This window comes from Notolabrus celidotus, chromosome 5 (assembly GCF_009762535.1).
Source record: "Notolabrus celidotus isolate fNotCel1 chromosome 5, fNotCel1.pri, whole genome shotgun sequence".
Taxonomy (NCBI): Eukaryota; Metazoa; Chordata; class Actinopteri; order Labriformes; family Labridae; genus Notolabrus; species Notolabrus celidotus.
Window position 1 is genome coordinate 2,992,930 of NC_048276.1, and position 114,633 is coordinate 3,107,562.

At 40.8% G+C, this 114,633-nt stretch overlaps 6 protein-coding genes across 15 annotated transcripts in view; 2 read left to right on the forward strand and 4 right to left on the reverse strand.

The window, feature by feature from the left end:
• Window positions 1-1,087: 1,087 nt before the first annotated feature.
• Window positions 1,088-6,969, reverse strand: plac8l1 (PLAC8 like 1). Of its 2 annotated transcripts, none has more exons than XM_034683961.1 (5): window positions 6,861-6,969; window positions 4,237-4,562; window positions 3,475-3,710; window positions 3,249-3,385; window positions 1,088-1,512 (listed from the first exon to the last, which is right to left on the reverse strand). In XM_034683961.1, exons 2-5 carry the CDS (start codon window positions 4,281-4,283, stop codon window positions 1,381-1,383), a joined length of 552 nt encoding a protein of 183 aa, XP_034539852.1. In that variant the 5' UTR covers window positions 4,284-4,562; window positions 6,861-6,969; the 3' UTR covers window positions 1,088-1,380. The 2 variants fall into 2 exon arrangements, with proteins under 2 accessions (XP_034539852.1, XP_034539853.1); XM_034683962.1 differs by lacking the exon at window positions 6,861-6,969 and adding an exon at window positions 4,769-4,877.
• Window positions 6,970-8,730: 1,761 nt separating this feature from the next.
• On the reverse strand, window positions 8,731-46,606 carry lars1b (leucyl-tRNA synthetase 1b). Its single transcript, XM_034684234.1, has 32 exons — window positions 46,256-46,606; window positions 45,820-45,941; window positions 44,363-44,450; window positions 44,189-44,269; window positions 43,860-44,000; window positions 43,566-43,727; window positions 43,172-43,284; window positions 42,515-42,578; window positions 42,332-42,420; window positions 42,026-42,251; window positions 40,523-40,610; window positions 38,721-38,797; window positions 38,486-38,539; window positions 38,228-38,368; window positions 37,720-37,797; window positions 36,911-36,996; window positions 36,646-36,711; window positions 36,394-36,476; window positions 32,651-32,789; window positions 31,943-32,155; window positions 29,304-29,361; window positions 28,952-29,015; window positions 25,872-26,055; window positions 25,464-25,554; window positions 25,141-25,281; window positions 22,899-23,039; window positions 20,372-20,482; window positions 18,369-18,479; window positions 14,869-14,973; window positions 12,264-12,359; window positions 11,925-12,057; window positions 8,731-9,817 (listed from the first exon to the last, which is right to left on the reverse strand). Exons 1-32 carry the CDS (start codon window positions 46,259-46,261, stop codon window positions 9,612-9,614), a joined length of 3,558 nt encoding a protein of 1,185 aa, XP_034540125.1. The 5' UTR covers window positions 46,262-46,606; the 3' UTR covers window positions 8,731-9,611.
• On the forward strand, window positions 46,592-76,397 carry rbm27 (RNA binding motif protein 27). Of its 9 annotated transcripts, none has more exons than XM_034684235.1 (21): window positions 46,592-46,817; window positions 50,947-51,065; window positions 53,150-53,277; window positions 53,393-53,520; window positions 55,795-56,000; window positions 56,443-56,778; window positions 57,307-57,534; window positions 60,093-60,287; window positions 60,977-61,123; window positions 61,940-62,093; window positions 62,352-62,505; window positions 62,640-62,873; window positions 62,973-63,110; window positions 64,211-64,336; window positions 64,515-64,589; window positions 65,121-65,297; window positions 65,408-65,512; window positions 69,146-69,373; window positions 69,461-69,544; window positions 71,272-71,391; window positions 75,606-76,397. In XM_034684235.1, exons 1-21 carry the CDS (start codon window positions 46,759-46,761, stop codon window positions 75,705-75,707), a joined length of 3,243 nt encoding a protein of 1,080 aa, XP_034540126.1. In that variant the 5' UTR covers window positions 46,592-46,758; the 3' UTR covers window positions 75,708-76,397. The 9 variants fall into 9 exon arrangements, with proteins under 9 accessions (XP_034540126.1, XP_034540127.1, XP_034540130.1 ...); XM_034684236.1 differs by having other exon boundaries at window positions 75,609-76,397; XM_034684239.1 differs by having other exon boundaries at window positions 65,408-65,506.
• Window positions 76,398-86,868: 10,471 nt separating this feature from the next.
• On the forward strand, window positions 86,869-88,563 carry pou4f3 (POU class 4 homeobox 3). The gene is made up of 2 exons (XM_034684150.1): window positions 86,869-87,089; window positions 87,437-88,563. Exons 1-2 carry the CDS (start codon window positions 86,964-86,966, stop codon window positions 88,382-88,384), a joined length of 1,074 nt encoding a protein of 357 aa, XP_034540041.1. The 5' UTR covers window positions 86,869-86,963; the 3' UTR covers window positions 88,385-88,563.
• Window positions 88,564-104,643: 16,080 nt separating this feature from the next.
• Window positions 104,644-108,584, reverse strand: LOC117813084 (DNA repair protein RAD50-like). Its single transcript, XM_034684158.1, has 4 exons — window positions 108,454-108,584; window positions 108,201-108,343; window positions 107,928-108,061; window positions 104,644-105,219 (listed from the first exon to the last, which is right to left on the reverse strand). The coding sequence occupies exons 1-4, from the start codon at window positions 108,530-108,532 to the stop codon at window positions 105,033-105,035; spliced, it is 543 nt and encodes a 180-aa protein (XP_034540049.1). The 5' UTR covers window positions 108,533-108,584; the 3' UTR covers window positions 104,644-105,032.
• Window positions 108,585-111,744: 3,160 nt separating this feature from the next.
• The window catches only part of LOC117812662 (DNA repair protein RAD50-like), a 33,407-nt gene continuing 30,518 nt past the window's right edge, over window positions 111,745-114,633 (reverse strand). The window contains exon 12 of the mRNA XM_034683567.1: window positions 111,745-111,786. Within this exon, the coding sequence (XP_034539458.1) occupies window positions 111,745-111,786 (42 nt within the window). The remainder of the gene's footprint in view (window positions 111,787-114,633) is intronic.

Here is a 114,633-nt window from a genome sequence, read left to right on the forward strand (position 1 = left end):
GATTCTTCTCTGCCTGTTTTGGTGGATTGAACATGAACCTGTCCTCATACAGCTCTCCTTCTTCTCTGAGCTCTGCGGTTCACACACCTTTAAAAATAAACTAATGTCTCAACTTTGAACCCTGCTGCTACCATCACCACCGCTCATGGTTTAACTTTCTCTGTAGAGATCGCTAACCTAAAGTCTCTCTCACCTGCTCCACTCGTTGATGATATAGCTGGACAGGATCCAACATGAAAATGTCCGTAGCTTGCTGAATTAGCATGCTAATGAAACTGGCGTTTTAGCCACATTGTTGTTATGCTAGCAGAAGCTAACGTGTTACCTCACCTTACATTCTACAGTGTCAACCATAGACTGTATAAATAATGGACGTAGTATCCGCGACGTCACCCATCTGTTTCTGAAGCGCTGTTTTGAGGCCAAGCGGCAGCGGCGGTGGCCATATTGCTGCTGTCGAGCGATTGTGAGGTAAAGAGGCGGGCTTTGAGCCTCCTAGCCAACAGCTACAGTGTTCCCACCTGTCAATCAAGTCAGCTGTGCCTCTCATTGGAAGACTCGTAATCTGAATATCATCAAAATTGCTGCGTTAGAAATAAATTCACCCCCTCACAGTGTGTGCCGATCAAGAAATGAGCTCTCCAGACTACATTCGTCTTATTTCTGCTATAAAGATCTTTTTTTAATTGGTGTGTATGTGGTTTCCTGTACTTCCAGAGCCAGCCTCAAGCGGATCCTTGATGAACTGCAGTTTATAGCACTTCCTCATTGGACTCATATTTTTAGACTGGAGGTTGCCGCTTGGTGTCAACAAGCAGAAGCTAAATGTGCCTGAACTCTTTTCCCCGGTTTGATTTGACATGACGTGATCAGTTTGCCTCTGGTGTTGCTCATGTTAGTAAAAGTTAATAACCGTTGTCAAAGGGTTTAACCAATCAGAATCAAGCATCTTACACAGCCGGAAGATCAGTGAGAAAGCCGGGTAATAAGAAAGAATTAACTGTGTTCATAATAAAAAAAAAACATTGCTAGAATTAAAAACATTTTTAAGTTTCTGTTTGAGTTGACTTGATATTTGGGCGCCTGCTTCAAAATCAGACATCATTTTTATTCATAGTGAATCAGAGGTCCATCAGCAGCGTTAATAAACACACTTCACAACATCTTAATCAAAGCCTAGTCTTTGCAGTCTTACATGGTAGCAGAAGGAGAAGCTTCATTATGTGCAAAGACATCCTCAGGGGAACTTCAAAGCGAGTTCAAACCCTAAAGTATTGATTCTCAGAGCAATTCACACACCAGTCATCTCAGCCGGCCTTCACCCGTCTCTGCTCCATCGTGAGGAGAGAGGACAGACCTTATTTACTGTCAAGAGTCTCTTCAGGAGCATTCGAGGGCAGTGGACACATGGTATGTCTGCGTCTTCATCCGGCGCTTCATCTCTCTAATCATCTGACACACAGCCAGAGGGTAACAGCAACACACCGTGGTCCAGTCCTCACACACACTGCCCTGTGGAGGAGGAGGAGGAGGAGGAGGAGGAGGAGGAGGAGGAGGAGGAGCATGCAAGCAGCCGCACAGAGACATGCAAACACAAGTAGAAGAAGCACACATGCGGACGACACAATGCAGGGGAAGCAGGAACATGCAATGAATATCCAGGGACAGATATAAAACTCAAAGTCAGTCTTACAACTTAAAGTGAAATCATGAGGGCATCAATTGATCTTCTACTTTCCCTGTATCTCTTTTAAAAACTTGCTTAAAGGGATAGTTCAATTTTTTTTAAAGAGGGGTTGTATGAGGTACATGACAACAGTAAGAACCAGCACAGAGGCTAGACTACCAATTGCTCCAGATGGGGTCTATTTAACCAATAGACTGTATAATACATGGATGTAGTGTGGCCTTCCCAGAGTCCTTGAGTTCCCTTGTCTCGTAGGTTCCTCTGGATCTCTGCTGCTGTAGACGTGCCAGACTCCAGCTGCTACAACTACTACTATCCGTCTCACCACTATCATCTCTCTCTCTCTCTTCATCTCCCTCTATCCCTCTCTCCAACTCGGTCTCAGCAGATGTGTGTCTAACATGAGTCTGGTCCTGCTGGAGGTTTCTGCATGTTAAAGGAAGTTTGTCCTCGCCACTGTAACTTGCTAAATGCTGCAAAGTGCTCTGCTCATGGTGGATTAAGATGAGATCAGACTGAGTCCTGTATGTGAGATGGGACTGGATCTGATCCGGTCTTGATTGTGTCTTTATTAATCATCTCTCTCTCTCTTCATCTCTCTCTATCCCTCTCTCCAACTCGGTCTCAGCAGATGTGTGTCTAACATGAGTCTGGTCCTGCTGGAGGTTTTCTTTTAATAGTAATGGTTCATACACTGACTGGACGATCCCTTTTAAAGTAGTATGGGAGGTCGAGCCTTCAGTTATCAGGTGCCTCTCCTTTGGAATCATCTACCAGTCAGGGTCCGGGAGGCAGACACCCTCTCTACTTTTAAGAGTAGGCTTCAAACTTTCCTTTTTGATAAAGCTTATAGTTAGAGCTGGATCAGGCTTGGACCAGCTCTTAGTTATGCTGCTATAGGCTTAGACTGACACACTGGGATCCTGTCTTTCCCTCTCTCTCCTCTCTCACTGCCTGTCTCTTACTTTAACTCTTCCTGTCCCATTAAAGTTACTAACCATAGACCTTTCTGGGGTCCATGAGCTCCCTTGTCTCGTAGGTTCCTCTGGATCTCTGCATTAGAGATCCAGCTGCTACAACTACTACTATCCGTCTCTCCACTATCATCTCTCTCTCTCTCTTCATCTCCCTCTATCCCTCTCTCCAACACGGTCTCAGCAGATGTGTGTCTAACATGAGTCTGGTCCTGCTGGAGGTTTCTGCCTGTTAAAGGAAGTTTGTCTTTGCCACTGTAACTTGCTAAATGCTGCAAAGTGCTCTGCTCATGGTGGATTAAGATGAGATCAGACTGAGTCCTGTCTGTAAGATGGGACTGGATCTGATCCTGGTCTTGATGTTGGGTCTTTGTTAATAATAGAACATAGAGTACGGTCTAGACCTGCTCTGTTTGGAAAGAGTCTGAGGAGAATGTTTGTTGGGATTTATGGCTCAGCTGACCTGCATCCACTGAGTTATTGGCAAATACTGCATACAACCCCACTTTGAAAATAAATCTCTTTAGGAAACCACCAAGGTGAACTTTGGGTTTGTTGCAAACATGTTTAGTTGTGCATGTACTTACTCTGATCTTGTATCGCTCCCTGATCCCAACCCTTAAAGCAAAAGTGGATCCTGGCAGCAGAGGCATGCACAGGCACTCCCCATACTGGTGAGCTAAACTCAGATCCAAACAGCACGGCACCAGAGCCCCGAGAACACCTGCACAAGCATGCACAGGGAAACAAAAGGTGTGTGAGTAATGGATAATCCCTCTGATGACAAAAAGAGGATGTGTGTTTTTAAATTACATGTGGTCATGTCTCCACAGACGTCAAACAGGCCCGTGCTCCAGCCGCCCCCCGTCTGTGTGATAGTGGTGATGGTGGTTGTTGTGACGCCCAGGCCGGGCTGCGTGAGCACGGGGTCTGCTGCTGCTGCGGGGGAACTGCTCGACGTGGAGTTGAGTTTGCTTCCTCTGACGGAGCACAACACTTCCTCTTCTTGAAGCGCCGGTGATGGAGCTCTTGAGTGTGACAGCTCGGGTCTGAAATGAGATTTGTAATGAATTTGTCATCAGTGGGAGGTTATTAACTCATGGTTGCTATTTTTCTGCTGATATCACACTGAAGGCTGAAATAAGCAAATGAGTCACTTTATTCCCTTTCCTGTGAACAAGAAGTCACTTAATATCTCTCATTCTGCTAAATTCATTTTCCTGAAGCAGCATGTTTTGAACACAGCTGCTCTTCATTAGACATTTTAACAGCACAGCACCAAAAATCACACAACTATCCCACCACTACAGCAACATTACAGCCTTTCTTAAAGGCCTTCAGAAACACTTAATCGCTGCAAATTGCAGAGAAGGCAAAATGTAAATAAAATAAAATTTTAATAGGAAGGAGCTGCTGCAACAATATATTTAAGTAATGCTCCTGTTTAATTATCATTCATCACAGTGACGTTAAAAAAAAGGAACAGATTCAGAGGAAGCACATCAGCACAAGATAAGTGAGCTGTTTGCTGTAATTGCATTATGCTCAGCGGTGACGGGAAAAAAAGACACTTACTGATGTGTGACTGTCGTCTGCTCCATGACTAGATGTTTTATTGGCATCCAGAAAAGGGAAGGAGGTGAGGAAGCAAAAGGGAGGAGGAGGAGGAGGAGGAGGAGGTGGAGGTGGGGGTGGAGTTGGAGGGGGGCAGAGTGACACTTCCCAGTGAGAGGGTGTGTGTCAGAGCAGATAAACCAGCAGTTGTATAGCCGGGCCTGAAGCTGTGTGACAGAGATAAGTCTTGTAGTTGTCTCCTTTTTGGAGACTTTACCGAGCCCCCCCACTTATTCAGCAAATGAAGCGCGAGACAGATCCACATCAAGGTGCAGGAGGATGAATGTCTGGAGAGAGAAATAATCAGATGTTAATGCATTCAGACGCTAAACACAAAGTCACAGGCAGGTCAGGATGGACTTAAAGCTGGTACAAAAGTTCTTTAAGTTGTTACCTACAGAGTGTGACCGAGCACTTTATTCTGAAAAGTCAAATCTAGTTTGAGGCATAATTCACAAACATGTACAGTGAAAAGATTTATAGCTACACTCACCTTGAAGGCAGAAGTAGAGATGTTGTAAGTACAGCGCTAGAAAGTGGAAGAACTGAACAAACACCCACAAGAGAGGCTTTAAATGAACTATGCATTTCCTCCCTGTGGTTTGACCCCGGCCTGCACTTTTAGGCTGTCGCCAGTGTGGTGTGAGACGTACGTGGTGGAAGGACACGTAGCGAAACCATCACACACAGACTGGGCTGTCGACTTATTCCATATAAGGCTCTCAAATGTCAAACACTTAACCCTCCTTTTATGTTGCGGGTCAAATTGACCCTTTTTAAAGTCTATTTTTGGGAATATATGTCTTCCAAACCAGATAAATGCAGCATAAAAATCTGGACAGCATGTGACAGAAGAGGTGTTGTGTTAATTTATCTACATCAGTTCTTTTTTTATGATCACAGTTTTTTATTAGTTTTCACATTTTTACATCCTAACACAATAACTGACAGAACACATTATCCACACAGGACAAGTGACTATGTATATAAATAAAAATAATAACAATAACAGTAAATTTAAATAAAAATGTTACAGTACAGTACATAACTTAAAGGGGACATATCACGCTTTTTTCATCAACATATATTGGTCTAAGAGGTCCCCAAAACATGTCTTTAAAGTTTATGCTCATAAAAACACTTTGAAATCAGATTTTGGTCTGCCTGAAAAACCCTCTTCTTCATTCCTCCTCAGAACACTCTGTTTTCTCTCTGACCACGCCCCCTCAGGAAGTGGATGTGCCTCGGCTCTCCAGCACGTTGATCTAATGTTTACATGTTGGCTGAATATACACGGCTGCTCACAGATCACGTTACTTCAACCCTCTGAATCTGATCCTGACTGAGAGGCGCCTGCAGCAGGACCTTTCTGAAGGATTGGTCACAGATTTAGTGTTTCTTGTTGTTTTATTTATCAGTATGTCGACGTGTGTCTTGGTACACAGCTATGAACATGTAGCTATGTGGCTATGCTAATTAGCGCTAGCACTTATCCATGACAAATAAAAATCATCCACTAGATCTTCAAATCTGCAGACGTGGGGAGTCAAACCGACCTTTGTGTTTATTAAGACAGCCTACAACTAGCATGCCTCCCTCCTAATCTCCTTGTTAGCACACGTGTGTGCAGGTAATGAAAACGGAGGAGGGGTTCAGTACACATTTACAGAAAGGTGGAGAAATCAGAACAGGGGCAGAATGGATTTTTTTCATTCTCGGGGGGTTTGTAGACAGGGACACATATTTCAGGTAGAGAACCATTAAAAAGTCCATTTTGCATGATATGTCACCTTTAATGTAAAAGGAGTGAGTTATCCTCATTGAACCATGATCTGTGAGAATTAAAGAACACCAATGGATCAAATCTTGATTTAAATGGTTAGTAATGGAGTTAAAAATTCGATTTAAAAAAAATGTGCATTGGGATATTTTTGGGTTCTGACACTTTTGGATAATTGAATAAGCCTTGGGTCAAATTGACCCAGGAGAAACGAACAAAACAGGAGGGTTAATACACTTAATAAAATCAACACAAGATTTTAAGACTTATAACTTAAGCGTGTTTAAAGCAAAATCAGCTTTTTCAACTCTTCTATAAACATCTACAAGAGTTTATTGTAATTTACTGCGACTGTGATGTAAATATTTACTGTACTCCTCTGTGAACCGCTCCTCTGTGGTGCAGGTACAGTAGAGCTAAAATGAGGACGCCTCAGGTTGCAGATAAAGATGTATATAGAAACTTTCTCAAATTACCGAGATGGACGAGTGCAAGTTTCATGTTTGATTCTAATAATGTCCCTACATGTCATGCTGTGCTGAGAAATGTGATGTATGAATGTATGTGTGGCCTTGTTGATTCAGATAATGAGATTTAAAGGGAGCTCACTCAGCCCACAAGGTATTTCTCTTGTTTCTGGAAACTCTTGAACAAATGTCTTTTTATGTTCTAATCATGATGAAGATGTAAACTGTAGTTATTGCTGACCCTGTATTGTATCTGTTATTATTTATTTCTAGTTTTTTATACCTTTTCATGATTAAATGGACTATGAGTCTGAAATAAAGTATATAGGTTTACTTACGAGCTTAGCTTCAAGAAGTCTCTATAACAACGTCTGGATTGAGGTCTTAGTCCTGAATGAGTATGGATAAAAGAAACATTGAGTCTTAATGCTGCTTATTTTACTTTTACTACAGTGTGTTCATGTATGACTTCAAATATTATTTCAGTTGCCAGGCAACAAGGTTCCAGGGTTAGAGGTTGGGTTCAGGGTTAGGGTTAGGGTTATGATCAGGCTACCATCGATGGTATCCTGAGCCATATTTTTTTTACTGCATAGTTGTGAGAGAGCAGTGGGGAGGAGAAAAAAGAAAAAAAGTAGAAGAAAGGAACTTGCCAGCCCATGCACCCTTCCTAAAGTCCACAGGACAAAGAAAACTCTGAATGAAACTAAGACCTGTCATAACCCTGACCCTAATCATAACCCTAACCCTGACCCTGACCCTAATCATAACCCTAATTCTAATCATAACCCTAACCCTAATCATAACCCTAACCCTGACCCTAATCCTAATCCTAATCATAACCCTATCCCTAATCATAACCCTAATTCTAATCATAACCCTAACCCTAACCCTGACCCTAATTCTAATCATAACCCTAACCCTAATCATAACCCTAACCCTGACCCTAATCCTAATCCTAATCATAACCCTAACCCTAACCCTGACCCTAATTCTAATCATAACCCTAACCCTAATCATAACCCTAACCCTGACCCTAATTCTAATCATAACCCTAATTCTAATCATAACCCTAACCCTAATCATAACCCTGACCCTAATCATAACCCTGACCCTAATCATAACCCTAATCCTAATCATAACCCTAACCCTAATTCTAATCATAACCCTAACCCTAATCATAACCCTAACCCTGACCCTAATCCTAATCCTAATCATAACCCTATCCCTAATCATAACCCTAATTCTAATCATAACCCTAACCCTAACCCTGACCCTAATTCTAATCATAACCCTAACCCTAATCATAACCCTAACCCTGACCCTAATTCTAATCATAACCCTAATTCTAATCATAACCCTAACCCTAATCATAACCCTGACCCTAATCATAACCCTAATCCTAATCATAACCCTAATCCTAATCATAACCCTAATCCTAATCATAACCCTAATCCTAATTCTAATCATAACCCTAACCCTAATCATAACCCTAACCCTAATCATAACCCTAATCCTAATCATAACCCTAACCCTAATTCTAATCATAACCCTAACCCTAATCATAACCCTAACCCTAATCATAATCATAACCCTAATCATAACCCTAACCCTAATCATAACCCTAATCCTAATTCTAATCATAACCCTAATTCTAATCATAACCCTAACCCTGACCCTAATCATAACCCTAATCCTAATCATAACCCTAATCCTAATCATAACCCTAATCCTAATTCTAATCATAACCCTAACCCTGACCCTAATCATAACCCTAATCCTAATCATAACCCTAATCCTAATTCTAATCATAACCCTAACCCTGACCCTAATCATAACCCTAATCCTAATCATAACCCTAATCCTAATTCTAATCATAACCCTAACCCTGACCCTAATCATAACCCTAATCCTAATCATAACCCTAATCCTAATTCTAATCATAACCCTAACCCTGACCCTAATCCTAACCCCAACCCTAACCCTAACCCTAGTCCTAACCCTAATTCTAATCATAACCCTAATTCTCATAACCGTAATCATAACCCTAATCATAACCCTAACCCTAATCATAACCCTAATTCTAATCATAACCCTAACCCCAACCCTAACCCTAATCCTAAGGGTTATGGTTAGGGGGTTCTTAGCCGGGAACCGTATTCCTATTTATGCACCTTGAAGAAATAAACAACACAGAGCACAGAGACGTCAAACAAAGAGGAAGAGTATTTCATCTGTTTTATTATTTCTCTGGAAAAACACAAGTCAGACCAGGAACATACGTGGCTAGAAAATTGGAAAGATGCCTGACAGGCTGACAAAACAGAAGGGAACCATATTCTACACAGCAGACACGTTAAGATCCAGCAGATATTTAAGAGTCTGCGTTGAGCTGTGTCATTATTTTATGACAGGAAGAGGATTAAAAGATGTTTGTTTACAGAGTATTTCAAATCTTTCGTGTTCTGATAGTTGCTCATTTATTGAAACAGGAAAACATGGAGATATAAGCCAAAAGAAGGGACCCAACAAAAGGTAAGCTCTGGTTTTATGGAACATATTTCTGAAGTTGCATTTTATTTTCTCCACACCATTAAAGAGTCCCATTAAAGCATAAAGAGTTTCCTCAGTGAAATAGGCTTATAAAACTCATCTCTGCTGTGTGGAGGAGCATATCTGAATACACTGACACTGTGTTCAGGGAAGGTAGAAGCAAACTTTCATGGTCCCATTTGTCTCAGATATTCCTTTAGATCACATTCAGCAGTGAAACGCAGCAGAACGATGACACCCTGTGTGTCTGTCAGATCTAATAGCATGCAAAGTGATGGAGTAAATGATGCAGACACATAATAACAAACATAAAACTTCTGAGTCTGTTTTATGACTTTTACCAAAATAACTCTCTTTGTTGTAACTTCATTATGATGCATTTAAACCTTTCATAAAGGTCACACTGCTGAATGTGTCCCCATCTGTCCCCATGTGTCCTCATGTGTCCTCATGTGTCCCCATGTGTCCTCATGTGTCCTCATGTGTCTCCATGTGTCCCCGTGTGCCTGTGTGTGTTTGAGACAGAGTGATGGTTTCTAATGGACCAGATAAAGCAGAGTGTCCCCGATGTCTACAGTGAGCCCGTTGTCCGCCAGAGTGACCCTCTTCTCCTCCAGGTTGACGTTGAACACAGATTTGGTGGAGATGGGGAGTTTGCCTTGTTCTTCGCGTCCCAGGACGGGGACCCGGCGAGGCCCCAGCACGGGGTCCTCGTACCTCATCAGCTTCACTCTGGAGAGATCTAGTGGAGGGAAATGAGAGAGTCAGAGGGGGGAGACAGATGGAGGAAGAGTGTGAGAAAAGAGAGAGAGCAGGTGCAAAGTAAGAGGGAAGGACGCAAGAATGGGATGAGATGGTGAGTGCAGAGAAGAGAAGAGGTAAGCAGGGAAGACGGAGGAGGAAGAGTACAGTAGGGGGAATACTGAGAGGCTACAGTATGGAAGAGTATTAGATTCACATGTGAAAAACATTTGCTCTGTATTCCAGAATTAACAAGATATTTATCTCAGAATTAAAAGAAAAAGATTTTCTAAATAAAAAAAAATCAGCTCTTTTTGTCTGAATTAATGAGATAGTTATCTCTCAGAATTACGTATATTTTTTTCTGGATAAATTGTTTTTGTATTTTTTTCTGAATTTGAGACAATTATTTTAGAGTAATGAAAAATATTTTCAAATTAAAAATTTGGGCTCTTTTGTTCCGAATCAACAAGTTAATTAACTCTCGGAATTATGACAATTTATTTTCTGAGTAAAACAATTCTGCATTTTTTTCTAAATTAACAACTGATTACCTCAGATTTATGAAAAGAGATTTTGGGATTTTTTTTTAAATTGCTCTTTTTTTCCACAATTACCTAGATAATTATCCCAGAGCTAAAGAAAAATATAATTTAAGAATAAAAAAGAATGAGCTTTTTTTCAGAATTAACAAGATATTTATCTCAGAATTAGAAGAAAAATATTTTCTAAATAAAAAAAATCAGCTCTTTTTTCTGAATAAATGATATAATTATCTCTCAGAATTACCTACATTTTTTTTCTGAATAATTTTTGGGGGATTTTTTTCTGAATGTATGACAATTAGTTTAGAAAAAATGAAAAAATATTTGCAAATAAAAAAAAATTTGGCTTTCTTTTCTGAATTAACAAGATAATTAACTCTCTGAATTACATCAATTTATTTTCTAAATAAAACAATTCTGCTATTTTTTTTAAAATAACAACCGATCATCTCAGATTTATGAGAAAATATTTTGGGATTTTTTAAAAAATTGTTTTTTTTTTCTCAATTAACTAGATAATTACCCCGGAGCTACAAAAAAATATTTTCAGAATAAAAAAAAATTGGCTATCTTTTTCAGAATTAACAAGATAATTATCTCTTGGAATTACATACATTTTTTTTCTGAATAAAAAAATGTGGCTCTTTTTTTTTCTCAACAACAAAATTATCTCAGAATTATGAGAATATATTTTCTTATTTAAAAAATTCTGCTCTTTTTTCAGAATTAACAATATAATTATATCTCTGAATTACATTAATGTACAGTTGTGCTCAAAAGTTTACATACCCTGGCAGAATTTGTGATTTTTTGGCCATTTTTCAGAGAAAATGAATGATAAGAGAAAAACTTATTTTTCACTCATGGTTAGTGGTTGGGTGAAGCAAAATTTTTATCAAACAACTGTGTTTACTCTTAACCATAAAGAGCAAATATCCAAGAAACCATAAATTCTGCCAGGGTATGTAAACTTATGAGCCCAACTGTATTTCCTGATTTAAAAAAAATGATTCTCTTTTGTCCCTAAATTGACGACACAATTATATCTCACAACAAAATATTTCTTGATTTAAAAAAAGGCTCTTTTTTTCTGAATTAACAAAATAACCATCTCTTAAAATTATGACAAAATAGGTTTTGATTTAAACAAATTTTGCTCCTTTTTTTTCACAATTTTCAACACGATTATCTCAGAATCAGAAGAAAATATTTTGGGATTTTACAAATGATGGCTTTTTTTTCTCCACATGTCAACAAAACTACTTCCTGAATCATCACATGAGAGCTCAACCACTTTGAAATCTGTGTTTTAGGGGTCACTGTTTTTACATTGGAGCCTCTCCATGTGCGTGAGAGCATGGTTGAGATAATGAGGGGAGACACGGGGGGGGGGGGGGTGCCAGGTTGAGTTTGGCTGCTTGACTCAAAATGTGCCTCAGTGTGTCAGGGTGTGTTGTGAAGACACACATGGAGGTATCATCAAACTCTGACCCAAAGGAAAAGAAACACTTTAATCAGGCAGCAACAATCTTCTTATGTTTGCTTTATATTCATGCTACTAACCTTTGATGAGTCTGTTGACCTTGGCGAGCCTCCGGACGATGCTGTCTCTGCTGTCTCCCTGTCGGATGTCCACCTTTGTTGAAAACAGTCCGTTGGAGGGCTGAGGGTTGACCAGGGAGACACACACTCCAGGCTGAGGAGACAGAGGAAAGACACAAGTGTTGGTGTGATGCACAACAAACTTAATGCATCAAGGACAAACAGAACTCCTGGAGAAGGGGGAAGAAGAACAATATGCAAACACGGTGAAACTGTAGGTGTTAACGCTGATTAATGTCTGACCCAGAAAGAATCTCTCGTCTCTCTCAGGAGCAGCCGACACACATCAGAGACATTTACCTCGGTTCTGAAAACACTGAACGGCTTCCCTGGGCAACAATCCTCCTTCACTTTGTCGTCGGCCTCAGAAGCAAACAGGACGTCGATCTGCTCCAGCTGAAGGGAGAGAGAGAGTGGGGATATCAGACGAGCAGGTCAGGTAGTCTACAGGTGTGTTTGGTATGCACAGTGGGAAATGATGATGGTTTAAACCAGGGTCCTGCAGGAACAAGAGACACAGGATCTCTTAGTCCTGCAGGAGCCTGTCGGGGATCAGGATTTCAGTTTGGGATCACATAAAGAAATGGGTTAGTATCATGCAAGACCCAAAAAAGTCTGCAGAAATCATGAAGCATATCTGCATCGCTCCAGCTTTCCTGTGTTCCTGGAAACATGGAATTAGATTCACGGTGTTACTTTGATGAAAGTGTGAACAGTTTTCCTCTTCTGTTGGTAAATCTGAGCTGGATTCACCTAAAGCATCCTCAAGACTTGGGTGTTAATATTTGACAGGGCTAAGCCTCTGTGCAGACAAAAGTATTAAGGGGCTTTCCAAGCTGACAACTGAACCCAGGGTTCTCTCAACTGACTTCTGCAGAAGTAGGGAAACTCCGTTTTAAAGCTTGAGCCAACCAAAATCCTGCGAACTTCATGTTGGAGCTTGAGGAACTAAGTTATCTTGTCCTGTTTGTTGCTCATATTTACAAAACTCTGCTACAGTTGAGATGCTTTTGCTGCCGCCTATATCAATACATAGGCGAACTACGTGCGTTTCGACCGGTGGACCCAGGGTCTAAATTTATTTCAGGGGTAGTTAATCTCTACTGAACGTGTCTGGTAGATTAACCGCGGTGTTTTTATTCCACCCGCCGTCCACAATAACATCACACACATCTGTGATTCAGTTGATTTCTCTTTCTTCAGTAGTCTTCTCTCAGCCCACCGTGAATGCGTCTCTCCCGGTGTTCCGGTTTTCAAAGTGACCCTGTAAACTGGAGACCTTCAGCTGAACGTGTCAGTGTTTGTGGAGTTTACACAGCTGTTGAAACACAGATTGAGTTTTAAGATTCAATATCCTCATCAGATATTTAATGATCGTCTAGAGACGTTTATGAGGGATGCATCCGGCTGAGAGTCTCCAGTTAACAGGGTCGCTGTTTAAACCAAAACACCGACCGATCTCTGCTACGGCTTTTTGAGTTCAAAAGGATTTTAAAGCCGTGTTGAAACGTCTTTGCTACTCGCGCTTATCTCCTCTCACGTTTTGATTAATTCCTTGCTTTTTCCATGTTTTTAACTGCATGCGCAAAATTTTCACTTTTTTTCAAGTTTTTTCTGCTTTTGGAACACAATTTCAAATTTGAGGAAAATGTATTTTTTCGACAGGCTCCGGGTCAGCTTTTTCGTCAAATTTTTTTTGTAAAACATTTTTTTTGTCAAATTATTTTTTTTCAACATTTTTTTTTGTCAATTTTTTTTTTTTCCAATTTTTTTCTTGTCACATTTTTTTTTTGTCAAATTTTTTCTTTCAATTTTTTTTTCAAGATTATTTTGTCAACATTTTTTTTTTTTTCAAATTTTTTTGTTTTCAAATTAAAATTTTGTTTTCAAAAATATATTCAATTTTTTTTGTAAATTTTTTTGTTGCAAATTTTTCCAAAAACTATTCACAGTCATTGTTTTTTCCATCTGTGATCTCTTGATTTCTCTTTCTTTCAGTAGTTTTTATTAGTTCTATCTTGTTTGTATGTGTGTGTACTTTTCAAAAGAAGAAGCTGTGATTCTCTTGATTTAGCAGCTTGTAACAGTAGTCTTCTCTCAGCCCACCGTGAATGCGTCTCTCCTCCCGGTGTTCCGGTTTTAAAAGTGACCCTGTAAACTGGAGACCTTCAGCTGAACGTGTCAGTGTTTGTGGAGTTTACACAGCTGTTGAAACACAGAGGGAGTTCCTGGGAATGCAAACTAGTTTAGTTTTTATTAAGATTTCAAATATCCTCATCAGATATTTAATGATCGTCTAAAGACGTTTATGAGGGATGCATCCGGCTGAGAGTCTCCAGTTAACAGGGTCGCTGTTTAAACCAAAACACCGGCCGATCTCTGTCACGGCTTTTTGAGTTCAAAAGGATTTTAAAGCCGTGTTGAAACGTCTTTGCTACTCGCGCTTATCTCCTCTCACATGTTGATTCAGTGAATCCATCTGTGATGAAATATAGCACCATCTAAAACAGCGCCAGCTGAGTCTCTTCATGCTAACAGGCTAACTGTTGTGTTGCTCATAATGATACCTGCCTGTCCGTCTGCTTCTGTGGTGTCATCTGTGATGAATGGCATTCCTCTTTTTTTTACTGCCCTCTACTGGTCTGGTGGTGTAGTGCATTTACTTTTCTTTTCCTCCATACGTCACTGGCCTGATTTACACAATCTACCTGGAACTTGGGGGCAATGGGGGCACAGGGACCTTTTAGTTCAGGGTAAAGTAGTTCTGGGGGCTGAAAGACCCCGGAACTCTTGGTGGAAATGCACCTCATTATGTTTTTTATGAGCAGCTGTGTCGCAAAACTCACAAAGCAATCATCTTTAAATGTTGTGGATATTTTAAGGAGAGTTGGATTACTGTATGTACCTCTAGAGAGTTAGTTAAGTAGACCAGGTTCTCCATCAGGACTGCCCGCTCATCAAACTCCAGCTCCAGCTCCAGCACCCTGGGGCCGTTCTTCTCCAGGTTCTCCTGCAAGACACAAAGAAGAAGCAGAATCATAAGAAGCTGCACCGGCATGAAAGGTGCACCAAATTAAAAACCCCAAACCCTCTCGAGGAATGAACGGGAGGGAAATACACGGTGAGTAATCGCTACATTTCTAAGAAGCCAGCAGTTAAACGAGGAAGAAATGCGTCATTTCATCCACCGTGAAGAAGTCATGGTTCAATTTTTAAATTCAGCATTACGCAGAAAACTCATTGTTATGCTGCGGCTGTCACCACGAGATTATCAAGGACCCAAAAATGCTTTGTGAAACAAACGTGCCAAAACAAACCATCAAACGAGGAGAGCTGGGGGAGAGAAAACAACCAGAGAGCTAAAGGAACAGCTTGAGAGAGAAAAGCCCTGAATGAACACGAGGCTAATCATGACTATTTATTAGTTTCTTTTTGTTTGATCACAGCGGAGAAACAGAAACACCTGAACCAGCTCAGGGAGCCCAACCAGGATTTAATAAGCATTAATATGCCTCTAATTATTTATTTGCAGCTTGACCTCGATCCAAGCTCGTTACAGCAGAAATTACAACACTTAAAATACATTTGGTCACCTCACTAACCAGCAATGAGTAAGAGCTGCTTTTAGATCAAACCACACACATGATGCAGATCGCAGGCTGCTTGAAATCTGATTTAATCTGAAGGAAAAGATGTGGAAATTTAAAGGTGACATATCATGCAAAATCGACTTTTTAATGGTTCTCTACCTGAAATATGTGTCCCTGTCTACAAACCCCCCGAGAATGAAAAGAATCCATTCTGCCCCTGTTCTGATTTCTCCACCTTTCTGTAAATGTGTGCTGAAACCAGCCGTTTCAGTTTTCCGTGTTTTTGTTACGTCACAACAATATCTGGTCTGTAACAGGAAGTCAGAGCTTGGAGCTTGTTCAGCCCATAGACTGTATAAAATACAACTCAACCCCTCCTCTGTTTTTCATTCCCTGCACACATGTGTGCTAACAAGGAGCTTAGGAGGGAGGCATGCTAGTTGTAGGCTGTCTTAATAAACACAAAGGTCGGTTTTACTCCCCACGTCTGCAGATTTGAAGATCTAGTGGATGATTTTTATTTTCCATAGAAAAGTGCTAGCGCTAGTTAGCATAGCTACATAGCTACATGTCGTAGCTGTAGCTGTAGCTGTAGCTGTAGCTGTGTACCAAGACACACGTCTACATACTGACAAATAAAAAAACAAGAATCTGTGACCAATCCTTCAGAAAGGTCCTGCTGCCTTTCTGGTAGAGGTCGGTTTTACTCCCCACGTCTGCAGATTTGAAGATCTAGTGGATGATTTTTTACTTTTCATGGATAAGTGCTAGCGCTAGTTAGCATAGCCACATAGCTACATGTTCGTAGCTGTGTACCAAGACACACGTCGACATACTGATAAATAAACAACAAGAAACACTAAATCTGTGACCAATGGTTCAGAAAGGTCCTGCTGCAGGCGCCTCTCCATCAGGATCAGATTCTGGATCAGATTCAGAGGGTTGAAGTAACGCGGGTCTGTGAGCAGCCGTGTATATTCAGCCAACATGTAAACATTAGATCAACGTGCTGGAGAGCCGAGGGCACATCCACTTCCTGAGGGGGCGTGGTCAGAGAGAAAACAGACTGTTCTGAGGAGGACTGAAGAAGAGGGTTTTTCAGGCATGTCAAAATCTGATTTCAAAGTGTTTTTTTGAGCATAAACTTTAAAGACATGTTTTGGGGACCTCTTAGACCAATATATGTTGATGAAAAAAGCGTGATATGTCACCTTTAAAGGACATGAGTCATGTTGTAATGGCCCTGTCACACCTTGACGATTTAGCCGGCATATAAAAAAATTGGCTGGTACACTGGCGTACGTTACATAAGTTATAGGTACATCTTGTTTATGTTAAGAGCACGCTGGTATACATCGTAGTACGGTGAGTAAGTATGCAGCATATGGATCATACGTCCGGCACACGCCTGCCATAAGTTGTAGTTAAGTTATGCGATTGTTGACACACACGTTCACACAGGTAGAGCTGTGTGTCTGCGTGTGTGAGTGTGAGAAGCCTTGGAGCCCTCACTCAGTGTCAAACAGCAGAGCCTCTGAAGCAGAAGCTGAAGCCAGCATGTTGGAGTCTGCAGGTGTTCAAAGATAAAGCTGCTGTCGTTGAATTCAATGAAGTTCAAAATGTGACGTTTTTGAAAGCACTGCAGTCAGTAAGTGTAACTTCCTGTAAAGCGCAGAGGCTGTGTTCCTGCTGGTTTCACTCCTCTGACACTCTCCACGGCTCATCATGCTCTTACAAAGAGAGACTGAAGAGTTTTTAATAACACACAGCTTTTTTAATAATAATAATAATAATAATAATGATAATACTCTATTTATATAGCACTTTGGGCAATAAAAACAAGAAGAAGTGCAAAGCAAAATGGAGCAATCAAAAAATAAAATGAAATGAAAACTAAAAAGCCTGCAAGCTTATAAAACAGACGCTTAAAAACAGTTAAAATTAAATAAAATCACACAATAAAAGCTTTCCTGTAAAAGTGTGTCTTGAGTAACGACATAAAACAAGGGACTGATTCTGCAGGTCTGATCTCCTCTGGCAGGCTGTTCCAGAGTGAAGGAGCTCTGACTGAAAGCGCCCTGTCCCCTTTGGTTTTCAGTCGGGTCCTTGGAACAGCTAACAGAGCACTGCCAGAGGATCTCAGACTGCGTCCAGGTTTGTAGGGGGATAAAAGCTCAGAGATATCACCAAAAGTGCATCTCATTTCAAAACGTAACTTGGTCGGCGTTATTACGCTGAAGCACGCTCTGCACAAGTGGACTGTACTTGGGTATAAGTTATAAATATCTATGTATGTGTCCAAATATGAAGAAAAAAGAAGATCATTTATAGTTTTAGAGGCATTTTGATACGTTGGGAAAACGCTGGTTAAATCATCAAGGTGTGACAGGGCCATAAATACAGTCCTGCAGCACAGACGTTGATAAAAACAAGACACACACTGAGGCAACATGTCAGAAGAGTGTTTTGTTTTCCTTCAGATCAATAAATCACTCTGAGAGCTGCAGACTGTGTTTGACAGAAACTTCTGGGGAATGTTAATGAAAAACTGGTTTTGGTATTCGTACAGTTTTGTCTTTTTTTTTTAAAACGCAAAAGAAAAACTGAAAACAGCTTTTGAAGAAGCAGACGCCAATCTTTCTACAGAATTACCAAACAGAGGCAGAGCTCAGAGACTAAAGAAAGAAAGAACGCTGCCTAAGAGAGGGTTTAGGTAAACAGACCAATTAGGAGGTAAACAAACAGAAGATACTGTGGGGTAGAGGATGTTGAAAAGAGGACGGTATACACTTCCTCTACTTCTTTAACTTCTTACCTTTATCATGGCCACAAACGGCATCACTCTCTTCATGTACTTCTTCAGCTCAGGCAGCGCTCCCAGCTCACTCGCTATCACTTTGTTGTCTGGGAGGACGCCGTTGTTGCTCTGGATGGACATCGATAAGTTAGAGAAAGGAAACTCAAAAGCACACATTCCAAGAGACTTTTATGTGTCCTCACTTTCTGTGCCAGGAGAAACATATTGCTGAGGTGGATGGACCACAAACCTCCAACGATAGTTATTTTTGATATCATACCTATGGAATATCTGACATACAGATCAAAGTGTATGATCAAAGTATTCTTTGATATATGGTCCCCTTTCCTAGATTATATAGGCCCTAGACTAGCAGCCATTGTGATGAAGGGGTTGGTAGATCACAGTTAGGAATATCTGTTGTGGAGTGTAGGAACTTCAAGAAGTACCTTGGCATGAGTATTGATGGTGCACTGTGCAGGATTGCTATACTTGGATACTGTCTCTGATTTATTTATTTTCCAAAATTGCTTTAGTTGTAACATCCCACGCTTTGCTTTTTCCTTTCTTTTTTCTTGCTCTTTTTTGTGTGTTTGGTTAGGTTGTCTTTGTATTGTTTGTATTGCTCTGTGTATTTTTATGTTTTCAATGCTGTCACTATAAGAAAGTGTAAAACAGACACTCTCCACTAGAGATATGATCTCCTTTATATGTGCATAAGCTTCCATTTTGACAAGTTCTGATTGTTTGCTTTATTATGTGTCTGTATTGGAAAAGTTCAATAAAAACATGTTAAAAAAAAAAAGTTAGATAAAGGAAGACTTAAAGAAAAGACAGAATAACTTAGAAGTTAACAAAGGGATGCACATTTTATAACTTGTCTCTATCTGTGGAAGTGATTTAGAGTGAGAAATGGCTGCAGGTTTTTTAGTGCAGCTGTAAGACATGGAGCATGAGTGCTGTCATTGACCGACAGTGACGTCTATTCTGCAGCTAGCTCCACTTCCAAAAGCAAACTCTCCCTCTTAAAATATGAGGATGTAATAGAGGAGGACACATTGAGCCATTTTTGACCTGTTCGGAGAAGTAGTTGTAATTATACATCCAAAGAACATGCAGCAGATCAAGGTATGAGCCGGGGATGCATCCTGGGATTAACTGGAGTGGCACAGCTCAACAGGCTGAAGAAGAACTGGTGCTCAATTGAGAACAATTGAGGTAAAGAGGAGGGGTTTGAGCCTCCTCGCCAACAGCTATGTGTTCCTGCCTGTCAATCAAGTCAGTCATGTCGTTATTTGGTCAAAAACTCGTAATCTTAATATCTTCTGAACTGTCACGTTAGAAAAATATTCACCCCCGTACAGCGTGTGCCTATAGAGAAACTAGCAACGTAGAGCCAAGCCGTTTTTTGAACCAGGCTGTAAACATGTTTATTAATGCTGTAAAGATTGTCTTCTTTGAATGGGTGTGTATGTGGTTTCCTGTGTTTCTGCAGCCAGCCTCCAGTGGACGCTCGATGAACTGCAGTTTCTAACACTTCCGCATGGGCTTCATATTTTAAGACCGGAGGTTGCTGCTTGATCCGAACCAGCGCGAGCACCAGTGCGAAACTATAACCAGGTTGGTAGCTGGTTGAAAAGGGGTAGTACAGGGTCCTAACCCCGCACCCCAGAACCTGAATGACCCATGGGCAGCTTTTCAAGAAGAGAGGAACGCCTCAGCAGATTATAAGTCGACTTTGAAGCCAGGCTGTAATTTGTCTCAGGGTCACATGATGAGTAATTGAGACATTGTGTTGTGTGACATGTGTTGTTGTGGTATACCCACCACTGTCCTCAGCTTTTGTTTCAAAACATTGTTTGAGATGAAGAAATGATCTTTGCATGCTTCTACTTAAACGCCCTACTTTCATGATATAACCTCACTGTAGCATCAACTTTTTAAATCGTCCATTAATTCCACCCTTAAGTCAAATATCCCTGACTTGTTGTGAGCAGTATATGTGTGAGTTTGTTTCTCACCTTGTAGTGTTTCCCTAGCAGGGATAAGGCACTGTGCTGCCATGGAGGGTAGCTCTTGGCAACATAGATGCTGCAGTGGGAGGGCTTGGCTGGGGGTTTTGAGTCACCTTTCTGTGGGAGAGAAGAAAACAACATGAAATAAAAGAGCAGTTCAGACTCATCTCACTCGTCCGTACGGGCAGGTACCCGGGGCTCTGATGGGTTTTTAATTCATCCGCTTCACTGACGGCATATATTTCGGGGGCGGGTGACCTAAATGTGAGGTTGGATTATGTATTTTGTGTATGTGTGTCATCTTCTAAGATGAAGATAGGGATCTGTTCACTTATTCCATGAGACAGCTGTCATGTCTGCTCAAGTCTTGTTCTGTGTGCATGCCTGTACGTACATTCCCACAGATGAGTCTGGAAGGGAATGTAGAGACACCATCAATTAAACATTACTAAATTAATTAAAGCTGCTGCTCAGATTGTGAAAGAGAAAACCTTTACATGAACCAAAAACAAAGAGTAGAGTGTAAAGACATCATCTTCTTTCTTTCCTTCCATCCCTCCATCTTGCCCCCATCACATTTTCAGCAGATCAATAGCAGCAGTCAGGAGGCCTGTGATATCGGCTGTCTCCAGTCTTGTCAATACTTTCTTTGCTTTCCTCTCAGCTGCCGACAGCCACTTATTGAAGTGCCGAAGTAACGGTTAACTCACAATGGGCTGGCTTTCCTGCTGGGAACAGACTTCAGACTTCTGCCTGGAGTGTATCTTGGGTAGTCGAGATGACTTCATTTAAACAGTCCAATATCAGAGATCATGTGTTTGCCTGGACTATCCTCTCCCCTGTACCCCTGAACCCTCAGTGTGCAAGATAACAGAGCAAAGAAGAAGGGAGACGACTTTAATGATCTACAACAGCTGGATTTAACTTCATGAAAAGGGCCTACTTACTTTACAAGGTGTGTATAACTGCGCTTTGGTGATTTTTAATATGATTTTTCAAATGCTGTCTTAAAATTCTCTAAAAATAGTATGGGAGGTTGAGCCTTCAGCTATCAGGCACTTCTCCTTTGGAATCATCTACCATTTAACTCTCCCTCTATTTCTATTTGTATCTTAAAGAGCTCATAGTGCCCTATTACCCCTCTAGAACTCTACGCTCCCAACATGCAGTCCTGCTCGTTGTACCTAAACTCCCTAAAAGTAGTATGGGAGGTCGAGCCTTCAGTTATCAGGCACCTCTCCTTTGGAATCATCTACCAGTCAGGGTCTGGGAGGCAGACACCCTCTCTACTTTTAAGAGTAGGCTTCAAACTTTCCTTTTTGATAAAGCTTATAGTTAGAGCTGGATCAGGCTTGGACCAGGTCTTAGTTATGCTGCTATTGGCTTAGACTGACACACTGGGATCCTGTCTTTCCCTCTCTCTCCTCTCTCTGCCTGTCTCTTCCTTTAACTCTTCCTGTCCCATTAAAGTTACTAACCATAGACCTTTCTGGAGTCCCTGAGCTCCCTTGTCTCGTAGGTTCCTCTGGATCTCTGCCGTAGATTCCCTTATTGGGTCTGTTATTCATTCTTTCGTTCTTCCTTTCTTTTTACTTCTTTATCTTTCTTTCTTTCTTTCTTTCTTTCTTTCTTTCTTTCTTTCTTTCCATCTTTCTCCATCCTTTATGTCTCCTTTTCTTATCCCGTCCTTTCCTTCTGTCATTCTTTCACCATTTATTCTCCTCTTTTTCTTTCTTCTGGTCTCCCTCTCTTTTCTCTTTTCTTAGACCTTTCTGGAGTCCCTGAGCTCCCTTGTCCCTTAGGTTCCTCTGGATCTCTGCTGCTGTGGACGTGCCAGACTCCAGCTGCTACAACTACTACTATCCGTCTCCCCACTATCATCTCTCTCTCTCTTCATCTCCCTCTATCCCTCTCTCCAACACGGTCTCAGCAGATGTGTCTGGTCCTGTTGGAGGTTTCTGCCTGTTAAAGGAAGTTTGTCCTTGCCACTGTAACTTGCTAAATGCTTCAAAGTGCTCTGCTCATGGTGGATTAAGATGAGATCAGACTGAGTCCTGTCTGTTAGATGGGACTGGATCTGATCCGGTCTTGATGTTGGGTCTTTGTTAATAATAGGACATAGAGTACAGTCTAGACCTGCTCTGGTTGGAAAGAGTTTTGGATAACGTTTGCTGCCGAGCACCCCTCTTCAAAAACACTGAACTATCCCTTTAAACACTAAGCTTTCTTTCAGCCTGATATTTTCACGCTTCCTTTTTTACTGTTTTAGTCATTTTCTGCCTCACTGTGCTCCCCATCACACAAACACCACCACACTGTTAAACAACACCTGAGGGAGAAAGACCAAGAACACAAGACTGCCTCCGATTTAATTACCACACCTGCTGTACCTTCAGATGAGTGCGTTACTTCATTCAAACTATTCAAAGAAGAAAACAATCAATACTGGAATCAATATTCGTTTTCAAAATTACAGAAAAAAAAGCATGAATAGCAGTGAAGCATGTGAAACAATACGGGCGCTTTGTCCTACTTTGCTTTTTGGCGGCTGCATGTACGCTTTCAGTCTCAGACGGAGGTCATGCGCCGTCTCCATCAGGTACTGAGAGGAGCGGATCAGGATCTCGTCAACAGGACCAGCCACAGGCCAGGATGCTGTCCTCAGAGAACCAGCCTATCAAAAGAGAGTGAGGGAGGAAAAACAGAAAGGTGGAGGAGTGACGTTAGGGGATTGGAGTTGGTGTTTTTGAAGTGTTCTGTGAAGAGCAGGCACATAAAAACACAGAAACAACAAACATTTAAGGACCACAGGAGCTTTTGAATCCTATTAACTACACAGCCAGGGGTCAAACCATTCTCCACACCACACACCAAATCAAGTGTGTGAGACCCCAGACTGCTGCTGCACACCTCTACGTCCACTGAGTGCCTCTTAGCTCTTTAGCTGCCGTGGTGCCGTACACATGACTGGAGTTTTGGGGGCTTTTGTTGTTGCTAAGCGACAACTACAAAAAAAAAAGAAAAAAGAACCGGTGCAGCAGCGCTCGTTCATATTCATAAATTCGAGTGTTAAAAATATTTCTGGCTCTCCGTGCTGTTTGGAGTGTACGACAGTGTGTGCATTCCTGGTTTGCTGATGAGAGAAAGAGGCCCCTTGTGTGAAAACGGGCTCACGCTGAAAATGTTCAGCAGCGAGGGGAATTAGTGCGTGAGGAGCTTTTTCACACAACGAAACGAGCAGCGGGACCAGAACCACGGCAGCCAGGCACGCAGTATTTATATCTCATGTCGTGTTTCAATGTCTTTCTCTATTTCATATCTTAAAGAGCTCAGAGTGCTCTATTACCCCTCTAGAACATGAGGTTCCCAACATGCAGGCCTGCTCATCTAACTTAAAGTCTCTAAAAGTAGTATGGGAGGTAGAGCCTTCAGTTATCAGGTCCCGCTTCTTTGGAATCATCTACCAGTCAGGGTCCAGGAGGCAGACACCCTCTCTACTTTTAAGAGTAGGCTTCAAACTTTCCTTTATGATAAAGCTTATAGTTAGAGCTGGATCAGGCTTGGACCAGCTCTTAGTTATGCTGCTATGGGCTTACACTGCTGGGGGAACTGACACACTGGGATCCTGATGATTTTTAATATGATTTTAACACATGCTGTCTTGAAAAGTCTTTAAAAAATAGTATGGGAGGTTGAGCCTTCCGCTATCAGGCACTTCTCCTTTGGAATCATTTACCATTTACTATTTCTCTATTTTTGTTTTGTATCTTAAATATTTCAGAGTGCCTGATTAACCCTCTAGAACCTTACACTCCAACATGCAGGCCTACTCATTGTACCTAAAGTCTCTAAAAGTAGTATGGGAGGTCAAGCCTTCAGTTATCAGGCCCCTCTCCTTTGGAATCATCTACCAGTCAGGGTCCGGAAGGCAGACACCCTCTCTACTTTTAAGAGTAGGCTTCAAACTTTCCTTTTTGATAAAGCTTATAGTTAGAGCTGGATCAGGCTTGGACCAGGTCTTAGTTATGCTGCGAAAGGCTTAGACTGACACACTGGGATCCTGTCTTTCCCTCTCTCTCCTCTCTCTGCCTGTATCTTACTTTAACTCTTCCTGTCCCATTAAAGTTACTAACCATAGACCTCTCTGGAGTCCCTGAGCTCCCTTGTCTCTTAGGTTCCTCTGGATCTCTGCCGTAGATTCCCTTATTGGGTTAAGTTAGAGCTGGATCAGGCTTGGGCCAGCTCTTAGTTATGCTGCTAAAGGCTTAGACTGACACACTGGGATCCTGTCTCTCTGCCTGTCACTTACTTTAACTCTTCCTGTCCCATTAAAGTAACTAACCATAGACCCCTCTGGAGTCCTTGAGCTCTCTCTCTCCGTCTCTCCACTATCATCTCTCTCTCTCTCTCTCTCTCTCTCCCTCTCTCCAACACGGTCTCAGCAGATGTGTGTCTAACATGAGTCTGGTCCTGCTGGAGGTTTCTGCCTGTTAAAGGAAGTTTGTCCTTGTCACTGTAATTTGCTAAATGCTGCAAAGTGCTCTGCTCATGGTGGATTAAGATGAGATCAGACTGAGTCCTGTCTGTAAGATGGGACTGGATCTGATCCTGTCTTGATGTTGGGTCTTTGTTAATTATAGAACATAGAGTACAGTCTAGACCTGCTCAGTTTGGAAAGAGTCCTCAGATAACATTTGTTGTGATTTGGCGCTTTATAAATAAAGTTTGATTGATATTGAAGCTTGATGTTGGATGGTGAAAATGAAGAATCTTACCTTTCCCAGCAGACTCCATGTGTATTCACAAAGATGTGGGCAGATGGGGGCCAGCAGAAGTGTTTGCCTCTCGATGAACTGGAAGACGAGGTCTCTGTGCATGCCCTCAATCGCCAGCTCACGATACTTATCTTTGGCCGCCTGCAGACACACAGAAATACATTCGAAATGTTTAAAATCATCCTGTGATTTTGAAACTATCCAGGCCACCCCTGCATGTTCAAGACATCTGAATCCCCTTTCATGAGATGTTTTAACTCCTGTTTCATCTGTCGTTGATGCTGCGTAAGTATGAAAAGAGTTGATGATTTGCAAAGTCTTACCTGGAACTCAAAGAAGCCACTCTTCAGAGCCTCTTTGTACATCATCCTGTCGTAATGTTGCTCTGTCTTCAAGATGCCGGCGTTTATCTCGCTAGACGGGACAGGACACAAAATACTTACAATCTGTCTGCTGACCATTAAGTTGTCAGCACGGAGAATTACAGGGTGAAAAAGGTCAAGACTTTCTGAGGGGAACTATTAAACCTGTGAAGGACTGGCTGTCTGCTTTTATTTCTTTCCTTCTGGTGCCAAAATGTGTCAAACAAGTGCTACAAAATATGGAGAAGCATCAAATTTAAGTTTTTCCTTACATCACAAGTAGTTTGAAAACTGATCTATGAGTTTAGTTACAGATTCTTAATATGTATGCTCCACTCCCACTCCGTCTTAACGGATTCCTTTATCTACCTCGCAAAGACTCGGTCATTGAAAGTGCCCGCAGGCCCCGTCCTCAGGTTGTTCTGGTTGGCGATCATCTCCTTCACCCACTCCACCCACGTGTAGAGGCGGAGGATTCCTGCATCGGCCATGGTCTCTACAAAGTTGGCGTCCTCCACTGTGTCCCCTGCATCGGCGAGAGCAAGACGCATACCTGGGAGAGGGGAGGAAGAGGTTTGATTAAACAGAAGCAACAACAGAACAGATTCAATTTAACTAAAACCCTACTTTCATCAAAGCCTTTAGGTGCATTTCGACCAAGAGTTCCAGGGTCTTTTAGCCCCCAGAACTACTTTACCCTGAACTGTTTTAGATGGTGCTATATTTCATCACAGATGGATTCACTGAATCAACACATGAGAGGAGATAAGAGCGAGTAGCAAAGACGTTTCAACACGGCTTTAAAATCCTTTAGAACTCAAAAAGCCGTGGCAGAGATCGGCTGGTGTTTTGGTTTAAACTGCGACCCTGTTAACTGGAGACTCTCAGCCGGATGCATCCCTCATAAACGTCTTTAGACGATCATTAAATATCTGATGAGGATATTTTGAAATCTTAATAAAAACTAAACTAGTTTGCATTCCCAGGAACTCCCTCTGTGTTTCAACAGCTGTGTAAACTCCACAAACACTGACACGTTCAGCTGAAGGTCTCCAGTTTACAGGGTCACTTTTAAAACCGTAACACCGGGAGGAGAGACGCATTCACGGTGGGCTGAGAGAGGACTACTGTTACAAGCTGCTAAATCAAGAGAATCACAGCTTCTTCTTTTGAAAAGTACACACACATACAAAAAAGATAGAACAAATAAAAACTAATGAAAGAAAGAGAAATCAAGTGAATCACAGATGTGTGTGATGTTATTGTGGACGGCGGGCGGAATAAAAACACTGCGGTTAATTCTAACAATCAGACATGTTCAGCATTGCAGGCCCCGCCCCCCAAAAGCCCCGAGACCTTTGAAAAGTACTACCGCCCTAGCAGGGGCTTTTTAGGGGGGAGATTATCTACCCCTGAACTAAATTTAGACCCTGGGTCCACCGGTCAAAACACATGTGGTTCAGGGGTAAAGTTCCTCTGGTCGAAAAACGCCTTTTGTCATTGAAGTCCAATTATGTGTCCCAACATTGAACTGAGTGCTTCTTTATGTTTCTCAAAATACAATCTCAACAACCAGGTAAAGTTTCGAGGCTCTGCAGAAACTTCCACTGCCTGAGCCAACATCAAATACCCAGCAGACATCAGTCCAAGCTCTTACAGGCTCTTACAGGGAGCCGGCTTAATATGTCTATTTGCTGTCAGTTCTTTACTCTCAGAGCAGGGCATCTTCTAAAAAACAACAGGCACATTTATCTATTATTCAGTTTGCCCACAACATAAAAACGGGGGGTAACAATAACAACCAACAAAAGAGAAAGACAACAACAGAGTGGATGTATCGACTTATCCTGAGGTAAACTGGAGGCAGGAGGGGGTTCAAGAGTTCATGCATGAACCAGACGCAGCAAAACGACACAAACAGACATGAGGAACACAAGACTCACATACTCCAAAGTGGATTAATCAAACTATTTGACTGAAACAGTCAGAGTTTAGGTCTTAAATTGCTTTTAATTGCACGTTCTGATGCTGGCTGTAAATCAAGGCTCTCTCTCGGGCTCCTCCGAGGAATCCTGTCTTTCCTACAACTTCCTGTTTGAATTTAAAAACTATACTTCTTTCTTTATATCTTGTTGGAGTCATGTACCAGTCAGGGTCCAGGAGGCAGACACCCTCTCTACTTTTAAGAGTAGGCTTCAAACTTTCCTTTCTGATAAAGCTTATAGTTAGAGCTGGATCAGGCTTGGACCAGGTCTTAGTTATGCTGCTATAGGCTTAGACTGACACACTGGGATCCCCTCTGTCTGCCTGTCTCTTACTTTAACTCTCCCTGTCCCATTAAAGTTACTAACCATAGACCTTTCTGGAGTCCCTGAGCTCCCTTGTCTCGTAGGTTCCTCTGGATCTCTGCTGCTGTGGACGTGTCAGACTCCAGCTGCTACAACTACTACTATCCATCTCATCACTATCATCTCTCTCTCTCTTCATCTCCGCCTAACTTGCTTAATGCTGCAAATTCAACTTCTAACAGTACTCTCTAAAAATTATGTGGCAGGTCGAGCCTTCAGTTATCAGGCACCTGTCCTTTGGAATCATCTACCAGTCAGGGTCTGGGAGGCAGACGTCTTCTCTGAGCTTTATTAAAAAGGAAAGTTTGAAGCCTGCTCTTCAAAGTATAGTTAGGGCTGGCTCAGGCTTGGACCAGCTCTTAGTTATGCTGCTATAGGCTTAGACTGCTGAGGAACTGACACACTGGGATCCTGTTATTGACCCTCTCCCCACCATCACTTACTTTAACTCTTCCTGTCCCATTAAAGTTACTAACCATAGACCTTTCTGGAGTCCCTGAGCTCCCTTGTGTCGTAGGTTCCTCTGGATCTCTGCTGCTGTGGACTACCAGACTCCAGCTGCTACAACTACTATCCGTCTCTCCACTATCATCTCTCTCTCTCTTCATCTCCCTCTATCCCTCTCTCCAACTCAGTCTCAGCAGATGTGTGTCTAACATGAGTCTGGTCCTGCTGGAGGTTTCTGCCTGTTAAAGGAAGTTTGTCCTTGCCACTGTAACTTGCTAAATGCTGCAAAGTGCTCTGCTCATGGTGGATTAAGATGAGATCAGGCTGAGTCCTGTCTGTAAGATGGGACTGGATCTGATCCGGTCTTGATGTTGGGTCTTTCTTAACAAAAGATCATAGAGTACATATGATCGATCGGGCGATAACTCCATAAAGCTGTCTGGTATTAATGAGCTGCTTCTAGTAGACGAATCTCAGTCTTACTGGCTGCTAATTGGCCAGTGGGATAAAAGATGCTTATGATCCAATCAAGGTTGATGACCCATGCTGGATGAAAACACATTGTGATCCGTTCTAGATGAACACCTGATGGGTTTCTCTCCTGTCCCAATAAAACATGACAGAGATCTCACAAGAGGAGGAGGGGGAGCGTACCGTCTGCTGAGAACTTCTCGATGGCCTGTGTGAGCGTGAGGAAGTTTCCAGTTGATTTAGACATCTGGTTAAAAAAGAAAAAACAGATGTTAGCTGTTTTCAAAATACGCCTACATGCACAAATCTCTTACAGAGCACAACCAGGAGGTCAGACTGTGTGTCTGCTCTGCAAATCAACAACAAGTGCAGAAATTAAAATGACAGCTTCAAACACGAGGCAATTACTGGCTTATTTGTATTACAGAAGGTTTGCTACAAAGCTGACGACGGTGTTACTTAGCGTGAAAGTCGTGTTTAATAATGGATTCTCTAATATCCACTGACAAATGCCAGAATTAAATATTTGACAAACCTTTTCAGAGTTGAGGAGGAGATGTCCGTTGGCTCGCACCGCCTGAGGCCACTTCCCGCTGAGGACAGAGAGAAAGGAAACATTCATGTGAGCACGAAAGTAACCATTATTTATAAAATCCACCTGACTTTTTGAATGTCTAAGGTGGCTGTCAGATACGACAAAGGCTGTTCAAGCTCACAGAAGAAGAAGAAGAAGTCAAACTGAGGCGGTTTGCTGAGAAAGTCCCTGAACTGAAACAGCTTCAGTAGACTACATGACGCATGGTGTGTGCTCTCCTGTGGATTCGTACTACCTTTAGTTTTGCACTGAAGTGTCTGGGTATGTACTCTACCTGTCAAAAGTTTGGACACACCTTCTCATTCAAGGCTTCTTATTTATTTTAGTTATTTTCAACATTGTAGATTAATACTGAAGACATCAAAACTATGAAATAATCTGGTTTTACTATAATCTGGATTACAACAGTAGTCAAATAGGGCTATCCATTGTGTAAGGCAGCTTTATTTGTATAGCGCATTTCATACATGAGGGCAACTCAATGTGCTTTACATTAAAACATTAAAAGCATTGGAGACATTCAGAAAAGAACACAATTAAAATAACAAATATAATAAAACAGAAAAGAAAAGGAAAATTAGAAATATATTAAAAATGACATTAAAATTTTAATTTAAAGGTGACATATCACGCTTTTTTCATCAATATATATTGGTCTAAGAGGTCCTCAAAACATGTCTTTAAAGTTTATGCTCAAAAAAACACTTTGAAATCAGATTTTGGTCTGCCTGAAAAGCCCTCTTCTTCAGCAGTCCTCAGAACACTCTGTTTTCCCTCTGACCACGCCCCCTCAGGAAGTGGATGTGCCTCGGCTCTCCAGCACGTTGATCTAATGTTTACATGTTGGCTGAATATACACGGCTGCTCAGAGATCGCGTTACTTCAATCCTCTGAATCTGATCCAGAATCTGATCCTGACGGAAAGGCGCCTGTAGCAGGACCTTTCTGAAGGATTGGTCACAGATTTAGTGTTTCTTGTTGTTTTATTTATCAGTATGTAGACGTGTGTCTTGGTACACAGCTACGAACATGTAGCTATGTGGCTATGCTAACTAGCGCTAGCACTTATCCATGATAAATAAAAATCATCCACTACATCTTCAAATCTGCAGACGTGGGGAGTAAAACCGACCTCTGTGTTTATTAAGACAGCCTACAACTAGCATGCCTCCCTCCTAAGCTCCTTGTTAGCACATGTGTGCAGGGAATGAAAAACGGAGGAGGGATTCAGTATTATTTTATACAGTCTATGGGCTGAACAAGCTCCGAACTCTGACTCCGTGACAGACCGGATATTGTTGTTACGTAACAAAAACACGGAAGACTGAAACGGCTCGTTTCACACACATTTACAGAAAGGTGGAGAAATCAGAACAGGGCCAGAATGGATTTTTTTCATTCTCGGGGGGTTTGTAGACATGCCAGGGACACATATTTCAGGTAAAGAACCATTAAAAAGTCAATTTTGCATGATATGTCACCTTTAAAGTGAGTTAAAATAATCTAAGATAGGAAGGCAGTGGCAAATAAAAAAGTCTTAGTCTGTGATTTAAAAGAGGTGAGAGTTGGAGCAGACCTGCAGCTTTCAGGGAGTGTGTTCCAGATATGTGGAGCATAATGACTAAACGCTGCTTCACCATGTTTCCTTCTGACTCTTGGGACTGAAAGCAGACCAGTACCTGATGACCTCAGAGGTCGAGGTGGTTCATAAAGTAGCAGCAGATCAGCCTAAACCATTCAGTGCTTTATAAACCATCAGCAGGATTTTAAAGTCTATTCTCTGACAGACAGGAAGCCAGTGTAGGGATCTAAGAACTGGAGTGATGTGGTCTACTTTGTTGGTCCTTGTTAGGACTCGAGCAGCAGCATTCTGTATGAGCTGCAGCCGTCTGACAAGGTGTACTAACCCTACCTCTGAACAACACAACTGATGGTCTCAAACACATTAAGAAGCCAAGTCATTCTACAAATGAACTCTTGACAAGGCTCATGTTCATTAGAAACCATTCCAGGAGACCACTTCATGAAGCAGACTGAGAGAATACCAAGAGTGTGCAAAGCTGTCATGAAGGAAAAAGGGGGCTACTTTACAGAATCTAAAATATAAAACATATTCTGCTTTTTTATTAATTAAATAATCCCATATATGTTCTTTCACAGTGTTGATGTCTTCAGTATTAATCTACAGTGTTTACAATAATTAAAATATATACAAACCCTTGAATGAGAAGGTGTTTCCAAACGTTTGACTGGTAGTGTATCTACACCAAACCAAAGTAATCATAAGCTTTCACAGCCACATTCAAATCATGCAACCAGTTTCTCTACTCTTCATGATAACTGTAGCTTGATTTGTACACTTACAGGTTGCATGAATACTTACCAACTCTGTGTAGAGGAGGAATAAGCATAATGCAAAATGTCAAAACTATGTGTAAAACTTCAAATAAATAAAAACAGAACAGACTCTTTCCTCACATCCTAAATCATCTGAATGAATGACAATCAATGGGCTAATTCTCGCTTCTCATTTATCTGCTCCCATTCTGTGGATTGATCGATCAAATCTACAAACTCACTTGTCTTTGGGCCACATAGCCACGTGGTTGTACAGGTAGTAGGAGAGATGGTTCGGCACCAGGTCTTTGCCCGACACGCGGACGTCCACGGGGTACCAGTACTCAAACTCCCTCCTCAATCTCTGCAGATGCTCTTTAGGGATGTCTGTCTTTGGGAAGGGAGATGTTTTAAAGAAGATAAAGTCCCACACATCTCTGGTCATCTGCTCTGGCCTGTGAGAAAGAAGGAAAGACATGAGGGGGGTGAGTAGGGGAAGAAGTGGGGATGCATCGAGTTGAAACAAGGTGAAGTGATTAAATGCTTCTGTGCTACAGTTAACTCCAGGAAGACTTCGGGACACTTAAATGAGTATTGAGCCACAAATTGATTAAAAACAGTTTCTGACAAGCAGCATTTGTCATTGAGAGGACGTCTCGTTTATGAGTTTTGTTGTTGTTGTTCTATTGATGAAGACCGGGAAACAAATCGGCTTATTTTGGACTCATAAGCAACACCTGCCGATCGAAATGATTAAAAGTAAAGTAAATGGATTTGTTTGTCGTCATCCCTCGGGTGAAACGCGTGTGAGGATGTTTGAAGGAAGACGGAAGGACAAGAGAAGGAGAGGCAGCAAGGAGAGGAAGCAAAAAGAATCAGTTAAGGCTTAATCCTTATTTATTCACACGTGTGTGTAGTGTTGTGTGAGTGTGTGTGTGTTGTGTTCATACTTGATGCCGAGCGGTGAGGCTCCTTGTCCGCTGAGCACACCTCCCTGGAGCAGGTGTGCCACCGTGTAGTAAGCCATGTAGATGGTGGAGTCTGATAGTGACTCAATCAGCCACTGCTCGTCCCAAGGCAGCCGTGTCCCTATGGTAACAAGGAGGCACACACACACACAATTTAAAAGAGCAAAAGACACACACACATAACCGAGGGAGACAGCAACAGAGACACAAAGTCATAAACGTGAATCAAAAGGTGCATTTTGACCAAGAGTTCTGGGGTCTTTTAGCCCCCAGAACTACTGTACCCTGAACTAAAAGGTTCCTGTGCCCCCATTGTTGTCTGTGTTTCGACCGCAGGCTGAAGTCCCGGGTAGATTGTGCAAATCAGACCAGTGACGTATGGAGGAAAAAAAAGTAAATGCACTACACCACCCGACCAGTAGAGGGCAGTAAAACAAAGAGGAATGCCATTCATCACAGATGACACCATAGAAGCAGACGGACAGGCAGGTATCATTATGAGCAACACAACAGTTAGCCTGTTAGCATGAAGAGACTCAGCTGGCGCTGTTTTAGATGGTGCTATATTTCATCACAGATGGATTCACTGAATCAACACGTGAGAGGAGATAAGCGCGAGTAGCAAAGACGTTTCAATACGGCTTTAAAATCCTTTGACACTACACCACCAGACCAGTAGAGGGCAGTAAAACAAAGATGAATGCCATTCATCACAGATAAAAAAAAAACATTGACTGTGAATGTTTTTTTGAAAAATGTGAAAAAAAAAAATTGAAAAAAAGAATTTTGAAAAAAAAAAATTGAATTTTTTTTTTTTTTTTTAAATTTTTTAAAAAAAATTTGAAAAAAAATGAAAAAAAAAAATTGAAAAAAAAAAAAAATGAAAAAAAAGTTCTGACAAAAAAAAATTGACAAAAAAGTTGACCCGGAGCCTGACGAAAAAATAATTTTCCTCAAATTTGAAATTTTGTTCCAAAAGCAGAAAAACATGAAAAAAGTGAAAATTTTGCGCCTGCAGTTAAAAACATGTAAAAAGCAATGAATGAATCAACACGTGAGAGGAAATAAGCGCGGGTAGCAAAGACGTTTCAACACGGCTTTAAAATCCTTTTGAACTCAAAAAGCTGTGGCAGAGATCGGCCGGTGTTTTGATTTAAACCGCAACCCTGTTAACTGGAGACTCTCAGCCGGATGCATCCCTCATAAACGTCTTTAGACGATCATTAAATATCTGATGAGGATATTTAGAAATCTTAATAAAAACTAAACTAGTTTGCATTCCCAGGAACTCCCTCTGTGTTTCAACAGCTGTGTAAACTCCACAAACACTGACATGTTCAGCTGAAGGTCTCCAGTTTACAGGGTCACTTTTAAAACCGGAACACCGGGAGGAGAGACGCATTCAAGGTGGGCTGAGAGAAGACTACTGTTACAAGCTGCTAAATCAAGAGAATCACAGCTTCTTCTTTTGAAAAGTACACACACATACAAAAAAGATAGAACAAATAAAAACTAATGAAAGAAAGAGAAATCAAGTGAATCACAGATGTGTGTGATGTTATTGTGGACGGTGGGCAGAATAAAAACACTGCGGTTAATCTGCCAATCAGACACGTTCAGCATTGCAGGCCCTGCCCCCTGAAAGCTTTTTGAAAAGTACTACCCCCCTAGCAGGGGCTTTTTAGGGGGAAAATTAACTACCCCTGAACTAAATTTAGACCCTGGGTCCACCGGTAGTTCCAGGGTAAAGTTCCTCCAGTTCCTCCAGTTCCTCCTAAAGACAGACATGGTCGTATCTGTGCTGATGAATCCTTTTTGTTACATTTTCTCGTCAAGCTGGTTACAGTTTGGTGCCAAATAAATCACAAAAGAAGGAATAAGTCCTGGGCTTTGTTGTGTAATCCTTGGCAAACAAACTGAGATTCATTGTCAAATAAAATAAACTTTACTTAAACAAAGAACAAATGGCTAACCTGCTGCTCGGCAGACAGCGGAAACTTATCTTTTCATCCCTGCCTCGCTGCGTTCCCTGACTTTTAGTTGGGTCGTTTCGAGGGCGAAAGAACGGAGAGAACACAGTTATGAAAGAAATGAGACTCAATCAACTTCAAAGCAGCGAGCTGAAGCTGATGTGTTGTCAGGGTTCTTCTTTTGAGATCTTATGAAAGCTTTTCATGGGCAAACACTAAATGATCTGGCTTAAGCAGTGATTGAATTTCAAAGATGGGAGCTGAAATGTTTACATAGCAATTAAAATCTAAATGCATCGACTCCTAACAACTTTTAATCTTTTCATCTGAATTTTACAAAACAAAAAAAGCACAAAAACTTAATTTGCATTTCAATGTTTGATCTTATAATTTAGAATCAGTGTTTGTTGAGGGGAAAATGGAACTATAACTTGTACATTTTTCTTTCACAAGTTTGATTCAAGTTAAAGGAAGCTGTCCAATCTGCATGTTACAGTAGAAAGCTTCATTCTTCTTATAAAAATGTCTGCAGGCACAGAAGGAGTTTACAACAGACAGGCCTGCACTGTACTGTGGGCCAGCTGGCCTTCACTCTGCATCTATTCCTGTGCAGCATGCGCAGACAGGCAGACAGTTACTAGGTGTTTTATCATCAGTGCTCTGTCTCCATCTATAGACCGAAAACATCAGTCAGTTTCTGCAGAAGGATTCATTAAATCTAAGTCCAGGAGACAATATCAAGAAAAGAGACTGCTGCAGAAAGCTGGTGGACCCAGGGTCTAAAGTTAAGTTTGGGTAGATATTCTCCCCCCTGAAAAGCCCCTGCTTGGGGGGGTAGTACTTTTCAAAGGTCCAGGGACTTTCGGGGGGCGGGGCCTGCAATGCTGAACGTGTCTGATTGGTAGATTAACCGCAGTGTTTTTATTCCGCCCGCCGTCCACAATAACATCACACACATCTGTGATTCACTTGATTTCTCTTTCTTTCATTAGCTTTTATTTGTTCTATCTTTTCTGTCTCTCCCGGTGTTCCGGTTTTAAAAGTGACCCTGTAAACTGGAGACCTTCAGCTGAACGTGTCAGTGTTTGTGGAGTTTACACAGTTGTTGAAACACAGAGGGAGTTCCTGGGAATGCAAACTAGTTTAGTTTTTATTAAGATTTCAAAATATCCTCATCAGATATTTAATGATGGTCTAAAGACGTTTATGAGGGATGCATCCGGCTGAGAGTCTCCAGTTAACAGGGTCGCTGTTTAAACCAAAACACCGGCCGATCTCTGCCACGGCTTTTTGAGTTCAAAAGGATTTTAAAGCCGTGTTGAAACGTCTTTGCTACTCGCGCTTATCTCCTCTCACGTGTTGATTCAGTGAATCCATCTGTGATGAAATATAGCACCATCTAAAACAGAGCCAGCTGAGTCTCTTCATGCTAACAGGCTAACTGTTGTGTTGCTCATAATGATACCTGCCTGTCCGTCTGCTTCTATGGTGTCATCTGTGATGAATACCATTCCTCTTTGTGTTACTGCCCTCTACTGGTCTGGTGGTGTAGTGCATTTACTTTCTCCATACATCTCTGGCCTGATTTACACAATCTACCTGGGACTTCAGCCTGCAGTCGAAACGCAGACAACAATGGGGGTACAGGAACCTTTTAGTTCAGGGTAAAGTAGTTCTGGGGGCTAAAAGACCCCAGAACTCTTGGTGGAAATGCACCTTTGTTCACACAGACAAACCACAGTGATGAAAGCTCACCCAGTCCGTAGGTACGAGAGCAGGCGTGCTCCTGCAGCCAAGCCAAGGTAGCCTCAAAGTTTCTCCTGGTCTCGTCACAGAATCTGTGCAATCAAAGAGCAGCACAAGTCAACTTTTGCATGATTTCATTTTATTTCCTTTATATTAAACAGGAATAACTTTTATCTTTACAGCCCATAAGAGATCATCTGAACCTTCATAAGAAAACCACACTCCACAAAAAAGCAAGAAAGGTAGAAGTATGAGTCTTACGTTTCCAGAGTCTTGAGGGATTCATTAGCCTGCTTCTTCCAGTCTGCATCGCCATAGTCCAAGTACCTGAGACATGATAGCATTAGCTTTAGCATCAAAAAGGTCTACATTAGCATGCAGAATTCTAGGCTGTGAAACACAACCTCCAAGCATCCTGGATTTATTTTGTCTACATTTATTAAAGTTTTGTTGCCAGAAGTAATTCAACAAAACAGGAACCTAAATATAATCTATATACTTCATGTAGACTTCAGATCGTACTCACCACTGGTCACAGAGAGCCACCACACACTCATCAGCTGAACGCGACATGACCTGTTTCTCTGGCTCCATGTAGATCATGGCCTCGCCCTGTGACAGATAGTTTCAGAGAATCCATCATTAAAGGCAAATATATTCATCTTTTCATTTCAGTGAAAAGATGACAATGTCACAATGATCTGACAGAAAAAAGGGGGCTTATAAAACCGAAATCAAATACTAGAGTAACATTTTAAGCGCCTTCTTAGGCCGAGTTAGGGTTGGTGTTAGGGTTGAGGTTGGGGTTAGGGTTAGTAAGGGTTTAGGGTTCGGGGTTAGGGTTTGGGAGGGTAAGGGTTTAGTGTTAGGGTTAGTGTTTGCGTTTAGGGTTAGGGTTGGGGAGTGTTCCAGGTTGGGGTTAGGGTTAAGGGTTAAGGTTGGGGTTGGGGAGGGTTAGTGTTTAAAGTTTAGGGTTAGGTGTGGGGGGGGGTATGGGTTAGTGTTGGGGTTGGGGTTGAGGTTTAGGGTTAGGGAGAGTTAGGGTTTAGGGTTAGGGCTAGGATTGAGGTTTGATATGGGGTTAGGTTTCAGGGTTAGGGTTTGGGGTAGGGGTTAGGAAGGTTTAGAGTTTGGGTTAGTGTTTGCGTTAGGGTTTAGGGTTAAGGTTGGGGTTGGAAAATGTACGGTTCCTGACTGCTTTTAATAACACTTCAAACCAGGACGAGCTCTGAAGATTACTGTTTAAAGAACTGCATTTTTATAAACTCTGTAACAAACTCCCTCGTGATACATAAACTCAATCCAGGATGAGTTCTGAATCAAATGTTGTCTTACCCGTTCCACCATCATCTTCTGAATGGGCTTCTTGACATCCTGGACCTTTTGGCCCTTATAGCCTTCAACCAGCATGATCTGAGACAGAGAGTCAGAAATGTTAAAATCATGTAGATGAAGATAAACTGCTACATGGGGGGACATGTACTCAGTGTACACATTTTAAATGATAAATGTCACAATGATCTGACAGAAAAAAGGGGGCTTATAAAACCAAAATCAAATACTAGAGTAACATTTTAAGCGCCTTCTCCACTTCAGTTAACAGGAACAAATTCCATCAGCTCACACGCACAGTTTTTTAAGGAGTAAACTAACTAGGGCAACATGTGGCAGGTAGCCAGAGTATAAATAATTTAGTCCGGCCTTGAGCTTTGAATCACTTGGTTTGTGGCTGCAAGATAAATTGTACATGCATCTGTAATCCACAGGGGGCTTCAGAGCGCCTGCTTTCTGCTGACCCGTGTAGCTTGTTTTACTGAACTCATTAACCATTCATCTGGCTCACCCCTTCATAGAATCCTTTCAGGTAGACTTTCTCCTTGGCCTCGGCCAGCTTCTCCTTGTCGTTCTGGCTCTGGATCTTCAGCTCGTCGCACACCAGAGGGGCGGAGAGGTTCCCGAAGCCTGGGATCTCTATGATTGGGATCTGAAAAGTGCACAAACATGCAAATACACTAACTGACGCTGCATGCTGCTTTTCAGAGTGGTCTCTTTCTGAGGAATGCAGAGTTCAATGCAACCTGGATGAAATCTGGAAGCTTACTGGCTCGAAAGGCAACACCATCTTGTCCTCAATTCCATACTTCTCCCGCAGAGCCTTCAGGAAACACAAAACAGAACATTAATAAACTGCAATTTGTAGTTAATACCTTCATATAGATGATTCTCTTTATGTTCTAAACTTAAACGACAGACTCAATAAAACAGGAAGTGAGGAACTGAATTATTTGATGTTTCAGATCTGTGCAGTGTGACCTCTACAAGGTCTATCATCTTACCTGTTTCTTCTTGATATCTCTGAGAGCAGCGATGTCATCAGGAGCATCAGAAGGTACACTGGTGACGACCCCCGTGCCTGAGAGGAACACAGAAATGGAAAAGGTCTATGAGTAAATCAGGTTGTATCGTTCTTTCTCAGAGAAAGTGTGAGCTGTATTTAACTCAAAGCTGTTTGAATGTCAAGTGCAAACTTAACCTAACTGTACGTGAGAAGAGGAGAAGAACAAGTAGACATGATGTGGAAACTTTTAAATGGAAATCTTAATATGGGTTTGGGGTCAGGGTTTAGGCTTCGGATTGGGGTTAGTGATGGGGTTGGGGTTGATGTTGGATTTAGGGTCAGGGTTGGGGTTAGGTCTGGGGTTGGGATTGGGATTGGGGAGGGTAAGGGTAAGGGTTTAGGGTTGAGGTTGAGGTTGGTATTAGGGATTAGGGATTAGGGGGTGTTAGGGTGAGGCTGGGTTCAGGGTTAGAGTTAGGGTTGGGGTTAGGTTTGGGGTTGGGATTGGGACTGGGATTGGGGAGGGTTAGTGTTTAAGGTTTAGGGTTGAGGTTGGGGTTATGGTTAGAGAGGGTTGGGTTTATGGTTCCGTGTTGGGGTTGGTATTAGGTTTTAGGTATTAGGTATTAGGGATAGTGAGTGTTAGGGTTAGGCTAGGTTCAGGGTTAGAGTTAGGGTTGGGGTTAGGTTTGGGGATGGGATTGGGATTGGGGAGGGTAAGGGTTTAGGGTTGAGATTTGGGTTAGGGAGGGTTATGGTTTATAGTTTAGGGTTGGGATTAGGGTTAGGTTTGGAGGTTGGGTAGGGGTTAAGATTAAGATTTAGGGTTAGAGTTAGGGATAGTGTTAGGGTTAGGTTTGGGCTTAGGGTTGGAGTCAGGATTTTGGCTTAGGGTCAGGGTTGCGGTTGAGTTTGGGTTTGGAAGGTTTAGAGTTTTGGTTAGTGTTTCCGTTAGGGTTTAGGGTTAGGGTTTAGGGTTTAGGGTTTAGGGTTTAGTGTTAAGGAGGGATAGGGTTTAGGGCTAAGGGTGGTGTTGGAAAATGTACGGTTCCTGACTGCTTTTAAAAACACTTCAAACCAGGACGAGCTCTGAAGATGTGTCACTAAAAACTCCCAATTACTGTTTAAAAACGACTTCCCCGGGAAGATAAAAACAAACAAAGACTGCACACCTGAGGAGAATCAGTTCAGACAAATAGTTCCTACTTTACAGAGAACAGAGGCACAGTAAGTGTATTTACATCCATTTCATACGCTTCCAAATGTTCTCCTTCGGGGCAAAAGAGAAGCCCATATTTCCCTCCTTTGACGTCACAGAGCAACACTTTCTAACCTTGGCCAGCTATTTTAGGACTCCCCACTATTTTTCCATAAACCCTCCATGCATATCTAAGACAAGGAGGAATAAGATATGAAGGATACATAGAGGATAAAGCTTATTGCAGGCTTTCGGCTGGGAGTAATACCTAAAGCAACAAGAGCTGGAATACATTATCTTGATTTGAAACATTGACGGATATATTCAAAACCGACACATTTTAAGTATTTACTGCTCAACTCTTCTGAGTCAGAGACTTTTCCACACAAGTTCAAGCCTACAGAAAGAAAGAGAGACACAGAGCCTCAACTCAAGGGTATTCTGACTGCCGTGAGCAACTCCAGCAAAGTAGCTTTTCAACGACTGCAATGTTTAAACTGAAGTGACAAATATCTGCCTTAAGAGATGCACTTAAAAAAACACAACATGACCTCTGAGTAAACTCCTCTCTGTTGCTGTTTTTCAAAGTTGGCAGCTCGTACCTTTGTCCTCTTTGATGGTGAGCATGGGCAGAGCGTAGATGATCTTGTAGGAAGTGAGAGGAGCGCTCAGGGCACAGCCGAGGATGTCCTAGAAACAGACAATGATGTTAGAGGAGACATATGATCAAAATTACAGCTTAGTACCTGGCTTTCTTACTGGCCTTCCGGCTGTGTAAGATACTTGATTCTGATTGGTCAAAACCCCTTGATGACGGTTATTAACTTTCACTAACATGAGCAACACCAGAGGCAAACTGATCACAAGTCATGTCAAATCAATCTGAGGGAAAGAGTTCAGACCGTAAGATGTTTGTTTAGGTTAATGCAGCATACTAAACCAGTGGTTCCCAAACTGGGGGTCGGGACCCCTTGGGAAGTCGCGAGACACTGATTTGGGGGTCGTAAGATGCCTTCCAAAAATCAATAAAAACTTAGAATGATCTAAAATAGCATCTTTTATCCTTTTGTTGTAAAAACATATTCAAAAATGTGTAGCTAAGCTTTAGATACAACAATGTAAATGTAAGGTAGTAGCCTAAAAATGCCACCAGGTGTCCCTGTTCAGTTGTTTATCGCAGCCAGATTGAGCAATTCCTTCTGTTTTGTCCCTCCTGCGACACCGTAGTTCAGAGATTGTTGGATTTTGAAGCGGACGCGATGTTTGGTTTTGGAGACGTTGCTTTTGGGCTTTTGAGATTAAAGTTGCTGGTCTAAACCACATCCCGAACCCGGCGTCCAGTGTCTCTCTCCGCAACGCATCCCCACATCCCCAAAAATAACACAACGCAGAGTCCGAGGGGAGTGTAGAGAGGTAACTACGGCTGGACGTGCATCAGTTTTTCTTCTTACTTTGTTGTCACATGACCCCTAAGGGAATTATCCTGCTATCGCCTTCTTTAAATTACAAAGATATCTGTAGGTTTTTGGATTGGCCTACTAGTTCCTAGAGCAACATTTACCCACATCCGGACAGTGGGGGACTCCAGTCTCTGGCACTGTTATTTTACGGGGTCACAGGATAAAATGTTTGGGAACCTCTGGGCTAAACAACACGGACATTTTCATATTGGACCCTGTCCAGTAATGTGATCAACGAGCGGAGCAGGTGAGAGAAACTTTAGGTTAGTGATCTCTACAAAGAAACTTAAACCATGAGCGGTGGTGATGATAGCAGCAGGGTTCAAAGTTGAGACATTAGTTTATTTTTAAAGGTGTGAACCACAGAGCTCAGAGAAGAAGGAGAGCTGAATGAGGACAGGTTCATGATCAATCCACCGAAACAGGCAGAGATGAATCCATCACCATGGAATGATAACTGACGAGGAATCACTGGGACTGTTTTATAAAAACTGTAAACATAAATCATTTAAATCAATAAAATAATCGTGTTTGTATCTTAAGTTAGTAGCCGGGTAATAAGCAGTATTATGTATGATTAGAAGGTAGTTAAGGGACATTGAACCCCTTCAGAGTGAGACACAACCCCAGCACGAAGCTTCATACCTGTCCCAGTATCTCCATGATCACAGGCACCACTCCGTTCTCTTTGGTGAAGCCCTGGTACGACATGTTCCTGGCAGATCTACTGGTGCTGATGAAGACGTCTCCATTGGTCGTCTCGAAGGCGATGTACTTCATATCTGGTCTCACCCAGCAGTTGGTCTGTCCGAACATGGTCTCTGGTCTCAGAGTGGCCGCCACCAGGAAGATGTTTTTGCCCTTCATGCCACTGTGGAAAAGACAGCGTTAGCACTTAGTCATTTAATGTAAAGAACAAAGTGACAATGGTGAGTTTTTGTGACTGGTTACCTGCTGTAGAAGACTTTGGACTTGAATTTAGCCGTGTATGGTTCCACCATTTTCATCTTGATGAGAGTGTACTCCTGAGGCCCGACTCCCTGCAGGTGGAGAATCACAGAGATTACTTAAAATTGACATCCCTAATTACAATGCTTTTAAAAATGAAGGCCTAGTTTCATGAAGTAACTGTACCTCTCCTGTCTGCCTGTCATGGTCCATGCATGGCTGTCCGTCCTTCGGGGAGAAGATGGTGTACCTGTGAGTTTGAGATATTCAGATTATTTTATAGAACAAGCACTGAAGTCAACTCCCTAAAGTCTACAATGCAAATTTAAATGCCTGTTATCTACCCGTGTAATAATATCAAACATTCAGTAAGTCGTTTAGCCGATGGAGAGATAAGACTTTGGTGCAGGACTTTGTTTCAGGCACTTCTTTCTTTCCTTTCTGACTTTTCCTTTAATCTATTATCTCTCTCTCTTCACCTCCCTCTATCCAACTCTAGCACAGTCTCAGCAGATGTGTGTCTAACATGAGTCTGGTCCTGCTGGAGGTTTCTGCCTGTTAAAGGAAGTTTGTCCTTGCCACTGTAACTTGCTAAATGCTGCAAAGTGCTCTGCTCATGGTGGATTAAGATGAGATCAGACTGAGTCCTGTCTGTAACATGGGACTGGATCTTATCCGGTCTTGATGTTGGGAGTACGGTCTAGACCTGCTCTGTTTGGAAAGAGTCTTCAGATAACATTTGTTGTGATTTGGCGCTTTATAAATAAAGATTGATTGATTGATGAAACGTGCAACAAAAACAAGCAAAGCAGATAAGATAAGAAAACTCGGCAGTTATCTCACCTTTTGCCAAACTTGATCTTCTTCCTCTCTTTCAGAGTGATAAACTGCCACCTGACGAACGAGTCGTAAAAGGGGTTCACATCCGTGGTGATGAATGAACGCCTCCAGTCCACCTAAGGAGAAGTAAAAAACATGACACAGAAAAAGGATGACTTTCCTTGTGAAGTCTAGTTATCAAACAGAGAGATGACGATGGGCATGTCACTGAGGTTATAAAGATTGTAACACCAAACACAGATCAGCCCGTCACACTGCAGGAGGCCTGACAGGTTCATATAGCTGCACTCTAACAACAGTGTTGTTATAAGCATGGGTTATAGTGTTGTATTATAATGCACACAGAAGCAAACCAATAACCATTTTAAGGCATTATTGCCCTGCTTTAATTAGTCACCTTGACTCCCATCTGTTTGAGGTCTTTGACAGCCAGAGGAGGAAAGTACTCCAGCCAGTGCTCAGCGTTAGCAAACTGGGTAATCTCCTGATCCTTCAGGCCCAAAGACCTCATGATGTCCCACTGGAAAGTTGCGGATCCAGATTTGGCCACTGCTTTGCTCTAATGGAGGAAGACATATGGGAGATCATAACAATGAGAACTGAATGAAAACAAAGTATATAAATAAATAAATTCAGTGAGTGTTAATCTCTTTGTGGTTAAAACAACAAACATATTCTCTAAGATCCAAACCTTCTTCCCCTTTGCTTTGTCTTTGATGATGAATTCATCAGAAACAGTCTCGGGCTTCTCCTTCTCTTCTTCATCCTCGTCTGGAAACTGTGGAGGGTTTCCGTACACCTCCATCTCTCTCTTCAGCTTGTCTGCACAGGCCTATAAGACACAGTATGCAGATGATTACCAAAAGGAAGAGAAATAAGAGTCCAGTGTGGGGTGAGGAGGCTTAAGTTTTCCAACACTTTTTTGTCATGGTAAAGGAAAACTAAATCTTACTTGCTTCCAACCTCTATGTCATTACATCTGTGCTCATCTGTGACAAACTGTGAAAAAGCAACACCTACCTTGATCGGCATTCCCGTGCAGTGAAGCCCGAATGGAAACAGGCATTTCTTCCCTTTCAGAGACTGATAACCAACAGCAAACTGCAATGAAACAAAGTTAAATGTAAGCAATTGTCATCAATAAAGACTGAAGTTGATTCCTCAGAGTTCGTCTCGGTGTGGAGAAGAACATACCTCACACTTTGACAGGCTGAATGTGTGGCCCAGGTGCAATCTGCCGTTCATGTACGGGTAGGGGAAGGTGACAAAGTACTTCTTTTTGCTGAGAGGAAAACAAAACCAGAATAATATAACATTAGTGTCATCTGCACCCAGTGGAGGACTCCGGCTGTTTGAGGGGCAGGGGTGAAAACCTAAAAAAAAGCACCTTGTTTTAAACCCCTGGTACTCACAGTTTAGGGTGCACTTAAATGTATTGATGCAGCAATAAGAAGAGGGGGGGTCTTGGGGTTCTCCCCCAGAAAAAAATTGAGCATGCAGCACTTAACTCATGCATCCTGGTGAATATTCGTTTGACCAATTGTAGTGGAAATTAAATCATGAAAAAGTTAAACAAAAAACTACTGATATATTTCTATACATTTGATTTTATAACGTAAATAACATAACATCACATTGCAAAATGAACTACAAGGGCATCCAGAGGGCAATTTTTCTTGCTTTATACATTTAAGGGGCATCAAGAGAGCACTTTTTCATGTGTTTTCAATGGAATGATAAGAGGGGGGTCCTGGGGTCCTCCCCAAGAAAAATTTGAGCATGGCATAACATACCATAATTAACTAGAATGGCATCCAGAGGGCATTTTTATTACATTTAATTCACAGGAGGGGCATCCAAGGGCACTTTTGTGCATTCAATCCAACGAAGAGGAACCCAGAAGAGCCTTTTAATCATTTATTGACTTTAAGTCCTCCAGCGGGCACTTATTTTGGTTTTATACATTTGAGGGGCTTCAAGAGGGCACTTTTTCATGTGTTTTCAATGGAGTAACAAGAAAAATTTGAGCATGCAGCACTTAACTCATGCATCCTGGTGAATATTTTTTTTTTACCAATTGTAGTGGAAATTAAATCATGAAAAAGTTCAATGAAAAAATATTGATATATTTCTATATATTTGATTATATTACTTAATTAACATAACATCAAATACCATAATTAACTACAAGCGCATCCAGAGGGCAATTTGGGCATTCAATCCAACGAAGAGGAACCCAGAAGGCCCTTTTGATAATGTATTTACTTTCAGTCATTCAGTGTGCACTTATTTTTGTTTTATACATTTGAGGGGCATCAAGAGGGAAACTTTTTTTACTTTTCATAAAATTGAGGGACATCCAGAGGGCACTTTTTCATGCATTTTCCATGGAAAGGAGACAAGTGATGGCAATTTTAAATTTGTTGTATACTACAGTGGGGCAATCCAAGAGGGCATCCCCCAAGTTCACCACTGTCTGCACCAGACGACTTGAACTTGAGCTGTAGCTGCAGTTGCTTGACTTGTTTTTTTTATTGGGTTGATAGTTGCATCACAAAGAGATCAGTTTAAGGAAGCACACCTTACAGCAAGGAAGTGCCCTGTTCCTGACTAAGTTGTTGGGACCCCTCATCATGACAGCATTCACTCACTTGCTGCTTTCCCCTATTGTTGATGGTGCATCTTGCTCAAATGTCTTCTCCTTCTCCCACTTCTCCTGGATCTCCAACTCAATCTTTCTCAAAAAGTCCAACTTTGCTCTTCCTTTCCTTTCCTGCAACACAACAGAGAATAGAGGAAATAAAAACATTAATGATGTTTTAGCTTAGAGTGAATAATCTGAACACTGATTCAGCATGTAATAAAAGTTGAGGATAGTTAAGCAGCCCAGACAGGAAATAAATCTGGTTGAACACGTGTTTAACAACAAAACAGCTGTATGTTCATTTCTGCAGCTATCTCGACAACCAGCTTGTGTTAGCTTGTTGGCTAACAGCTTCCACTGAGTTTATAAGATATAATGTAACTATTATCTATAACCTTGTATTTAATATATTAAATATAAGATAAATAAAGGAATGGACCCACCGTCATTTTGACTTGAATGTTTAAGATGCCACTATTAAGACAGAAGAACCAGTAAAAGTAGTTTCCAGTCTGACACAGGAGACCCACGCCACCGGTGCCTGGCTGATGACACACCGATTCAACTTCCCGCAGGGTGTTCTGGGAAATGTAGTCAAACTGGCAAACTGGCTTTTCATGCGTCGAACAGTTAGCTAATGCGAATATTTAAACTCACACTATTAATTAGTTTCATTTTACACGTTTTAAATCACAGCTACATGGCTAAAGGTGTAAATATAAGCTATAACCGTTTCTAACTGACACTGCGTTGTTATAACCCACGTCACACGTCCCGCTTTACGGCACCTCCTCTCCACTGGTGTTGCCATGCCGTAAAGCACTTCGTCCGAGCTGCCAGTGAAGAGAGACAAGAAGGCCTTAAAGCTTATACATTTATAGACGATGAAAGCAGAGTTACCAAAACGCACTTTCATCTTATAGACAGCGTTTGAGTCTTCCTCACGATGATCATAGAGAATGTGGAAGCCTTGAAGTCATGGCTGGCAAAACTCCTCGAGCCAATGTAAGTGTTGAATTCAGATGACATTTAGGCTGCATGCTAGCTAGCTAGCTAGCTAAACACACTGGCGAGATAAGCTAACGCAGCTAGCTATCTCGCCAGTGTGTTTAGCTTGGCATCAATGAGGAGCTTGCTGGAATCTGGTGGAGAGATTCTTGCACGAGTTAGCTGACCACTTCCCTGCTAGCTGGCCTTTTCACAACAAAGTGGGATAAAGGGAGCTTTTCTTTTGCTAATGCTAAAGAATGTGCATGTGTTTCTGCATCATTTTAAGGTCGTTTGTCGCGTTTTTTTGGACCCACTATAATGTGACTTTATGAGAGCTTTGTAGGCTGCATCTGCCTGCAACAGATCGCGCCACACAAGTTGGCTATTTGTGATTTAAAATAGTGTGCTATATTTAGCTGAACTATTATTGTTTAGTGAAGTGTTTGACACACAAATGCTGAATGTTTGCACACTGAGTTACTATAGTTACATAGTAAACTTTCCTCCCTCTCTTTCTTCTTCTCTTTTGAACATGAGCTTGTTAAACTGAGTGTCTAAAAGTAAATAAAGTGAATTAATATTTAATAATTGATGGCTCCCTGGTTTTCTGATGCTCCTATAAGAGCAACCAGGCTGCTGCACTTCTCTTAGGAACCAAATCTAGTTCAAATAATTCACAAATTTCATATCATACATTATACTAATGTCCTGTTTTCATGTATGTTACATTCAGCTGCTAGTTTGTGAGACAAGGGACTGCCTTGTCAGTGTTTTTGACCCCTATTCAACATGGCATTCTGGCTCTTTCTGCTGTATTTTGAAAGAAACATGCAAAGGAAAGGTTGCTTGGAGTGGTTATAGCTGTATGAACCATGTCAGCCATTTATGTGTGTTGCTAGTTGTACATTAGCTCAATGTTGACAAAGTGCTTTCCTCTGGTTCTCAGCACTTTTAGTGTAAACTGTTGGTTGTAAGTAAAGAAGAAGAAGAAGAAGAAGAACGTACTTTATTAATGCCCTGGGGGGAAATTCAATTTTTTCTCTCGTTATTTTTCGGTCATGCTACACGCACAGTTTTTGGTATACATACAATGCACACAAATGCAGTGGACATACATTTAGGGAGAGATGTAGGGATGCACCGATCCTACTTTTTAGGTCCTGATACCGATATCGATACCTGGGCTTTGGTATCTGCCGATTCCGATACTAGCCGATCTGATCTTGGTATTGATTTAACAATCTCTATACCTTAATGTGAGGATAGAATCATGTTTTGGCAACTTCAGGCTTTTCTGACTTGATGGTGAACTGAACCTGGGTTCCAAGTGCTAAACCAGAGGCTGGAATCCCTTAATTTCATGGATCCGGAACAATGAAATCCAACAACCTGTCCGTGTTTTCACACTTTGAATCCATTAATGGAAGGTTTCTTGCTTTTTTTGCAGTAGGCTACAGCTGACGTAAACTTCCTCCTTTGGGCTTCCATTATATTTTTCAGCGTGACTGCCATCCGTCGAAAAATTAGCGCTGCCCATGTTGCAAGTTTCCGGTGGAGTTGTTAGCATAAGAAGCGTGACATGCACCTAAACTGCAGAGCCTCAGTAGTTATCTTCCATCACGGCGGCACTGATGACGTAGGAGATGCACATGGCTGTTGTAAACACAGACAAGCATAGAACTGAGATGAGCAGATCTGCCATATGGATCGGCACTATAAATCGGCCCTTTGTCACCGATATCCGATCTAGCTTTTTGAGTCCGTTCTAGCCGATATCTGATACCAAGATCACATCGGTGCATCCCTAGAGAGATGTCAGAGTGAGGATGCTGCCATCAACCAGCGCACCTAGAGCAGTTGGGGGTTCGGTGCCTTGCTCAAGGGCACTTCGGCAGTGCCCAGGCAAGTGAACCAGCACCTCTCCAGCCACCAGTCCACTTGCCAAACTTCGTCCATGCTGGGACTCGAACCGGCGACCCTTCGGTTCTCAAGTCAAGTGCCTATGGACTGAGCTACTGCCGCCCGGTATAAGTCTCATTTAGGATAAATTTTAAGATAAGATATTACTTTATTGATCCCTGTGGGGAAATCCGGTTGTTGCAGCAACCCAGACATAAGTACAATCAAGAATACGTTTAAATAAGTGAAAATAGGGGAACGCTGCAAGAGGTGCCTGGACGGCCGGCGTTTTGTGAAATCCCATGGTGCCTTAAGGCTGATTTATACTTCTGCGTCTCCCCTACGCAGCAGGGGCTGACGCGGACATGAGCCCCACATACTTGTGCGTCGGTGTGTCCGTGTCGCGTAGCAATTCTCTGCCGAAACGCCTGAGGGCAGTGTGGTCTCTCTGATAGCCGGCCGCCTGCTTCCGGTCCCGCTACGATCTCTGTTTACTTTTCCACAGAGTTTCAGAGCGTGTTATGTTAATCTACAGCTGATACATGTTGCTGTTTATCATACAGACATGATTACATGAAGAATAGAGAGGAGGACATGAAATACACGGCCGATGTGCGGCCGATGTCCGGGATCCCGGAAGTGTTGTAAATGCGGGAAAGACAAAGCCGCCGAGCGGACCAATCACAGAGCTTGCGGTCCGCGTCGGCTCTACGGGGAGTTACATTTTGGAGGAGGTGCACGTCAGCTACGTGCGTAGGCCTCGGCGTAGGTACGGGAGCTACGCGGACCCCCGGCGTAGGGTACGCCGTTGATTCAACGCAGAAGTATAAATCAGCCTTTAGTAGGTGGTTGGATAGTAGTGACGGCGAGATGAAGCTTCTTGAAGCATTGAGGCTTTCCATCCAATTGGTTCACTCATGGGCCGAAGCTTCATAGTGCTCCATTTCCTCTACTGCGCCATCAAGTGGACAATAAATGTAAAATAAGCGCAGTGATTATAATGACACCATCCCTTTGGTGTGTGAAGCTTTGAATTGAATAAGTGAATGATGTTTGTGATGCCAACACATAAATAATGAACTTCTTAATATGGTGTCTGTCTTTATGATACAATGGCCGGGTCAAAAGGGAAAGTGGAAACAAATTGGGGAGAATGTTGTGACTGTGCGCTTCCCTTTATATTTCGAATCGCGCACCAAACCCTCGGACCGGTTCCTGAATCAGTCACGTGGTACAGGCGGCTCGCGAGGCTTCGAACGTCATCATTTTCGGCCCCTCCCCTCAATGAAGCAAGCCTCGATACGCGCTTGGCGGAAACGCCCCCTCAAATACCCGACACGCTTCGAAGCTTCGGCACATCTCTAACATCACTACAGAGCGGAGACTGTGGCTTCCAGTATTTTTTTTATTACTAAAATCGCATGAACACGAAGGAAGCAATCAATACGTCACTAGACAGGCTTTGTGATGGGAACTAGAAGGATCAGAGTTGTCTCAAAGAGCAGTGTTCATTTACAGACTAAACACTCCTTTATTATCGTCTAGTTCTCCCTTCTTCAACAAAATGTGGTTGAGAGTGAATATACATGATAGATAAAACACATTGAGTATTTAGAAGACCTATAAATGCATTATGGATGATTTATTCATAAGAAAATAGATAACACATCTAAAGTATGTGTTTGAAAAGAGGGGATTTCAATACGGTTCGAAGATGTTTTCTGAGGAATGATGTCCATCTGTTTAGTTCCTCCCGCTTATCCGGGGTCGGGTCGCGGTGGCAACAGTCCAAGCAGATTGACTTACACATCCCTCTCCGTAGCAACACTTTCCAGCTCCTCCTGGGGAATCCAGAGGCGATCCCAGACCAGGTGGGATATATAATCCCTCCAACGAGTTCTGGGTCTACCCCGAAGTGAAGTCAAAAGACAATCTTTGACAGATTTCTGATTTATTGATCACAAGAAAAGTGTCTTGGACCCTGACATGTTGGTAGAGAACTGTACCTGCCGCTGTTTTAGGAGAGGCACATCCGTAGAGAACGGCTTAAGCAGCGTCATGGCGCTGCAGGCCAATTTTCAATCTCAGCACTGCTGATGTTGCATTTGCTTCAGTGTTTTTTAACTTTCCTGTCATCTCTTTCCCTGTTTCAACCACTCTCCATTGTTGTATTCTTTGAATTGCATTGTTAAACAATGACTCATGTTTGCTGAGTTTCTAATAACACACTTCTTCTGACCCGCAGATGTGATGCCGACCCGTCTGCGTTAGCCAACTATGTGGTGGCTCTTGTGAAGAAAGACAAACCAGAGAAAGAGCTGAAGGCGCTCTGTGCCGATCAGCTCGATGTCTTCCTACAAAAAGGTATCAACTCCACCCCGAAGTTTCTCTCTGTGTCAGTGAATGCATCATGCTGCAGAGATTTCAACTAGGGATGCACCGGAATGAAACCGAAACTAGCAGAAACCGAAAACTGAAAATGAGGAAACCGAGACCGAAAACCGAAACACTGAAATAAATGATTATGCCAATTATTAGTACCATTGCATGTATGGCTATGACTGTGTACTAACCTCACTAAAATCAAGGATCTCATTGAACATGTTAGACAAAGAGGGTGCATGCCCCTCATCTGGTTCAGAGAGACGAGTCCTTTTTTCTGCGCTCTGTTCTCCGTCTCCAAGCGGGTTCTTCATATCCATCGCGGCCTGGATCATTTCTTGTGCGCACTGCTTTATTCCCACATCCAATTAATAATCTTAAAGGTGACATATCATGCAAAATCAACTTTTTAATGGTTCTCTACCTGAAATATGTTTCCCTGGCATGTCTACAAACCCCCCGAGAATGAAAAAAATCCATTCTGCCCCTGTTCTGATTTCTCCACCTTTCTGTAAATGTGTGCTGAAACCAGCCGTTTCAGACTTCAGTGTTTTTGTTACGTCACAACAATATCCGGTCTGTCCCGGAAGTCAGAGCTCAGAGCTTGTTCAGCCCATAGACTGTATAAAATACAACTCAACCCCTCCTCAGTTTTTCATTCCCTGCACACATGTGTGCTAACAAGGAGCTTAGGAGGGAGGCATGCTAGTTGTAGGCTGTCTTAATAAACACAAAGGTCGGTTTTACTCCCCACGTCTGCAGATTTGAAGATCTAGTGGATGATTTTTATTTGTCATGGAAAAGTGCTAGCACTAGTTAGCATAGCTACATGTCGTAGCTGTAGCTGTGTACCAAGACAAACGTCGACATACTGACAAATAAAACAACAAGAAACACTAAATCTGTGACCAATCCTTCAGAAAGGTCCCGCTGCCTTTCTGGCAGAGGTCGGGTTTACTCCCCACGTCTGCAGATTTGAAGATCTAGTGGATGATTTTTATTTATCATGGATAAGTGCTAGCGCTAGTTAGCATAGTCACGTAGCTACATGTTCGTAGCTGTGTACCAAGACACACGTCGACATACTGACAAATAAAACAACAAGAAACACTAAATCTGTGACCAATCCTTCAGAAAGGTCCTGCTACAGGCGCCTCTCTGTCAGGATCAGATTCAGAGGGTTGAAGTAACGCGGTCTGTGAGCAGCCGTGTATATTCAGCCAACATGTAAACATTAGATCAACGTGCTGGAGAGCCGAGGCCACACCCACTTCCTGAGGGGGCGTGGCCAGAGAGAAAACAGAGTGTTCTGAGGAGGACTGAAGAAGAGGGTTTTTCAGGCAGACCAAAATCTGACTTCAAAGTGTTTTTTTGAGCATAAACTTTAAAGACATGTTTTGGGGACCTCTTAGACCAATATATGTTGATGAAAAAAGCGTGATATGTCACCTTTAATAACGCGGATCAAGTACAGTCATGATGAAGTGCAGAGGATCCGAATAGATCTCAGTGAAACGTGTGCTGACTGACTCTAAGAGTCTACTTTTTGCTTAGAAGACGCTTTAGTGCTGCAATTAAAGGAAGAACGGATGCAGACATGTTGGCCCTTATCCAGACAAGCGCGTACTGGCCGTGGTTTTTGCTTGTGTCATCACAACATTCTTTTTCGGCCGTGTTGTTTCGGTGATAAAAGTCTTTTGGCCGAAAACCGAAAATGCACTTTTGGGCCATTTCGGGCAGAGAGCTTGAGGGTCGGCGCCTCACAACTTCCCCTGCAGGCTGAGAGCTCAATTACCCTACTGTAGCTAGTAGGAGTGCAGACTAGTGAAAACAAACAGAACAAAAGAGCTGCACAGAAACTGCACATCGCTGATCACAATAGGCATCGCCAGACAGGAAGACAGAAGATACATATGAATATAACTGTACGTTTCTCTGACGTACAGATCTCTACCTGTGAATTCCAGTTCATCTGAACATTTCAGGGCTGAGGGACACTGTGCTGTTTGATGAGAAACCCTAAACCTAACCCTAACCTGTTCTCATGATTCTCTTTGTCCTCACAGAGACAGTAGGATTCGTGGATAAACTTTTTGAATGTCTGACAACCAAGAACTACCTGGGAAACCCTCCTGCTAAGGAGGCCCCTAAAGAGGAGGTCAAACCGCCTGCAGTCAAACCCGATGTTGTGGAGGTAAAAACAGTTTGATGTTCTGGATCTAGAGTCTGGCCTGTTTTCATCTTTTAAAGGAGATGGATTCTTTAAAAGATAATCACACAGTTATATTTACATGTATCTTCTGTTCTAGGCTGAATCTCCAGAGGAGGAGAGAGAAAACAGGCGGAGGAGAAGTCCTCTGAGAAACCGCTCCGACTTCAACGAGTCCAGGTACGGCCTCGGCTTCAGGAACCCGGACCACATCAGCGTCATGATAAAGTCAGACATTTACAAATACTATTCTGATCTTGATTCTCAATCTGTGTGTCTAGTTGTGTAGAGATGTTAACATTTCAATGTGTTTGCATGGTTAGTTTATATCTCAGGAGTCCTGCCTGTAATCTGTCCTTTGTCTATAACACACCTGGTTGATCACAAATAGGACACAAGATGTTTTACTATCATTGAAGTAGTTGAAGTGTAACATTTGTTTTATGTAGCAGCAGACAGAAAGAGGTTTGATGGATTATTCAGAACTCATTTCCTACTTTTTAAAACTCAGGGAACAGTCAAAACTGAGCAGAATTTATTAAACGTGGCTTAATGAGCTAGCACATCCAGCCTGCAGGTTAACATCCTCTTCCATGTGCTGGTTAAGCCTCTGACTGAATCCATCAGATACATCAAACACACAACTTTCTCCCCATTTTCTACATAAATACTGCTAAAACACGCCGCACTACGAGATGCCATCTATCAACTGTGCTCGTCTTCATCCAGATAGTTGAGCATTGTAGCATTTACTGGAGCCGCAGCTAGTTGCACGGCTGCGCTAAAAATAATGATAATAATAATTTTATTTATAGAGCACTTTTCAAAAGCCGGGTTTCAAAGTGCTTTACACGGGCAGCAAAATAAAACAAGAAAGTCAGAAAATCCCACAAGAAACAAAATACATAAAGTTCCCTCAAAAGAACTGTAAGGGAGTAATATTCTTTTAAAATATATATTTTTTTAAACAGTTAAAATCAAGTAAATTAGGGGGCGCTGTTGGACTAGCGGTCTAAGCGTGCACCCAAGCGGCAAACTCCGGTCTCAAACGATGAAGCCAACGCGGAAGTGATATAAACTGCAATACATCGAAAATCCGTTTGAGGCTGGCCGCAGAAACACCGGAAACCACATAGATATGAATGGGAAAAAGACGATCTTTGCAGCATTAATAAACATGTTTACAGCCTGGTTCAAAAAACGGCTTGGCCCTATGAAGCTAATCTCTCTAATGGCACACACTGTACGGGGGGTGAATTTTTTTCTAACATGACGGTTAAGAAGATATTAAGATTATGAGTTTTGCCCAAATAAGGACATGACTGACGTGACTCCCGGTCGGGAACACACAGCCATTGGCTAAGAGACTCACACTACGTCACACTCTGCCTAGTTGAGTTCCGCATTACCAATATGGCTGCCGCCGAAGATTTGCTTCAAAACAGCTCTCAGGAACAGATGGGTGACGTCACGGATACTACGTCCATATTTTATACAGTCTATGCGTGCACCCCATATACAGAGGCCAAAGTCCTCGTAGCAGAGGTCGCAGGTCCGATTCCAGCCTCAACCATTTTACTGCATGTCTACCCTGTCTCTACTCTCCACGTTTCCAGCCTCTCTTCAGCTTTGCCCAAGAAAAAAAAATGCCCAAAAATACGTCTTAAAATAAAAATAAAAAAATCAAGTAAAATAAAGTTAAGAAAATCAGGAAAGGCTCTGCAATAAAAGTCTGTTTTAAGAAGGAATTTAAAAGAGATCACTGGCTCAGCAGACCTGATCTCCTCAGGCAGATTGGACCAGAGCTTTTGACCTTTCAATGCAAACGCTCTGTCCCTCTTTTAGTTTCATTTTTGCATTTGGATGTCACAGATTTTCCTGATTTTATCTGAATTTTATTTTATATTATTTTATTTTATTTGAATTGTCTTTAGAAATATATTTGAAATAGTTATTTTGGGGGAATTGTTTGTCTTTTAAAATCTGTTTTATTTCTTTATTTTGACTTGTGTGTTTTTATTAATTGCCTGTTTTATTTTGCTGCCCATGTAAAGCACTTTGTAACTTGATTTTTGAAAAGTGCTTCACAAATCAAATTATTAAATCAAATTTATATGATTAAAATGTTTGCTACGTAGCTTGGAGGAAGTCCATGGAGAGCTTTAAAAAAAGAATCAATACAATCTTAAAAATCAATCCAAAAACATTCAGGGAGCCGGTGTAAAGATGGGCTACAGCTTAGACATAACATATGACCGGCATCTCAGGCCTTCAACGAAAAAACTATGAACAAGTAGTTTAATCGATGAGTAATTCTGGTGTCTATTTACAGGGGTGACAACATTTCATCTTAAAATTGACAGAATGTGCACATCCTTATTGATCATACAAAGAAAGCTGAACGATCTGAATAAGATAAAGAAGGAAATAAATGTCTTCCCTGCTTCTTACTGCAGATAAAACAAGGAGAGAACGGATAGATTTTTATATTTTTCCTCACAGGAGCCGAGACGACAGGAGGAGAGACGAGCGCAAGCGCCGCGACTTCGACCGTCACGGGAAAAGCGGCGGCGACTCCCACCGAGAGCGGGAGCGTCACGAGCGCCGCAGGGGGAGCCCCCGCGGGAGGAGCTACAGCCGCAGCCGCAGCCGGAGCAGGAGCGGCAGCAGAGGAAAGAGCAGGGACAGGGATCACAGAGGAGGCAGAGGTGAGAAAAATCACCCACCCTCCCTCCCAACCTTACCCTGTCACACACAACCAATGACAACAGCAGCAGCACAGGGGACCAGACCCAGGAGTGTAAAAGTTGCTGCTGCTCCTGAACGGAGCATTAGTGATGCAGAGATTCTGGAGGAGACAGGTTCTGCAAGAGATGCAGTGAAGTTTTGGATGTAGCCTTCTGTATCTTATTGTTGGATGATTGGCTGAGGTGCAGGGAGTTATCATCAATAGGGAAAATGTGGACAGCTTTGCAATCTTATCAGTGGGGATTCAACAACCCGGGCTGGAACTGGCCTTATTACACACAAGGTTCATTTACATCTCAGTGTTTTACAGGATGAGGGAGAAGCTCCAAAGGCACACAGGATCTTTATTTCTGTTCTCCTGTACTTTTCTTCAATAATGCATTTAATGATCTGTCTTTGCAGACTTCAAGTCAAAGTTCGAGTCGGAGCGGAAAGACACGGACTGCTACAACTCCTCAACCACATCCAGCTCCCAGCAGCAGCAGCAGCAGCAGCAGCAGCAGCAGCAGCAGCAGCAGCACCCATCGCCTCTCCTGCCTCTGCCCACGCCTCCGCATCCTTTCTCTTCGTCTTCGTCAGCTGGAGTCTCAGGTGTTCCTGTGGCAACGCCGGCTCACCTGCCCGATAGCACTACAGACAGCTGGTCCGGCTACTACAGCAACCAGAGGCAGGACGGCGTCGGCAAGCCGTTCGGCAACAAGGGCGCTTCACTCAAACAGCGGTGCAGAGACTACGACGGTGGGTCCCTAATTTTGTCTTTACTTTCTAGGCTTGACGTGTCTTTTCCTTCACTTTTGTGCCATGTTCTTCGAGTATATACTCTTTGTTTTAACATTTTGAAGGTGTAAAGTGATACAGTCTTTGAAAAGATTGACATCTCTGTTGTGTAAAATCTCCCATCACCGTCCCCTGAGGGTCACTGATTGCCTCGTTTAGTCTCATCACTAATGACCACTGTTTAGCAGTCCCTCTCCTCCCCAGAGACACAACAGGGTTCAAACTCACCCACTGTCCCTGAAGGACACGGCTTTCTGTCACAGTGTTCAGAAACAAACCACCTGGGACTCTGTTTTATAATGAGACTGTTGGGTAAAAACATACTCTGTAGGCTTTAGCTGTTTCAAACTTAGCTGATTCATCGTCTTGTTTATTTATTCTCTTTATTGTCTTATTCAGGATTCATTCACCTTGAGATTTTCAGGATCTAAAGTTCTGATGTGAACACATTAATGCTGATTCTTAACCTCCGTCTCTCCCCTCCTTCAGAAAAAGGATTCTGTGTCCGTGGTGACCTTTGTCCATTCGACCACGGCAACGACCCGCTCATCGTGGATGATGTCAACCTACCCAACATGATACCCTTCCCGCCCCAACCCGTCATGCCCCCCGCCGGGCTGCCGATGCCCCCAATGACTGAGCCACCCCCTCCCCTCAGGATGCCTGCCATCCCACCGTACGGCCAGCCACCACCGCCGGGCGTCTTCCCCATGAGCGGTAAGTGATTTTTTAAAAATGATGATGCTACTTTTTCTCCTCCAAAGCACTTGTTTGCACCATGACACTCCTTCTCTCTAAAGGACTCTTAACTGATAGGTTTGCAAACTTAAGTTACTCAAAGTTGATATAAGAGATGAGCATTTCAATCCAAAACAATATTCAATAATCACCGGCATCAATTCGGCATCAAACTTTTTGCTCAATATATTCCGATATACACTTGAGGTCAAAATGATTAGCCCCCCAGGAATTCTTGAACATTTTCCTTAAATTCTGCCCAATGTTTGAATCATTGATAAAACTTGATATATGACCTCCATTGGAGTTGATGTTTGAAGGAACACAGTTGTGAGGGATCTTCATCGTAGTGGGCTTCAGGACTACCGTCCCAGAAGAACCCCTTTACTCAAAGAGCGGCACATCAGAGTCAGACTGAGGTTAACCCGTGAACATTTGAAAGGTAAAGATGAGTTTTGGAAGTCCATCCTTTGGTCTGATGGAACTTTTTGGGCATATGGATGTTGTTCATGTTTGGCCAAGAAAGGGAGAGTCCTTCAACCCTCAGAACACGGTCCTCAGAATTAAACATGGTGGAGGGAGCATCTTACTGTGGGGCTGTTTTGCAGCCTCAGACACAGGAAATCTTGTTCTGGGTGCATGGCATCATGAAAAAAGAAAGTTATGTTGACATTTTGAGGGATAATGTGAAGAACTCTGCTCTTAGTCTAGGCTTTGGTCGGCGCTGGGTCTTCCAGCAAGACAATGATCCAAAGCTTACGTCAAAATTGGTCCAACAGTTCTTAAAGGACACCAAAACCAAGGTCCTGGAGTGGCCCGTACAGAGCCCAGATCAAAATCCTGTGAAGAATCTGTGGCAGGTGCTCAAAATTGAACGTCCATGCTCAGAAACCATGTATTTTGGACCAGCTGGAACAATTTGCATTGGAAAAATGGGCCAAAATCCCTCCAGAGACACGTGCCAACCTTGTAAAGAACCACTTGAAGAGGTTGTTGTCCGGTGTGGCTCAGAAAAGGAGCACTATTGACTACTTAGGGCCAGGGGGTAATCATTTTGGACATGCCATTTTTATCTTTTCTTGTTTCAATTCATTGCATCAATAAAATATCCAAATCAAACATAGTGAACATTTTGACTTTGTTATGTTGGAAACACATAAACTATAAACACTTGTTTTTAATGGTCATTTTCATGGAGAAATCAAGGGTTTGATCTGATTTCACAAAGGGGGCTAATAATTTTGACCTCAACTGTAAATAAGAAGCTAGTCACGGGGGTCGATGTCGTCTGATTTCATGTCAATCTGACCGCGGGTTTCAAAGCTTAAGTAGAGACAACAGCGACTCACACAACACTTGCTGCAGGTGTTGACAGTAAACGTAAACACCGTCCTGTTAAAGGTCCGTTTGTGTGGCAGTCACGTTAATCAGCACCGGGTCGAGGTGCTGCCAGTAGCGGCCTGTCTCGACCTTAGTGTGGGTGTTTCTGTGACGCAGCAGCGTGGTGTGTGAGTTTATCGCTAATGTTTTCTTCTTCTTTTGCTATTTAATGCAGTTAGCATTCTTCTTCTCCTGTTACGTAATGTGGTTAGCAAACAGCTTTAAGACGCTCTGTCGCCACCTTCTGGTGGGAATACTGTATTACAACCAGGCACCGGGGACAACGACGATTAACTCTTCAACTCTTATAAGTGAACGTATATTCGAGCATTCAAAAAATCGGGTCCTATGCCTAGTTTATATATATTCTGTTTAACATTAATACATGTTGTGTTTTATTTTATAACTTCTTTAATGTGACTGATCAGAAATATCTATTTTTAGCTCCTCAGACAGGTATGAACAGTGTAACATAATCTAGTATAACTTTCTTCACACTACACACTCAGCCAAATCTCCAGTGGAAGAAAAACCTGCTCTACCTTTTTTATCTGGACCTTCCTGCTTTTCAGTTCCACCATGAGAGGAGTGTATTTAAATCCTCAGATTGTCACATGTGGGATTTGAAACATGCTCACTCATGGCTGCTTTAAGTGACTTAAAATAATATCAGAGGTAGTTCTATGGTTTTTTTTTCTCAGACTGAGGGTGATCTTTATTTCCCTTTAAAGATGGGGAGTACGAGTTCCCCTGTGGATCAGTTGGTTTAAGTCCAAAACTTCAGTTTGGACTAATTCAACATACACATATTAAAAGGAAAATGATCCCATTATGTGATCTAACTCACTCACTACACCCTTACTAATGTCTTTATTATGTTCTCATGCATACTTTTGAGTTATGAGGCTTTTAACATTTCACTGCAGTATACTTTTTAACATACCTGCTGGTGGTTAAAACTCTGAGGTGTAACTGTACCCGATCTTTCTTTAATCTCATGTTTTTATTTCAAAGGTGAAGGATTTGCATTTCACACATCCTTTCTTCCAGCTTCACTGTGTCGTGCTTAAAGTCAGAGCTCTGTAATTCACACCGCCGCCTCTCTGTCATTCCTGTAATCTACCTGAGACATTAGCTTGGGCTTGTGTCTCCCTCAGGACCCCCACTGATAGCTACCAGTGGGATTGACACCCCCAACCACCAATCGGCCATCACTTCCTCTCCTCCTATCGGACCACCTGGGGTGGGGCTGCCGCCTACTCTTCCTCCTCCTCCTCCTCCACCTCCTCCTCCTCCTCCTCCTTCCTCGTCCTCATCTGTGTCTCTTCGTCCCCAATATGTCCAGTCTGAATGTAAGCAGCGATGCTTTTCCTCTTCAGATTGGGACTGTGTGTTTGTGGAGGGGATATTGCTGTGGCTCTTTATCTCTTTATTTTCTGCTCTGAATTTTCTCTTATGTTTATAAACTTAAGCAGAGAGGACTTTTCATAGTAAATGTTTCACTTTAAGGTCTAAATTATTTGATTTTGGTGGATTTTTAAATTCCCTGTGTGTCCTGTTTTTAAGTTCATTCATGTGATGTTGAAGTGCATGATTTACTCCCTCAGACTGCAGTTCCAGCTGTTCACCAGAGGGTAGCGCTGTTCATTAACCTGAGAAGAGACAGAGTAGCTAAGAGCAATTAACATGAACTCTGCTACATCTCATTGTGCTGAGTGCTTCTTTCTTAATTCAGCTTATGAATAATTATACGTTTCTACAGTAAAAGCTAAGTTAGTTTCAGACGGAGTGGTTCTATTTTCAGTCGATTACAAACTCAAGACTTTGTCCTTAATTCAACCCACATTGAAAAGCTGTCTTGATGTAAAAAGCACAGACTGACACAAACTCCCTCTGTGTAACTGAGGATCTCTTTGTTTTCTTTGTTTTTGTTTTTAGGTAACCTGTTTGCATGACTGCTTCATGTTAAGAAATGCAGAATCCTCCCTCTCAGCCTGTGATTGCTCATGTTTGTATGTGTTTTATTTTGTTTTTAAATCAGATAACTATGATCCAGAGGGATACAATCCAGAATCTCCAGCCCTGACTGTAGCAGGTCGGAACGCGTACCGCCAGTTCATTCCCCGGGTGCAGACGCAGCGCCCGAACCTCATCGGCCTCACGTCCAACGAAGGACAAGGCTCCAGAGGTAGAACACACACTCTTCTTTCAACTAACCATGTCTCTAAATTTTTTTAAAAACTTTGGATACTTTCAGAATTTTTGGCTCAATAAAAAAATGTGAAACTGCTTTTTATTTCTTTATTTATGTATTTAATTATTTCTTTATTTTCTTACTTACTTACTAATTTATTCATTTTTTGTAACTAAATAATTTTAAAACATTTATTTGACTATTTATTGTTTTATTTATTTGAAGATCTTATTTATTTATTTATTTACTTATTTATTTATATATTCATTTATTTTTGTAACTAAATAATTAGAATTTATTTATTGACTATTTATTGTTTTATTATTTATTTAACATCTTATCTAATTTATTTACTTACATTCATATTTATTGATTTATTGTAACTAAATAATTAGACTTTTTTTAATTGACAATATTTTATTTCATTATTTAAATGTTCTGAATCTATCCTTTTCTATTTTATCTGATGTTATATATTCTTAAAACATTTTTATTTTCCTTTTAATATCTTCATTTATTCATTTGTGTATTTTCTTTTTTTTTAAAAACCTCTATAACAATGATTTATTGCTACTTCATCACTTTAATCTGTTTAATTTGTGTTTATTTTTGCATTTTTTTTTCTTCATTGTTAGAGTTTCTGCACTCCTCTGTCTGTTAAAGGTTTATTTTGTCATCCTCCTGAATCTGCCATGCTTACTTTGCACTTTGTAAACATTGTTTTTAAGGTGCTATGAATACAGTTATTATTATTCACTTCTTATAAAGTGGAAGAATAAATCTTTGTTTTTTTTGTTTCTGGTCTTCAAGCTGCCAACATAGTGATCCAAACAGAGCCTGCCGCTGCACCAAGCACTCCTGGAAGCAACGTGTCCCGCTTCAACACAGAGCAGGACTGCAGGAAGAGAACCATGGGACCCAGCACAGCCGAGGGACCTGCAGCTAAAAAACCCTGGATGGAGAAGTAAGGACTCAAAGACACGCACATTTGCAAAGTTTTACTCCAAAAGAAGATGTTCAAGTTTGAAAGGGAGAGTGCCTTTTAAGACGTTTGCACATCCAGTACATTGAAGCGCCACAAAGGAAACAGGAAGTCCTCTTATTATCCTGTTTTTAAATACAGGGTCAATCGTCTGGCTGTTTATCAGCTTTCCTGCTTTTAATATTTACATCTCTCTCACATGCTATGGTAAACAACACCACATTCTTCTTCTTGTTTCAGGCCGGGCTTTAACAACCAGCATAAGAGCACCTTCCCGAAGAGGTATCACTATGTGAACACCAAGTTGGAGGTGCGCAAGATCCCGCGTGAGCTCAACAACATCACCAAGCTGAATGAGCACTTCTGCAAGTTTGGAACCATCGTTAATATCCAGGTATGTCAGCAATTTTTGGAGTTCAAGAGGAATTGGGACTTTGAAGCTTAATCGAGTAGGAGTTGTTCTAATTTTGCATTTTTAGACTCATGGCTATGCACAAAGCTGACCTTTATGTCCACTCTTTCATTCAGGTGGTGTTCGGTGGTGACCCGGAGGCGGCGTTGATTCAGTACACAAAGAATGAAGAGGCCAGACGGGCCATATCGAGCATTGAAGCTGTCCTAAACAACCGCTTCATCCGTGTGTATTGGCACCGTGAGCCGGGCACCAACGCCACAGCGCCTCAGCAGCAGGAGCAGAGCTCAGGGAGTCAGGCAGCTGGATTAGTGCCCAGCCAGGTGCCGCAGCACAGCAACATGCATAAGGTCAGTATGAAGAGCTGAAAGTACATCTTTTACATCTTCCCCTTGCCATGTTTCAATATGTTAGATTAATATATCTTCCTCCCTGACTTCTGTCTGCAGGGAATCAAGCAGCACAATCCTGCTGCCTACGTGTTGAACAAGACTCTACCGAAGCATCGCCTGTCAGCGGTGCCAGGGATGACGGCCGCAGTTCTGACCAAGCCGGACGGCTTCAACCCAAACATAGACACTATCAATGTAGGTGTTAGTCTGTAAAAGTGTATGAGCTTTGTGAGGTCAATGATTTAAATAGGCTTAAAAATACAACATGTGTTAATAAGTGCAAAACAAATCACCTCAGTTGCCCTGTACATAGGGATAGCTAAATGCTGATGTTGCCAAGACCCAACATCAAGACAGGATCAGATCCAGTCCCATCTTACAGACAGGACTCAGTCTGATCTCATCTTAATCCACCATGAGCAGAGCACTTTGCAGCATTTAGCAAGTTACAGTGGCAAGGACAAACTTCCTTTAACAGGCAGAAACCTCCAGCAGGACCAGACTCATGTTAGACACACATCTGCTGAGACCGTGTTGGAGAGAGGGATAGAGGGAGATGAAGAGAGAGAGAGAGAGAGAGAGAGAGAGAGAGAGATGATAGTGGTGAGACTGATAGTAGTAGTTGTAGCAGCTGGAGTCTGGCATTTCCACAGCAGCAGGCCAGAGGAACCTACAAGACAAGGGAGCTCAGGGACTCCAGAAAGGTCTATGGTTAGTAACTTTAATGGGGGAGAGAGAGGAGAGAGAGGGAAAAGACAGGATCCCAGTGTGTCAGTCTAAGCCTATAGCAGCATAACTAAGACCTGGTCCAAGCCTGATCCAGCTCTAACTATAAGCTTTATCAAAAAAGAAAGTTTGAAGCCTGCTCTTAAAAGTAGAGAGGGTGTCTGCCTCCTGGACCCTGACTTGTAGATGATTCCAAAGGAGAGGGGCCTGATAACTGAAGGCTCGACCTCCCATACTACTTTTAGTGACTTTAGGTTGAATGAGCAGGCCTGCATGTTGGGAGTGTAGTGTTCTAGAGGGGTAATAGGGCGCTATGAGCTCTTTAAGATGCAAAGGTGTCTGACCATTAAGAGCTTTGTAGTTCAGAAGAAGGATTTGGACATCATCACTAGATGTTAAAGACAAACCCAAACACTGCTCGGTCTTAAAGTCCATATAAAAGAAAGAAGAAGATGAATTTATCTGAAACAGGGCTTATAGGGAGAGAGCTCCTCGTGTCCATTGCAGCTGTATTCAAGCTCTCTCTGATTATCTAAACGCCTCATTCTCTCTCTGTCTTCTGCACTTAGGTGGCGGCTGCGCTGACAAACACCCAGAAGGGCCCCTACTCTTCCTCAGCCCTGAAGTCATCATCGAAGAGCCTTGGGAAAACGGGAAAAGCACTAGAAGCACAGGAAGTCCTCAAGAAGAAACAGGCATGTCGCTTAATTTTTCAACACGTATTTTGACTGCGACCAGAATAGAAACACTTGGATTAGACATTTGTTTCTCCCACTAGAAACTAGTATGTCACCATTGAGAAATGACCACCAACAGCGTGTTTTCCAGTCCGACTGACTGAATGTGTTTTATTCATCGCTTTTGTTCAATTAGGAGGCTTTAAAACTCCAGCAGGACATGAGGAAGAAGAAGCAGGAGATGCTGAAGACGCAAATTGAGTGTCAGAAGGTAAGACCGGCGTGATTACTCAATCCCATCGCATCTATTTATTTATGTTGTTACACATTTAGTTCCAAAGGATAGACTACTTCAACTCTCTCTGAAGTCTCCAGTGGATCAGACTAATGTAAAAGCTGCAGCTCGGCTTCTGGCTTGGTATTAAAGATATGATCATATTGCACCTCTTTAAGCTTTGCTTGGTAAGTTAGCTAATTGTGTCATTTTGAATCACTTTGAAAATATCCCTAAAGTCCAAAGTCTCCTAAAACCTGGAATATAACACCCGTTTAATGCATTAGGACTGGTCGTTAAATACAACTAGCAGGGATCTAAAGGGTGAATAATGCTATTCATGTGCACACGTGTGAATTTTCACTCCTGCGTGAGTCTGTGCCCCAGTAGGAACTCACTTGTTGAAAAAGTCACCCCTTTTAAATCACTCCTCAAAACACTTATTATATCTCTAAAGCTGCTTTTGATTCTTAAATCCACTCCTCCCGTTTTCCACCCTTCTTTTCTCTCAATGCTTGTTTTTTCCAGGTCTTGATAAACCGCCTGGAGAAGAACAGAGGGATGAAACCTGAAGAGAGAGCCAACATCATGAAGACCCTGAAGGAGCTGACGGAGAAGATCGCACAGCTGCAGAACGAGATGAACCCCGCCTCCATGGTCCCCGGCGGCAAAGCCAACCACAACCAGCCCAAGACTAAGGTTGATGTGCGTTTACATTCCTTTTCCCCTGAACTGTTGACTCAGGGAGATCACTTCTCTGATTATTTACCCCGTCAGTTTTAAGTGAGCCAAATGTTTTCTTATTTCATAACCAGGCCCAGAAGGAATTGCTGGATGCTGAGCTGGACTTTCACAAGAAGCTGAGCTCCGGAGAAGATACAACAGACCTCAAGCGGAGACTGGGACAGCTACAGGTAGAGGTAATATATAGTTAACACACACACACACAAAGTACTTGATCATACTCAATCAAGTTATCCTCAGACTCTTTCCAAACAGAGCAGGTCTAGACCGTACTCTATGTTCTATTATTTACAAAGACCCAACATCAAGACAGGATCAGATCCAGTCCCATCTTACAGACAGGACTCAGTCTGATCTCATCTTAATCCACCATGAGCAGAGCACTTTGCAGCTTTTAGCAAGTTACAGTGGCAAGGACAAACTTCCTTTAACAGGCAGAAACCTCCAGCAGGACCAGACTCATGTTAGACACACATCTGCTGAGACCTACCGTGTTGGAGAGAGGGATAGAGGGAGATGAAGAGAGAGAGAGATGATAGTGGAGAGACGGATAGCAGTAGTTGAGAAAACTACGAGACAAGGGAGCTCAGGGACTCCAGAAAGGTCTATGGTTAGTAACTTTAATGGGACAGGAAGAGTTAAAGTAAGAGACAGGCAGAGAGAGGAGAGAGAGGGAAAGACAGGATCCCAGTGTGTCAGTCTAAGCCTATAGCAGCATAACTAAGAGCTGGTCCAAGCCTGATCCAGCTCTAACTATAAGCTTTATCAAAAAGGAAAGTTTGAAGCCTACTCTTAAAAGTAGAGAGGGTGTCTGCCTCCCAGACCCTGACTGGTAGATAACTGATAACTCCCATTCTACTTTTAGAGAGTAATGTTAGAAGTTTAAAAGTTAGAAGTGCTGTTATGTTTCTCTGTGTGATTATTCAGCACGCAGAATGAAGTTGACTTTGTTTACTTTTCCCTCAGTGAGTAAACAGATAAAAGAAAGTATTTTTATGTTTCCTCTTTAGAAAACTACATGAGGATGTGAAGTTTGTCTTTACGGTAAAAGAAAAGAAAAACTGCTTGGTTGCTAAAACTCTAACCCCAAATAAAATTCCCCCACCGTTCTGTTATCCTCAAATCAACAACCAGTAAACAAGCAGGTCAATGCAAACACATGACAGAGATGGGCAGTGATAGCTTTGTTGAATCATCAGTCTCTTCTTCCTCTGAGGATGTGTCACAGGAAGTTCTCAAGAGGAAGTCAGCAGATAAGAAAGAAGATAGTAGTCAAGGCTTTGTGATTGAAGATGATGAGTATTTCCAAATTATTTCTTTACTGATTTCAAAAGATGGATAAACACCATGTAAGGTAACAACTAAGTATGTCAGCACTGAGGAGAGGGCTACTGAAGAAGCCTGAAAGCATGTTGAGCCCAAAGAGAGGAGACCAACAGATTCTTCAGTTTGAAGGTTTTGTTGACGGGTTGGAGGGAGAGTTTGCAAATAACAGTTTTCCTCTGGTGGTGCTCATGTTAGTGAAAGTTAATAACCGTTGTCAAGGGGTTTTGACCAATCAGAATCAAGCATCTTACCCAGCTGGAAGATCAGTAAGAGGGCCGGGTACTCATGCAGTGTAGTTCAACATTATAACATTGGACTTCATGCGGTTTCCTCAGCTTTTGCAACCATCCTCAAGTGGACACTTGGGGAACTGCAGATTGTGCACTTTTGCATAGGCTTCATTTTTCAACACTGGAGGTTGCTGCTCTCGTTAAAGTTTTAAAGACTCTTTGATGTTTGGGATTTTTGTTTATATGCTCACCTAGAAAAGAAAGCAAACTAAATATTGTTGTTTTTATTTCATGTAGACAAAATTGGAAGTATATCCAAGGCTATTTTGTAGCGCTCTTCCTGTTTCCCCTCCAAACAAGCGGCACCAACAAATAGGGTTGCAAAGGGGTGGAAAATATCCGGTAAATTTCCATTAGAAGTTAAGCTGTGGAATATTGGAAATATTCCAAATTAAATTGGAAACTTTCCATGTTAATACTGGGAATTAACTGGGAATTGAGGGTAATATAATGGAAAGGTATCCAAGCATAAATATTTGTTTTGTTATAAGCCGACATCCATCCAAAATAATACATTTAAAACAGATTTATTTTTAAGTAGAACTTTATCAAGTGTTAAATATTTTACTGAACAACCAATTATTTCATTGAAGATCAAAAACATGAATGTTGAGTTAAATATTACTCATCCCCCCCGACCCAACCCATTCAAAAATTAACAAAAATGCAATCCCAACAAAGTCCCATTTGATTTGATGACTTTATTTGGAACATGTAAAAGTAAAAATACAAAAAAAAACATTCAAGTAGAAAAGAAGAAAGAGTTATACAAACATACAAGGAAAAAAAAGAAACAGTTATACAAAAGAAACAAAATCAATATTAGCAAGCAGTGAAACAATTTACTTTACATATGCGAAAAGGAGTAGGAAGAAGTTAAAACTTATCTATTCCTACCCCTCTATTCATTATTGTCTGCCCTTATATGAATGCAATCCCACACGTCAAATCTTCACATATTATCTTCATTCAAAATGTTAAATGAAAAGAGCCCCTCTCCCTCCAACAAAGTCCCATTCAACATGCAAATAAAAAAGCCTCTTCCCTCAAGCCTCTCAAGCCTCTGCAGGATTCTAGAAATCATCTGTGCTTCATGTGATGGAGGAATGCACAGTGCATGTAGGGGGCGTGGTCTCAATAGCCCTGCAGTAAGCAGGGTGCTATGTGCATGTGATTGAGGAATAGCAGAGATATTCAACTGTACCTGCATGAAATCTGGTTGTTTTAGTCAGGACTATTCTAAAATATATTTCCCCAAACTGTATTTAAGTTCTCTTTTAAGAGCCAACCTTCAATTTAGTAAATTCCCATTTATTCCCATGGAAAGTTTCCAACTCTGAAAATTCCTGGAATTTTGCAACCCTACCCACAAACACAGACAAGGCCGGCGGTGTCACCAGATCAGCCGTACAGGAACATGGCTTTTGTTAGTAACACCCTCCCTGGCATGTTTTTTTTCCCCCTCATCTCCCCCTGTGGGTCCTAAATTATCTACTTATTAAAAATGCAAATACATAGCCCTCCCCTCCCCCTCCTCCTCATCTACCATCCATCCAAACCAGGCCCTCCTTCTGCACATTAAACTGCAGCCACTTAAGCAAACCCAGAGGAATCGCTGCTAACGAAGCCAAATCAGACGCCGGTCGTACGCTGATGGAGCCCCGCCTCATTAAAGTTTGAGCCGGCGGGTCCTTGTAAGAAAATCGCGGGATGACAATTAGAGGGAGAAGTGAGGGAGGGAGAGTGGTTGTAAGGTGGTGGTGGTGGTGGAGTGGTTAGAAAGCGAGGAGATGTCACTTTAAAAATAGAGGAGTGACAACTAATGGTGAGAGGCGGAGAGTGACTGAGTCAGGGAGAGGATGTGTTAGATCCGGTCTTTGTGGACTCGTTAACCGTATGAATGAGAATTTGATTTCAGCGCTATGCAAGATTCATTTCTCTGTTCCCGTAGACGCCTGATAAATCAGCACGCTGGTTTTCTGGCATGTTTGTTGTCCAGTCAGAAAGCACAGCAGCGAAGCATCAAGGCTCACAATCTGTTTCCCACATCTGCTCCTGATGATTATTTTAACACGGCCAGGTGGCGCCCGGATTCATCTCTGTGTGAAGGGAAGATGCAGCAGCAGCAGCAGCAGCAGCAGCCTGTTGGCTATTTATAACATGAAACCTCCCGCTCTGTCCTCCTTCCTTCAGGCCACTCGGCTGGGACTGATCCGGCCTCCAGGTGGTCGGGGTCGCGGTCGAGGGAAGGCGGCGCTGGAGCCCGGTTCGATGCACACGGGCCGCGGACGGGGCCGCAGCCGGGACATGATGGGCCGCGGTGGTTCTGTGAACCGCATGGTGGTGGACCACAGACCCAGAGCTCTGGCGATTCTGGGTGTGAGCCAGGAGGAGAAGGAGGAGCTGATGCCGCACTTTGTGGTGAGAACTGTGTTCCTGTCTCTGCGTGATGTTGTTCTCTAAAGATTTAAAGGTGACACCGAAACAATCTTTGTTTTGTTTTCTCAGAAATTTGGTGAGATCGAGGATATCCGGGATCAAGACGCCAACACCGTCGTCATGACCTTTAAGACGAGGAGTGAAGCAGAGAATGTAAGCCGCCAGACTTTGAATCACACAAGTCTCTAAGTCTCTTTTTTAGATCATCCAAATCAACAGCTTCAGCTGCTCCAGAACTCAGCTGCTAGAACGCTGACAAAGACCAGAAAGAGAGCCCACATCACACCCACTTTAAAGTCTCTGCATTGGCTTCCAGTATCTTTTTGATTTTAAGATTATTTTATTGTTTTTTTAATCTCTCAATGGTCTTCCTCCTTCTTCTTTATCAGATTTGCTTTTATCATATGAGCCAGTGAGAGCCCTGAGGTCTTCAGGTAGTGGACTTTTAATGGTACCAAAAGTAAGATCAAAGACTCAGATTCAGATTCAGAATACTTTATTAGTCCCAGAAGAGCAATTCAGTTTAACAGTCAACCTGTCCATAGTACAAAATATACAGTAAAGGAAATAAATAACAGGTCATGACATCAGCAGCTACTAAAACCAGTAACCATACAGCAGAGCGGGATGCTTGGTGGTTCTCAATTTATTCTGCCTTTTGTGCATTTAGCAGCCTTTAGACTCACGGTGAGGCAGCTTTTTATTATCACGGCCCTCAGGTCTGTGGAAGAGCCTACCTGAAGATGTGAGGGCTGCACAGAGTCAACGTTTTTAAAAGCAAACTCAAGACCGACCTTTTTAATCTCACTTTTAACTGAGTTTCATTCACATGATCTTCGTCTTCAAAGTGGCTCCAAAAAGGACATACCAGAAGTTTGACTTGGCAGACATGATTCCCCATGTTAATGGAAATATTCAGAACTGCCATGTTCCTCCTATTATTATTTGGTATTAAAACATACTTGTTTAAGATTATGCCAATGTATTTCAGAGGCTGTTTAGAACATCATAACACAATTTTTTCAACAACTTATATTCTTGGTGCTTTATTTTTATGGTTACACCATTTAGACAATTGTGCCATTATTCTCTTAATATTATCTCAAAACTGAATAAAATCAGGCATTTCAAGATGGGGGCCTAAAGAAAAAGATATTTTAAAATAAATTATAACTTTATTTTGTAATTTTCACATTTTTAAAGTTATTCAAACCTCAGGGACAGAAAAAAAGGAGTCTTTCACCCTATAACAGTTTTATTTATTTATTCATTTATTTACTTATGATCTAGTTCAAATTGTATTTTATTTATTTTAAGTATAGCATCTTATTTTAATTTAATGATTTAATATTTTAGTGTTTAATTATCTTATATTTTTTTTATTTTTTATTTTCTTTTTTAAGTATAGCATCTTATTATCTTTTAATGGTTTAATATTTTAGTGTTTTATTATCTTAGAAATGTATTTTATTTTGGTGATTTTAATTTCCAGTCTTGAGTTTTAACATCTTATTTTTACCTCCAGTGTTTCCTCATTAAGATATCATGAGAGTGTTTCCTCAGTTCGTTCAGCAACTTCTTTTTTTATTATTTTATTTTATTTTATTTTCATTGTTTTTATTATTCTTGTTGTATATATTGTGTTCTTCACATTAGGATTGTGGGATGTGTTCAGGGTCCAGCTGGGGGTGGGATCTTTTTCTTAATTGATTCTATTTTAAGTTGTTTTTATGTTCAGCACTTTGTGTCACAATGTCATCGTAAGAAAAGCGCTTTATAAATAAAGTCTGATTGACTGAACTAAACTGATATTGCGCAATAACATGATGAACATATTTTTCTATTTTAAAGTTGTTGTCCTTCTTTTTGTCGTTCTCCAGGCAGCGAACCAGGGAGCCAAGTTTAAAGGTCGTGTTCTGCAGATTTCCTGGTACAAGCCGAAGACGCCCTCCGTCACAACCGAGCCCGAGGAGGAGGAGGCTAAAGATGAGGACAACACGGTACGACACATACACACAAACAACAATGCAGAACATGGCATCATGTTTTATTAAGCTCATCACGGAGCCAATCAAAAACCCTGGAGCTGAAGTCTGCACTCCGCGTCAGAGTGCAGACCCTGAACGTCTAAGTGGGGGGGAGTTTTTCTAAGTTTTAGTTATATTCACAGATTTCACTTTTACATTCCTTTCTGCTGCTTCTAAATTTTTCACCACATCTCCCAACGGAAAATCAGGGCCAAGCCTCTCAGAACTAAGAGCATCTCAGCCCGTAGAGTAAAACTGCATTACTGTCAGGTGAAATCCTCATACTGTAATTTCAGATTTCAGATAGATTTGTGAAGTTTGTGTGAAAGCCTGAGAACTGCGGCTCGAAGCTTCATGACCTCGGTGCAGATCCTGTTACTTCAGTTTGATCTCTTTATACCTTTAAGGAACTCTTCAAAAGCTGATCTACTGAAACCATCACGTTTTATTATATGAGGCGTGTTGATTATTAAACCACAATCAGTCTATGACAACATTTGTGTGAAATAAAGCTTCACACACGTCGGTTTCCAGTGAGAGCTGCACTGGTTGATTATCAGACACCATCTGTACAAAGTGACAGACATACACATCCATTCATTGTACTGTGGGTTTAGATTTCAGCCACAACTATCTCAGTCCTGAGAGAAATACAATCACAGCTCAACACATTAGAATAGTTTAAGATTTTCTGTCTGAAAGTTAAAAAAGTATATATAGGGTTCCCACCCGTCCTGGAAAACCTGGAAAACAGTTGACCAGTTTTTTCAAACACCTGGAAAATGGGAGAAAAAGTAAAATGTCCTGGAAAATGCTTCCAACATGACTGCATGCGACCTGACAAGGTTTAAAAAAACACATCCCCATTCAGCATTTGTGGCCATTTTTGTCATTCAGTTCTACTTAGTTCAATGTATGCACTGATCCTCTGATTGTTATTATTATTTATTTATTTCAGTAAGGCAGCTTCCAGATTGCTGGCTCCTTTTGTTTTTTTCTTAGCTAATTTTATATTTTTTGAGAATAGAGAAAGCTGAGATGAGAGTTAGCCATCATTGTTACTTGGTTGCACTAATAAAGTGCTTTACATCTGCGGTTGCATTGTTCTATAATCAATTTGCCATCATTTTTAAGCATGTCAGAGATGATTTCATGGATAGCCATAGACTGCACGTCTTTCAATGTAGACTTCCACTGAGAGGAACATATTAGACTATTTAGGAACTAAATTTAGACTGTCATACCAGCTTGATCATCATTGAAAATGTCCTGGAAAATGATCTCTGGAAAAGAGTGGGAACCCTGTATATATTTTCCAGACTCATTACATGTAAACTAAAATGTTACAAGCATGTCACAAACACACATTTCAGATTCTTTTGAGTATCTCTCAGTCTAGTCCAGTAAATAAAGACTGCTGATTTCACACTTGTCAGGAAGAATGTCACCAACATTTAATCCATAGACTGTATAATAACTGGACGTAGTATCCCTGACGTCACCCATCTGCTTCTGAAGCTCTGTTTTGAAGCCAATTGTCGGCGGTTGCCCATCCCTAGTCTTGAATTCTCTTTCTAAACAAGTAAGCCCACACTCACACCAGAGATCATGTGACCTCCAACGACCCACAGACAACCCATGACCTGAACGACCATCAGGAACTAGGTTAACGACTGTACTTATATCTCTGTGACTACCTGAACACACCCTCGACTGTTAGAGGCTTATGTTTCCTAGCTCTTCCCCAGGCTGGTCAGAACTGAAGAAGCCTTTTGGAGGAACGTCTTCAATAAAAATAATAAAACACTTTGTAACTTTAAGAAAAGTGTATAAAAATAAAGTGCTTCACAACAAGAAAAGCAGAAAATTACAAAGCATAATAAAACAGTGCAGACAGGAACATCAGAAGGCAGAGCAATATTCACGATTTAGGGGTGGAGAAATGCCTACTTTATATAAAATGTTTTTTAGTGAGGATTTAAAAGCAGTTAAGGTTATGGACTGTCTAATCATCAGTGGCAGGGAGCTCTGACTGAAAAGGCCCGGTCACCTTTTGTTCTGAGGCGGGATCTTGGCACAACCAGCAGAGCTGCATCCACAGACCTGAGGGGCCTCCCCGCCACATATGGGGTTAAAAGGTCTCTTTTAATAGTTTGGAGCCTGTCCATTTAAAATTTTAAAAGTAATCAATACAATCTCAAAATACTGGCAGCCAATGTAAGCTGGCGAGGAGAGGAGTGATGTGTTGATATTTTGTCATGCCTGTTAAAATCTGAGCGGCTGCATTTTGAACTAGTTGGAGTCTGTGGAGGGAGCTCTGACTGATACCTGTGAAGAGGTGCGTTACAAGAATCAGGAGCATGGATGACTTCGGACAGATCGGAGGGGGAAAGGAATGATCTTATTTTGGAGATTTGTTTGAGGTGGAAAAAGCAGGAGAATGTCAAGAATGTCTACCAAGTCCAGTTTCCTTTTGGATCAAGCTTTGATTTTGTTTGATGGATCCCAGGAAGTTATCTAATAACTTTAGATGCTAGTTTTCTTATTTCCATGAGCTGTAATCCATCAGCATCAACGAAAAAGTGCCCTGTGCACTAAAGCTTCAATTTCAGAGCGCTTCTCACTGGCATTTACTGTCGCTAGGTACAGAAAGTAGTCCGGCGGCATTTCCACTCCCCTAAAAAGTGACTGTTGGGTCTGTTTTAAGCTCTGTATGCTTCATATTTCCTTTCATTCGATGACATTTCATCAAGAAACTGTAAAAACTATTGCTAGAAATCATGTCAGAGCATTAGCAGCAGCTCTAATCTTTGAAAACAGAGTGATGACTTTTCTCTGCCATTGTTGTTGACAATTTAGATATCAGAAGTCCCGCCTCTTCTTGATTCTGATTGGTCGATGATCAGGAAGTGACATTGATTGTTCCAAAAGTTGAACTCTTTTCAACTGAGAGCTCTGAGACAAACACCAGCTGACTGAACACTGGAAACGCTGAAATACGGCGTTAGTGGCACATAAAACAATAACACAGCTTGAAATATTTAAAGGGGACATATCACGCTTTTTTCATCAACATATATTGGTCTAAGAGGTCCCCAAAACATGTCTTTAAAGTTTATGCTCAAAAAAACACTTTGAAATCAGATTTTGGTCTGCCTGAAAAGCCCTCTTCTTCATTCCTCATCAGAACACTCTGTTTTCTCTCTGACCACGCCCCCTCAGGAAGTGGATGTGCCTCGGCTCTCCAGCACGTTGATCTAATGTTTACATGTTGGATGAATATACACGGCTGCTCAGAGATCACGTTACTTCAACCCTCTGAATCTGATCCTGACGGAGAGGCGCCTGTAGCAGGACCTTTCTGAAGGATTGGTCCCAGATTTAGTGTTTCTTGTTGTTTTATTTATCAGTATGTAGACGTGTGTCTTGGTACACAGCTACGAACATGTAGCTATGTGGCTATGCTAACTAGCGCTAGCACTTATCCATGATAAATAAAAATCATCCACTAGATCTTCAAATCTGCAGACGTGGGGAGTCAAACCGACCTCTGCCAGAAAGGCAGCGGGACCTTTCTGAAGGATTGGTCACAGATTTAGTGTTTCTTGTTGTTTTATTTGTCAGTATGTCGACGTGTGTCTTGGTACACAGCTACAGCTACAGCTACAGCTACAGCTACAGCTACAGCTATGAACATATAGCGATGTGGCTATGCTAATTAGCGCTAGCACTTATCCATGACAAATAAAAATCATCCACTAGATCTTCAAATCTGCAGACGTGGGGAGTCAAACCGACCTTTGTGTTTATTAAGACAGCCTACAACTAGCATGCCTCCCTCCTAAGCTCCTTGTTAGCACACATGTGTGCAGGTAATGAAAAACGGAGGAGGGATTCAGTATTATTTTATACAGTCTATGGGCTGAACAAGCTCCGAGCTCTGACTTAGGGACAGACCGGATATTGTTGTTACGTAACAAAAACACAGAAGTCTGAAACGGCTGGTTTCACACACATTTACAGAAAGGTGTAGAAATCAGAACAGGGGCAGAATGGATTTTTTTCATTCTCGGGGGGTTTGTAGACAGGGACACATATTTCAGGTAAAGAACCATTAAAAAGTCAATTTTGCATGATATGTCACCTTTAAGTTGCATTCATAAGTTGTTGTTTTGTGTTTGAAACAGAAGGAAGCTAGCTCTTACTTGCCCGGCGAGGAGGAGGAAGAAGAGGAGGAAGAAGACGACGACGAAGACGACGAGTGCGAGAGCCGATCCTGGAGACGATGAAGGCGTTGTGTGTGTGCGGCTCTCTCCAGGAGAATCAGTCCTTTTTATTTTCCCCACGCGCAGAAATAATCAGTACAACAGAACTCACACTTTGTTTTTGTTTTTTTAGTTTTTCCTTTCCAGTATTTTCAAACGAAGTAATTTTGGAACTCTAATCAAAGTAAAAGTCTCCTCACTTTCTCGTACGTGAAAAGAAGTTCTGAGGGACGACAGCTTTTTTTTGTATCCCTCGACTAAACACTTATTTAAAAACATCTCACTTTTGCTGAGAAAGATAAATGTTCAGTTGTTCTTATAGATAGAAAATCCTATGTAAGTTTCAGTGTGCTTACCAGATGATGAATATCAGTAATGCACAACATTTGTGTCTACTGTGAATAGGTATTTTTATACATACTGTATTTAAGCTCTTTTCTCACCACTTTTTGAAAACTCTTGTCCTCCGTTCAGGGACAGCCATTCCTTCAACCTAAAGAACGCTCTCTGTTACTACCAGAGATATTTATTTATTTTTCCACGGCATAAACGCACCGTGCAGAACCTTTATTGGCACAGTCTGGTGTGTTTGTCATTTCACTCCCCCCCCCCTTCACAGTTCATTCAAATAAATCTGACGGCGGCTTCTCTGTCCAGGCATGAGCACATGAGTCAGCGCATGTTGTGTTCCTAAATAAACAGAGCGACCCTTCACACTGTACCCCTGATCATATTTGAGCCCCCCGGCAGGTACAGAGAGATACCAGTGCAATAGAAAAAAAATCCAACTATGTTTACAAACAGCAGCCTCCCATGCATGTCACACAGTCTTGTCGTAGAAATCAAATCCCCCCCTCCTCCTCCTCGCTTGTATTTTCATTGCTCACTAAATGTCCAGTGCCACTCTGTAAATATAAACGCCTCCACAGGCGTTCTACATTTTCCTAGAGTGTGAAACATTTTTCACTTGTGTCATTCTGTCTCTCCTGGACATCTGACGAGGATCAGGTCACCCATTTCAGAAATGTGAGATCTAAAGACAGGTGTTTGAATGTAATACTGAACAGTTGATTTTAATATATACGAGTAGAATTTCTTTGCCTTACACGATCAGCGGACGGCTGAATTTTTACAAGATTTGTGATTTACTTTTGTAAATTTTGTAAATGCTTGAAAGAGAAAATTACTGTAGTGTTGTTTATTCTGTTTTTTTATTTTGTAAGTTTCTTTTTTCTGCCGTTTCACATTAAACAGCACATGTTTTCAGTCAGGGAGGAAAAGGTCGAGCAAGAGTGCGTCGCATCTCTGCTTGTAAGATGTCTTTCTCCACGCTGACATGGCTGAATTTGTCGTGTTAGAAGCACATTGCTACGGTGGCCCTGAGAGCTCGCAGCACTGCAAACACAAGAACAAGAAAACACATGCAAAAAGACAAATCAATTTGACAACACATGCACAGCAGTTACACACTTGAAAGTGATGCACACGTCTGGACACGCTTGTTGTTGATGTGGATGTTGAGTCACAGCACTATTAAGCTTCTCTTCCCATCAGTGGTGTCTGAAAATTAGATAGTGTTTTTGATTTATTTCAACATTGTGATCACAAAAGGCTAACTAGTTTAACAGCAGATCACTGCAATAGGCTGACTCATGCAATCACAATGTTAAAATAAATCAAAAACACTTACTTTTTAATCTCATTTTCCAACACCACTGATGCAAAGAGAACCTTTTATAGCGCTGTGACTCAAAATCCACGTCAAAAACAAGCGTGTCTGGTCATGTGCATCACCTTTAAGTGTCCTCTGGAAACACTTCGGTTGTGTTGTGGTCTTTGCATCACATGTGTTGTCATATTGATGAAGCTGTTTTCTTAATTTGCTTGTGTTTTGTCTTTTTGCATGTGTTTTCTTAAGTTGCAGTGCTGTGAGCTCTCAGGGCCACCATACATTTTTGTCAAAGAGTGATGGAAATCACTCTTTGGGGGGTCGTGCAACTCACAGTAGAAATTAGTGCATTAGCTCTCGATCACTGTCAGACAGGACTCCCTCGATGTGCGCCTTTCATGACAAAACATTTCTCTCTTCTTTTCTTTTGTTTTTTTGCCTTCTTTACACGGGACTTCCACCAGATCCGTGTCCGGTCCGTCTCTGTGCGCTCTCATCCGTCAACACCCACCGGTTGTGTTTTCAGAACGCAGCACAGAGCAGGAGCGCCAGATAGCTGGAGTCAGGTGACCGAGGTTTTCAAACGGCAATCAATGATTCTCCTCCTCCTCTCCTCATCCATGTTGTCTTTATTGGCCTCTGAAAACCTCTGACCCTGTTGACTCCAGGCCTGGCTCCGCTCAAAATGGTTTTTATTTTGTTTTGGTGCCTGACTTCCTGTCCTGCTCCATCTATTCTGTGCTGAATTGATGCATCACAACAGAGCGGATCCAGTGGAAGTTAACACACTGACTAGAATAGAAACCTATGAGATCCGGTGCCGTGACGGATCGGAGACAGACCCGGACACGGATCTGGTGGAATTTGCCTTCTTTACATTTACTGTATTTTAGAATCCTCAGGGTGGGAGGAGTCAGAAACATTCAACTTCATGCAGACAAGGAAAATATGTCTCCCTGACACCGATAACTATGTTTACATGCAGTCTAATGAAGTGTTTGATGTATGCTTATCATCATATCTGGTAACCAGCCTCTGTAGAAATCTGCATGTATATGGAGATCTGCATGTTAACGTACATGCAGATTTCTACCTGCACGTAAATTCAGTCACCGAGACATGCTGTCCCCCCTTCATTCCCTGGCATCAAATGTTAAAGGATGTTTGAACCCTCTGTGTGATCTCCTCCCACCTTCATATTGGTAGTGCTCTGCATATCTCACTGTTGACTGATGACTGACGAAGCCCCCTGCCAGTGATCTCATTCTACAGCCTTTTATCCATGTTTTGGTCTCCACCACTTTAAGGTACATGTGCGGGATGGAAAAGTCAGTTTTCCCCTTTAAGCATCCTATGCTTTGATTTGATTGGTTCATGTGATATTTGTCTCTGGATGAGCTCACTGGCAGTTTTAATGGACAAATCAATAGCAGCAGGGTTCTTGCTTGTGTAAGTGAGGATTCAGGGAAGGCCGCCCCTCCCCATCCCCGCCCCCCTACTCTTCACTTTTGTACTATCTTCTGTATGCTACTATCACACAATGGTGTAAAAAAAAATGTAAAATGTTTATTGAATAATAGTTTTGGATTTGTTACTGTTTATATTTGCAGGATGTGGATGTATTTTCTTCATGTATTTTGTTTGTAAAAAACGGATTTCTAATTTACTAGCATGTTTGCTTTTGCCAATAAAGATGGAGGAATGGGTGCTTGTGAAACCATCAGGAGGAAAAAAAAGAAAAGAAAAGAAAAAATACAATTTGAATTGGACTTTGGAGAGAAAAGAAAAAGAGAATATTTTGAGTTGACGAAAAAAAAAAAAAGAGGAAAGTTAACATTGGCAAGGGAAAAAAATCGAGCAAAAGCATTCCAGAAAATATAACCTTAAACTCGGTGTGGTCTCCTTTATTTGCATGGTTTACACATTGATTCACATAAAGAGAGATTAATCCTGAAGTGTCAAACATCTATGTTCTATTATTAACAAAGACCCAACATCAAGACAGGATCAGATCCAGGACCAGACTCATGTTAGACACACATCTGCTGAGACCGTGTTGCAGAGAGGGATAGAGGGAGAGAGAGAGAGAGAGATGATAGTGGGGAGACGGATAGTAGTAGTTGTAGCAGCTGGAGTCTGGCACGTCCACAGCAGCAGAGATCCAGAGGAACCTACGAGACAAGGGAGCTCAGGGACTCCAGAAAGGTCTATGGTTAGTAACTTTAATGGGACAGGAAGAGTTAAAGTAAGAGACAGGCAGAGAGAGGGAAAGAGGATCCCAGTGGGTCAGTTCCCCCGGGCAGTCTAAGCCTATAGCAGCATTACTAAGAGCTGGTCCAAGCCTTGAGGATGAGAGGGTGTCTGCCTCCTGGACCCTGACTGGTAGATGATTCCAAAGGAGAGGTGCCTGATAACTGAAGGCTTGACCTCCCATACTATTTTTAGAGAGTACTGTTAGAATTTGACTTTGCAGCATTTAGCATGTTAAAGCAGCAAGGACAAACTTCCTTTAACAGGCAGAAACCTCCAGCAGGACTAGACTCATGTTAGACACACATCAGCTGAGACCATGTTGGAGAGAGGGATAGAGGGAGATGAAGAGAGAGAGAGATGATAGTGGGGAGACGGATAGTAGTAGAGTATTTTGGAGCTTTACTTATTCCTTGTGGTAACATCATAGGTCTGGTTGGAGTGGACGAGTACTGTGTGAAAACTGGAATCATCACCACCTTTGAGCAAGCACATAACATGGCGGCGATGAAGATTAAAAGCAGGCTTCAAATTTTCCTTTTTGACAAAGCTTATAGTTAGACCTGGCTCAGGCTTGGACCAGCTCTTAGTTATGCTGCTATAGGCTTAGACTGACACACTGGGATCCTGTCTTTCCCTCTCTCTCCTCTCTCTGCCTGTCTCTTACTTTAACTCTTCCTGTCCCATTAAAGTTACTAACCATAGACCTTTCTGGAGTCCCTGAGCTCCCTTGTCTCGTAGGTATCTCAACTACTACTATCCGTCTCCCCACTATCATCTCTCTCTCTCTCTCTCTCTTCATCTCCCTCTATCCCTCTCTCTAACACGGTCTCAGCAGATGTGTGTCTAACATGAGTCTGGTCCTGCTGGAGGTTTCTGCCTTTTAAAGGAAGTTTGTCCTTGCCACTGTAACTTGCTAAATGCTGCAAAGTGCTCTGCTCATGGTGGATTAAGATGAGATCAGACTGAGTCCTGTCTGTAAGATGGGACTGGATCTGATCCTGTCTTGATGTTGGGTCTTTGTTAATGATAGAACATAGAGTACGGTCTAGACCTGCTCTGTTTGGAAAGAGGCTGAGGATAACATTTGTTGTGATTTGGTGCTTTATGAATAAAGATTGATTGATTGAGCAAACTGTAGCAGACACTAGGTCAGCTGTTAGAGAATATGGTTAATGGGGTTATTGTTGAGATTAAGGATCAGATTAGAATCCTATGTGGGAGACAAATATAACTACATTGTAAATATCAGTTTAAACCAATCATAGTCTCACTTAAACACCAATTCCCCTGAACAAATCCCCCCCATCCCAGAGAGGACCTCTGATGCTCTGTTTAATTGCAGCACACAAAGACTACCACATGTTAAAATATCTCTGAATAATGGATGACACTTTCTTATTTTAGGACGCCGAGTGAAAACACTCAGAGTCTGTTTCACTTAATGCAGCGACTTTCTGCTCCTCTCAGGGGAGCAGATTTCAAACTGGGGTCTGAACGCTGCACTGCTCCTGTCAAAGTCCCACAGCAGACAGGGGAGTGGGAGGTGTGGGGGAGGCTGGCTCTATGGAGGTCAAAAGATGCCGTTAGACATTATAAACATGGACATCATTTCAACAAGGATGAGAAGGAATGTTTTTAGTACAGAAGCTCAAGATTGCATTCATGATATATAATAGCTCCTTGTTTCCCTTTCCTCAAGGTCACAAGTGTCGTGACAAAAAAGTATGTTATTCCCTTTGATTAGTTTAGCTCGAGTCCTAACAAGGACCAAAAAAGTAGACCACATCACTCCAGTTCTTAGATCTCTACACTGGCTTCCTGTCTGTCAGAGAATAGACTTTAAAATCCTGCTGATGGTTTATAAAGCACTGAATGGTTTAGGCTGATCTGCTGCTACTTTATGAACCACCTCAACCTCTGAGGTCATCAGGTACTGGTCTGCTTTCAGTCCCTAGAGTCAGAAGGAAACATGGTGAAGCAGCGTTTAGTCATTATGCTCCACATATCTGGAACACACTCCCTGAAAGCTGCAGGTCTGCTCCAACTCTCACCTCTTTTAAATCAAAGACTAAGACTTTTTTATTTACCTCTGCCTTCCTATCTTAGATTATTTTAACCCACTATAAATTAAAATTTTAATGAAATTTTTAATATATTTCTAATTTTCCTTTTCTTTTCTGTTTTATCATATTTGTCATTTTAATTGTGTTCTTTTATGCCTGTCTGAATGTCTCCAATGCTTTTAATGTGTTAATGTAAAGCACATTGAGTTGCCCTCGTGTATGAAATGCGCTATACAAATAAAGCTGCCTTTGATTAGTTTGGTTTATCAGAGATCAGGAGTGTCATACCAGCATGGATATATGGTTTCTTGGCATCTGCAACAACTGATTTCAGCTCAAAAACAGGTTTAAAAATAAAATCTCAAAGGGTCACTGATGCACCGTGGGGATGATGAGAAGTCTATCATCCATGCAAAGGTTCGGTGTCCTTTATGGTTTATTTTTTGGGGGCAAGTACCAAACAAAGAAAAATCACGTCTCCGTTGGTCAATTAAAGTGGGTTGGATTATATGTTTGGTTGTGATGTAAGGATTGTGTTTTAATTTAATTTAAATGTTAAATCAGTCAATTTGATTTGATTAACATGTAACTAGTGCATTTTCAAATGAACGTTTAAAATGTAATACATCCAATTTTACTAGAATGTGAGCTTCATACAGGAACTTGAATTTTTTTATTTTTCTTTTATTATATATAAATCATTTTGTGTTTTCCTTTTACATAATTTTCCACTGCAAGTTGTTGCTTAAATGTTCACCAGGATGCAGGGAATTAAGTGTTAGATGCTTAAAATTTCCCCAGACACCCTTCTTATTAAATCTACCTCAGAATATTGATAAAGTAAAATAAAATTAAATTAAATAAAATAAAATACAATTCAATTCAATTCAATAATAATGATTGTTATTCTTATTATTTTAATAAATATAATATTGATAATCACTGTCGCTCCTTTCCACCTTCTTTCCTTCTGTCCTTCTTTCTGTTCTTCCCTCCTTTCCTTCTGTCTCTCCTTTCCTCATCCTTCTTTCCTTCTGTCTCTCCTTTCTCCCTCCTTCTTTCTGTTCTTCCCTCCTTTCCTTCTGTCTCTCCTTTCCTCATCCTTCTTTCCTTCTGTCTCTCCTTTCCTCATCCTTCTTTCCCTGTCTCTTCTTTCTTCTTCATCCTTCTTCCTTCTCTCTCCTTTCTACATCCTTCTTCCTTCTCTCTCCTTTCCTCATCCTTCTTTCTCCTGTCTCTCCATTCTCCCTCCTTCTTTCCTTCTATCTCTCCTTTCCTCATCCTTCTTTCTCCTGTCTCTCCATTCTCCCTCCTTCTTTCCTTCTATCTCTCCTTTCCTCATCCGTCTTTCTCCTGTCTCTCCTTTCTTCCTCCTTCTTTCCCTGTCTCTTCTTTCTTCTTCATCCTTCTTCCTTCTCTCTCCTTTCTGCATCCTTCTTCCTTCTCTCTCCTTTCTGCATCCTTCTTCCTTCTCTCTCCTTTCCTCATCCTTCTTTCTCCTGTCTCTCCTTTCTTCCTAATGTTCATTCTTCTGTCTCCTTTCTTCATCCTTCTTCCTTCTCTCTCCTTTCTTCAACCTTCTTTCTTGTCTCTCCTTTCTTCCTATTTTTTATTCTTCTGTCTCTCCTCTCTTCCTACTTTCTCTCATTTCTTCCTTATTTCCTTCTTATTCTTCTTTCTTCCCTTTTCTATCTTTTTCTTGTCTCCCCTCTTTCCTTTCTTTGTATTTATATAGAACCAAATGATATGAACTGAGACCAAAGAGGACCAAGGATGAGAGATGATTAAAGCAATAAAAGGAAAGAAACACTTAAAGAGGCTTCAAGCTGTAAAAGAGGAATAAAGCACTAAAAGAGAGGTAAAAGCAATAAGAGATGTAGTCAATAATATTGATAAAGCATTCAAAGATGAAAGAAATTAAACAAAAAAAAGGAAAGATAAGAAGCAAAAAGACAATAACAGGAGGTAAATATATAAAAAGAGATAAAAGCAGTATGTGTAAATGAACCCTACAGTGTGGGTGTCAAGGTTTTGAAAAACTAGCCACATGCTGTAACCTTCTTTCTACCTCCCAGCCCAGAACTCAGCCTGTTGTACACCTTATGATTTCAGAATGCAAAGAAAGGAAAGACTGAAGAGGTTACAAGATGCCATCAAACATCCTGACATTCATGGGTTATCATACCAAAGTGTTTCCAATAGTTAAGAGACAAAACCTGACCACCACCAATCAGCTGAATTTACAAAGTGTAAGCAACATGCCTTCTGTGACAGAGAAGTTCAGTCATCTGGTGGAGAGTGTGTGCAGGCCAGATGGGACAAATATGACAACATGCTCTGTAGCACATGTCAGATATGATCTTCAGGATGTGAGGAGCACAGAGAGGACAGAGTTGTAAACAATGGCCGCTGAAATATGAATGATAACAGCTATTAAGGAAGGAGCTGGGGAAGAGTGAGAAAAGGGACACTATGGGATCCCACAGGCACAGCTTACTGACATGTGGATCTGACATGTTATGGGTCCATTGGTTGGAAATCAAAGTCCAGGTCTGCATTTAGAAAGTTGTTCATTTGCTCATGTTTGATTATTTAAATGTAAACTCCAAGACTCTATACATTCTGTCTCTCCATGCATACAGAGTGCAGCTCTTTAAGTGAGACTCCCCAGCATGCAACAGGCTCACCTGGTGAGAAAAAGACCTTGGCCTGTTTTAATCTGCGTAATGAATGAGAACATGCCAACATGGTAATGGATGCCTGCCATCGTGCTGCTGAATTATTCACAGTCTGGGGAACCAGAGAGGCGGCCTGCAGGATCAAATGGACCTGCTGTGTCATCGGTCGGCTTCTGCCCGCCTCGGCTCCTCTTTCGACCCGCTCCCCGCAGCACGCTGAGTTCAAACCAGGCGGCCACCTGAGACGGGCCCACGCTGCCCCGAGGAAGGGTGTTCACACGGGGGGAGAGGAGGGCGAGACACCCGGGTCAGAGATCCACAGGTCTCATGTACAGTCTGAAGAATGTGGCTGCATATCAATATCATCAATATATCTATCCATCCATCCATCCATCCATCCATCCATCCATCCATCCATCCATCCATCCATCTATCTATCTATCTATCTATCTATCTATCTATCTATCTATCTATCTATCTATCTATCTATCTATCTATCTATCTATCTATCTATCTATCCATCCATCCATCCATCCATCCATCCATCCATCCATCCATCCATCCATCCATCCATCCATCCATCTATCTATCTATCTATCTCTTCTGTTCTTCTATCTCATTAGTTTTTCACAATTTCCCTCTTTCTTATATCCCATCTCTCTTTCTTCTTTCCCTTCTTTATTCTTCCTCTTTCTTACTTTTTATTGATTATTTTCCTCTCTTTATCTTACCTTCTTTATTTTCTTCCTTCTTTGTCTGCTTTCTCCCTTCCTCTTTTCTTTCTGTCCTTCCCTCCTACATTTCTCTCCTTCCCTCCTTCATTCGCTCCCATCTTCCTTCTTTCCTTTTGTCTCTCTTTGTCTCTCCTTTCCTCCTTCTTTCCCTCTGGCTCTCCTTCCTCCTATTTTCCTTCTTTTGTCCTTCCCCCCATCTTTCTCTCCTTTCCTCCTTCTTTCCCTCTCTCATTCCCTCCTACTTTCTGTCCTTCCTCCTTCTTGCCTTCTTTCTGTCCTTCCCTCCTTCTTTCTCTCCCTTTTTCCTTCTTTCCTTCGGTCTCTCCTATCATCTGTCTTCCTTTTGTGTCTCCTTTTCTCCTTCTTTCATTTTGAATCTCCTTTCCTCCATCTTGCTCTCTTTACTTCCTTCCTCCCTCTTTCTCTACTTCCTTCTTTCTCTCCTTTCTTACTTTTCCTTTTTTTCTTGTATCCCCTCTATCCTTCATTGTCTGCTTTCTTCTTTCTTTCCCTCCTTCTCTCTCATTTTCTCCTTCTTTCTTTATGTCTTCTTTCCTCCCCCTGTCTTCCTTCTTTCCCTCATTTTGTCTCTCAATTTGTCTCTCCTTTTGTCTCTCCTTTCCTTCTTATTTCCTTCTGTCTCTCCTTTCCTCCTTCTTTCTCTCTGGCACTTCTTCCTCCTTCTTTCCTTCTGTATCCAGTATCCTCTGTCTTCCTTTTGTGTCTCCTTTTCTCCTTCTTTCATTTTGAATCTCCTTTCCTCCATCTTGCTCTCTTTACTTCCTTCCTCCCTCTTTCTCTACTTCCTTCTTTCTCTCCTTTCTTACTTTTCCTTTTTTTCTTGTATCCCCTCTATCCTTTATTGTCTGCTTTCTTCTTTCTTTCCCTCCTTCTCTCTCCTTTTCTCCTTATTTCCTTCTGTCTCTCCTTTCCTCCTTCTGTCTTCCTTCTTTCCCTCATTTTGTCTCTCCTTTCCTTCTTCTTCCCTTCTGCCTCTCCTTTCCTCCCTCTTTCTTCCTTATTTTCCTCTTTCTCCCCTTTCTTATTTTGTCCCCCCTTTTTTCTTGTCTCCCCTCACCTCTTCTTTCTCTCCTGCATTCCAACTTTTACTCAAACCTTTCTTTCTTACTCTCCTTTTCTCCTTTCTTTCTGTCTTCTTTCCTCCCCCTGTCATCCTTATTTTCCTCCTTCTTTCCCTCATTTTGTCTCTTCTTTCCTTTTGTCTCTCCTTTCCCTCTTTCCCCACTTTCTTTCCTTTTCCCTTTTTTATCTCGTCTCTCCTGCATTCCTTCTTTCATTCATCCATTCTTTCTTTCCTTCACTCCTATCTCCCTTTGCTCCTGCTGTCCTTGCTTTCCTTGAACATCTCAGGCATGCTGAGCTGTCCATGGTGCTGAAATGAAAAAAATACCTTCAGGGGTAAAATGTTCCTTAAAACTCTCAGACAGTTTAATAAGAAGATACAATTAAAAATAATTAATCAATTAATCAATTAATAATAAAAAAAACCTTACTTGAGTAAATATGTGTCACGTGGTCAGGATCTTATAATTGAAAAGAAGGATAGTAAAGTGTTTTGGTCGGGTTTATTTGACGCTTGCGCACAAAGGACAACATTTTGAAACTTGTAAGCTGAGCAGAGAATCATAGGAGGGAGGGAAGAGGAGGAGGAGGAGGGAGTGAGGCTGAAAGAAAAGGAGGAGGTGGGGGGGAGGAGGAGGAGGAAAAGGGGGAAGAGAGGGATGCCGGGAGGCGCTGCCCCATGTGAACAGCTCAGTCTGGTGAAGGAGAGCACAGGAGCTCTGGATCTGTGTGTCCGCCTCACCCAGCCGCCTCTTAATGTCAGGGGCCACACTGCTCGCGAGCTGCTTGCAGGGAGGAGGATGATGACCATGAACGGAAAGCAGCAGCACTTCTCCATGCACCCGGCCCTGCACGAGCCGCCCAAATACCCCGGCCTGCACTCAGGCTCGGAGGGCATGCGCAGAGTGTGCCTGCCCGGCCCGCAGGTACGTTGAGGTCGGGGGTGGAGAGTGGAGGGGAAATATCACACTGGGAATGTCTGTAAAGTTGATTTGACAGTACTTTGTTCTATCCTCTCCCTCATTCTCTCTTCTGTGTTCCCCCCCTCCCAACACCCCCTCCCCTCCTCCTCCTCCTCCTCCTCTTCCTCTCCCCTCTCTCCTCCACATGTCTATTCGAGCTCTTGCTTTCATATTAATTTTTATGACCTGCGCTTTGAGGAGGGTTCTCTTCCTCTCCTCGGCGCTGTTGCCTTTGGAAAATGTTTTTTAGATCCTGAGCTCTGCCTGACAGAATTCCCCACTGACTCCAGTATGCGCACTCTTGCTTGCAGCTGCAGGGCAATATATTCGGAGGCTTTGATGAGAGCCTGCTGGCACGGGCAGAGGCTCTGGCGGCTGCTGACAGCATTGTCTCTCACGGCAAGAGTCACCCGTTCAAACCAGACGTGACTTACCATACCATGAGCAGTGTTCCCTGCACCTCAGCCTCCTCCTCTTCCTCCACCACGGTGCCCATCTCCCACGTCCCCTCCACCCTCGCCTCCCACCACCATCACCATCACCACCACCACCTCGGACAGACCCTGGAGGCCGGGGACCTCTTGGATCATCTCTCCACCAGCCTGGCGGTGACTGGGATGGGTGCTCCAGAGCCACCTGGGATGACTACACCAGCGCACCACCACCAGGTTCCCCACCACCACCACCTGCAGACTATGGGGCAGCTGCACCAGGCCATGGCCACCATGGCGCACCCTCACTCGCTGTCCGTGCACGGTGGGATGTCGTGCGTAAACGACGTGGAGTCTGATCCCAGGGAGCTGGAAGCCTTCGCTGAGCGCTTCAAGCAGAGGAGGATCAAACTCGGGGTGACCCAGGCGGATGTCGGGGGTGCGCTCGCCAACCTGAAGATCCCAGGAGTGGGGTCTTTAAGCCAGAGCACCATCTGCAGGTTCGAGTCCCTCACCTTGTCCCACAACAACATGATCGCCCTGAAGCCGGTCCTGCAGGCCTGGCTGGAGGAGGCGGAGGCTGCGTACCGGGAGAAGAGCACCAAGCCGGACCTGTTCAACGGGAGCGAGAGGAAACGGAAGCGCACCTCCATCGCCGCCCCGGAGAAGAGATCTCTGGAGGCGTACTTCGCCATCCAGCCCAGACCCTCCTCCGAGAAGATCGCAGCCATAGCAGAGAAACTGGACCTGAAAAAGAACGTGGTTCGAGTCTGGTTCTGTAACCAGAGGCAGAAACAGAAACGAATGAAGTACTCGGCGGTGCACTGACTGTTCACACATCATCATGAATAAAAGAGCCTTCTACATTTTTGATCGAGTGATTAATAATAACCTAAGAAGACTAACTAACAGGGATTATCAGCAGCTCCTCCTCACGCGTCCTCCTGGATTATCTGCAAAAAGGACTTCGATATTTTCACTCACTTTTCTACGGAAGAGGATTAGGACCACTGAAGAAAAATAAAATCATTTAGGTTCATTTTTTTTTTAAATTATTATTCTGAGAAAAAAGTCAGAATTCTAAAAATAAAGTCAGAATTCAGAGTTCTGACTTTATTCTAAGAATTCTGACTTTAATCTCAGAATTCTGACTTTAATCTAAGAATTCTGACTTTATTCTAAGAATTCTGACTTTTACTTGAATCCAAGAATTCTGACTTTATTCTCAGAATTCTGATTTTATTCTTAGAATTCTGACTTTAATCCAATAATTCTGACTTTAATCTAAGAATTCTGACTTTAATCTAAGAATTCTGACTTTAATCTAAGAATTCTGACTTTAATATCAGAATTCTCACTTTAATCCAAGAATTCTGACTTTAATCTAAGAATTCTGACTTTTACTTTAATTCAATAATTCTGATTTTTACTTTAATCCAATAATTCTGACTCTAATCTCAGAATTCTGACTTTAATCTAAGAATTCTGACTTTAATATCAGAATTCTCACTTTAATCCAAGAATTCTGACTTTAATCTAAGAATTCTGACTTTTACTTGAATCCAAGAATTCTGACTTTATTCTCAGAATTCTGATTTTATTCTTAGAATTCTGACTTTAATCTAATAATTCTGACTCTAATCTCAGAATTCTGACTTTAATCTAATAATTCTGACTCTAATCTCAGAATTCTGACTCTAATCTCAGAATTCTGACTTTAATCTAATAATTCTGACTCTAATCTCAGAATTCTGACTTTAATCCAATAATTCTGACTCTAATCTCAGAATTCTGACTCTAATCTCAGAATTCTGACTTTAATCTAATAATTCTGATTTTAATCTAAGAATTCTGACTTTAATCTAAGAATAATAATTAAAATAAATAAATTTGCCCTTAAATTATTGTTTTTTCAGTGGCCCTAATCCTCTTCCGTACTTTTCCTTGTTGCACTTTTTCCAGATTTTGTTTTTCTGAGTACTGGACTGCTTCAGGACTGTTACTGGACGCTGGTTTTTGATATTGTTGCTTACAGTATCTTGCACACACTTATAATATGAACTTTCCACCCTGACAGTTTTTGTCACATTCAGGGATATGAACTCACTTTTTGAATCCTGGAGTTTGATCGGCCTCCTGTGGTGTTAAACTGAGGCTGTGTGAAAAAGACAGAAAGCCTTTTTTCTTCTCAGATGTTATTCTCCACATCACTGGCTCACACTCACTGGGTTTTTTTTTTCACTCCTTTTTCAACTAATGTGAAGTCAAAGATGAAGAACACTTGATTTTGTTCTGTTAGTGATGTGTGGTGGTCGCACAGATATGAATAATGACGCTTTCACAAGGTCTGACGCACTGAGTCTGTTTATCTTGAATTATTTACAAATGAAAAAGACACCTTCATATTATATGAGGCACCTCCGCGTGGCTTTGGCTGCTGCTATATTTTAGTATTTTGATGTGAACGTGTATTTGGAGTATTACAGGTGAGCTATATATTTATTATAGCTATAGTGCAGATATACAGTGTATAGCCCTAAATCACCTTATTAAGCTTTTTCTCACTCTTGGTTTCACTTGGAAAAAAAATGTGTGGAGTTTAAACTTAATAAATTATTGGTTATTTTCTACAATTTCTCTGAAAAAGTGATTATTTCTGATTTTTAAGATTTATTTAAAGGCAGAAAAATATCAAATCTATTTATTTTGAAGGTGAAATTCTCATCCAACACGCTGATTCTTCATCATTAGGTGTTAAAACCTTTGTTTGTTTTCCAGTGTCTCTCTCACGTGTTTAATTAATGAATCCCTGAACCTCTGCTGGGATTAAACATGGATTGTCTTCCATGATAGAAGCGCCTCTGAAAAGGAAAAGGCCTGGTTTTTCACACCGTGGCGCTGCGTAACGGCCCCGTCCTCGCTCATTAGTGCTCTCTGAATTATGGATGTGCTCGTGTCACAGGGTTATGTCGTGTTTGCATGGGCTTTGAAATTATTAAGTCATGACGATGCAATATTAATTATATATTGGTATAAAACGAAGTAATGTGGAGGAGCTGGGAGGAGAAGTCTGAGTGGGGACTCTGGGGAGAGACGAACCGGATATACAACAGGTTCATGGAGAAGGAAAAAAGAGGAAAGAAATAAAGTTTGACTTTATTTTTATTTTTTATCGTTTGACTCAGTAAGTATTTTTTTTCCCTTTAATTTTAATTTAAAATTTAAAATTAATTGTGATTTTAATTTAAGGGCAGAATATCAGGAACGAGCGTTTTAGTGGGCCTCTTCTTAATGTTAATGTAAAAAAGGCAGAATGACTATTCTTATTGTTATTTATTATTGGTATAGAGGCAGCTTTATTTGTATAGTGCATTTCATACACGAGGGCAACTCAATGTGCTTTACATTAAAACATTAAAAGCATTGGAAACATTCAGACAAGCATAAAAGAGCACAATTAAAATTACAAATATGATAGAACAGAAAAGAAAATTAGAAATATATTAAGAATAAAATTAAAATGTGTATTTAAAGTGAGTTAAAATAAGCTAAGATAGGAAGGCAGTGAAAAAATATATAGGTCTTAGTCTTTGATTTAAAAGAGAGTTGGATCTTTCGTTCTGACTCTATGACTGAAAGCAGACCAGTATACCTGATGACCTCAGAGGTCCACATGGTTCATACAGTAGCAGCAGATCTATAAACCATCAGCAGGATTTTAAAGTCTATTCTCTGACAGACAGGAAGCCAGTGTAGAGATCTAAGAACTGGAGTGATGTGGTCTACTTTGTTGGTCCTTGCAGCAGCATTCTATATGAGCTGCAGCCGTCTGATGGACTTTTTAGGGAGTCCTGTAAAGACCCCGTTACAGTAGTCTAGTCTGCTAAAGATAAATGCATGGACCAGTTTTTCAGCATCCTGCTGAGACATGAGTCCTTTAATCCTTGATATATTCTTAAGGTGATAGTAGGCTGACTTTGTAATTGTCTTAATGTGGCTGCTGAGATTAAGGTCTGAGTCTATGATTACACCAAGGTTTCTGACTTGGTTTGAACATTTCCTCTGTGCAGAGTGGAGCTGAGCAGTAACCTTTAACCTTTCTTTAACCTCCAAAAACAAGATTTCAGTTTTTTCTTTGTTTAACTGAAGAACATTCTGACTCAACCTGTCATTGATTTGTTCGCTGCATTTACTCAGTGAGTTAATTATAAGACAGGCAGATTTTTATTTCTAAATATGGGCATTATGTCCGGTAAAGTTCTCGCCTTGTCTAATAAAATAAGAATAATGTAATAAAATGAAGCCTTCTCCTGTAATTCTCCCTTATAGTTAAACCCGCGTGATTTTTCCCACAGAGACGCGCTGAGATCAATATTTATTAATTAACGGAAACGTTTGTGGCTCTCATTAATATTCTCTTTGAGGTTGTAGGGTGATTAAATACAGTCTATAATTTATGATTTCTTCCTCTCTGTTTCTTTTCTGTAAGGGGAATTATAAAGCCTGTGTCTATTTCTAAACTGAGCCACATTTATTTATAATGATAAATAATCTTTAATAATAAATCTATTCTATTATCATATCTCAAAACTCTTAGAATAAAAAAATATATCAGGCATGTATCTTTATTTCTAAACTGAGCCACATTTATTTATAATAATTAATAATCTTAAATAATAAATACATTTTATTATCATATCTTGAAAATCTTCTAATCAAAAAAATCTTAGAATAAAGAAATATATCAGGCATGTATCTCTATTTCTTAACTCAGTCACATCTATTTATAATAATAAATCATCTTTAATAATAAAATCTATTCTATTATCATCTCGTGAAAGTCTTAGAATAAAAAAAACATAGAATAAAACAAAATATAAGGCCTGTGTCTCTATTTCTAAACTGAGCCACATTTATTTACAATAATACATATTTTTTTAATAATATAATCTATTTTATTGCCATCTAGTGAAAGTCTTCTAATTTAAAAAACAACCTCTTAGAATAAAAAAAACCATCTCACAATAAAACAAATACAAGGCATTTAGCTCTATTTCTAAACTGAGTCACATTTATTTATGATAATACATATTTTTTAATAATTACCATCACGTGAAAGTCTTCTAATTTAAAAAACAACCTCTTAGAATAAAAAAAATACAAGGCCTGTATCTCTATTTCTAAACTAAGTCACATTTATTTATGATAATACATATTTTTTAATAATTACCAGCTCGTGAAAGTCTTCTAATTTAAAAAACAACCTCTTAGAATAAAAAAAATACAAGGCCTGTATCTCTATTTCTAAACTGAGTCAGATTTATTTATATTAATAAATAACCTTAAATAATAAAATCAATGTATTATCATCTCTAGAAAGTCCTATAATTAAAAAAAGCAACCTTTTAGAATAAAATAAATATAAGGCCCTTTATTCCGTCGTTGGGAGTTATTAGTGACGTGGATGTGAGGTTAAAAAAAGGAGCTCGTGAGCTGCCCCTCTGTGAATAATTGATCTTTGTAATACCCGGATTGATATCATAACGTGGATCCTCTCTGCGCGGTAAGTTGAGCTGAAGGCGTCCGCGGCATGTGGCGACTGAGGGCAGCTCAATTATTCAGCAGCAGCAGCTCAAGGTATATTACAGTTTCTCATGCAATCATGGAGGAGGAGCAGACAAGTGTGGGCTTTAATTTTACTATGAAAGGTTCAAAAAATAAATAACTTTATGCAAATTAATTTAAAGACAAAACAACTGCAGTGAAGGAGTGTGTTTGAGACAGAACAAGAGGAATACACAGAGAGAAGGAAGAGAGAGAGGAGGAGGAGGAGGAGGAGAGGAAGTGTGTGTGCTTGAGATGTTCTCATGCAGGGAAAAAACATTTCTGACAGAATGAGGATGAAAGCTGTGTTTAATTGTGGAAGAATGCATGCACATACACACACACACACACACACAGTCCACACACACACACACACGCAGGATGGCTGTCATCCTCAGAAGTGAGGGAATGTTAGGGGAGGGGTGGAAGCCCCAAACACCCCTCTCTCAATAATTCATCCACCGCCAGCAGCAACAAATGAGAATGTGACCAGAGCGATGGAAGACAGCTTCGTCTGCACTCTCTATTAGTCTCCTTCTATTATCATCACAAGCCAAACCAGCTCAGGACCGACCTGCTGCTGCTGCTGCTGCTGCTGCCCTGCTCTACACACTCACACACCTGGGTACTGCACACACACACACACACACACACACACACACACACTCATGGTGGGATTGTGTTACCCTGTGGAAACCTGAGGCAGGGTGATGGGTGTCTTTTAGACGATGCTCTCCATCTGTAGCTGCTGCTTACTTCTCTGAGCACTCTGATGTGTGAATCTAAATCATATGCATTTAAAAGCAGATAATAACAAACTTTATTATTAGGTGGGAAAATAATTATTGCATTTATTTTTATTTCTATTGCACAAAATGCTGCTATCTTTAGAATACAAGATACTGAACAATTTAACAAGTTAAAGCTCCTGTGAGCAATTTAATCAGGACATGCAACTGACTCAAATTACTACAGGTGTGTCTTTATGACCTAAATAAGAAAATAAGACCCTTAAAGGTTAAAGTGACGATTCGTATATGCTTATTTTTAATTTCTCTTCAGACGTCAGCGTGATTAACTCCACCCTGCTGCTGATACGACTGATATATTCCAAGATTCTCAATAAGTGATGCATTTGACTGCTCAAAGGAGAGCAGGGTGTTTTTTGTTGTTGTCAAGAATCACTCTGTAAAGGACAAAATCAACAAACACTGCTGCATCCACTAGGGGGCGCCAAAATTGACATTGACAAAAGTTCCTCACAGGAGCGTGAAGTGTGTGAATACTCTTTCCACCTATCAGATATTGATGCAAAATAAGAGATTTGTGAAAATAATTTATTAATGAATATCAGAGCAGAAAATTATTTGATAATTTTTGTATTTGATAATAATTTAGAGATTTTTTTTAGGATTTTTGGATGTACTTAGTTTGAAGTTGTGTGATTGGATTTTCAAAATAAAAGATAAATCAAATATACATAATTAATAATGATAATAATAATAATTGATAGGATTTGTATAGGGATTTTCTGGGTGCTCAAAGTCACTTAACAGAAAGAACAAAAAAATAAAAAATAAAATAAAAATGATAAATAAATAAATAAAATAATAAATACACTAATGAATAAAATAAATAAAGAAAGAAAGAAAAAAATAAAAAATGTAAAAAAATGTTTATGCACTTTTCTCTTTTGCATCCTAAATGTAGGATTTTTGGATTTGCTTAGTTTGAAGTTGTGTGATTGGATTTTCAAAATAAAAGATCAATCAAATATACATATTTAACAATAACAAAAATAACTGATAGGATTTGTATAGCGCTTTTCTGGCTGCTCAAAGTCACTTAACAGAAAGTGCAAAAAATAGATAAATTAAATAAAAATTAAAAAATAAAATAATACAATTAAAATAAATAATAAATACATACAATAATAATAAAAAATAAATAAATAAAACAAATAAATAAAAAATCTAAAGAAATGTGTATGCACTCTTCTCTTTTGCATCCTAAATGTAGGATTTTTGGATTTACTTAGTTTGAAGCTGTGTAATTGGATTTTCAAAATAAAAGATAAATCAAATATACATAATTAATAACAATAATAACTGATAGGTAAAGCTCTGTAAAGCGCCTTTCTGGGTACTCAAAGTCACTTTACAGAAAGTGCAATTTTTTAAAAATACAAATAGATAATAAATAAATAAAATAAAAAATTAAGCAAATTAATAAAAATGAATTAAAAAAATGTAAAAGGTTTATTCACAATTTGAATGATTTACTTGTTCTAGTCATTCTCAGTATTTAGTTGCCTTCTCTTGCTGCATTCTGAGATATTTTCAGGTAAAATTTGTCACTTTTACAAACCTGAAATCAAATTTGTCAATGACAAAAAATGTATCAGTAAAAAAAAAAAATTACTCCAGTGTTTAAAAACATCAACACACTTCCTGTATTTTAAGCCTCAGCTCTACAGAGAGCCTGTGATGGAGAAACATTCAGAGGCTGTGTGTGTGAGGTCACACCGTCTGCTAACGAACACACCATACATTATGCAGAGACTGTTGAGACGTTCTCTCTCACACACACACACACACACACACACACACACACACACACACACACACACACACACACACACACACACACACACACACACACACACACACACACACACACACAAAAAAATGTGCTTCCTGTGTTTATAATATAATGTGCAGCAGATACTGAAACAAACTTACAAATTTTATTTTACTCAGAAGTTTTGCTTCAGTTCAAGTTGAAAGACTAAAATTTCAAAATAAGAGCGCAGACGTTAGAGCACAAAGAGGGAGTGCAGCAGGGCTCTGTATTAGAGACACTCTCATAAAAGACACTTATATGCACTTGTTTAATTCATCCAGCGGGCCTGAACAACAGTATTATACGCCCCATTCATTATTCAAGTCCTCTCCATTATCAAAGTGCCCAGAGAAATAAGATGAACCCAGCCAGAAATAACTCACTGTGGCGTGATTTTTTTTCTACAGAGCACTTAGCCGGTCGGGTCCAGGTCTGCACACAAAGTCAGATTAGAGTATATGAACGTATGATCACCACACAGTCTGCTGAACATCATAATCCTCTCCAAGAAAATGTGCCAGGAGTGGAGAGAGAGAGCAAGGACAAGAGGAGGAAGGAGGGAGGAGAGGAGGAGATGGAAGAAAAGAAGGAAAGAAGTAAACAAATATATTCAGGAAATAAAAAGGGAAGAGAGAGTGACATGAAGAAAGAAAGAAAGAAAGAAAGAAAGAAAGAAAGAAAGAAAGAAAGAAAGAAAGAAAGAAAGAAAGAAAGAAAGAAAGAAAGAAAGAAAGAAAGAAAGAAAGAAAGAAAGAAAGAAAGGGAGGATAAAAAAGTGACAGTGGGAAGAAAGATGAGAAGAAATGAGAGTAAGAAAGAAGTTTGGACAAGGACGTAAAGAAAGAAAACAAAGACAGGATGAAAGATTGAATAAAGAGACAAAAAACACAAGATAGGGGCAGGTTGAAAAAGATGGAGGAAGTAGTACAGACAAAACTGAAGTACGGAATGAAAGAGAGAATATAGAAAGAAAAAAGAATAAGAGAGAAAAGACAGATACAGAGGTAAGATACAAGAAAGGATGAAAGAAAGAAAGAAAGAAAGAAAGACAGAAAAAAAGTTAGAGAAAAGAAACAAAAAAGAGAAAGGAAACATGTAAGAGAACGAAAAAAAAGGTGAAAGAAAAGGATGAATGAAAGGGTAAGATAAAATAAAGAAAGAAAGAAAGAAAGAGACAAAAAGAAAGACAGGGTTAGAGAAAAGAAGTAAAGAAAGAAAGAAAAGGATGAAATAAAAGGTAAGAGAAAAGTAGTAAAGAGAAAAGGAAAGAAAAGAAAAGAAAGAAAAACAGAAAGAGAAAGAGAAAGGAAGAAAGAAAGAAAGAAAGAAAGAAAGAAAGAAAGAAAGAAAGAAAGAAAGAAAGAAAGAAAGAAAGAAAGAAAGAAAAAAAGGTTGGAGACAAAAAGAAAGACAGGGTTAGAGAAAAGAAGAAAAGAGAGAAATGCGGAAAAAGAAAAGGAAGAAGGAAAAAAGGTAAGAGAAAAGAAAGGAAATGTAAGAGAAGAGAAATCAAAGAAAAACAAATGGTAAGAGAAAAGAGAAAAACAAAATGAAAGAAAGAAAGAAAAAAGAGAAAAACAAAATGAAAGAAAGAAAGAAAAAAGATAAGATGAATGAAATTAAGAGAGAAAGAAAGAAAGAAAAGGTAAAATAATAGAAAGAAAGAAAGAAAGAAAGAAAGAAAGAAAGAAAGAAAGAAAGAAAGAAAGAAAGAAAGAAAGAAAGAAAGAGTGAATCCCTGATGGTGGACTCGTCTGTCATGGTGACTGGTGATGAATCCAGCTCTCTTGGTTTCTAACTTCATGTCAAGGTGAGAGCGTCCCTGCCGGCCTCAGACGGTCTGACACTAAACCTCTGTGACAGCAGGAGGACCCGGAGGACCCTCAGCAGAGAGGAGGACCGAGGAGGCCCCATCCTCCAGTCCTAAACCATGTCCACTTACTCTGCCTACCAGTGAGCTCATGACTACACCCGCTCTGAAACTGGATTTACAAACAAAGAGGGGCAGGGAGACTTTTAGATTAGGCCTCAAGAGGGGCTCAAATCTGCCTTCATCAAAAACCTGCAAACACCACGATCCACCCGTCTGTCTCTATATGAGCCGTATCTGAGTCTGGTCCTGCTCCATGTGAAGTCTTTTGGAGGAACAAAAGAATACTTGTCTCATTACAGCAGCGGCTGAAAGTGTTTCTTTTGAAAGCTCTGTGCACATTCTGCAGATCTGATCACCTTCAGGGTGAAAAAAAGACACAAACAAGGAAATGAGAAGCAGCTCAGAGTCGACACTCTGCCACCTCAAGACCTGCTCACTGACTGAGGGCACATGGGAACATAATGGCAGCCCCATCTCTCTCTCCATCTCCATCTCTCTCTCTATCTCTCTCTCTCCACGGGGCTGTGCTTTTGAAGACAGACATGAAAACCCAGCCACGCCACAGAGGGGCCCCTGAAGGAGGTCCCCTGGCAGATGCAGCCACCCGCCCTCCTCCCCTCGCCTGCTCCCACCGGCCCCAGGCCCTGAAGATAGCCCCGAGGCTAAGCGACCAGGAACACAATAAGAAGCAGCAGCAGAGGCAGCCAGTGCCAGTGTGCGGCGTCTGTGTGCACGCATCAAGGAGGAGAAGGATGTTTATTAGGAAACACTGAACGCAGGGAGCGATGCAGATCAGATCGGCTTTTTATTCACCTAACAGGGTTTGTGTTTACACCCTGCTGGTCAGAGCTCAATCCCCTGATGTGAAATGTTTGATGTTGTGAGTTAAAGCGAGTACCTGCTGGATCAGATCAGACAGAGGAGCAAAGCTGGCGTGTTCCGGGTGAATTATAGGTCAGATTATTCTGCCTTGAGGTGATGAAGATTATTTGCATATTTGCAAACATTCCCACATGAGCTTGAGATTGGCAGCCATGATAAACAACTCTTATTTCATCCTTTTAATCAGGCAGCAGGATACATTTGGTAATGCATACATGTTTCTTTCAAATCCCAATGAAAAATTATATATATATTTTGAACATTTTTTAACTGGTCAGGACTTTCTTCTATGATCCTCTTGTGAGATTTATTCATTTAAATGTTCCATTTCTGAAGAGTGGAGCAAGATGAGAAATGAAGTGCTAAAAACTGCAGTTCCTAGAGCATCCACTAACCTTCCAGCTCAAAGCAGAGTCGTTAGTTACACTGTGCTGACTCTGCTTTAACTATTAACTTACCACACTTCATTGGGGCGGTAGTAGCTCAGTCCATAGGGACTTGGCTCGGGAACCGAAGGGTCGCCGGTTCGAGTCCCAGTATGGATGAAGCTTGGCAAGTGGACTGGTGGCTGGAGAGGTGCTGGTTCACTTGCCTGGGCACTACTGAGGTGCCCTTGAGCAAGGCACCGAACCCCCAACTAGCTGAGGTGCGCTGGTTGATGGCGGCATCCTCACTCTGACATCTCTCCAAAAGTGCATGTGTGTGTGCATGATTGTATGTATATATACCAAAAAAACAGGCAGGCGCCACGTCCTGCTGGCACAGGAAAGCAGGTGCTCTAAAATCTCCTGGTAGACGACAGCGTGACTTTGGACTTGATTAAACACAGTAGACCGACAGCAGGAGACGACACCTCAAATCATGTTATGCTTCTTAAAGGTGACATATTCTGCTCTTTTTCATCAACATATATTGGTCTAAAAGGTCCCCAAAACATGTCTTTAAAGTTTATGCTCAAAAAAAACACTTTGAAATCAGATTCTGGTCTGCCTGTAAACCCCTCTTTTTCAGCCCTGCTCAGAACAGGCTGTTTTCTGCGTCTGTGCCTTTAAATGAGAATGAGCTCTCTGACCACGCCCCCTCAGGAAGTGGGTGTGGCCTCGGCTGTCCAGCACGTTGATCTAATGTTTACATGTTGGCTGAATATACACGGCTGCTCACAGACCCGCGTTACTTCAACCCTCTGAATCTGATCCGGACGGAGAGGCGCCTGCAGCAGGACCTTTCTGAAGGCATTGGTCACAGATTTAGTGTTTCTTGTTGTTTTATTTGTCAGTATGTCGACGTGTGTCTTGGTACACAGCTACCAACATGTAGCTATGTGGCTATGCTAACTAGCGCTAGCACTTATCCATGATAAATAAAAATCCTCCACTAGATCTTCAAATCTGCAGACGTGGGGAGTAAAACCGACCTTTGTGTTTATTAAGACAGCCTACAATTAGCATGCCTCCCTCCGAAGCTCCTTGTTAGCACACGTGCAGGGAAGGAAAAACAGAGGAAGTTGGATCGGCTTGTTTCAGCACACATTTACAGAAAGGTGGAGAATGGATTTTTTTTTTGTAGACATGCCAGGGACACATATTTCAGTTAGAGAACCATTAAAAAGTTGATTTTGCATGATATCACCTTTAAACTCAACAGTGACTATCGGATTAAAGGATACTTCCTCGACCACTGCTCATTTATCATCCTCTATATTTTATATATCAGCCCTCTGAGACACAGAGCTTTATCTTCTCTTTGTTTTGAACTGATCAGAGTTTTATTTGCCCTTGAAGCCTTTTAAGAAAAGCATGTGAGGATGTGTTACTCAAAGTATTGAGAATATTCCAGTGCGTCTATAAAAAGCTCCGTTGAAAAGGAGAGTGATTCTCTTTATTTAGTAATGAGGGGGGCCACGGTTCAGCAGCACACACACACACACACACACACACACACACACACACACACACACACACACACACAGCTGAAAGCCACACAGAGACCCAGCCATCATCATGAGCAAGCCTCCCCATAGCTCTCACTTTGCATCAAGTCACTGAGTGACGGGTACATTGTCCAAGGCGAGGGGGAAAAGAGCGGTGAGAAATGTTTCTGTGAGAGCTTCTCACTCAGTCAGGGAAGCAGCTCGCCGCAGCACAGAGCGCCTACATACGTGTACTTCTGAGGCCTCTGATTGGTTGAGTGCACTCCACCAAAAACAGGGTTCTTCAGAAGTTCTGTGGGGGCTGAATGATTTACACAATCATTAATAATGGAGCGATCATTTGAACTGCTAAACGTTTCTGCACTGCTATTTCTGCACACACATAAATAAGAGAATGCTTTTATTGTGCAGTTCCCCTCGGTCCTATTGAACGTAAACTATCAGCTGATCAAGACGGACGGCGTTGAACTTTATGTTCAACTGATAACCAACTGAGCGGGAACAACCTGAACTGATCCACTGAAGGAAGACTGTTTCTGACCATTAAGAGACTCTAGATATTAAGATATTTATTTTATTTTTACAGTCTGTTTCTGTGTGTTTGACCTGTGCAGCACTTTGGTAACCTTTATTGTTTTTTAAAATGTGATATATAAATTAAAGTGAGACTTTTGAATATTATATTAAAGGTGACATATCATGCAAAATCAACTTTTTAATGGTTCTCTACCTGAAATATGTGTCCCTGTCTACAAACCCCCTGAGAATGAAAAGAATCCATTCTGCCCCTGTTCTGATTTCTCCACCTTTCTGTAAATGTGTGCTGAAACCAGCCGTTTCAGTTTTCAGTGTTTTTCATACGTCACAACGCCATCCGGTCTGTAACAGGAAGTCAGAGCTCGGAGCTTGTTCAGCCCATAGACTGTATAAAATACAACTCAACCCCTCCTCCGTTTTTCATTACCTGCACACATGTGTGCTAACAAGGAGCTTAGGAGGGAGGCATGCTAGTTGTAGGCTGTCTTAATAAACACAAAGGTCGGTTTTACTCCCCACGTCTGCAGATTTGAAGATCTAGTGGATGATTTTTATTTATCATGGAAAAGTGCTAGCGCTAGTTAGCATAGCCACATAGCTACATGTCTGTAGCTGTAGCTGTAGCTGTAGCTAGTAGCTGTAGCTAGTAGCTGGTAGCTGTAGCTAGTAGCTGTAGCTAGTAGCTGTAGCTAGTAGCTGTAGCTGTAGCAAGACACACGTCGACATACTGACAAATATTGTCGTTTTTTATAACGTCATATTAATTTTAATGAAACTTGATCTTTTTTTTCTCACTTTTTTTTACATTATACAGATGTACACCATAACAGACAAACAAACTTTTAAATTTCTATTTGGTAACTACTCTTTTTCTTTTTGCCTCTGCTTTTAATTAAATCAAATAATTATTTATTTATTTTTTAAACTGTAACTTTTTATTCTTGACAATCTAATATGATTTTTAATGACTATTTTTTAATTTAATTTAAATTTAAATTTAATTTAAATGTTTTTTTAATGTTCAACTGTTTGTTTTAATTGTATTGATCATTTTATGTAAAGCACTTTGAATTGCCTTGTAGCTGAAAAGTGCTTCATAAATAACTTTGCCTTGCCTACTCTTTTTTTGCAATTTTGGGGCTTTTATTTTTCTCAGACTTTGATTTTTTTACCTTTTTTATTGTCTACAATTTATGTTTTATATTTTATTAACTTATTCCTTAACTTTTTCTTAATTTTTAATAAATTTTACTGCATTAGTTTCTACTTTCATATACATTTCTGTTTTATGTTTAGTCATTATATATTAGATTAAAATTCTAACCCTGTAAAGCACTTTTAATTAATTTGATTTGTATGAAAGGTGCTCTATAAATAAAGTTTGATTGATTGAATGATTAAGTCAATGCATTCCTTCCACAGAACATTTTTCATTGCAGTTTTTCCATATTTCATGTTTGTTTTTCAAATCCATTAAGTTAAACTTCAGAGTGGGAAAGACAACTTAAAGCCTTTCAGAATAAATAACTGGACTTCTGCTAATTACTTAAATCCAGCTCTCTTTGTACCATGCAGTTAAAAATGAGACTTAACACACTTCCTTGAATTTTTTTGAAGGAAGTCAAAGTAAACAAGTAAAACCTTTTAAAAGTCAACATGTCCACCGCAAAGTAAAGCTTCAAAAGATTCAAAAGTCATGCGGCACAAATCACGTCCACACACACTCCATGAACAGGAAACAAGATTTATTGTTCTGTCAACACTTTTTTTTTCATTGCTGTAAAATTTGATCACAATAAATATGTCATTAAGAAAAAAAAAAAACAGCCTTAACTTATTAACTTACATTAAATACAATGGCAAGAATAAATATATCAGGTGTGTTTTTATGTCATCTAGAAGCTTTATCTATTCATTACAGCTGCTTTAAAAACTGCTACCAGTAAATAAGCTAAGGTAGACGTTAATTATGACTTCATTGTTTGTATTAAATCTGCAGGCTGAGTTATGCTGAGGGACTGCTACATCATTTTCTATAAGCTAAGTTAAACTGTAAAAGGACTTCTTAAACAACCACTGAGTAACAAAGCAAAGCAGTTTACAGCATCAGTTATTTCAGATCTGTAAAAACATCCCATGACACATCTTTCTTGATCCTGTTCATTCTGTGTCAACTTTCAAAAGAGTCAGATTTTTGGATTCAGGAGGGATGAACCTGATTGATTCTGCTGTTCAGGCTGCAGGTCTGCAAGGTCTTCAGATGTTGCTCTTTTAGGACGAGCGAAAGTTCTTCTGCCGGCAACAACTTATGAGGGATCTCATGAGTACAGACAACCTCTTGGTTTCAACTGAGGGCTTCGCCTGGTTTTCTGTCAGGCTGCAGTCCACCTGAAAGACGAGCACACTTGAGAGAAGGTCCTACATGCTGCTGCTGCTGCTGCTGCTGTCTAAAGGTGCACATTTCATACAAATCGAATGCAACTTAAAGTGCATTACAGCGATTGAAAACAAGAAAGAAGCAGAAATAAAATATTAAGAAACAAAAATGGATTTTAAAATAGAGACTAATGCACAAAAACAGTAAAATATGTGATTAAAATAAGTTCAATCATCAAAGTAATATTAAGAATATAAATAGTGAAAATAAATACATTTAGAAAGGGTAAGGATGAGAGTTGAAAATAAAATGAAGGCTACAAATATCAATAAAACTGAGTAGATAAATACAAATAAACAGTTATAATTAATAAAATAGTTGTGAAAGTAAGTGATAAAATACTTTTCATACTCAGCGACTCTTAACACAGATTTGTGAATGCAATGCAAAGGGGAATTCTTACATTCGTGCTGTTGAGGTAAATCTTCAGCGTCCTCTCCAGTACCCCCCGCTCATGAGGCTTCGTGTGTTTCACCACCTTCTCTTGGTTCAGGACGTCATGCACTTTGCAGAAGAACTTGTCCTGTGTGAAAGATAAATTAAATGTCTTTAAAAGATCCAAAGACTCACAAAGGGATCACTATCATCCTTGTGATGTCTTCTTCAGTCAGAGGTTAAATGCTTACCCCACATTTGTCGACTTCAGCCAGCTTCTCCACATCGTCAACCATAATGTCCTGCAGAGCAAAATCAGAATGTATTATTAGGATTTCTTTTAGCAAGAAAATACAACAAAAGTTGTTTGAAATGAGTTCTCTTACCTTAGTGTGGGAGACATTAGCCAGGTCGATGATTTGGTGGAGGATGGGTACAGGCCCCGCAAAGGACAGACTGATCAGCATCCCGACAAAAGGAACCAAAAGAAGCATCACCGTCTTCATGATTTGACCTCAGGAGTTCTCAGCTGTTTCTGCGATCACTCAACTGTGCACTTGAGAGCTTGTTCTGAAGTACAGTCTGAGAAACACCAGATTTATATACCTGCTTTGCCCACGCCTCAGCCACATTCCTCCCCCTCAGTACGAAAAAAGACGCAGCGAGTCGGCAGCTTTACGAGAGATAAGATTGCTTTGATTACGCTGTGGCTGATGAGCCAACTTCACAAAACTGAGCTACTTTTCTCTGAATCTAAAACGATGGTTTCCATAGAAGATAAGCAAACCAAAAAACTTTGAGACAATTGATTACTCAAGGAAAAGAGAGACGGTTTATATCCCTTGCAGGATATTTAATGATTGAGTGTTTGGAGCTCTCAAAGCTGCAGACATAGAAACAGAAGTGAGGACTGCTTTACATTTCTTTTGTTGTTGCTGTCCAGAACACGTTTACAGAACATGGTAACCACTCAGGAAAGGTTATAAAGTTTACATCACTGAACTGTGACTCTAAAAAGTACATTTATTAATCCAGTAAATCTGAGCTGCAGATCACAAATGTTGCATTTTGTATCTGAGTTTCCTGTCATGTTTAACAACCTCAGGAATATTTGAATCAAACTCATTGGAACAAGTTTCCATGAAGGAAATGAAAACAGGAAACTGTTCCATGTCTGAAAGAGAGAGAGAGACTTTCTTTCTTTCTTTTTAATGAATCAGTGGAGGTATGATGAGAGGGAGCTGATGCTGCACTTTGTGATCTCAGAGTTCTGGTCCTGGTTCTTACGGATGCGGTAGAAGTGCTCGATGTAGCTGGAGCGCCCCAGCAGCTCCACAAAGTCCTCGTCGTGGGTGATGATCAGCAGCTGGAAGTTGCGCTGGCGAGAGCGACTCTTGATGATTCTGGAGGGGAGCAGAAATAAGACGAAACGAAGTCTGAATGTCGTGAGGAGGTCACGTGATCGGCTCCCGGCCTCAAACACAAAACAATGTTTGCAGAGAATCTAAATTAAAGCGTCTCTGATTTCCTGCTTTTGATCTTCTCCTCTGACCTTTTTCACTCCCACATCAAAGAAACCTTTTGCTGCAAACATGAACCAGGCTGTAAACATGTGTATTAATGCTGTAAAGATCGTCTTCTTTGAATGGGTGTGTATGTGGTTTCCTGTGTTTCTGCAGCCAGCCTCTAGTGGATTCTCGATGAACTGCAGTTTATAAAACTTCCTCCTTGGGCTTCATATTTTGAGTCTGGAGGTTGCCGCTTGGTTTTAACTAATTTGACCTCCCTGTGCAGCACTTTGGTAACCTTTATTGTTTTTTTTAAATGTGCTATATAAATTAAAGTGAGGCTTTTTAATATTATATTAAAGACCAGTATACTCAGTCTAAAATTTAGAATATTAATCTCTCTCTTTATATATATTTTTTTACATTATACACATATACACCATAACAAACAAACAAACAAAAAACAGCCAAAAAATAAATTATTTATTTATTTTTCTATTGTTTTAACATTTTTTAACTTTTACATTTCTATTTGGTAACTACTTTTTTCTGTTTGCTGCTGCTTTTAATTAAATTAAATAATTATTTATTTATTAAACTGTAACTTTTTATATTTTTTATTCTTGACAATCTAATATGATTTTATGATTTTTAATGACTATTTTTAATTTAATTTAAATGTTTTTTTAATGTTCAACTATTTTTTTAATTGTATTGATCATTTTATGTAAAGCACTTTGAATTGCCTTGTAGCTGAAAAGTGCTTTATAAATAAATTTGCCTTGCCTACTCTTTATTGCAATTTTTGGGGCTTTTATTTTTCTCAGACTTTTATTTTTTTTACCTTTTTTATTGTCTACAAATTATGTTTTATATTTTATTTACTTATTCCTTAACTTTTTTTTTTTTTAAATACATTTTACTGCATTAGTTTCTACTTCTAAATCCATTTCTGTTTTAAGTTTAGTCATTATATATTAGATAAAATTCTAACCTTGTAAAGCACTTTGAATTAATTTAATGTGCTATATAAATTAAAGTGAGGCTTTTTAATATTATATTATGACCAGTATTATCAGTCTAAAATTTATAATATGAATGTCTTTTTTTTTTTACATTATACACATATACACAATAACAAACAAACAAACAAAAACCAGCCAAAAGAAAATACACTTTTTTTTCAATTTATTTTTCTATTGTTTTAACATTTTTTAACTTTTAAATTTCTATTTGGTAACTACTCTTTTTTTTTTTTTTGCAATTTTAATGGGCTTCTATTTTTTTTTTACTTTTTTTATTGTCTACAAATTATGTTTTATATTTTATTTACTTATTCCTTAACTTTTTCTTAATTTTTAATAAATTTTACTGCATTAGTTTCTACTTCTAAATCCATTTCTGTTTTATGTTTAGTCATTATATATTAGATTTAAAAAAATTCTCACCCTGTAAAGCACTTTGAATTAATTTGATTTGTATGAAAGGTGCTCTATAAATAAAGTTTGATTGATTGAATGATTAAGTCAATGCATTCCTTAGCTCTACTCAAAGCTTTGATAAGACCTTCTTTGATACACTGACACAGGACTTCCACCAGATCCGTGTCCGGAGCAGGACCGCCGGACAGCTGGAGTCAAGTGACCAAGGTTTTCCCCGCAGTAATCCCTGAATCAAGGATTCTCCTCCTCCTCCTCTCCTCATCCATGTTGTCTTTCTGGTCCTCTGAAAACCTCTGACCTGTTGACTCCAGGCCTGGCTCCGCTCATCATGACTTTGGTTTGTTGTTGTAGTTAAGTGAAATATGTTCTGGTGATAACACAGATTTGATGCAGTGCAAAACTGCAGTTTTTAACACTCCCACATTGGGAGATACTTTCACAGTTTGCCTGATATGATTATAAAGTTGGCTTTAGGATTTGTGGGAGATTTAACAGGCCAAGTGAAGGAATCACAGACTGACTGATGAGACGTCGATTAGACTTAAAACTCCTTGAGATGCTTTGACAAATGTAACAGAGAGAGTGATTCATCAATTGGGATTCCTCTGCTGTTTCAACTTTCTGTGCTTTTACCAGAGTTTTCCTTCACCCGTTCTTTTCCTGTGATTTAAATCTTGACATTGATCTGAACACAGAGTGTTTTATTCTGAAAATTAACAGGATGTTGTCATTTTGTTTTGGTGAAACCTGACTTCCTGTCCCGCTCCATCTGCTCTGTTGAGATTGATGCGTTGTGCTCCGGCATCTGGCACAAATAGAAGTCTTACGTCTCTGAGCCGGAGGACTCCAACCTGCTGGATCAGAGACGCAGCTGGAACGCAATGGAGTGGATCCAGTGGAAGTTAACACATTGACTAGAATAGAAACCTATCAGATCTGGTGCCGTGACGGATAGGAGACGGACCGCACACGGATCTGGTGGAATTTGGCCTTGAGTGTAAAAAATGAAGGTCAATCTCTTCTTCTTCAGTCTCATTAAGATGAAAACCTCGGCCGACAGTTATTGCTTCAGCTTCAGGTTTTAAGGAAAGACTTGAGGGTTAGATAAAGCATCTTTGTGTTTCTGAGTGTGTGTGTGTGTGTGTGTGTGTGTGTACTGACTCGACAAGAGCGTGAGCCAATGACTCGATGTTGTCTCGGTCCAGGTTGGTGGTGGGCTCATCCAAGGCCAAGATCCCACAGTTCAGACAGAAGGTCTCCGCCAGAGCCAGACGGATGATCAGGGACGCCAACACCTGGAAACACATTTTGACATCAATCATTGGGGCGCTGTTGGCGTAGCGGTTTGGGGCGCCGGCTGACCCCATTTACGGAGGCTATGGTCCTCGTCGTGGCTGTCACATGTAAAACCCACAAAAGAGAAGACTCTGGTACCTTCTGACCGGCACTGCAGCGTCCCCTCATATCCAAAGCTGCGTCTCCTTTCACCATGACCACTCTGTAGTTGTAAACTCTTCGCCTCACTCCTGCAGACGCGTTCTCGTCCATGTCGGACCGGATCTCCACGTACTCGATGTCTGGAGAGAGAGAGAGATGAAGAGGGTGAGGAGAGTGAAAACAAATCTGACAGATGAATTACATAATGTGTGTGTGTGTGTGTGTGAGTGTGTGAGTGTGTGTGCAGCACCTTGACCCCTGTATGTGCTGCGCCACAGGTCTCTGATAATCTTGTTGATCTCATCCATCTTCATGCTGTGGAACTTCATGATGGTTCTGAAAGAATAACAGGACAAAAAAAAGAGGTTAAAATGAAAATACTGAGATTAATGTTTAATGTTTATCTCTCTGACATCTAGGCAGAAACCTCCAGCAGGACCGGACTCATGTTAGACACACATCTGCTGAGACCGTGTTGGAAAGATGCAAATACATGCACAACTCTAATCCTTAATATATTAAGGATCTCTTCCCTCTCCCCAACCCCAACACGGTCTCAGCAGATGTGTGTGTAACAAGAGTCTGGTCCTGCTGGAGGTTTCTGCCTCCCATTAATGGCGTGGCTATCCAGGAGGTTTGAGACCCGCCTTTAGCTCCATGTCTTTGCCAGTTTCTAGTTGGGCTGAAGGTTCAGTTAGTTGAGCATTTCCAATATGGCGGCCACCATCACTCAGCTTCTAAACACCTCTTCAGGAAACAACATAGAAACCAAGGGGTCACGGCTAACTTGACCGACAGGCCGACCTCAACTTAGACTGCATCAGCTTTTCCATCAGTCCAGAAGCTTCAGTAGGTCTTCCTCTTTTTCCTTCTTTTTTTCTTACTTTCTTTCTTTCCTTTTTCCTTTCATTCCTTCCTTCTTTTTTTTCTCTTTTATTCCCTTTTACTTTCTTCACTTCTCTCTCTTCTTCTGTCTTCCTTTTTTAATTTCATTCATTTTTCCTGCCATTCTTTTCTTTCTTTCTTTCTTTCTCTCTTTGTTCTTTCCATGTTTCTTCATCCCTCGTCTCCTTTTCTTATCCTGTCCTTTCCTTCTGTCATTCTTTCTCCTCTTTCTTTCTTCTGGTCTCCTTCTCTTCTCTCTTTTTTTAGACCTTTCTGGAGTCCCTGAGCTCCCTTGTCTCGTAGGTTCCTCTGGATCTCTGCTTTAGATTCCTTTTTTGGGTCTGTCATTCATCCTTTCTTTTCTTCCTTCCTTCTTTCTTTTCTGTTTTTCTTTCTTTCTTTCCTTTAATTCTGTCATTGCTTTATATCCTTTCTTTTCTTTCTTGCTTTATTTACTTCCTTCTTTCTTTCTTTCTTTCTTTCTTTCTTCACTTCTCTATTCTTCGGTCTTCCTTTTTTAATTTCATTCATTTCCTGCTATTCTTTTCTTCTTTCTTTCTCTCTTTGTTCTTTCCATGTTTCTTCATCCTTTATGTCTCCTTTTCTTATCCCATCCTTTCCTTCTGTCATTCTTTCACCATTTCTTCTTCTCTTTTTCTTTCTTCTGGTCTCCCTCTCTTTTCTCTTTTCTTAGACCTTTCTGGAGTCCCTGAGCTCCCTTGTCTCGTAGGTTCCTCTGGATCTCTGCTGCTGTGGACGTGCCAGACTCCAGCTGCTACAACTACTACTATCTGTCTCCCCACTATCATCTCTCTCTCTCTCTTCATCTCCCTCTATCCCTCTCTCCAATACGGTCTCAGCAGATGTGTGTCTAACATGAGTCTGGTCCTGCTGGAGGTTTCTGCCTGTTAAAGGAAGTTTGTCCTTGCCACTGTAACTTGCTAAATGCTGCAAAGTGCTCTGCTCATGGTGGATTAAGATGAGATCAGACTGAGTCCTGTCTGTGAGATGGGACTGAATCTGATACTGTCTTGATGTTGGGTCTTTGTTAATCATAGAACATAGAGGCTGAGCCTTCAGTTATCAGGCCCCTCTCCTTTAGGATCATCTACCAGTCAGAGTCCGGGAGGCAGACACCCTCTCTACTTTTAAGAGTAGGCTTCAAACTTTCCTTTTTGATAAAGTTTACAGTTAGAGCTGGATCAGGACTTTCGGACCAGCTCCAAGTGGACATTCAAGGAACTGCAGTTTTTTTGCACTTCTGCATTTTCTTTATCATCAGATACCGGCGGTCTCACCACATCACACCCAAAAGTGATACCAAGAAGTTCCTGGTTGTGTGCGTGCTTCACATGACCTCCTACGTTTCGATTCGATGGAAGTCGAGGAACATAAGCCACATGAAATATCGGGGTTGAATTGTGAAAATGTAATCAGGTTTATTTTGGTAAAAAATGGAGAATAGAGGTTTGATATGAATAAAACCACAGCAGCGTTCACACATGCATGCACACATTAAGGCAAGTTATTTCTACTAAGCCTACAGGGATTGGATAACCATCATAGCGTGCGGCTGCTAAGTCACGTGTGGCCCGACAGACATCCTAAAGATAAGTTCTGATTTGGTTTGTAAAAAAAAGTGTCACGTTTATTTTGGTTTTTTATGTTTGTAAATCAGTCACATATTGATAGATCTATAAAATTAAAAAAAATTTAATTAAAATATTCAATAAAAAAAATAAATAAAAACAAATTCTGTGTATCTAAAAAAAAAGAAAAATAGAATAAAGTGGAAAAAACTATTTTCCATCAAGTATTCAAATTAGTGAAATTCAATACATTATAGACGAAGCATACATTTGTATGTAACATATTTATATATTAAATTATATTATAGGTATAGGTATTATTATTTTAATTATTATTTTTATTATTTTAATCATTATTATCTAAACCATTGTTTTAACATGTATTTATTTATTTATTGTGTTTATCTGATCTTGTTAACTCTACCTTATTTTCAAATTTTCTTTCCACTCTTACTTATTTTATTAATTTTACTGTGTTGATTTTCTTTTCTTTTTTCAGTATTTCTTTTTTAATCATGCCTTTTTATAATCTTACCATTGCTGTTGTTTTCTGACTCTCTGTTACTCTGTGAAGCACTTTGGGCTGCAGGTTTTTATGTATGAAAGGTTCTGTATAAATAAAGCTGAGTTGAGTATATTTAAATATTTGGAATTTTTTTGTTTTATTATTTTACCATTTTAAAAAAAAATATTTTTATTATTTTACAAATTTCGTGTTAATACAAAAAATAAATATAAAATAAATTCAAGATATTCTCAGTATCTGAGATGCACTACTATGTAGATATATAGTTGATATAAAGTGGCATGAGGGCAGCCAGATGGATGGTGCTTTCCGGCCTGCCGAGAAGCATCTGGTCTTTAATCTTGACGAGAAACTTTGTGTGTGGTTAGAAATCAACGGAGTGATAACAGAACCACCAACAGTGGTGATGGCCATATATGGTGGATGAGAAGTTAAACCATGAAAAAAAGGAAGATGCCAGTCTGACGGGTCTAAGGCCCGGTTTCATGCAAGACTTCAAGGAGACAACAAGTAGTGGTTTTTATATCAAAGGTAAGGCGTGTTAAATCCCACACACCTCCTTCCCATTCTTCACTTTGTGAAGCTGGAGAGAATCAGACACTTAGTGAGAGGCTCCGTGAGGGAATCTCACAGGATGTGGGACTCATTCTTTAATTATCTTCAGGAGCTGGACCTCTATGACAGGGGTTCCCAAACTTTTCAGCCGGTGACCCCCAAATTATAGATGCCAAAGACTCATGACCCCCACTGTCCCTCAAAGTGATTTAACATGTCTTCATTTAGCTGGTCTGCAGAACATTAGCCTACCTCTATGAGCATGTGTCTGTGTTTCCTGTGCCGTTATGAATGAACCTGCTGCTACTGATGCTTTAGATAATCAGCTGTTCACTAACTCTAAACTAAGGAGTCATCTGACAACAAAGAAAGGCAGAAAACTCATTACACTTTCTATTTTCAAGGTTTTATTTCAAGATTAGCTTCTATTTTTGTTGATTTTTTACTATAATGGGTAAAATGTTCTATTTTTAGATAACCTTAAAAAAAAAAAAACATTCTGGAAGAATGGATGACATCGCACGACCCCCTATTTGTGTCCCGCTACCCCCCAGGGGGTTCCGACCCACACTTTGGGAACCCCTGCTCTATGAGATCCCTGATTAGGTGATTACATATTTTGGCAGTTTTCAAAAGTGATGTTTAGGGCGGCAGACTGACCAATAACAACTTATATTTATTATTATTTTGGAATGTTTTTTTTAGGCTCAGCCAAGATTACACACCAACAATGCAGTCATCTGACTCAGAGGCAAAAAAACAAAACAAGATTTTTGAAACACCTAGTCCAGTCCGAAAGGAAAGATAAATAAATAAATAAATAAATAAATAAATAAATAAATAAATAAATAGTACAAAATAAAAAATAAGTAAATACAGACATATTAAGATTGTAATGATTAACACAAAAATAATAATAACAACAACAGTAAATATAAGTAATTGTATAAATAGTAATTAGGATAATAATAATAATAATAACAATAATAATAATAATAACAACAAGAACAATAAATATAAATAATTTTATAAATAGTAATTAGGATAATAATAAAAATGATCAATTAAATTTCAAAGAGAAATTAGTCAATAAAATAAAATAATATTTATGTTTATCACAAATCAGCCCGTCAGAGAGTTAGTCAGAAAGAAAGGAAGAAACAGGCGCCCACCTCATCTGGAAAAGATCAGTTTTTAAAGGTGACATATCATGCAAAATGGACTTTTTAATGGTTCTCTATCTGAAATATGTTTCCCTGGCATGTCTACAAACCCCCCGAGAATGAAAAAAATCCATTCTGCCCCTGTTCTGATTTCTCCACCTTTCTGTAAATGTGTGTGAAACGAGCCGTTTCAGACTTCCATGTTTTTGTTACGTAACAACAATATCCGGTCTGTCACGGAGTCAGAGCTCGGAGCTTGTTCAGCCCATAGACTGTATAAAATAATACTGAATCCCTCCTCCGTTTTTCATTACCTGCACATATGTGTGCTAACAAGGAGCTTAGGAAGGAGGCATGCTAGTTGTAGGCTGTCTTAATAAACACAGAGGTCGGTTTTACTCCCCACGTCTGCAGATTTGAAGATCTAGTGGATGATTTTTATTTGTCATGGAAAAGTGCTAGCGCTAACTAGCATAGCCACATAGCTACATGTTCATAGCTGTAGCTGTAGCTGTGTACCAAGACACACTGACAAATAAAACTACAAGAAACACTAAATCTGTGACCAATCCTTCAGAAAGGTCCTGCTGCCTTTCTGGTAGAGGTCGGTTTTACTCCCCACATCTGCAGATTTGAAGATCTAGTGGATGATTTTTATTTATCATGGATAAGTGCTAGTGCTAGTTAGCATAGCCACATAGCTACATGTTCGTAGCTGTGTATCAAGACACACGTCTACATACTGATAAATAAAACAACAAGAAACTCTAAATCTGTGACCAATCCTTCAGGAAGGTCCTGCTGCAGGCGCCTCTCTGTCAGGATCAGATTCAGAGGGTTGAAGTAACGTGATCTCTGAGCAGCCGTGTATATTCAGCCAACATGTAAACATTAGATCAACATGCTGGAGAGCCGAGGGCACATCCACTTCCTGAGGGGGCGTGGTCAGAGGGAAAACAGAGTGTTCTGATGAGGAATGAAGAAGAGGGTTTTTCAGGCAGACCAAAATCTGATTTCAAAGTGTTTTTTTGAGCATAAACTTTAAAGACATGTTTTGGGGACCTCTTAGACCAATATATATTGATGAAAAAAGTGTGATATGTCACCTTTAACTGTAATCTTGCATTTGTACTCTCCATATAATATTTATTTATTTTTTATTATTTTTAATTTTTTAATTGTATTTATTTCATTTTTGTATTTATATATATTTACTTCTTTATTTTTCTATTTACTTATACATATAAATAAGTGTATACAAATGAATATATCATTTAAATTTTAATATAATCTGTACTATCATTGTTGTTGTAGTTGTTGTTTGTCACTCTGTCTGTGTGCCGTCTTGGTTTTGTGTTGTTCACACAGATAAGGTCATTCAGATATTTTCCTTAATTCAAACAGGACACTAAAGATCCCAAAAGAGAGAGAGAGAGCAGAATCCACAGTCCCTGCTGTTTATTATAATAATAATAATAATAATACATTTTATTTAAAGGCGCCTTTCTCTGCACTCAAGGACACCGCACAGATAGAAATATATATATACACGAATTCACATTAAAGGAAACAAAATCAGAGTCAGAAATGAAAACAATATAAACTAACAAGGGGTAAGAAAAAAATAGAAACAATAACAAAATGACAGAGCAATTGGAGTCGGATGGAGTAAGCGGTTTTGAACAGATATGTTTTGAGTTGTGATTTGAAAT

Bases quoted from the DNA above. Each gene is read 5' to 3' on its own strand.
- plac8l1 (XM_034683961.1), bottom strand. From the start codon at position 4,283: ATGCCAATAAAACATCTAGTCATGGAGCAGACGACAGTCACACATCA. The intron at 3,711-4,236 runs GTAAGTGTCTTT...ATCTCATTTCAG, and splicing joins CAGACGACAGTCACACATCA to ACCCGAGCTGTCACACTCAA. The intron at 3,386-3,474 runs GTAATTTAAAAA...ATGCTTGTGCAG, and splicing joins CTGTGGAGACATGACCACAT to GTGTTCTCGGGGCTCTGGTG.
- lars1b (XM_034684234.1), bottom strand. The intron at 23,040-25,140 runs GTAAGATTCTTC...CTCTTTTGATAG, and splicing joins CATGGAGTCTGCTGGGAAAG to GCTGGTTCTCTGAGGACAGC. The intron at 14,974-18,368 runs GTAAGAAGTTAA...TGTGTCTTGCAG, and splicing joins CGTTTGTGGCCATGATAAAG to GAGAACCTGGAGAAGAACGG.
- rbm27 (XM_034684235.1), top strand. From the start codon at position 46,759: ATGATCATAGAGAATGTGGAAGCCTTGAAGTCATGGCTGGCAAAACTC. The intron at 53,521-55,794 runs GTCAGACATTTA...TTTTCCTCACAG, and splicing joins CACATCAGCGTCATGATAAA to GAGCCGAGACGACAGGAGGA. The intron at 65,298-65,407 runs GTGCGTTTACAT...TTTCATAACCAG, and splicing joins AGCCCAAGACTAAGGTTGAT to GCCCAGAAGGAATTGCTGGA.
- pou4f3 (XM_034684150.1), top strand. From the start codon at position 86,964: ATGATGACCATGAACGGAAAGCAGCAGCACTTCTCCATGCACCCGGCC. The intron at 87,090-87,436 runs GTACGTTGAGGT...TCTTGCTTGCAG, and splicing joins TGTGCCTGCCCGGCCCGCAG to CTGCAGGGCAATATATTCGG.
- LOC117813084 (XM_034684158.1), bottom strand. From the start codon at position 108,532: ATGAAGTTCCACAGCATGAAGATGGATGAGATCAACAAGATTATCAGA. The intron at 108,344-108,453 runs GTGCTGCACACA...CTCTCTCTCCAG, and splicing joins CAGCACATACAGGGGTCAAG to ACATCGAGTACGTGGAGATC. The intron at 105,220-107,927 runs GTCAGTACACAC...GCTCCCCTCCAG, and splicing joins TTGGCTCACGCTCTTGTCGA to AATCATCAAGAGTCGCTCTC.